This window comes from Diadema antillarum, unplaced genomic scaffold (assembly GCF_040938485.1).
Source record: "Diadema antillarum isolate AM-2024a unplaced genomic scaffold, OU_Dant_1.0 seq00001214_RagTag, whole genome shotgun sequence".
Lineage (NCBI taxonomy): Eukaryota > Metazoa > Echinodermata > Echinoidea > Diadematoida > Diadematidae > Diadema > Diadema antillarum.
This window is the reverse complement of record NW_027272006.1, coordinates 164,250-308,428: the sequence shown is the minus strand read 5'-3', so window position 1 is coordinate 308,428 and position 144,179 is coordinate 164,250. Positions and strand designations below refer to the sequence as shown.

Below are 144,179 nucleotides of genomic sequence, written 5' to 3'. Positions count from 1 at the left end.
CTTAGAAAATAGGTTCAAATCTGCATCATTGAAGATGCAGACTAATGTCACACTGGCAACACCTTTACGGGCGCAGCTTTGCATAAAGTTGAATATTTAGAGGTGCTCCTATTGTGGCATTGTCTGAATGGTGCAAAGTTGCACACATAAAGGTGCTCCCTGTGTTACTGGTAAACATGAACTAACCTGAATTATTCCCGCACTTGAAAAGCAAAGAGTGGAATACATCCATTGGAGACTGTTTCTTGAAGCAGTTGGAACACATGTGACGCACAGAGATCCCGCCACCGTGCCGTACGTTAATATTCGCCTCAACCACACCTCCAGAGTTATTATTCCACCTGTTTCGTTTCTCTTCCTCGGGATCGTCATCTTGGATGTCAGATGAAGAGAAGCATTCTATCAGCCGGGAGTGGAATTCCCGAAAAGTCATTCCCGTTGGTTCCCTCTCGCCATTAACCGGTAGCTGCTCCTCCCGTGTCAACCCAAGATAGTGACAAAGAATAACAAAGTCGGCGGAAGAGACTTTCTTTTCCTCGTCACCATGACAACAGGTGAGGACACTCTTGCTGAGGTGATGGAAAACTTCTTGGATGTACTGGTCGATGCCGGTTGATAGCACCACAATCTCGTTGCTGATGTCGCCTTCTGCATGATGGTTGTAAGCAAGTGACAGCGCTCTGGTCAACCACTGAGCTCGATGAACAGGAAAAATGAAGCTCTGCTTGCTCTCCATTTGAGAATGCTATCGGAGCATAAAAGAAAGTACGTATTGATTTCCCAGAGACTGTTTAAACGAACACTGATCTCTATCAATGCGAGCAAGAGCATCGAGTGCTACATAGATTATGGAGAACTGAATTTCAAATCAGTGAATATGATTGGCTGAGCCGCAAGATAGGTCGGAATCTCCTCCCTCCCCCCCCCCCTTCTCTCTCTTCACAATCCTGTTTATGTTGTTTATGCGGGCAGTCTGAACTCCCCCCCCCCCCCCTCAAGTCATCAATACACTAAGACAACATTCGAAATGCACTAGAACATCTGCTTCTGTAGCTTTAAATGTCAGGACTATAGAAACACTAAGTTGTGAAACGTTCCTAGTATAACCAGGTCACGACAGTGATTTTACCTTTTTGCCTTGACTCATCTACGTCAATACCCGAGTGGATGCAGATATTTGCAACTGGCTCGTCACAGCATTCATCAACAGACTGCTGAACAAATTTCACTTTCTCGTACCTTGGTCAATCCTCTGGAAGTAACACTTCTGTCTTTCCCGAGATCCAAACAGTCACTCATCAAAGCGTCGACCTCTCTTCTCGAATAATAGGGCAGAAGTATGATGTCGCAAAGCATGACTTTAATCTGTCTATCCCACAACAATCCAATCAGCGTCTCGCCACGGCACACCGCACGGCAACATGCGCGTTGACGAAGGTGAGTGTACATGTGCACTATTGGTTGTTCCCAGTCATCGCCCTTCATCTGACGATAACTCCACATCTCGGTCAGCCAATCAACGCCTTCGTAGCAGATCCACTTCTGACAGACAATATTTTAGTTCTGTGTTCTGAAACGCCTCCGCAGCGAATAATATGTATAGCAAATTTGGTTCATTATAACATGAAAGGCATCGAGATACATTGTAGTACGTTTAACGAGATCCTCGAAATGATGTGCCGGTATAAATGTTGTCGTAAGTATAATTTACCTTTAATTGTTGTTTCTGATTGACGAATATGATGAGCTGGGAGCGCCTGTAGTAATATTTATCCTGGCAAAGCACAAAATTTGTAATAACGTAAACACATTTTCTTTTTTTTAGTTCAGACTCAAGACAACTCGTGTAACAAGATCAATAGGCCTATGACTGTACTGTAAGTACATTTAAGGTTCATTGCAATATTTTGTTGAATTAGCCATCCAAGCAGATCAACAAAACTTACATCAATCGTTGGTATTCAGTGCTGCCCTTCGTCAATATCCACAGGAAAAAAAGTACCGAGTACAACTGCTTCGACTAGTGCTTTGTTAGTTAAATATAGTATACTCGCAACCAAAGTGATTATCCAAGCTAGGAAATCAATGACTTTGTTGAAAAGAGCTTATGATATTGCTGAAACATGATGAATGTTCGATATCAGTTGCGTAATTTAGGTTTCGTAAGGAAATATTTGTCTAAATCTGCCGCTGAGATACTTATTCATGCTTTGATTTCTTCTCGGTTGGATTTTTCGAATTCATTGTTATGTAATCTTCCAAAAAAAGATGTCACAAAACTTCAACGGTTGCAAAATTCTGCTGCCCGATTGTTAACTTTTACTAATAAGTTTGATTCCATATCACCAGTTCTCCGTTCCTTGCATTGGTTACCTGTAGAAAAAAGGATTATTTTCAAGATTCTGTTATTAGTACATCATTCAGTTCATTCTTTCTCCCCCGTATACATTAATTCTGTTCAAAAATACAATCCGACACGAAGGCTACGTTCATCATCAGACACATTCATACTCCAAACACCCAGAGTATGGTGGTCGTGCTTTTTCCGTTATGGGACCAAAATCGTGGAATCAGTTGCCTCTTCAGTTAAGGGAACTGTCATCTACAGAGTCATTCAAATCCAACCTTAAAACGTATCTGTTCCTTTCATACTGAGGACTGTAATTGCTGTACGTCATTAATGTTGGATCAATATTGTATTTTTAATTGGTATATGTTGTATTCTTTATTTGGTATATATTTGTTTTTGTTTACCATTTTCTTCTTTGTTGAAATGTTTGAATATGTATATGCATGTAAATATCTTTTCATTTCTGAAGCGCCATGAGCACTGAAAAGTGGACCTGTGCGCTATACAAGTAGCCACTATTATTATTATTATTATTATTATTATTATTATTATTATTATTATCATTATTATTATTATTATTAATAGAAAAAAAACCCAGAATTATTTCCCATGGCGATATCTCGGTAAAATCAGTTGCCAAACATTCATTATCTTCTATTCGTCTGATTAAGCGCATCTCCGTTTATACACTTTGTTTTTCAAAATAGTGAGTGGGGAAAAAGAAAGCGGTTAAATAATTGAGATAGAAAAAAAAAACAACAGAGTAATAGGTCAATCGCACTCGAACTGAAGGGGCGAAAAGATACGAAACAAACACACAGTAATGTAGTGATTGAATCTTGGTCTCGGGGGGGCTCTCCCGAAATCCCGCTTTCCGCGCACACCTGATTAGCTACCGGTAATTACTCCGCGAGCGCGCTTTCACGCCCTAACCGTTTCACACCAATTGATTTCGCATGAGAAGAGAGCTCCACCTCGTCAGTATACCGCTTCTTTGTTGATGTATCTGCCCAACTGGCGATTTCGAGATGAAATCTGTCTAAAAAGCCAAGCACTCACCGGCATATTTTCTTTAGGAATTCAATATATCAAACAAAATTAACGTTAGGCGGAGAGCTATTTCTGCCTCTTTTTCCTCGGTTTAGTCACGGGAGAGGAAGCGGGCGACCGCGCATTAATCCAACCCAAAGCATTTATTGTCTAATGAAAGACAAGAACAGATATAACGAAACAGATTACATAAGGATATCCCCCCCCCCAAAAAAAAAAAAATCGTTTACCTACATTACAGAATATTATAAAGGTGTGATAAATAATGACAAAAGATGTCGCTGGAGCCCAGATTTTTGAGGCTTTCGACATTATTTTGTTTTTTGTCTAAATACCTCAGTTTTATTTGTCTGCACAAACAGATGGATTTATGCCTAATAAGTACTAAAAAGATACATAAACAGAGGTGTACGGGATAGATGGAACATAAATGAAATAAGCTGTATGGAATACATACAATAAACACAACTGGAAATTTCGCATACATTGTATTTTGCGATTACATAACATAAAAGGACGTATTTCTAGAACACCACAGCTAAGTAGACATGTATGGTTGAAATATTGATACACCGAACACAAATACATGTAGCGCAGCTCGTGGATGAAGTTATCCGTCCTTTTATGTCATACAGCTTGTATATTGTCAAGTGTTTAAAAAACGTTATACACGTACTGAAATTACGTCCATTCCGAATATACAGTTCATTCTATATATTCCATTGCGTATTATTTCATTCTGTGTTCCTCTTTGTATCCCATGCACCTCCGTTTACATCTCTTTAGTGACCATCCGTTTGTACAAAGAAGGCCGAGGAAGACATAAAGCAAATGTCAAAATCTTTCAATAATCTGGCCTCCTGATGCGACATCCTTTATCATCACTTATCACACCTGTGATACTCTCCAAAGATGACAAAGCCAACGATATAGTTCAGCAATAATCCATTCCAGTATATTACATATATATATACATATTCAACATGTGCCTGTGTGTGTAAAATGATTTGTGCATCCTATACGGTAGGCAAAGGATTTCTTAGCTGCTGTCATATTCGTGTCCACTGTAGTACAACAGGATAATGTTATTTCGCTTACATGTACTCCCCTTCTCAGTAAAAGGCAATACAATAGTGTATTTATACTGTGTTAATGGTTTTAACACGAACAGTATGTTTTTCCTTCTTATATGTAATACTATGAAAACTAGTTTGTCATAAAGTGTGTTTAAAACGAAATGATTGCTATTTGTTTGTTTCATTTAAGATACGGAAATAAAAGAAGTGAAAATAACTGTTACTTCTTTTTTTCCATGAAAATAACTAGCAAAACAAAATCACGTTAAAAGCCTTTGAAACAAATAGATTAACAAATAAAACAATGGGAGGGAAGTATATGTGAAGTAAAATGTTGATCGGTGCAGCATAGCAGTACAATGGATTACATAATAATATTCGTCATCACTTTATCGAGCCTGCATGGCAGGAAAACTCTTTAAGGAGTTACTTTCTTTTTAAGATTAAAGGAATACATGTAAGATTAAAGGGATCATAATACTGTAGTTTTGGTTGAGACCTCATTTCAGGTTTCAAACAATTTTTGATGATATGAGAAACTTCTTATGAAATATGAAAGAGCATGTATTTCCAAGAGGGATTCCGTGTCTATTTGAAAATTGGTTTTGAAATGGCTTAGATATTCAAAACAGAGCAATCCTAATAAAAGGTAGGATCCACCTTTTATTAGGATCGCTTTGTTTTATTTGTTTTTGGGTGTCTCAACCATTCCAAAACCGTTTATCTGATAAACTTTAAATTCCTCTCAGAATGGTATGCTCTGTAGCATTTCACAAGTGGTTTCTTGGTATCTCGCAAAAAGTTTAAAGCCCGGTCCTCATCTCCGTCAATACTATACCACCCCTTTCACTTAAACGCAGTGAGAGAAAAGGATGTAAAAAAAAAATAAAAATAATTATAATAAATAGATACAATATACCATTCCAGCTCTGAATATTAATGATCTTTTGTAGTAATGTGGTTTAGGCTGAGGTGTAGACAAAGATTATTTTCAAACGTGTGGAATACAAACTGTATATGATACAGTAGTGCTGACGAGATTGAAAATCGTAAAAGAAGTACAAGTACATGTAGTACATGTAGTAGTATTAGAAGTAGTACACTGTAGTAGTAATCATGGTGATCATGTCAGTACAAATAATTATCATCATCATCATTAACATCAATAATAATAATAATAATAATAATAATAATAATAATAGTAATAATAATAATAATATAATATTATTATTATTATTATTATTATTATTATTATTATTATCATTATCATTATTATTATTATCATTAGTAGTAGTAGTAGTATTATCATCATCATCATCATCATTATTATTATTTTATTATTTCATTGCCCATCAAAAGTTTGTTGTAGCAATGTTTACTATGACCAGAGTCTCTGGAATGGGCACAGTGTTTGACAGGATTTGCCTTTGTTGTGTGTCTGCAACAATAGTACTCTTCAGCAGACCCTGCACTCCATGCACATTCACAATAGAAAAAAAAAAACCACTCAGACAAAGTGTCAATGTCACATCTACATACAAGTACACAGGGCACAACATGTATTTGGAAAATGGTGTTTTCATGACAACAGACTGTGATGCTACCTCCGACATTATAACAATGCAGAAGCATTAAATCATGACACCTTCAATACATGTACACTAGATACTGTATATACATAGTTTTACGAAAATGCAGCAACATAAACTTGTAATCACAAAATGAGCCAGTTTCTGTCTGTGTGGCCATTTAATGAAAATAATACCCCTAGTCCACCATAACTGATCACGAGGGCATTGCAAACAATTCTTCCCATATTCAGTGTTCATTTCCATGACATGCAACAATCAAAGCTACCACAGCCAACAGCCCATTCACTATTGAAATATTATATAGAATTTCTGATTTGGGGTACACCATTGTATCAACCACAGCAGATACAATTACTATAATTAGCCAGTGGAGCGTGTACTTCATTCCTTTATGTAATGTGGACTCTGGTGTCCCAGTAAAGGTGTGGAAGTGCATTACTATGGTAACAGGAGCTGAAAGTTTCATGAACCAACCCTAAGGGGAAACACTTCGTCGTCATAACAACAGGTTAACATATTTTCCAAACCTCGTTCATTCACTTTGTCCCGACAGCAAATACATTGCATCTTGTCAATTCTAAAGGACTGATTACTGTGTATACACTGATCAAACCAGTGCATCCCATTTAACCTTTACATATCTTTATCAACTACACCTCACAAGATGTCAATGACAAAAAGGAATTAGTGGTCCTCAGAGAGTTAAAAAGGCACCAATCAAAATGATCACACTTCTTGAAACTATCAATTAAAGGGGAAATCTGCTCTAAAAATTAGTTTGTGTCAATAGAAACAATAATGAGGAGAACAGGACAGCAAAAGATTGAGCAAATTCTGATAAAAATGGAAAAAAGAATTGAAGTTGTATCAATTACTGTAAAAGTGGAAATTTTCGCGGTGTTGAAATTTTCGCGCATTTCGCGCAACCAGAAACTAGCGCGAAAATAAAAGCACGCGAATATTTTTGCTTGCCATAATGTTCCTGTGCGTGATGTTTTGATTCCACGGAATTAAAAACACGCGAAACTCTTCTCACCCGGCCAAGCGCGAAAAATTAGTCGCGCGAAAATATCCACTTTTACAGTAAAATACAAATTGGATAACTCTGCGATGTCATATGTGAGCTCATCCTGTGAACTAAGAAAGAAGTAATTTTCATTCTCTCATCAAGTAAATTTCCAGTCGCACCTGCACTCTTCATACAATCATCTTATATATTTTTCTACGCAACCCCTGCATGAAAAAAAATTCCATTATCTAAAGAGAAAGAGAAAAAGAGACAATTTATGGAAATTTGTGCACAGCCGTAGGACATATAAAAGGTGAGCTCACATACTACATCACACAGTAGGCAATTTGTTCTTCAGTGATCACACTTCAAAAAAATCACAACTTACTTAATTCTGATCAGAATATGCTCAAACTTTCATTGTCTTGTTTTTGTTTTACTGCTTCTATTTACATAAATTAATTTTCCGGGTGGAATTTTGTTTTAAACCCAGGTGACTTTTACATTCTCAAAGCATATAACCGGTATGTGTATGTGATGACATCGTAGCCTGTTTATCTTTAACCTGCATAACTGGAAGAAGTAAAAACCATATTACACTGATCCTTTGGTATGCGGCAATCACTCAACATAAACCCAAACTGCAAGAAAGCCATAAGCATAGGATGCAATACAGGCACATCATTCATGAAAACCACAGTTTACTGTAGTGAGCAAGGAATACCCACATTCTTTCCGACTCTAAATACATTCTTCTGTCATATCTGCCAACCCCAGCATTCAGTAAATACATGTGTAATAACATCTAGCAGAAAATAATGCCAAACAAGGAATTTTCACCCATATGATTTCCCATACATCATTATTAACAGGTGTTGACAACATAGGAAAATTAAGTTTAAGAAGTTACTTCTTTCCACACACACACAAAAAAAAAATAGGAATGTTATCAAGAGATTATTAAAGCAGAGGGGTGAAGACTTTAGTCAGTTGTCTCTCTCTGTACAAATGTATAAGACTGAAACTGCTGATCTATACATTGTATCATGTCAGAGAAAGGAACCAGGGGGGAATGTTCCTATTAAACAGGAACAGTTGGCAGGAATGCTCTTTTCCTAAAAAATGCCACTTGATCTTCAGAGATTAAAGATCAAGGAATGCCCTGATACATTTCAAAGAGCATTTGACTTAGACAAAAGTCGCTAGTCAAATTCACATCCTGTATGCAGGGTCTACTGAGAGAGTCCTAATCCTTGCGGGTTGGCAGCGTGAAAACGTTGAATTCCTGTGGTGTAACCACATTGCCTACAGAATCATTCTCAACGATACATATATTACTGTATGTCAAAAAAAAAAACACAATTACAACGGGACCCTCCGCAATGATATCTTTGAGAATATTGAATCAATCTTAATACATATTCAGGGTATGAAACTATAACTCATTGCCCACATCTTCCAGAAAACCCCATTCAATTTGCTTCAGTGGTCAAAGAGAAATGAGGAGTTTTGTAGAGGATGTCAGAAATCTCTTCTATCCAAGTTGTGTCTATTGTATTCACACACAAGAGCATCGAAATGCTAAACTAGGAAGAATCATACTCATGACATGCTTTACAACAATCCACATTTCTCTGTGACCACTTATCAAAATCAAATGGGGTTTTCTGCAAAATAGAGCTAAGGTGTTCCATTTTAAGACTTTGAAGTAGCATTTAGACAGTTTAATCATATTGGGTGTTATCAATGTGAAAATCGGATTGTAATTCTTTTTGGGACATACTGTACATGTACACACAATATCCACTCTTCCTGATGACAGTGAATAATATGTCAGTCATAGTCTTTGAAATCACTGCACTGTCAAAGCACAGGAATGACTGGACCCCCATGACCACATGTCATTCATTTCATATGGTGCAGAGCAGGGAAACTGGGCATGAAGGAACACTTCCAGCCTCATCCTTGGATTGGTCGGTCAAAGTGGGTGTGTCTGCACAGCCAGGAAATGATTGGATGAGACGGATTCAAAGGTTGTCCAGAGTCATACTTCCAGTGTTGACCACCACTATCCTACTACCAGAGGTCCAGGCATCATTGCCTTTCAAACATGGCTTTCAGGATGGCATAGCTCTCACTGTATCGGGACTGGTTCAGTTGAGATGCCGTCTTCCAGCTGGAGAGAAAAATAAAAAAACAAGACATACCTCGTATGGGTGTATATTGCTCTATTATGATACAGTGCACTCCCGTTATAGTGAACACGGTTGTAACAAACTTTTATATGCAACGTACACAATAGCAAAATCAACATCCCCAAATTATCATCTATATACCGTATCTTGATACACTGTATTTGTTTGGCTATAACGAAATTTTGATACAGTGAAAAAAAAACCTATCGGCCCCACGGACCTTAAAGCCCGGTCACACAGCGCCATACGGCTTAATCACGGCCAAAACCCATCAAAAAGTGGTCTCCGATGAAGCAGACGATGTTGTTCGCGTTGATGTCAAGTTTAGGACGAGCTATGGTCAATTTATAGACGTGGCAGGACGTGGGGAAAAATCGGAACGGCGTTGGATTTTAGCCCGCGAACAACCACGGGCGGCACACGTGGTAAAGATGTGCGACACACGTGAAACACACGTGATGATCTGAGTTCTGGCAGTGATTAAAACTTGGGATACGCGGTAAGATGCAAAAGTCTAGCGGTCTGTCACGGGCAGAGCACGGTCATCGAACGCATGTTACGCATTGCTACACGGGAAATAGCGTGTGTTTAGCGGCCTATCACTGACAAATGGATTTTTCCGCGTACATAGCACTACCTAAGCCTGTTAAATGACGTCTCAAACAAGTTCTAAATACGATTGATCACTGCCTAATCACTTCTGTATCACTTCGGATTTGCGGCATATAAATACATGTACAAAGTATAAAGTACATATGAAATGAAAGGAAAATATAAACTGGATTAAGACAATTACCTTCTATTAGAAGTTAGAAGATAACTGTCTTAACCCAATTTGTATTTCAATTTCATATGTACTTTGTCATTTCTTTTTTTGTTTGCTATTGCTTTATTCTTTTTTTTAATTTTTTCATTTTGTTCTAACTTCAAATTTCACTTACTTTAATTATTTTTTTTTCAGTGGATGGTCATTTATTCAAATTTCTTTGTTTCTAATTATTAACCAGAGAAAACAGTAACACATTTCACACTTTGTACCAATTTTATTGGCATATTTACAGCAATGCATACACACCCAATCTTCTCAACCTAACAAACAATAGCATACACATGCACACATAGCTAATACTGGTCCTTGGCAGCCTAAACTAAGAATCAACTAACTAGCTAATCCTCAGATGAAGTGGAGTCCTGAGTCTGCTGTTCCTGAGGCCTGATCTGTAGTCCAGGAGAGGTGGCTGACTCATTGGGAGTGTTCATGGATGTCTGAGAGGCAAGGCTGGATCTGCCTGCAGGTGGGAGCATGGTACTGTCCAAGCTGAGGTTAGCGGTGAGGTTAGCGTTCCATTCATCCCCCTGCATCACGTGCTGCTGCTGCTGGGGGTAGGTTGGCTGCTGGTCAGAGAACTGCGGAGGTGTAGGAGAGGGTGTAGTATCATTCTTCCGCATGGGGGGTAACGAGGTCTGCTGCATCAAGCGGCTGCCATACTGCCAGTTCTGCTGATACTGTGGGTTGTGCTGCCGGAAGCACTGCTGGCAGCTGTAGGGCTGGTTGAACTGCTGGTTTGAGGGCTGGCCGCGCACTATGTCAAAGATCAGGTCCTTCATCTTGTCGTACTGCTCCTGGGGAGCTGTACGCAGGGTGTCAGCAACAAACCGTACGAAGGGCTCACGGTCAGACTTGGGCCTCTCCTCAACAAACTTCTCCAGGAGGGCTTGGTTGGCCTGCATGGTGGCGCGGAGTTCTCGCATCCAGGTGTCTTCCTCTTCCTGGTACTCTTCATCCCCCTCCTCCTCTTGTCACGCTTCCGGCTGCGGCTGGACGTGGATGTGGGCTGAGATGTAGAGACCTGGTCAACAGCTGCGGACTCCACGTCCTCGAGGACGTGAGCATGCCTGTCACCATCAGAGTCCACTGAGGCCGAGGGGGAGGGGGGACGTGAGACCGTGGACGTGGACGTGGCAGTGGCAGAGGCAGAGGCAGAGGGGACCCGGGTTAGAGTGACGAGGGGATCTCTGGTGTCACTGGGGATGGAACCTGAAAGGTTTAGAACATTCATTTAGTTATATGGCATTGACATTTTGCACGTAAAAGCACTTCATACATTGAAATGTGAAACGAAATTGACAAATGCAATGAAATTCAAAACACGTTTGAAATCAATGTAATGAAATGTACTGACCTTTGTAGAAGCCACAGTGCTGCAGGACCCAGGTCTCCCTCTCTGTGAGCATCTTGGTCACCTGGCCACTAGTCTTCTTGGAGAGCTTCACATACCAGTCCTTTATTCCTTTCCACCACTGCTCTAGGTGCTTCACATTGATCCCCAGCTCTTGGGCCTTCATCTCCCAGGCAGCCCTCTTCTGCTTGTAGGTCTTCTTGCTGCGCATCCAGAGGTAGGAGTTGCCCCTCAGCCACTCAAGAATGTCCTCCTCTACAGCAGTGTCAAGACTCCAGTCCTTCTTGGGGGCTTTGGGGGCAGCCTTCTCCTTGCCCTTGCCCTGTCCACGTCCAAGGCCCTTGCCTACGAGCACTGGCTCTTCTTCCTCGTCCTGAGCAGCTTCCACAAAGAATGTTTCTCCTTCCTGAAGGGCTGGGGGGCTGACTTCTCCAAGCTCCACGGGGGCCTCAGGGGTGGCAGCAGAGGTAGTGGTAGCAGTGGTAGCAGCAGGGGTAGTACCTGTACATGAAAAATATATTCATTTAGTGACACGCTTCTAATTTTCTATTTCTAAATTGAAATTCAAAATTGAAATTTGAAAGTAACAAAATTTGCAAATGAAAAGACATTGAAATGAATAAAATAAAATGTACTGACCATCAGCAGCAACCTCAGCTTCTCCAGGAGCAACAGGACCAGCATCAGCCTGAGGGTCAGGGTTTGGACTGGCAGCACCAGCAGGAGGAGCATGGACCTGGACTGTCACCTGGGCCTGGGAGTCTTGGGGAGACTCATCCTCAGCTGGGGCTTTGGTATTCGTTGACCTCTTCATGGCAGGGGAACCCTTCTCCCTGGGCATGATGAAACTGAAAACACCGAACGAACTTGCGTGGAAGTGTGGACTGTACAAGATCTGGATCGGCAACTGTGAAGACCAGCCGTGCGCGGCTGCTTTTATGCCGCACTTCCGACGCCGCCGAGCCACGGTTACCCGTCATTGGGCAGTGCTATGGTAGTGGAGTGCCCGTTTTACGTCCGTGCTAAACATGTGATTGGCAGTGCTACAGACGCGATGAGGCCGCGGTTAGCCGTGGTAACTTGCCTCTTTTTTTTCCCGCTTTCAAACACATGCGAACCTTTTTTTAGCCTTACAAGTGGCTGGACATGGTTAGCCGTGCTTTAGCAGTGGAACAGCCGCCGACGGCCATACCCCGTACAAAGCACAGTCAAACCAACATTGACCTAAAATTACCACTTACGACTACATCCCCCAAATTTTCATAACTTTTTGTACGTGATTTAGACATGGAGTGCTGTGTGACCGGGGCTTTAATACACGGAAACTCCATAGAACAATTGGGACTTTCATTTTGCCCACGAGGTAAGTGACATTCGGCTAATCCAAGGTCGAGGTAACAAGGTTGACTGTACAACATACTTTCTCTTTTGTAACAATGTCCTTAGATTGATATACATGTACAAATACACAAATGCAAGTGACACTACAAAGAAGGTCCCAACACATTGAGTCCAACTTGTAGGAGAGTCCCCTCTTTAGCAAATATTCATGTCAATTAATTCTTGAACCACAGGACTACTTAAGATGAATATTCAGTCTATTTGCAGGTCTGCAAGAGTAATGGCCCTGTCACACCTTTACGCTTTAGCCAATGTATGAAAAAATTGACGAATAAACATCAAATATGTTACAGGTACCACGGATAAGCCACCTATGGATAGGAGTTCAGCGCACTGGTATACAGTTTAGTATGGCAAGATCGTTCAAGTCTTTATTAAGCATGCATAAAACTTTTGGAGGTATATGCCCTGCACACATGTACCATAAATTGTAGGTACCGTAGTCAAAATGCATCAAGATAATGCCTAGCGCACCCATAACATATATTTAACCTATCAAGTAGTATGCTTGGTACCTAATCAAACTCACCTCCCACACACTTCGATGTATGTAGACGTATTCGACGTTTTCTGGACAACTACAGAATTTACTGAGTGTGTTTCTAAATTACACATACCATATGATGACATATGGGTAGCGTTCAGGCGAACTGGTTTACACAAATGGGATTCACAGGAGGAATCCATCTGCATTTCTCAAGACACTATGGTTACTGTCACACAAGGAATGTTAGTGTGCATTCTAATTTCATAAATTTCGCGAGACCCAAGATGTGTGAATTTAAAATGCATGAGGACCACGCATCCTTTACCAACTTCCTTGTATATGTCCCTAGCGATGTACGATGAGCTGCTAGCCACAGTAGGTCCAAGGATTTTTTTTTTCCCTCATATTTGGCCGTATTTCCGAGTTACTTGTATTGCGGGTTGGAAGATTCACACTCATTTTAGCTGACTTCATCTTGAAGTGGAAATTGCTTTCAAAAAAAAAAAGATATCAAATAGCTCAAGCCTCCCTCAGCACAGTTGAGCCACTCATCCACCGTGAAAAATTTGGGCCATCTTTGCCATAGGGTAGGAGAAAATCATGTTTTGTTTTTGAATGGGTCTACATGTTCTCAAGTCAAGTGCAGACATTATTTCTGTAAATTAGCAAATATGATGACATGTATATACAGTAGGTGCATTGAATCAATGAACTGTGAAATTCCCAAAGCAAATGGATCGTTTCCAAGGTTGCAGACGCATCTTAAATCAATTCCACATCATGGCCATGATTCAAGGAACAATTTACAGTTCACTGTTTAATTGTACATGTATTCCACATTATTTTCATAAGCAGTCATGAAACGGAATCAATTATCACTTCGTGAAACATAAAACTGAAGTCATCTTGATATTTTCTTGCTAAAGTATCCCTGTTTCAGCTACTTTATTTTAAGGCCTCTCTAATGGACCTTATCCATAAACACACACATTCACACCAACACAAGTATACACGTGCAGGCATACACATTCACTTATACTAACCCACTCATATACTCGTTAACTCAACTGCAAGCATTACACTACACACGCTTATGTGCGCATAGTCAAATATAAACTTCGCACAAACATACATGCATGCTTGCTATTGCACACACACTGACTCACAAATGCACCTCACCCTTCCTCCGTCATTTTCATTTACTTCATTATTTTCTCCATCTCTCTTATTTGAGCTGATTTATGACAAGTCGTCCATGAATTTTCTTTGAGGCTGCTGCTGTGGAAGCCAAGCACTTCATTTAAGACAACGCTTATCCCAATTTCTGTTAGCATGCAGCTTGATTTATTGACAAGACACAAGTTCTTTTATGAAATCAACACATATTTCATACAAAATATTTAATTTGACCATTGCATCTTATATCTATGATATGTCTCGTGTATGCTTCAAATCCTTATATATCAATTTCTTTTTTGTTATTGTATATTTTTTGAGTGGAAAAACTGAAATTCAAAAATGAAATGAATCAAATCATATACTACTTGGTAGTTAGCAATCAATAAACATATTCATCAACCCCACTCTTTTCAGCAACCAATTAAAACATGTTTGTATGAGGAAGTGACTATTTTATAATTACCTAAAATGAAGAAACAAAATTTTAAAGTTTAAACATGTAATGTTATAAACCATTCTTGTTGGTCTGAACTTGAATGCCATGTTACTTTAGTAGGACTTACCCTAACTAGGCCAGGGGTCTGGGGAGCCTTGCAGCAGCTACATTTTATACACTCAAGTTTTGATACCTAATTTGTGCAGCGTTGACCATGATTTCGGTAACAGATTACAATTATCAATCACAAGTTCAGCAAAATGATCAAATTCTTAATTTGCCTGTGTATTAGCCTATGGCTTTTAAAAAAAAAAAATACTCCAAAAATCAACACCATTCTTACTATTACAATATCATTACCTATGTTATGAATGCAGTTTCTGGTTGGTAAAAAAAAAAAAAAAAAAAAGATAATGAAACTTACAGAAAAAGAAATACATAAGAATAAAAACAAAAATATGAAGAATAAATATCAGCTTGTTATTTGCATGCTACAATTTATATTCATGATTCACAAATATATAATGTAAATACACTGAAAAAAACAAAGTTTTATCACATCAACATATGACTCTTATTTGTCTGCTTACAACCAATATTCAAGCCATTTTCACTAATACATCATAGCAAAATAATGATTAACTAACTAAAATAAATAAATAACTGAATAACTAAGTCATGAAAATGTGCATATCATATAATAAAAAAAATTAAAAACGCAAACAAGAAAATACATCACACTTTATTCTACACATATTATTTTATAAATATGGCAATTTTCGTGCACATTGAGTTGACCTTTGCCGAAATATATTGAGGGGCCTGGGAGGCCCCCCAGCTTTAAGAACTCTCAAAATACTCTGGCTCAGTTAGGATTAAGACCAATGGTAACATTTTGTAGACATGAAAGGCATGAATTACTTGTCACTAAAACACTCAGTAGTAATGAACATCTTTGATGATGGATCTTGTGCATACTTCAGACACAATGAAACAAATGAAACAACGAAATTAATGACAATGGTCATACATGACAATATACAACGCTACAAAAATGGCTAAAACACTGGACTGTTTCTCTTAGTCGTGAGAAGCACATAACTGTTACTGTCACTAGTTCTTCTCTGGTGGTGGAGGTCTCTTCAGCTCCCCAGAGATGCTGTCTGCAGCATCAGAACCACTGGACAGGTCGAGCAGTCCTGAGCATCCAGAGATGCAGAGGCGGATCCAAGAATTCTGTAAAGGGAAGGTGCCTTTACAGAATTAAAGGGGGCGCATTTGCCCCCCCCCCCCATTTTTCTCTTTTTATTTCTTTTGTGTTAACAAAAAATAAAGAGGGGGTGCGCCCGGTGCGCCCCCCTCTGGATCTGCCACTGAGATGTAAGAACACAGACTCTGACTGTGACTGTCCATGGCGCTGGGCTCTGGTTCAGTATCTGATAGACGACCCTAGAGTAGCATACAGTGGCATGCTTGGCTGCTACTTCAGGTACTGTAGCTGCAGTGGCTGCATGCAAGTACACTGGTTCACACAGTCGGCTGTCTGTGAACCCTAGACTGGACGCAGTCGGTGCCTTGTGTCTGCACATGTGGGGAGATGGCTAGTACATCTCCATCGCCATAGGGTGTGGGTAGCTGGTGCTAGACTGGGTCACCGGGAAACAGGAGCTGGAAAGGTGGGGAGTCTGGAAGGTTAATCCTCATCACTCTCATCCATCAGCTCACCGAGGATGATGTTGATGCGTGACCGCGCCTTCCGGAACTTGCGCTTGGACATGCCAAGCAGGCTGTCACGCACGTAATTGGCGAAGGTAGCAGCAGCTGAGATGGGCTGAGGCTGAGAGAGACTTTTGAAGAGCTCCTCAAACTCGGTCACCTTCTTCTGGAGTGACTGCAGCAATGGGTCATCCTCCTGACCATGCCTGTCAGTGGGTTGTGAGGATGAGGAGGGGACAGAGGGGGGCATGCTGTCATCATCAATCACAATGGCAGCCTCAGTAGCCTTGGTAGCCTCAGTAGCCCTGGCAGTCTCAGTAGCCTTGGCAGTTTCATGGTCCCTGCTGTGTGCTGCCGTGGTTGCCTTCATCTGCAATAATGACAATTGATTAGTGAATACAAGGCAAAAATGCAAGGCAAATTTAAAGATTATTAATGAAAGCAAAATTTAATATCAAATACATTAGAAAACAAATGGTAATAATTGTACTGAGGTATACTTACAGCGTTCATAGACCTGGCACGATGGCGGACAACAGTTTTGAGGAAGCTGAAGTTTGCCTTCACCCACTGTTCCCTCTCTGTCAGTTCGCGGGCACCCTCACCGCCCTTAATCCTGTCGAGACGGGTGTGGGTGTCTCGCACAGACTTAAACCAGCCTTGAAGATGCTGAGCCGTCTTCCCCATGATCTTAGCTTGATCCCTCCAGAGCTTCGCCTTCTTGTCCAACCTCCGATAGCCCGTCTTCTTGATGTCCCACAGGATGTTGTTCTTGCGAATGAAATCGCACATGAGCTGCTCCTCGTGGACTTCAAGTACAAACTGCACCTTCCTGACCCTCTTCTTCTTAGGGAGGGCTGGCCCAGGAGAGGTCGAGGCCACGGACACAGTTACTGATGCCACTGACCATCCATCATCTCCATCAGAGGGTGAGGGTAAGGGTGAGGCTGTGAGTGATGATTGATCTTCCCTGCATCCATGTCCATGTCCAGAAGACTCCCTTGGCATGTCGGTGATGTCAATACTGCGATGTAAAAGTGCCGTTATGATTTGAATCGAGCAGCAGCCTTTCATAGGCTACTACACAAATCATCAGAGATGCACTGCTGCATGCTATGCTTGAAGCTAAAACATGTTTTCAAATATAAAACATTCTCCAACAACCACGTTCAGGTAAGCTCTGACACTGCAGCAATTCTGGTGAACCTTTTTGGTATATATAGTCTGCATTTCTGCCATTACCTAATTGCATTCTTTCACACGGTGTATACGTGTACAGATAAGAGCAGAAATAGACAGTTTTGCGAGCACACAAGAAGTATGTTTTGGCTTTAAGTTGTGAACGCCGGCAATAAGCTCGGCATTCGTTGGTATAACTTATCTATAAGTTATTGAAATGTTCTGTCTAAAGTTACTAACACTCTACATATAGGTCCTATGTGAAAATCATCAGCAAAAAGCTATGTATATGCCCAAAATTGAAAAATACATTGTAATCCAGTGCCAGCCCAATGTTTTAAAGAAATCTTTAGACATCGGCATGCACTGGCTAAATCATCATGGTGTGACAGGGCCATTACAAAAAGATGAAATTTGTAACTGGGCCACAATTTCAAAGATTTGGTTAAGTGGGGACTGTGGGGACTCTATAGCATAAAGAATAAATATTCCATAGGAAATATACATCCTCACTTCTTCTTGGTACTTACTCATTCCTGATGTCTTTCCATCTCTGAATGTGGCCATTTAGAAGTGTTTCTTTGGATGGAGCCTGACTGGAATCCTACATTGAGGGGGAAATAATTATCAGAATTAGACAAAATATATCAAAACAAAAAAACTAAACAGCAACAAATGGACAAAAAAAAAAACCCACTCTTTTGATAATTTGAGAACAGAGCTTGGAATATTAATCAGTGTTTATTTTTTGTCATATTAAAATCAATATATTATAACACGCATCATTTATCGTTTTACACTTTTAATGTAATACAACTTTATCAGTAGGGACATTTGTGAGTTGGAATGTACAACTGAATTTGTCATGTCTGTGCAGCTGTGTGTTGTTGTTGTTTTAAACTTTGGTAAGAGACAGTCAAGCACAATCAAATAAAGCAAATCTTGTAAGAGGCTGTTATTAGTGTCTGTGCATGCCCATTGCACTACATACCACCACATAAAAAAGCAATACAGTTTGGATCTAATAAGTCATTGCCAAGATACTGTAGCTAAGGGCACTACTGACTCATTCTAACACCCGACCATAATTAGTTCATCGCAATTCATTCCTTAAAGCTGTACTCATGCAAACTTATTTTAACACAAAGCCTTTCTCCACGCAGTCAAAGAAAGCATAGTATCTACTCAAGCTACCATCTGTGTAGTAAAAAACCAATATGTCTGATTCCCTTCCAGGAACTTTAGTATTTTTCTGACCTAGGTAAGAAGGCCACCTGTTCAAAAGTCCACTCTGTATTGATTCCAACTGGTAGTTTCAAGTACAGTGTACATAGAACAAGTTTGGTTAAATGCAGACAACAGTGTGAAGAAGGAAATAAAGTTTTTACAGCATTGATGTCCAGAGGTTCATCAGGGTGGGGTGTGACAGGGGGTATTCTGGGGTCCCTTGATAGCTCCTCTCTCATCTCATCAATTGTCTGGTTGGGTGAGGGGAGACGGTACACCAGACCATTCTCAGACTGAAAGAAATAAAAAGAAATTGCAAAACAAAACTGACAATGCACAGTAGCAGTTTTTGTATTCTTCAAACCCGAACACACCCCTTGTACTATATCACCTGAATCAGAATTCTAAAAAAATAAAAAAAAACTAAAAAAAAAAGAATGGCAGCCCTCATTTTGTAAAATTCAACAGGGCGGGTAGTGAACAGATACTGGTTCTTCATGGCATTAAAATGCAAACTTGATAATGACCCAATAAATTTCACAACAGTGAAATGTCATGGGCTTTCAAAGAACCTACAAGCAATGATAGACCCCAGCAATCCACAAAAGAGCACACAGAACATGTCATTTTGTTTCAAACTTTGAACATAATATCTAAGCTTTATCTTTGCATGTCAGCAGTCAGTACATAAAGAAAAAACCATGTATAATGTCATTAATTAATATACAGTAAACCTCGGATAAGTCGACGTCGAGTGAGTCGAAAATCACTTAACTCGAAGCAAAATAAAAAGTCCCGATTTTTCCCTAAGTATTTTCTCTAAGAAATATTTGGATAAGCCGAAGTACGAGAGTCGAATTTCGGCTGTGTCGAAGTAAAACATTCAGTCCCTTTTGTACAAAATACACGTAGTTTACATCACTTGAGCCGAAGAAGATTTGTCTGGCATTCTCATTACATTTAGAGGAGAAAAAAAAATCGGCATGTCGCAGAACCCCGTCCCTGATCTGCTGCAGGTAAGCATGCACACTCACCGTACCGCTCCGCACGCATGTCGAATACATACACAATAGATGTATACATGTATACACACAGCACATCGATCCATACTTTATCCATATACACACAGCACATCCATACTTTATCCATGTCAAGCCAGAACTCCTTGGCCAACCAATCGCTGCTTTAATATTTTAGTGACAGGCCAAGTGGGCGGAGCTTGTTTGTGCGTGCCCGGCTGGCTGTATATTTTTGTTCAATGGAGGTGGGATGGGCCTGGGAGAGTGTTTGTCTCAGGGTAGGTTGACAGTGATGGCTACCTATGTTGCACCATAGACATAGCACCATGCACATTGCCACATTAGCGCAGACATTCTCAAAACTACGTTTAGCTACTAGTATTGATACAAATTCCATGTTCAATTTAGAACAAAATAAGAACATTATCTTCAAGAACAGACAAATTTGAATGCAAACACACACGCACGCACACACACACACACATGCATGCAAATGTACTATAATACATGTACATAACTGTGAGTCGAAAAAAAATCGACTCTCGCGAGAGTCGAAGTTCACTTAAGTCGACGCATTTTCGTCAGTCCCGAGAGCTTCGACTCATGCGAGGTTTACTGTACTCTGCTTAAAGTTACTAAACATATGAAATATCATTGACACAGTGATTTGAAATAGAAAACAAAACAAAACAAAACAAAACAAAACAAAAGTATACATGGGAGAGTTATCGGGCTCATGACTCACCATATCCTGGTCTGGAAGTGGCTCCGGTGATGGGGACTGTTCTTTGCGCGGGACTTTTGCTGAAGTCGAGTTGGCCATCCAAGCTCGGCATACTGGGTAGAGAGGTGCGTTGGTTTTAAACTGAGCCAAATCAACGCTGCGATCAAACAGCTTCATCACATAGGAATCTGTGTAGGGCAGAGAGAAGCAAAGTTCACGCATGGTCGCATAACTTGACAGCTCAAGCAATTCACTTGCATCGGGCACAAATCTACACATGTATGCCAATTTGAATAATGAAATGAGAGTCTGCATAATAAATCCGATTCTACATATATTTTCAAGGCCAGCGAAGGTTTCTAATTGCAGTCAAACATATTCTCCATAAAACTAATCCATTTCACATTATCCCTCATTCCTGTGTAGTATTACAATGATTTCACTGAAAACATTGCTTAAAATGTGTCACTTATTCAAATGCTGTCACCTTTTTTTTTCTAGTGCCATTGACCAGCAGTTTCCTCTGTGAGTCTGACTAAAAATTTGAGTATACATGCATACTAGACTCCTATAAGTATGCTGAATCCACTCAATCCTAAAACCGGCCAAGAAAAAAAAAATGGTCTTACAAAAAACATTTGTAAAATATCACTAGCTCTTCATCTTTATCCCTCACATTGGAGTTTCATTAAGTTCATGGAACATTTACCTCGCATACATAACACACAACACAACAGGTACAGAGACAGGCAGTACACTGATACACCACATGGTGACCTGCACTTTATCAAAAGAAGAAAAGACATCCAAACAAAAAAAATGACAGGAAAATAAGGAGGAAGAATCTTACTCTGTGCTCGAAGCCCATCATCAAGTTGCTCAATATCTGAATTGGCATAATCCCTTTTTCTCCTCTTTCTCGATTTAGATGGTGATTTCTTTGTTGGCGTTGATTCAAGTTCCCTGATATCATCATCAAAGGCCCTGCAAAAGTCACCAAATATCATTCCGTGTGTTTACAAATGTATAACATCATACATGCAAAAATAGAGAATGTAAATACATGCTATACAAAAGGTAAAAATAAACCATGAACAAAATGATTACCAGGTATACCAAATTAGAAAAAAAAAGTATGATAAAAAAGTATGATAAAAGACATGAGAATGTGAAAAAAAATACATTTGTATTTGTAAGAATTAAGAAGGTGGATTAAAATGAAGATGATGATAAAAAAAGAAAGTTAAGAGTGGAAATAAGGGCTAACCACTGACTGAACTACAAAAGTAAGCACTTACCTGTCCAAATCTTGCTCCTCTTTCACTACAACATCACTATCATGGGAGAAACTGTTGAGAAGGTATAAAATGGAGAGAGTGTTGATCAAGCCATGAGAACCAGCTTGTATATACATTCAGTACGACACACCTACAGTCTATAGGTCAGCAAGATGGTGAAATATGATTCATTTATAATCAAGCAGTTTTCCTGCAAACATATGAAGAATCAATACAAAGTGAGATCATCTTCACAAAAACAATAAACAAACACACTTCAGTCAGTTCTAAATCCAGTGGAAATGTTTGTCATTATCCTTTCAATACCCAAACCTCCTTGATGACTAACGACTAAAAGCAATGTTAAAAGATACTATAGTTAGTTAAATCTGCTGATACACATACGTGTAATGTGCATTACCAATGTATGCATCAACCACATGCACATTATTAAAACATGACCAGATTTAAAATGCAAGCCACAACTGTTACAGTTCACTGATAAATCAGAGTGCATCACCATAGTGTATAGAAACTTCAAATCAAAGATTCCTTCAGTTTATTATTTCTTACAAATTCATCATTGTACATATTTATAAGTGTAGTTCATAGCAATTTCAAAAGTTATTAGCTTCACATTTAATGATGGAAATGTATTTCCAAGGTTGGTTTTACAGGCTATGGCAGTTCTGAGCATAGCACTAAAAGCCTACAGAAAACATCCCTTTTGACAAACATATTTTTTATTGTCATCTTTATTATCAATGGATACATGAAGGCACACAAGGAAACTTTATGTATGACAACTAAAAATATTAACGAAACAAACTTGCCTTTCTGCTCTGTCAACCAGATTTTGCAGAACACCCTCAAGCTTCACCCGAGCATCGGTTACCTCTGTAGTCTCTTGTTTTATTTTGATTGGCGTAGACATGATGCAACGTGGTTTTCTACAAAGTGATGGCAATAAAAAAGTAAAGACACAATATCACTTTTGTTCAAATTCACGAAATTCTTCTGTTGAGATGTTTTCACTGCAACTGATTGACAAATTGCCCCACATCAACGTAAACATTTGAGTCAATGTAGGGCAATTTGCCAATCAGTTGCAATCACTTTTGTTCTGTTTGAGTAAAACAAAATAATATTTTTACATTTCAGCCTAGCAATATGTCACTAGACGGTCTTGACAGAATGTTTTTTTTTTAATTGTGTTTTCACTGCAATTCATATGCTAAATTCCTGACAGATGCAAAATGTCTAATCTCAAGTTTGTCATTTAATTAATGAAAAAAAAGTGATGTGTTTTGCATACATAGTTGTGTTCCGAGGATTTCATCACACACTTAATTTTCAGTGAGCACTTCATAACATAAGTTGTACCGCCGTACCGGAACACATTGCATACCGGTACTTTGTCTTTATAAATATGCCTTCTGTAATTTTCATTCTTCTTTCAAAGGCTTTCCCTTTATGAGTTTTTTCGTATAACTGCCTGTGTGAAGGAGCGCCCCAGGGTTATACATGTATGGGGGCCTAGAGCAGAGGGTCTACTAAAAAGTACACAAACTGTATCAGCAGCGGCGGGGGGGGGGGGGGGGGGGGGGGGGGGGGGGTGCAACGAGCACACGCCCCCTCTTTATTTGTCGTTAAAACAAAAGAAATAAAAAGAACAAAAATGAGATGAAACCCGGAAGTAGCACTAGAAATATTGTTTGCACCCCCCCCCCCCTTTTTACGGAATTCCTGGATCCGCTCCAGATCAGTATATTAAAGTCACTGTGATTCATACTCATGCATGTCATGATCAAGATTAGTGTAGCACACACACATACACACACACACTAATCCATTTGGGGGCAATTTTGGAATGATTACATTAAATGCCAAATGACGTGCCAAATAAATGAAAAAAAAAATGTCCAATTTAACCCATTGAAGACGAGTCCCAAGAACATTTCCAAGAGTAAGACTCTGGGAAATATGTGTTACTGTTTAATAGGCCTATACTACCATCATAGCAAAATCAATCTGTCCTCAAACACCAGATTGCTACCCACCATTAGATGCAACAGTCAGAACTTTCAGTACAACTAACAAGTCTCCTGCAGTACTGACTACTGTTGTTTACAATTAATTTTACCTCAGGCATCTGCACTTTTACCCTGTGGACCCTGCGTTTAATGCCTAAATTACCATGCTGTTTACATTATCATGTATTAGTGTGTTTTCTACACTGCAGCTTTAGGCCTACTACGCCCTCCCCTATCCTTTTACGTTACTCTTTAGGTTGCCTACACTTCCAGTACTACTGCTGAAGGCTTAGAAAGAGTCCAGAAAGCAGCTGCTTGCTTTGTCACCTGCGACTACAAAAGATCCACTTCAGCTTCAGGACTTGTCTCCAGTCTGGGATGGGATCAACTGCTGCACACATGTCGTCTCCATGCACAGAGCACCATGTTCTATAGCCCGACCAGATGCCGTGCGTTAGTGACTTACTCTTGTGTACAGCGACAGGGCTGTGTACTATATAGACCTAGAGTAGGGGACCCAGTTTGCGGCAGGTTAATGCCTTTTCAAGGGTATTTAGTAGTATTCTGGTAAAACGGGCAACAGAAATTAAATATTTTTTTTTTATTGGAAGAGGTACCAAAGGCCTCTTGATACTGCATCACAATTTTGTATGGTGGTTAATTACCTAGGTAGTCATAATACCAAGGTAATCAATTTTATGCAGAAAATTTGCAACCACCAAGAGGACCCGGTTTGCGGCAGGGGGGTCCAGTTTGCAGCACCCCACAGAAAAATGTCCCCTGATTTCTTTAAACATTAAAATTTTGCAAAAACCAAATATTTTTTGATGGTCCAACTAGTTTTCAGCTTGTTAGAACACTTTCTTTGGATTCATTATCTCGATCGTTCACAATTTCATAGTTTTTCAAGATCGCATGTATTTCATCAATTTCCACCCATTTTGACATGTAAAATAGCGCTATTTGTGTAAATCCCATAGGGGTGCCGCAAACCGGACCCATCCCCGACATTTTGGTCACTGCTGCAATCCTCAAAACTGACAAAGGAAATTAAGTTTAGAATATTTAACACAGTTACACGAGGAATCCTTAAGACCTTACCATGCCAGGCCTCTTTTCATAGTAAGATTTTGAATAAAGATACAAACAAGGGATGATGGTGGTTGCCTAGCAACAGAACAAAATCTTAACATTTTGTTAAGAAAGTCATACTTTTAAGAACGGCGTGACACAGACAGTTTAAATTAGAATTATGAAGGCCATCATCCGAGTTACTTCATGATTCTGGTATCAAAAGAAAGCTCTTCAGTTGCTCTCCAAATAAAACAATCTAACGTTAGAAAAAAAAAAATGGTCTTTCTACTTTTGAAGATATGGTTAGATATTCCTAGGGGTGCCGCAAACTGGACCCCTGCAGCAAACTGGTGCCCCGACTCTAGTTACGAATACATGTTCTATAACCCTATATCACCAGCTAGTCAACATCCATCTTCCTCACTTCATAACCCAAGCTCCATATCAGTTCGGGAAACCCACTCACAAGGGGGGCCCCTCCTTATAAGTAACCCGTCCCCCTTATAAGTAACCCCGTCCCCCTTATAAGTAACCCCCGGGGCACCCCTTATAAGGAGTCTCCACGCATTTTTGCAATGCAACGCGAAAATGAAAGGACTGCGGCAATTCGCTTGATTATGTCCATAAAGCTTCACAAGTTTCCTAGTTACTCACGAAATTTGAGCAAGATCGGTTTGAGGCATCATATCTAAAATCATGGATTTAAATGCGATGTCAAACGACCCATGCGAATGCTGAAATGCGAGCGATTACTGGCGTGAGTGTCGCCAGGCGCGGCGGCGCGGCAATGCTTAGTGCAGACGTGGCGACTGAGTACAGTACTCAGTCGCCACGTCTGCACTCAAGCATTGCCGCGCCGCCGCGCCTGGCGACACTCACGCCAGTAATCGCTCGCATTTCAGCATTCGCATGGGTCGTTTGACATCGCATTTAAATCCATGATTTTAGATATGATGCCTCAAACCGATTTTGCTCAAATTTCGTGAGTAACTAGGAAACTTGTGAAGCTTTATGGACATAATCAAACGAATTGCCGCAGTCCTTTCATTTTCGCGTTGCATTGCAAAAAAGCGTGGAGACTCCTTATAAGGGGTGCCCCGGGGGTTACTTATAAGGGGGACGGGGTTACTTATAAGGGGGACGGGTTACTTATAAGGAGGGGCCCCCCTTGTGAGTGGGTTTCCCGAACTGATATGTCAGCGGAAGAGATCATGTGCTCAAGCTCACCGTCCCCATAGCATCAATTGATTCTTATAAATTCTCATTTTATCCCCGAACCACTCGCATCTGAAACCTCCTATGTGTTCCTTGTTGCTGTAAATCTTACAGAATTTTTTAGTGTGCACATCACTATTTTTATTTGTAAATGTACGACTGCACCATCACCTACTGTCACTGTCACACCCCATCCCAGTTTAGTTCGGAAAGAGCTGCTTCAGGGATTAGACCCTGACAGTAACATATCTCATCAAGGTTCAAACTTCAAGGTTCCTAGTCGAGTCTACTCTCTACCCACTACCTACCGTAGGCGTAGCGTTAGGCCTACTTTAGAATCTAACGTTAGTAAAGACCAGTTTAACTTTAGACTGTTTTAGCTTGGTTTTTATGGTGCCCACCTTTCTCTCTTACTGCAGCAGTGTCCTAACGAGTTACCGTGGTTTTACTCGCCCATCTTCCAGAAGAATTAACACGTCAAGTCTGTGCTGTGGCCGCTGATTGAGGCTGTTTTTCCCGAATCAGTCCTCTGGCAGTCTTGTGGCTGTAGATCTACACCGTGCAGTGAATTACTGTACCGGTATGTCGTTATGCATGCGTTGTGAATACGTAGGCTTTGCGTTTTGTAAAGCTGCAACATGCAGCGAGCTGCGATTCATGGCTTTCAATCGGACGTGTAGGTCATAATTATACGTCAGTGTACCGTCCTGCGTGTAGAAGGAAGGATGAACGTCATTACACGTACCGCCGCACAACTGCAATCGTTCTCTCCCGCGAAAGGTATTTAGGCTAATTTCCAGGCTGATATCTATTATTATTTTGGAGGATCATGCTGCCCCTGCGGCAAAATATTCCACGCACGTAGGTCTATAATCGGAAACTGAGACAAATTTTTGAAGAGTCGCATACATTTCTTCTATGTCGAAAAAACTTAAAGATAATGAAGATTGATTTTTTGATTGATCGGTTGAGTGAGGCCAGTTTAGGCCATTTATTCGGCAAAATAAAACACAAAAACATATAGTGTACGGTACTGTAATAGTGCAATGGCGTTTACAATGAGAGCCAGCTCAGGCAGCCTTGAAAGCATCTTGTGCATGTGTTTAGGTTGCCTACACATGAAAATACTATATACAATTTACAATAGCAACATATACTACAACTGATTCTGTCGTAAGGTGAAACAAACACCGCAGAGTAATAAGGATGATTTCAGTGAGGTAACCTATATCATACAAGTAGGTCCTAATGCAAATGTCTGTAGAGTGTGCAAAGTAGTCTACCCCCCCCCCCCTCTCTCTCTCAACATACAACTGTTTCTATAAAGTCTCAAGGTTTGATTTTTTTTAAAAAAACTCGACAAGACAACCATATCTTTCAGTGATGGGAAGTAAATTCATCCATACAAAAAAAAAATGCTTTACAACAAGACCTTTGTGTAATATTTTGAAACACTGCACTGGCATTCGCTCTCGTTTTCATCAGTTACCATCACTCCTGTCATTTCTAAAAGTTTTTAGCATTATCAAAAACAACTTTTGTTTGATTTCATGGGGTAGCTGGGCTTATTGTCCTTCGTCAGTTAGGGTAGGGAGGTGGGAACCTTCCCAGGGGCGGATCCAGGAATTCCGTAAAAGGCTGTGTGCCTTTACAAAATTAAAGGGGGGTCGCATGTATACGTGCCCCATTTTTTTCTTTTTATTTCTTTTGTTTCAACAAAAATAAATGGGGTGCGCGCTCTGTGCTCACCCACGTGGATCCGCCACTTTACCGCTTCCCACGGCAGTCACAGTGACCCCTAAGGGCATATAGGGCCTATTTTTATACAGTATTTGACATCGGTCCGTGGCATAGACCTCCAAGTGATCACATAGATTTTTGAAACAATGGTGCATGGAGCACTGGTGTAAAAAGAACATAATTTATATAATATGGAGATCAGATCTGAGATCAGTATATATAAATGGCACTTAAATAAACACAAAACAAAAATTTGATGAATAAGAAATTCATACATATGCTACGCCTTGGTATTTTTGAAGAAACACACACACACACACACCCAAAAAAAGCCCAACAATAATGATTATAGGAATGAAAACAAAGAGGGATTTAAAGGAGATGGCTATTATACTGATCAGTGGGATCCAGTGGGAACGCCTTGGGGGATGATTGTTCCAATCCTTGTGGGATTTATAAGAGTACATTAAATTATATATCTATTGTTGTGTGAAAATTATTTGCTTCAGAATGGTCTCATATTCAAGTAATGTGCAGTTTAATGCTTTCCAGGTTTTCATGCCTGTACATAGTGACAGGGCGATCGTTAACATTAAACCGCACATTTATACTTTAATATGAGACCATTAGTGAAGCAACGATTTTCACACAACAGTAGATATATAATGTATACTCTTAAATGAATCCCGCCAGGATTGGAACAATCATCCCCCAGCATTCCCACTGATTCCCACTGATCAGTTCAAGTTCAAGTTCAAGTTCAAGTTCGAATTTATTCGTTTTTCCACAATAAAGTCATACAAACATAAATCTCACTTTCTTGAGTGACAGAAACAATGCATGTAAATTCGTACAAAGAAAACAACAATAATGGGAAAAATTAACAGTATCAATACATTGCAATTGTTGCAGAGGTGGAAAATGAAAGAATTATCAATATGCACTGTGTGAAAAAACGGAGGGACCCACTAAAAAGACAATGCTTGTAGAGTGTGGGCCCCTCTTGTATTAAAAACTCGATGCAAAAGTTACTAGCCACGAGTCCCTTTTAAAGCACAAAGAAGGGTAGACCTATAAACATAGATACAAAAAAAAAGAAATTAAAGCCAGACAGATGAGCCAGAAAGAAGACGACCAGAAAAAAAAAAATGAAAGAAACATGGATTGTATATAAGGAAAGAAAGATGTGAGGAAAGAAATTTAAAGGGATGGTACAGTATTGGTGGAGATAAGAGTTGGGCTTTTAACTTTTTGCGAGATACCAAGAAAAAAACTTATGAAATAGTACAGAACATACCATTTTAAGAGGAATTCAAAGTTTATTTGATGAAAATCGGGTTTGGAATGACTGAAACGTCCAAAAACAAAGTAAAGCAAAGCGATCGTTGAATAAAATGTGGGTCCCACACTTTATTAGAATGCTTTGGATATCTCAGCCATTTCAAAACCAGTGTTCATCAATAAACATTGAATTCCTCATGAAATTACATGTTCTTTCATATTTCATGAGGTGTTTCTCATTATCTCACCAAAAAATGTTAGAAACCAGAAATCAGGTCTCAACCAAAACTATACGATCCCTTTAAGGTGCAAGGAAAGAAGTAAAGAGAGAAGGAAAGGAAGAAATATGGAAACGACATGAGAGAGTTGCAACGAACTGTAAAAAAAAAATGATAATAATAGTAATAATGATGATAATAATAATAATAACAATAATGATGATGATGATAATAATAATAATAATAATAATAATAATAATAATAATAATAATAATAATAATAATAATAATAATAATAATAATAATAATAATAATAATAATAATAATAATCAACCGTGAATATGACATACTCGACACTAGACTGCTGGACTAAACAAGATAAAGGTCATACGTCAAAACTTCAACACAGGAGAAATTAGCAAACACTTGGGCTCAAAACCCAGTAATTGTTTGTTTTTTTTTAATAAGCATCACATTTTGTGCGTTTCACTTAACATGCTTATTTGCCTCTAAGGAGTTATGATAATCCTATAACAATCCAATAACGTGGATTTGAACTTGACGTTGAAGCAATAGTGCAACCTACACATGCTTGTAACTTATAAAACGATTGTTATAAGGTGACTTAATATATTTCCTTTCCTTTTTTTTTTTTTTGATCAGGTTATAAGGTGCAACTATATTGTACCGTTGAATATCCAAAAAACAAAACTTCCTCGAATTATATTAATAAAAGCAAAACAATTGAAAAATGATTTGATTGCTGTTACTACCATACTGTTCTCCCTTTCCTACGAAAATTTTGCTTTGCAAAAGTATTGTAACAATAGAATGTTCTCTAAAGTCTTCAACATTCGGGCTTATAGCTGATACCAGTAACACATATACAATCAGGAGTAACAATTAATTCACTCCTCTATCAGTCTATTGGGAGGCCTGACTAGACGTGATGATGGTAATAGTAATAGTAATAATAAATAATGATAATAATAATGATAATAATAATAATAATAACAATAAACTGTCAGGCTGAAACACGGCTACGATGAAAAGGAGTGTGTGGTACGCATCCATGTACAAGCTACTAGGCGCTTATGACGCTAGGTATGAGGACAGCTACAGGCATACACATCATTAAAATGTACACGCAGCACACGGTTACGGTATCAGCATACAACATTTTACCCACGTGTTCGGAACTTAGCCACACTGAGACGAAGTGAACGACTATATTTACCGGACCCTACTCCTCGGCAGACAACTGAATACCGATACTCATCAATACTCAGTATGTCGTTTTTTATCCGTGGATCGAAGGGCAAGACAGCAACGAAATCATCGAAAAGGAAAAAGGTAAGTATTCGCACCATTTTTATGACATCACAGCACGGGAGATCGCTAACTTCGTTCGAGTGGGTGAAAACCGCGAACCGGGGGTGCGTCGGCTTGGGATGAGACGAGTTCGTGGGTACGGTGGCTTGTTCCGTGGCGGGGTTCGATAGTGTCGGTAGAATAGAAGTGAAACTGATAGCAAGCTTTCATCTGATTTTCAGCCCTTGTTTGTGGATGTGTGTGGCTGGCTGCAGGTTCTGCTAGTGACTAATGTCATGGCAGATGTTGGCAGGGAGTTTATGTTCAAGGCACAATTACACACCTAGGCCTACCTCGCAAGGAGTATGATTGGTGAATATGAATACTGAGATATTGAGTATAAGATTTAAAGATAGATTTACTAATGTAAATTTTATGTAGATTCTAGAAGGAAGAATTCTGGAAGAATGTAAAATGTAGTCTACATTTATTTGGCAGTCATGCACTTTATAGCTAGGGCCCTCATCTCATTACCCCATATTTCCCATATCGGATATGGCCATATCAGGGCCGGCGGAGCGTTTTCAAAAGTGTGGGGGCCCACTTCCGGGTTTCATGGGCTAACAAGCAAAAAAAAAAAAAAAAAAGGTCCTCAGCTCATCTCTCCCCTTCCATTTCCGGGTTTCTTCAGCTGACAAGCACAAAAAAAAACAACAACAAAAAACAAACCAAAAAAAGAAAGGTCCTCACATCATCTCTCCCCTTCCATTTCCGGATTTTTCAGCTGAAAAGATCTTCAGTGAAAAACATAACCTTACAGCACTCACAATTCAAGATCTCTCTCTATTTCTATTTAACGCTAGTGCCACTTACGTACTTCAGGTTAAAAAAAGCGTGGGGGCCCAAAGTGATGACACCTTGTGTATTCCTTTCTATGTTGCACAAAAAGTGTGGGGGCCCGAGCCCCCACAGCCCCCACGGTTCCGCCGGCCATGCATATCATGTGCCCAGGTGACATCCCATGTCATGATCCCGTGAACCACCACACATATATGCACTGAGCAGCTGGCGAGCTTCTCGTTGTACGAAACATGTGTGCTACATATATGGATTTTTTTTCCAGGGCATCCCTTCAGGCAAGGATGGTGCTGGGACAATGAAAAAGAAGAAACTGTCAAAGTTGGAGCAGGAAGAAATTCCCAGTGATTCTGACATTGAAAGGTAACAACGACTTTGTTGTTTCTTTTTTCCCTAAGTGTAGCACAGGTGACAAGTAATACGTATTCATTGGTGTTTGCTCCAGCTCCTCCCCCTTTTTATAAAGGCCCTATTTATCTATGTATTTTTACTTTCAGGTATTAAAATAACATGGTTTTATTTCATTGTGATGCAAATATATAATATGAATCTGTCATGGAAAGAACCTATGTACAAACCTTAGGTCACACACAATATATTACAGGTCAGTTGGACATCTGATTGGTCACTCTGAGTCAATCTTATGGTGTTATAAATCCTCTATTGTAGTAGTACTAGCTCATTTGCCCAGGGCAAGTGATACTGTCAGGCAACTAGAAGAAAGGGCTACAACTGTACTTGCTGTTTTAAAGTATGGTGCCCATGCCCAAATGCTTATTCAGATAATAAAAAGAAGAAATATTTTTGTATGTAATACCCTTTGCAAGGTAAATATGAGTTTCTTTTACCACTAAAAAACATTGATTTTGTAACATACCTGTGCATTTCTTGAGTTTCAAGTTCCTTTGAAAAAGTTCATTAAAAAATTGCATCTCTTACTGTGAGCACTTTATTTATCTAGATGACTATTGCCTGTCACTACAGGATGAATGGTTTATACACTTATTGTATCTGTAGCCTCCGATTTCAAATACACTGTACAGTAATTTCTGCCATATTGTGAACAAATTCTTAACAAATGTTTTCCTTTAGCATTTTTGATCCTGCATATTTTCAGTTTATGATTTGATACAGTAATTTCAGGAAGTGACTGCATGAAGGTGGAAATCAGGATTATGATTGACAGAGTATTTGATTATGAATTACAGTTTTAGACATCATGCATCCTTTTCAGATAAAATGCTGTGAATTGTTTTTTTCTCTCTCTGTTACTTTCTCTCTTTCCCATTTTATTTTCTAAAGTGATGATGCTGATGATGAAGGCTGGGCATCAAAAGGTGCCTCGGAGGAAGAAGAGGACCAGGAGACTGCTCAAGAGAAGCGTCTCCGTCTCACAAAGCAATACCTTGCCCAGTTGGAAAGAGAAGGTAACTAATGATAGAAATAATAGTAATGGAGTCTTTTAGTGTGCCATGTCTGTCACACAGTGGCACTTCTGGCGCAGAAAGGTAAGAACCCCTCTCACATTGCTTCATTTAGGAAAAGACTACAATTGAAACTAGAAAGAAAGCGCAAAGTTATTGGAACAAAACGTTTTGAGTTCTTTCTTGAACAGAGGGAATGAAGTCTTCATTCTCAATTTCAAACGCAGTGAGTTCCAGAGAGAAGAGCCAGACTGGGTGAAAACTCTGTTGCCCCATGAATGATGGGTGCAGGGAACTTGAAGGGTATGAGCAGTGGATGAGCGGAGAAATCTAGTTTCTGATGTGATATTTCAATGCTGATGTGATCATATTTCTTTCAAGAAAAATGATTTGTAAATCGTTTTCCACACTCCAGCTTTGATACAAAAAGCCCCAGGCTGAAGGTCATGTTGAAGAATTCAACACTAAATTTAAAATCTCTATACAGATTGATCTTTGGTCAAAACAAATGGTCAGTAAAAAGTGAATAGGATTGCTGGTAGTAATTTGTGCAATCATAAAAGAAGAATGAAGCAAACGTTCCAGAACATTGACAAGAATTTTTGTCATTCCATAGCACAAAAATGTAAAGAAACGTGATTGCGATTTCTGTTCCCCCTTTATTAATGTTTCAAATGATTTTGTCTTTATTTTAAATACTCACTCTCTTTAGAAAATGAGACAGCAGATTCCCTGACACCAGATAAAGATGCCATTGCCCACAGGTTACAATCAGAGCTGGTAAGTGCTAACCAGTGTTGGTGTTGGAAGAATCAACCTAACCTAAATTCTAGTTTCTAATTTTGAATTCCAGCTTTAGTATCACAGCTATAAGTGCCAAATGGCAGATTACCTCTGCAGTTTGCAAAAGATTCCTCCCATCATAAAGCACTTTGCGTTGCAAGTATGGGCACTTTTATGCATGTGCTATGTGTAAAAATCCTTTATTGTATAGATAAAACATTTGATATGTAAATAATATTAGGACCATATATGTTTTGTCCTTTTCTCATTCAGTGTTCATTGAGATTAAATGTGTCTATGAAGAAATGTCAATATAGCTTGTTTCTTTTTTACTTTTCTTTTTTTGAAGAAGGAACACTTTTTCGTAATTTCTTATAGAAAGGAGATGATAACAAAGTGTAGGCAAATGTGCTTCTGCAAAAGATTCGAAACTTTTTTCTTCTGTTTAAGAGACTGTTTAGAGATGTTTGGAGACATTGCATGCAATCCTCTGAACCAGAAATCCTCTTCTACACACTCCTGTAGTGTACTGTTCCTTGATGTACTTACAGTTAATTTTTATGTCTGGGTAATACCAAGCTTTCTTTTTTACTGTTAATCTCAGTTAGAACAGAGTGGAAAATTGCAGAAGCAAGTTGCAGCTGATTACATAGCGCCCTCAGGTGACGACCTGCAGATACTAAGAGGTCATCAGCTTGCCATCACATGCCTTGTCATATCCTCCGACAACAAACATATATTTAGTGCTGGCAAGGACTGTGCCATTATCAAGTGTGAGTGTGTCTAGACTCAAGACATTTTCTGTACAACTACAAAGGGGGAGGTTTCCTATGATTATTATTTTGTTTTTTTCCACAGGGCCTATTTCTGTGAACTTTTAAGTTTCTTGCCAAATTTGTAAGTGAGAGACTGTTATAGATACATGTGCTTGAATTTCCCCCAAAGAAGCCTTAGTTGCCTAAGTTCAGTGGAGCCTTCAATTTTGTGACAAATTTCCACAGCTTGAAATACTCCACATCAAAAGTGGAGTGAGTCTTTTCATATGATCGTACTGCCAAAAATGGAGATCTTTTTGATTGTGTATAGGCCTCATGCATGTTTGAGGTGTGCAGTATTCTCAAAGTACACTAACAAACCCTTGTAGACTAGTAGGTGATGATGACTTTTGTGTTGGGGAACATACAGAATGATCTAATCCCAGAGTTTGACATACTATTTCAGGGATGTTATAAGTCCCTCAACAATAACCTCCCTTCATAGCATTCCAACCCCTTTGAATGGATTATTCTGTATGTCCCCTCCCACACCAGTCGTCTATTAAATGTGAGTAAAAAACTCCCTGCCGCAAATGTATGACAAAATGACAGGAATGATGATAGCATCAGTGGAGAAATATTATGAAAATGTTGTACTAATTCTTATACCTCGGCAGCTTCAGCCTTATAAGTTTCAAGTAAAAACTGGAAATTACTCTTGTGCATGGACGTGTGGTCTCTATCAGCAAATTTTTGTAACTTTTTTCTTTGAATTTTTTTAATACCAGGGAATGCAGAGACGGGGAAGAAGGAGCACAAGATTCCTGGTGGCCGCAAGGGAACTGAGGACACACATGTGGGACACACCGCTCATGTATTAGCCCTGGCGATATCATCCGATAATGCATTCCTGGTGAGTAGGTTGGTAAAAGATTGGGTGTGGAATGGAACCACCCAGTCTCTCGATTTTCTGAGCAGAGACTCTTTTGCTGATGCTGATGCATCGTTCTCCTGACTTCCTGGCAACAAGTCAAATTTTCTCCTGCTTTTGATTAATTATGTGTAAATGAATTTTCTTTATTTATGCTTCTGCTACAAAAGCATTTGAAGGCATTATTTGTCTTTGTTTTGTTTTGTTATTTGTTTAGTTTTGTTTGTTTTTTAAAGGAAAATGTAATATATGTAAAGATCTGTTATCTTGATTTTTGCTTGATGCGCTTTAGGAAAAAAAAAGGAAGAAAGAAACAAAAAACATCATCACAGAACACATTCATTCCATTGGTCGTGAGCAGAGAAGGACAAGATTCAAAGATTGTTCCATCATCATTTTAAGCAAAAAAGAGTAAATAAAAATTTTTCCTTATTTTGCCATCAGTGGATGAAAGTGAAGTGTTGCTCATTTTTTTCACATGTTTTGTCTGAAGGTTTCCGGCTGTAGAAATAAAGTGATCCACGTTTGGGACCCTCACACTTGTCAGCGTAAGCACACATTCAAGGGCCATAGGGATGCCGTCTCGGTAAGTTGTTCTGGCTGAAGTTTCTGGAGACTGTGCTGACAGTTTGTCATGAGTTGGAAAATAAATCTTGATTGACACATAAGATAAGTCTGGGAGGCATGGTAATAAGTAAATGAACAGTAATTTAATCTTGTGACAGGGGTGTTGGATTCTATGTGACTACTTCTTGTCTTCTGCTGTCCAGTACTGTAAAAGTAAAAATTATTACAGTGCAGAAATTTTGGGACATTTTGCATGATATGATGCTAGTACGAAAACAAAAGCATATGAATTCATAATGCAGACTCATTACTTTTTAGTGTAATATGTTCTGCCATGGTAATAGTGAGCTGTGTGAAGTGCTTGCTGAAGTGTCGTGGCCATCCGCCAAATCAAAAACTGGAATTTGTCTTACCTGACTGCGAGCAAAAAATTAATGGCGTGAAAATTTGCTAGAAACATTACTAATTTGTTGTAGTTTGCCCTCTTTGTGTTTGATAGTCCGTGAGATGAATTTCCATCATGAGAAATTTCCAGTGGTAGTTTTTGTGTCTACCTATCTTTAGTAATAATCATTCCATATGTGGCTAATGTATCTTAAAGGGAAAGTAAACCCAAAGAGCAATGTGGATTGAGTGAAAGCAATAATATCAGTAGAACACATCAGTGAAAATTTGAGGAAAATCGGGCAATCGATGCAAAAGTTATGAATTTTTAAAGTGTTGGTGTTACAACTGCTGGGTAAGGAGACTACTAGAGGTTATGACGTATGAGTGGACTACAATATAAAGAAAATAAAAAGGGAATTCAATGAAAATTCATATTTCATGAAAATTACACATTCCATCAACTTGATACTGACATATGTTAGGGGTAGCACTTATTCCCCCTGCTTTCTGAAAGCGGTTAGTCAAGAACTCTTTCTTTTTGCTAGAAAAGTGAATTTTTGTGGAATTCCTTTTATATTTTCTTATATTGTGGTCCTCTCATACGTCATAACCTCTAGTAGTCTCCTCATCCAGCGGTTCCAACACCAAAACTTTAAAAATTCGTAACTTTTGCATTGATTGTCCGATTTTCCTCAAACTTTCACTGATGTGTTCTACTAATGTTACTGCTTTTACTCAATCCACATTGCTCTTTGGGTTTGTGTTCCCTTTAATCAAAATGATTTGTGCTTTTACTCAAGAACAATGAAGTATCTAAATATGTGTGGAAATATGTCAGTTACAGAAGCTTTCTTATGTTGTTCTGAAGGGTCTGGCGTTCAGGAAAGGTACACATCAGCTCTTCAGTGCATCTCATGATCGCTCAGTGAAGATCTGGAATCTGGATGAAATGGCCTACGTTGAGACATTGTAAGTAAAGCAGGATGATGATTCATTGGGCTCTCATGTGGATTTACTCCTAGCTGGTGCTTTTAGTTATTGCATGCTTTAGAATGTCAGCATGAAATATTTGATGATTTGTGAGAGACAAAATTTTGAAGTGGCATCGATTAAAGACAGCAGTCTTGCTTCAGGCCACCAACCGAAGTCTATCGTATGGCAGTCTGATGAATCCCACTTGTGTTGGTCGAATATCGACCAACATCGGGTCAGTGTCAGATATGCAAGCAGCTGTAGAAAAAAGAATAGAGTGAATTGTATTTCATTCTATCATGTGTGTAAATGTCAGATTATTAATGGAGGTTTATTTGATTTCATTGTTGTTAAATTCTGATATTCTGTGCTTGATCAGGATAATTTCTCATTTCATTATCTTTAGACATAATGGTCGCCCTCTCATTCTACAGTTTTGGTCATATTTAACGTGCTTTAGAAGCATGGAGGCTGCAGAGTTTAATCTGATTTTGCCTTATGACGGTAAAATGTATTTATCATGTAATGTAGACTAAATGGTTAATTTCCTAACAATTTACATGTACTATGGCTTTTGTCAAATTTATAATAATATAGATTCAACGATTTTGAAGTTCTAAGGTACATTTTTGCGTAACACAGATTTGGTCACCAGGATGCCATTACAGCAGTAGACAGTCTAACGAGGGACCGTGCCATTACGTCAGGAGGGAGGGACAACTCTGTCCGGATCTGGAAAGTTCTGGAGGAGTCACAACTCATCTTTCATGGCCACTCGTAAGACATCTTCCCCTTCTTACCCTATATCTGTTATTTCAAGTGTGAAAAAAAAAATGAAATTTATACCGTCCAGTCTCATCGTTCATTCTAATTTTGTTTGTATGTTGTACTCTGCACATGTCCTGTGTACCATTCTGCCCAAGTGGTAAGCCATAAGTGCAGTCAATCATGCTCAAGTCGACCTCATTTTATATTAAAGTCGAATAATTGCCTAAGTTGAAGGTCTTTTCAAGTCCTCTTCTCTTTATATTAAGTCAAATTTTCTCCAAGTTTAAGCTTTTCCTTCAGTCCAAATAGATTCAACTTAAGCAAGGTTGACTTTAGTTTCACAGGTGTGACAAGTTCTGAAAGCACCCTGTCTCCTGTTTTCCATTTTTCAAGGCATCATTGAAGGAATTGTTGGAGCTCTCGCAGAGAACAGTGTGTACATTTAGAGAGGCTACTGTACATGCCATATACTTTGCGAGGTTTTTATTTCTGTTAATTTTCCATGTCAAGTGCTATATACCAATTTATCAGCATATGAAAATATTTTCTATAATCACGACATGAAGTAACATATCATTTTCAGTTGTAACATTTTTGTTTATTACTTGATAAGTGAGGGTAATAGCATTAGTAAGTTACTCTGGCATGTTAAAGTTGTATAATGAAAAAAGAAAAAAGATAAGAATTAACCACCCCCCCCCTCCCCCCACTTTGTGAAATAACTCAATCATTTACCAGGAATACTGTGTATTTCATCATGTAGGGGGTCCATTGACTGTGTGAGGCTGATCAATGAAGAGCATTTCATTTCCGGCTCAGATGATGGGTAAGTTGCAGAAAACCAGATTCTGTTTATTGAGTTTAAGTTAGATAACTTGTTCAATGTGTTCAACAGGAATAAGCATGGGAAACCTTATGAAAGAACCAATGTGGCTTGAATGAGGGCTCTTGGGAAGCTGAGAGGACACAGAATATTGTTTGATACCACAACAATCATCATCAGATCTTCCCTTGGCAACGGTTATTTCCTGCCTGTCAGTCTTAACCCGCTGAGGTCAGGCTGATTTTGCTACAACATGCATTTCCCATAGACACCAACCCGAGTATACTCGGACTCGTCCTCTATGGGTTAAAGACCTGGTAGCATGGGGAGGGAAGGATGGGCAGATAGAATCAATCTTCATTTGCTGAATTGCCCATCAGCAAATATGTGCATTGAAGCATACACTCATAGGTAACGTTTAACTCCAGTCAAGATTCTGTGGCTGTGTGTGTACTTACACGGAGATCAGTGATAAAGCTGTCCACAATTCATTCCGGGGATTCCCAAATACTGTAAAACACAATATTTTTGCGGCATGAAATTTTTGCGAATTGGAGATGACGACCTTATTCGCAGCATGAAATATTCGCGAGTTGCCTCTAACATTCAATGCGTATAGTGTAGACAAGAACTTTCGTGTGCATTTTAATTTTGCTAATCTTGGCTCTCGCGAAATTCGCGAAATTAAAATGCATGCGAACATTCCTTGTTTTACAGTGTATTCAAGATGGGCCAGTCTTCCCACTGTATGGTATCCCTATGTTTCTGAGTCTGTAAGGAGTGACATGGATGAGTTGTGAAACCATTTTCTTCATGGTTGTCCATGCAAATCGAGTTGATTAGATTGAGTAATTTGTCTAACTTTAGGTATTACCTACCTTGGTGACTCAAAATCTAGGCTAGTAGGATTATAGAGTCTATTCTTACAATGGAAGTGAAAGAGATTGGATGCAATTTTTTTCCTTCAAGTTATGTGCACCATGTGCATCCGAGAGCTGAAGTGGGTAGTATATATTCTCTGAGAAATTGTGTTTTCATCCTTCTGCACCAACAGCAACACACACACACACACACAAACAAACAAACACTACACAAACAAACACAATTTTCAAAAATTTTATCTCAATAATGTGCAGATCCTTGGCTATTTGGAGCGTCATGAAGAAGAAACCGTTGCAGACCATACAAAATGCCCATCCTGGTCCTGACACAACAGCAGAGGGCGCACTGCACAAGGAAAACTGGATATCCTCGGTGGCGGCACTTCAAGGAACAGACCTAGTGGCATCAGGTGACTATTTTGTAGAGAACTGTAAAACTAAATGGTCGAATGTGTAATCTGTATCAAGTTTGATCCAAAGTATGCTGAAGTTTTATTATATGATTCAGCTCTCCTTAGGTTACATTACGTTGCTCTTCAGAAGGTAGTAACAGAAAAAATATTTATATTTATGCATTTTTTTTTCTTTTCCAGATTGAAATGATATGTTTTTGTCCCTGGGCATATTGTGACCAACTGCCAACTTTTTCATATGTGGCACTTGTTTTGTACCTGTGGAAACATCACTTGGTCCACAAATATCAGTTGAAAAACAATTACTTAATTTCAAGTAGTGACTGAATATAAAACTGTATTAGCTGAGTGACAGCAGTAAGCTTCTAGGTCCTGATTTATGAGGACTTTAAAAACTGGTTGAGGCATTATAAATTTCTTTATCTTCCCAAGGGAGTACACCATGTTCATATGTGAAATTAGATATAGTCAAATTATGATTTCAGTTGACTCCCATTGCAATGAAGTCCTCGGGACCGGCAGTTTTCTTTCTTTTTTTAGAAATTTCATTATAACCGAACAACTAAACAATGAAAATACGTAGAGCTGATAATGTTGCAGCCTGAGTTTTGATTTCGTTATATCCAGAATTTCGTTATAACTGTGTTCATTATAATGGGAATGCACTGTATTTACTTGTTTTATTTTGCGTGTTGCTTCTACAGGTAATGCCATTCAAATCTGACTTGTTGCCAGTAATAGTTGGTTGTCCTTTCATAATGTAGTTTAAACAATATTACACTGTTCACAGAAGTGAAAATTGCAATGAATGATGATTTCTGTTAGCAGGATCAAAGGATGGCTGTATCAGGTTCTGGCAGTGCGCCGATGGCTACAGGTCATTGACCCCTATTTTCACACTCCCACTGGTGAGTCCATAGCACTCGTACACTGAGCAAAACTCAGTATTACATGTACAGGATTTGTAGAAAAAAACATTTTGCCACATTTGTTCGGGAGACTTAAGTAAGGGACTGAAATGATGTATATATCCCCATATAATTGTATTTCTTTATCTCTTAATTTCATGCTGAAGTAGATACGGACATCAATGTCACAGTCTTTCGCTCCAAGTGTGAAATTTGTCAAAATCAAAATCAAAAGTAAACCTGTAGTGATCAATTCTGATTGGTTGTTTGGCTCTTAATCTCCTAGTGTTCTTGTAAAGAGAACATGATTATATTATTTCTTTACCTTTAATGGCTCAGCCATAAACTTTGGTACAGTGAATTGGGGAGAATGTGCAAGCCATAATTGTTTATGTGAAGAAATTGAACATCTGTTTTGTCAGACATATTGAATTTATTCTGCTGAGGCTTTTAGAATATGAATAGTGTACTTTGCACTTTAATCAAGGGTTCGCGTGCACCCTTGATGTCATTTGTCTGTTGTATTAAATTGTCATATTGTTGAATGGAAAGCAAATAGATAAGTTTACAGTACAACTAGCAAACTAAAAGTTTCTTTTTCTACCATACATCAAGACAAATATGTCAGACTAACAGTCTGCTATGGAAAGAGAAAATAATGCAAATATAACTCGTGAAAAGGAAAATTATATCCTGATTCTAGTTAGCAATATATTTCTGTCTCTAGCCTCTTATTGAATTCCAGCTCTGCAGGGTATGTCATTAATGCAAGTGTTTTCTTTTTTCATCACTCATCAGGTTGGCTTTATCAATGCAATGCAGTTTTCCAGTGATGGAGATTTCCTGGTTGCCGGGGTGGGGCAGGAGCACCGGCTAGGGAGGTGGTGGCGTCTGAAGGAAGCTAAGAACAGCATCGTCATTGTTCGGCTCAAGACGAGTAGCAAAGAGAAATGAGGAGAATTAGATTCATTGATCAAGAACTGTCTGATACGTCTTCCCAATTGTCATAGTATTGTAACAGACCCATGAATATATTTTTATTGCTACTAAATAAATGATAAGAGGAATTTATGTATTTTAGGAGGCCACTGATTCCACCATTGTGTTTGAGGGAGATGGAGTCCTGCAAAGAATGGGTGCTGATTGGATTGCCATGCTGCTGATAATATGATGGCAGTTTCAAATATGTCCGGGTGAAAAATGTAGCAGATTCTTTTTCAAATCCTTCATTTTATAATGTGGTATAGTAAATGATAAGTCAAACATAACTGGGACCATTTGAAATATAAAGGAGTATAACTTCAAAGATTGACAAACTGATTGACACTGAGTTAACATAATAAAAGATATTATTGCTTGGAAGATCGGTAAAATCCTATGTCCTTGTCTTATATTGACTAGTGACATTGTACCTGTGTTTTTCAGCATTGCCTATAAGAATGTTTTGTGTTTTTCCAGCTTATTTAATAATGTGACAGCATTCAGATTACCATTACACTTGATATGTCTAAATTTGCATAAATTACTGTAAAACGAGAAATGTTCGCGTGCATTTTAATTTCGCGAATTTCGCGAGCGCCAAGATTCGCGAAATTAAAATGCACGCGAAATTTCTTATCTACACTATATGCATTGAACGCAAGAGGCAATTCGCGAAAATTTCTTGCCACGAAAATGGTCGTCGGCTCCAATTCGCGAAAATTTCGTGCCACGAATATTTCATGTTTTACAGTACACTTATCTGTTGCACAGAGCACTTCTACATGCAAGATTGATTTTTTTTTTGGGGGGGGAAGGAGAGTCCAATAATGTGAAGTCTTGTAATGCTGAGCAACAAAATATATGCAGATTTTAGATATATGTCACCAAGTTGTACATTGTAACTTCATAGATTCAGAATGAATGAGCTCACAAATTTAATCCAAAATCTTCAAATAAGAGCTGTCATATCAAAGTGATATGTTTAGCATGTTGATGCATACTAGTGTTTGGAATATTCTAACAGTGATTAATAATTTATCAGTACATGTTGTATTTTTCTTGAGAATGATGTCAAAGATCAAGTCGAACAAGTTTCGTTTAAGTAGGCCTACAGTATGTCAGAACAGATGGACTGTCTGTAATCCCTTCATTTCCACCACGTTTAATACATTGTACATGTACTGTTCTATCACTCCGGAGATTCATATCATTCTCGGTATTGCCGGTGTTCATATACACCTGTACAATCCTGCAGTTGATGTAATGAAATTGAATTGCTGGTGTTCATATACACCTACAGACTGTATATACCATCCTGCAGTTGATGTAATGAAATTGAAACAGGTTGCCCCGTGCTAAAATCTAGTTTTCTATTTACACTGAGCCGTGCAGTACCCTGGTATGTTTCAACACGATGAATTACATATGATTCGAGTACCGGGTATGTAAACATTTTCTTTTTCCTCAGATGTCGCGCATATGTGTCATATGGAAAGATAGTGTTTACATACTGTATACGCCATATATTTAGCGAGTCTAAATTTTCGCAAATCAGGACTTCATGACTATTTCATGAGTGGTTAAATTTGCGATCGTGGAGTACTGTACTGAACGGAGAAATGTATACGTGTGCGTCACATTCATATTGGGGATCAGTCATTATTTTCGTGTGTAAGGCATTTTTCACTGTATATTGTGTGATCAGGTGCATACCAAATACTTGTATAATCATTTGTCTTATTCTGATAAAAGTGAATCATTCCTAAATGTGACTTTTGTTTTGTTTCGTTTTTTTGTCTTTGTGAGGCATGAAAAAAAGCTTGTCAGGTATGTGAGCATTATGAGAAAGACCCCGGAGGAGTGAGACTTGGTAGCTAGTACAATGTAGGTACCGTAGTAAGCATACAAGCTTATAAGAGTTTAGTACGTCCCAACTTGGGAGTACTGTACTGCTGTACAGTGTGGGATCCCTTCACTCAACGCAACATTACAAGATTCAAGTATTACAAAACAGAGCAACCAGATTCATCTGTAATGACAACAAATGGCGGTCTTCTGCCACCGGAATGATGAAGGATTTCATACTCCACCCACTTCCAGAACAACATGAACTCATAAGGCTATCAACATATCGCAAGATTAAACACAGCACTACTGATCTAATTCTAGATATCAGCCCAAATCAAGCACTGAGAGGCATGGCAACCCAAAGCTATCACTCTGATAACTACCAGTACTCTATTTTACATGGCTCTTTGACCGCACTTGCCAACTCCTTTTTTAAAGAACAGTGAAGGATTGGAATATCAAAGAGATTAATAATTTTGATACATTTAAAGATGCATTCCAGCATCACCTCAGTTGTAGCTGCACATTCGTACACCACAGTGCTGAACGATACTTTATTCAGAGTCTTTCAGTATACACTTGTATATCATCCAGATGCAAATGCAGATCCAGTCCGTTTTTGTTTGGATTTTTTTTTTTTTTTATACAATGTAGCTAGCTCGGAATATTAATTTGCGGTACATGTAGTTTCACTTTAATTTCTTTCATGTAAATCATTCAATTTATATTTGTTGCTGTTACTGTGTTTTTCACAGTGTACTACAGGGGCGGATCCAGGAATTCTGTAAAGGGGGGGGCGCAACTAATATTTGTGGCGCCACTTGCGGGTTTCATTTCATTTTTTTAATTATTTTTATTTCTTTTGTTTTTAACAAAAAATATAGGGGGCTTTTATGCGCCGGTTGCTCACCCCTCTGGATCCGCCACTGTACTATGACAACGCACAGTTAACTTTCATAGAGATTATCTCATTACCTACAGTGTACTCTTAGCTTTGGTTACTTTGTAACATGCTATAGAGTCCCTTTTACCACTGCGTCCCTGATGAAGGGACTCTACCTTGTGTAAGAGTTCTGTGTTTTACACCCCGTAAGCGCGCCCTCATTGCGACTTGTTTGACCAAGGCAGGCCGGCCGGCGTGTTTTTTTTAGACGGCACAGATTGGGGAAACTAAAAATCTATCGGGGACCCTATCCCTAAACCTAACCCTAATCCTAATCCTAACCCTAACCATCAAACCCTAACCCTAACCCTAACCCTAACCCTAACCCTAACCCCAACCCTAACCCTAACCCTAACCCTAACCATAACCAAAAACCCTAACCCAACGTTTTTCCCATAGGTTTAACACGCGCCATGCCCCAATCTGTGCCGTCTTAAAAAAAAACGCGGCCGGGCCGGCGATTGCATAACAAAATGGCTGCGCCCGTGGAAGACCATGCCGATGCCGAACTTCCACGTAAAGACATAACTAAGTCGACTCCGCAGAACAGCAAATCTCCGGGATGGAATGACAGACGAAGGCACAAGAACTGTGTTGATAGAGTAGATTTCGCATGCAAGCATAGTAAGTCTTCTAAAGCCATTTTATGAGGTATTTAATGAGTATAGTCTAGTCGTCCTTGGCCGGCCGCTCTGCTGCTGCTAGCACCAGGAGCAGGCGCGCTGGCGTGATACGCAGCGGCTACTACGGCTGCGGGTATGGGTACGGCTGCGCTGCTGCTGCGGCTTACGGCGCGGCGTCAGTTTCCACTGCACGCACTGTCTCCAATATAATGGGAGCGCCCTGACTATATAAGTGCTGATAACGAATGTAACTATACACAGCCCTGTCGCTGTACACAAGTGTCGCACGGCGTCTGGTGGGCCTAATGTAATGATAATGATGAATTTTGATATTAATAAATACTTTAATGCACACTCATTTGCGACAATTTAGTCACACAATTCGAACAAGTTCAAGCCAAGGTGCTGCAGTATGTTACATAATTACACATCATTAAGATTAAAACATTGATTTAATTCAAATGAATAAGTAGATTCTTAAAATCAAGAATAGAAACCAGAGTCTAATGTAGGCCCTAAATTAAGATGTCCTGAGGGAAAACCTATAAATTTTATATTGCTTTTAGTTTTTCAAGATTGCATGCATTTCATCAATTTCCACCCATTTTTAAATGTAAAATAGTTCTAACTACTTGTTAGACATTTCTATAATGTGTAAATCCCATAGGGGTGCCGCAAACCGGACCCATCCCCGACATTTTGGTCACTGTACACTGTTACAATCCTCAAAACTGACAAAGGAAATGAAGTTTAGAATATTTAACACAGTCACAGGAGGAATCCTTATATGTCATGCCAGGCCTCTTTTGATATTACGATTTTGTGTAAAGATACAGACATGGGATGATGGTGGTTGCCTAGCAACAGAACAAAATCTTAATGTTATGTTAAGAAAGTCATACTTTTTTTAAAACGGCGTGACACAGACGACACAAAATTATGAAGGCCATCACCCGAGTTATTTCATAACTTTGGTATCAAAAGAGAGTTCTTTTAGTTGCTCTTCAAATAAAACAATTTAGAAAAAAAAAAACCCGTCTACTTTTGAAGATATGGCTAGATATTCCTAGGGGTGCCACAAACTGGACCTATGCAGCAAACTGGTGCCCCGACTCTCAAGTATAGTACTGCTGGTATAGCAGTACTAGCATGAGAGCATATTCAGTTATCTCTCTGTCTCTGTTCTCTGTCTTTCCATTGTAGATCCGTATGTGAAGTTCATGCTGGCTGCTATGGAGAACATTGGTTGGTAAGATAAATTACCAGTATTGTAAATTTGATTACATCTCAGTCTGTGTTTAGAAATGACGAGTCCCCAAGCTGTATTTCTTGTCCCTAGCCTAGTGAAGTTCAGTGATCTGTAGAATGAAGAATGCAGCTTATAACAATCAAACCAAACTTTTGGTGTTTTGTGTGTGCACAAATTGTCAGTATCAATAATGCAAAGGATTTTTACCTTCTCATTAAGGTGAAGAAAAAAAGACACATGTCAATTGCTTGTACTTGCATGCTTATTTGCAACGTGATATTACTCTAACAATTTAATTATTTTAAGTTGTCTCATATTTTGCACATTTAGCTTAAATTGGTTATAACCACTTAACAACAATACTGAATTTATGCACAAATAGTTGCTGCAATGTGTTTCACTGAACTATTTACTGACATTTTTTTTTTCCAATTAAAAAAAAAAGAATGGTGGTATTTTCACACATATGATAATGCCCTGAAATGTTTTGAGGGAATTAATTGGTTCACTGTTCTTGCACCATTAATGTTGATGGAGTCATTTATCGTCCCTATTTATTCCTCTGATTGTTATGTTCAATGCCTGAAGCAACTTTGAAACTAAACTGCATTGTTTATCACATGAACAACAAAGGTCTCTATTTATTTAATAATAATAACACATATGGTGCTTGTAATGAACCATCAATCTTTTGGCCTATAAAGTCATCCCTTTTGTACATGTTAGCAAAGAAACAACTATCCTTAGAATGTTTACGAAACACAACTGTGTATAATGCTGTTGGAGATCCTGTTTCATTCTTTCAATGCATACAGCCCAGTTGTTCCAGAGACCCACATTATATGTGAGCCTTGTGCTGAAGACAGCCCTGTGAATGGTGGATTTGATCCGGTCAATGGACAGGTAAGATATCAAGATCTTTTGGATTTGAGCAATACTCACAGAAATGCTTGTTTTCAATTGAGAAAGCTTGCAGTGAGTTTGCTTTGTTCTTACTCCCCCTAAATCTCAGGTTTCAATCTGCAGGACTGCCAAATCTCTTTATGACTAAAAGATTCTGTAACAATCTCTGTGATTGGGTCATATTTTTTTTTTCATTTAGATATACTTTGATTTTTTCAAAGTTATACATTTTCTTTATCATGGAGTCTGTAACAGTTTGAAGAGGCAAGCATTGCTTTCTTTCTACCTTTTGTTACACAGAGGAACTGCTCATGTACATTGCTTTGATATTAATGATATGATAATTCAAGTTGGTCATAATGAAGCCAGATATCATACTTTGGGGGTAATGCTTAAAAAATAAGAAGCATGTTATTCAAAGAATGTTGAGATATAAAAACAATTAAATCATTGCTTTTCTGGACAGATTGTGCTGTGTGAAAACAAGAGTCCGTCCCAGAGGATTCTGAGTACCCTTCTCACCCATGAGCTGATACACGCCTATGACCACTGCAGGGCAAAGGTAGATTGGACAGATTTGAGACACTTGGCCTGCTCAGAGGTGAGAGAATTTTTCATGGAGAACTTATTTTTGCTCTTGTTCGCTGTAGATTGAGAGTGTATCAAATAGTTTTATAAAAACATAATAAAAGCATAGAGAATTCAGTGTTTCTGGGACAAACACTGAACTAGGGCTTTCTATAGCTTAGTTGGTAGAGCACCAGGCTAGCATCCGGAGGTCTCGGGTTCAAATCCCGATGGAATCCCATTTTCTTTGCTCATTTTATCACTAATGGATAGTTTAATACACACATAAGGTGAACATGATTGTATTGTTCTGAAATGATTTTTTTCCCTCTGTAGTGTCCCTTTAAAGTGTACCAATACTCTGGAAATCAAATTTGTATACAGCTAGATACACACAAAAAAAAAAACAGCCATAATTCACCTGTGAAAGCCCCTGAAAGTATACGTATGTCGATAAGTCAGATCATATCTCTATAACAATTTGGCACTTGTGCTGTGCACGTTTAAGTTCTGCTCCATAAGCACCGGTACTGATATGTGCGTGTTCCACCTATACGCATGCATTTTTGCGAATAATATCACGATTTTGTCGATCGGTTAGCTGATTGCACACACACATTACATATCACTATCATTCAGAGGTTTTTGGAGAAAAAAATATTGATGGCGTTATCATTGGATCGGAAGAATTGGGTGACTGACTAGTCTATCAACTACATCGACTGTTTTTGTATTTTAGTGCTTTAGATCATTTTATGTAAAGTGCTTTATAAGTGGTAATCATTGTTTTAGAGCTAGTTTTCTTTTTCTTTACTGTAATTGGACTATTGTTATCTAAGAGAAACTGATTTTTAATTTGCTACAGATCAGAGCCTCCAGTCTCAGTGGGGATTGCTCATTCCTCAGTGATGCCGTCTACAGCTGGAAGTTCCGCTTCAGGAAACAGCATCAGGTGAATTATTTATGCACATTTCATCTTGCATGTTGCCATTTCTTAGCTGTCATGATTAAATTCTAAGCTTTGTTTGGTCTCCCGGATGAAAGCAGTGGGGGAAATTGTTCTGAACAGGCAAGTGGTTGTGCATGGAAGTCCGTGATAGATGGTAATGCTATTGTAAACTACAGAGACATCTTACTTCCTGCAGACTAAATTCAAGAGTCAGGGGTTTGTTGTGTGCTCTCAGATTTCAAATGAAAAGTAAAAATCTGCTTTAATGTGCATGGGTTACCTTTGATTTATTAATTGATTGCATGTGTGGAGTTTTATCGGAAGTTTTACAACAAAGAAACTGACTGTTCTCTTCCTGCATATACTAAAGTGTAAATAAAAACAGTTTTGAAATAGGTAAACGAGTCAACAGCCAAACTGTATTTTTGATGAAGTGTAATGGGCAATTCCTTAACCCATTAGTACCTAGAGGTTTCTTGCAATGTCAGCCTCCACTCACTGGAGGAAGCAATGAATTCAACTTTTTTCCATGGGTTCAAACTAATCGATCATGCATTTATTGTGATTGATTTGCAGACTTAGGTGAAACAGGGATGACGTAAACAATGCAAAGGTACATGCACATTTCACAAATGCGCACCCATTAAAACCCACAGGCCTCCCCCCCCCCCCCCCCCAACTGCCACCACCATGTGTCAGGGATGCCAAGTTCAAAAAATTTTTATGAGTGAGATTTTCATGACTCGGCATCTCGGCGAGCGAATGTGCGCGCAAGCGAGGGTGTGGGAGGGGTCCCCCCCGTGGCCCCCCACGGTAGGGAGCTTTTTCAATTTTTAGCTCTTAATGGTGCGATCAGGTGACTGTTTTTTATTTATTTTGAAAGACAAAAGGAAAATGTACTTTCAATTGTAACTATCACTTTAATCCTTTGAGCTATGCTCCTTATTATGGGCCCAAATTGCAGACTTTGCCCGATGCGTGAGAAAAATGGGTGCCATGCGTGAGATCGTGAGACGACCCCTAAATGCTTGAGTCTCACTCAGAATGCTTGAGACTTGGTAGCTCTGCATGTGCACACACATATGTATGACATGTATTGGGGGTTCATTTATTTTCAGGAAGAATGACAATGTGCAGTTCAGTGGCTACATGGATAATGCATCTGAAGGTATATTGAAGTTAATGAAGTTTTAGCCCAGACTTGATCACACAAAGTCAGTGTAATTGCTCTTTATACCTCCATTCCAGAGAGATTTTTCCTCATCAGTCACTCATCAGAAGCAAAGGTTGTTGCTTCTGGCTACCCACCGAAGTTTATTGGATCGCAGTCCGATAAATCAGACTTGTGTTGGTTGACTATCAGGTGAGTGTCACACACGTCAGCGCGATCCTCAACAGACGATCTTGTCTCATCGGATCACGCCTTGCATATCTGACACCGACCCGATATTTGACCAACACAAGTGGGATTCATCAGACTGCCATACGATACACTTCGGTTGGTGGCCTGAAGCAAGAATTGTGCTTACAGTGAGTGACTGATGAGAAAAATTCTCTGTGAGACGGGGGTATTACTGATCACATGCACCCAAAAACCAGGCTAGATCATGGTCTGATATGTCTCAATAGCTTTAACTTTTTGCTCCTTCATTGACGACATACTTTGATCTGAATACATTCCTCACAGGCCTGTGTGCGAAGTCGTGCACTGAGCTCTATCCTGTCAGTGAGAGATGTACCTCGCCATGAAGCAGAGAAGGCCATTGATGATGTTTGGGACACTTGTTTCAGGGACCACGCCCCTTTCAACCGGATACCAAGGAGACCCTCCGACCTGAAGGATGCAGCACCCAGTCCACCACAGTCCACAGAGAGCAAACCCCCATCATGATAACAGGGAAGACGTCTTTAAGAATCCTTGCCCTATTCAGTGGGGGTACCAAGTGAAGGAGCTGATGTTGGACTGTGGGCTTGAGCCACACCCCCTTCTGCCCCAACACCGATGCAGTAACTAGTAGCTGTACTGCAGTGCAGGATCCAGCAATTACATCAAAATGATGGGGTCAGACTTCTTCAGGTGAAGATATTTTCATTGTGCGATTTGTGTGGCTCGACCTTAGCACCAGTTAGGAGCAAAACTACGAAAGAGGATTAATACAATGGTGTTAGAGATGAGATGTATTCATGAGAGATATTGCTGCATAGTTAATTTTGTTGCATGATTTATATATTTGTTGCATTTGTTGCATAATTTTAAAGCATGAGTGGACTGGTATTAAATGGGAGAGATGGACTTATGACAGAAAGAAAGAATATGTGTGAAATTGTTACACTAAAGAGTGTTTGACTTAGACATATTAATTGTACTGTGTGCAGTTGTGTCTGTTTCACAGAAGAAACATTGTTAAGATAAATCAAGTGATATCCAAGTGATGGTTTTGGAAATTTTGAGTGTGTACAAAAGAAACCAATTCAGAATAGTGTAAAAAAGTGCACTCATAAGGGAAGAACCCGCAGGCATTGTAAAGATGATTATGTACAGAGTGAGTTTACCCCAGAGTCACAGTGCAGAACACATGATAAAGCAGAGCAGATGCTTACCACAAGTTAGTATTTTTCACTGACCATTACTTTGTCTTCCAACAAGACATATCACATAGTTCTTCCACACCTGTATGCACCTTTCAAAGGTCATAAGGCAGTTATTTCTTTAGATTAGTTTATCCTTTTTTTAATAATTTATATAAAAAACAGCCTTGCTGCATTTTTTTTTCTCCAGAAAAGAAATATTATGATAATGGGTCACATGACTACCTTCTGTCACATGCTCTGCAGAGTACATTGACTTCTGTGCAATGTTGACGTGTTGACTTGTTGACTTCTGTGCAATGTTGACTTGTTGACTTGTTGACTTTTATTTTTGTATGTTTTGTGTGACTGATTTGTCACAAAGTTCCATTTTCCTAAGTAAAGCAGAAGTAGATGTACTTTGTATGGAATAATATGAATGCTGATAATGTGTTGTTGTTGTGAACATTGCTGAGTACATTTAACATCTTATGTAAGGAAGCAGGTTTTGAACAGGGAGGTGGGAAATCTCTTCTCACCTCCCTGGTTTGAAAGATGTGTCACAACTATGAGAGCTTCCGTTAATAGCATTTCAGAGCCTTTTCCAGGTCCATTGCATAATACATGTATTCATATCTCGTGGGTTGATGAGCTTCATAGATCATTGGAGACACAAATTTAGTAGTGCCTCCTTACAGCATATCAATGCAGCGAAGTTTAGAAATATGAAAAGTAATATGTCAATTTGAAGCAGTTAATGTTAAGTATGAATGACCAGCTTGAGTGGGGGGTGGGAATACATACTGTTTATTCCGTCAACCCTGAGATGGGGGATCAGATGAAAACAATTTTGTAAAAGATTCATTATGCACACTTTGATGTGCACAGTACTTTATGCTTGAACAAAGAAAGCAAATATCTGGCACATAGTCAAGTTAGATATTGAAAAGTTTTTGCCTTCAGATGAAATGAGGGCAAATGAGCTGTCAGAAATCAAATCAATCTTGCATGGAATGACCTCTTGGAAGCTAAAGTGCTTTTGAAACGTACACTTACTTGCATTACCCCTGAGCCATCAGTATGGAACTGTGTACTACCTCAAGCAGTAACAGTACAACCCTTGCTGCTTTCCAGGAGGCTGCCCTTCCAGCTATTAGAAGGATGAAGCCTCCCGTTGGTGACAGGGTGCTGTAATTCAAGAGCATCTTTTACTTGCACATGCATTATATTTTAATTGTATACACTGTACATGTATTTTGATATAGCGGGTGCACCATCACATACTGCCACTGGACCAACCCATCCCAGTCTAGCTGTGTTGCAGCTGCTATAGGGATTACTCCATCAAGACAGACCCAGAGACTAATATTCAAGTGTTGTTATCGTTATCTGTGGTTCCACATGAAAGTTATCTTTGTTCATAATTTGAGTTGTGTAATGGAGTTTTCTCCCTTAAGGCTGCATTTTCCTTAAAGTTTTTTTCATGCATATATCAGCATATTTGAATACTTGGACTCATTTTAAATACTACTCATAGAATGGGTGTGCAACCTTACTTACTTCACTCATGCACCACTTGTTTTACTCTGTAATCATCCTTTTGTCTTACTGTGAATGGTGAGCCTGATCACAGTGACATACCTGAAACAAGGCAGATTTTGCTCTAATAAAGACCTCTTCGGACCATCATGAACTGAGAAGCTCATCAGTGATACAGTATGCAGTGAGAGATTGGGAATTTTGTTTAGAAAGACTTTCTCAGACTATTGTGTGTGTGTGTGTGTGTGTGTGTGTGTGTGTGTGTGTGTGTGTGTGTGTGTGTGTGTTTGTGAGTGTGTGTTTAGGGAGGGGGTTGGGATGGAGATATGTCTGAAAATTTTCTTGAAGTTGAGTGGCTTTGCTGTAAAATGGTCAAGATCAAGTCTCCAACTTAACAAAATCGCAGCATCACGGTTGATCATGTCATAGCATTTCATAATTGCATTATTAGTGAAAGTTTACTCACAATGCAGACACTAAATAGATTAGCGCATTCCAAACAGCTGATCATTCAAGCAAAATTATACTGCTATACCACATGAGTAAGAGCAATGAGAAACAAATGCAAACTCAGAATACCAGGTACTTTTCAAACAAATCACAGTCCTCTTGGTGATCAATGTCTTTATTAAAAAATACAATTTTTTACAATCAATACAAACATGAAATGCAGTGCTTCATTTTCAATGCACATTAACTATCCAAGTAAAGTGAATTTCAACAAAGTATATGAGCAGAACAACAAATGTAAGACATCAATAATGGTGGATATGCCCTATATCCTAAATGCAAAGTTCTGGTTAATCAATAATAAAGATAACACAGAATCCCCAGAATAGATACATGTACTAACATACAGACACCATATATGTTTTACAAGCTGGTTAATAACCTGAAAGAGCATGTGTTTGCGGTCAGACTAAAATACATAATATATAATACTTAATTTACCTTCAAAAGCATCACAGTCTAGTGAGATTTATTTTCAACCCAAGCATCATGCATTTGGTGTGCCTGGAAAGCTTGTAACCTAAAAATACATTTCTGTTATCTTGCACTGTACCATCTGCTGACTGCAGATATTGAAAACCCACATACTATTTAAAAAAGAAAACCAAATTACCATTGAATATTTGTTAAATGTGTATGACTAGAAAGATTACTCTGTCCGAGGAGGTTTAAGAGTTGTAGTTCCAACTTGCTGCTATTATTCAAACTTTTCAGTTTTCTATTGAGGTACAAAAGAAATCCACAAGTGCATATGTGCCTTTGATGATCAATGTTCAATGCTGCCGTCTTCCTGAGCAATAAGAAGATTCATTTTTAAAGTTAACATAATGTTGGCTATATTTTGCTTGTTTATTTATCAAATGTCATGAAATTTCACTTAATGATAAAGCATATACAACTAGAAATGTCGCTATGGAGACCGATGTCTCTGCCATAATGCATGATTCTCCCAATAGGTGTATAGTACAATGTCTTCACAATGTGTGATGACAGTTTCACATAACTGGCAAAATACTGAAATGACAGGTTTGTCAGAAATATCTTGAATGTTCATTTTCCTTGAACTAGGTTTGCTATAATTGTCTATTAAAGAGTTCAGGTACATGTATTTGGGGAATTAAGGATGTTTACTTAACTTCTGACTGACCCTTTTATAAGTTTATGCATTGAGTAATTTTAAAGGTATGAAGAAAGAGTGTAATAACAGTGCAAAATAGATTTTTTTTTTGCATTTAAACCTTGCCTTGCCCCTTAACCTTTGACCTTTGACCTTCTGGCAGGAAATTTCCAAGAGAATCTCCATTATGTATTAATACATGTACATAATGTGTATTGAATTTTAAAAATAATAATGCAAGCATTGCATATAGGTATATACTAGTATATGAGGGAAAAAGTAAAATATTGAGGAGTTGACCTTGACCTTTGAACCCCTGACTATTGACCCATGACCCCTAAATTCCCTAGATAATCCCTGCCAGTCAATACATGTGTATGTACCAAGTTCCATGAAGATACATTGAACCATTTGCGAGAAAAGTGAAATTGTAACATTTTCACCTAACTTTTGACCTTTAGACCTTTGACCTTATGACATGGAAACTCTCTGGAGAATCTTTATGCAGCAGTACATGTCTACACTAAGTTTCAAGAAAATACCTATGGGCATGGCATGGATATGGGGGAAATAGTAACATTTTTAGCATTTGACCTTGACCTTTTGACCTTTGACCTCTTGCCAATATCACCAAAGTCTACTCAACTAATTGCCCCATCATACATCATCCTTGGACCAAATTTGGGGGAAGCTGCTCCATCCAGTTTTGAGTTATCACATAAACAGATGAATTTTAGGATTTGACCTTGATCTTTCACCTTTGACCTCTGTCCGATTTCACTAAAAAATCAATCAAGTAATTGTCCCACCATACATCATCCTCGGACAAAGTTTAGTGAAATTTGCTTGATCCAGTCTTGAGTTATCGCGTAAACAGATACTATTTCATGACTTGACCTTGACCTTTGGCTGATTTCATCCAAAATCTGATAAAGTAATTGCCCCATCATACTTTATACTTTGACCAGTCAATATTACTCAAGTTATCGCGTAAATGAATGCGGATGTACGTACGTATGGACGTACGGACGGATGGACAACCCGAAAACATAATGCCTCCAGCACCACTTCGTGGCGGAGGCATAACAAAAGTCAATCCCATCCAGATATTGGTGCAAAAGCGTAAATGAGAGCTGTATTATGTGAAAGTGTTTAAAATTGTACCAGTTTTTTTCCACTTAATTCCTGCAAATAAAACTGATACGGAATAACCTTCAAGTATATATTTTTTTTATTGATAGATATGCAGATTTGCATCCGGGCTTGCCCAGTCGAGTAATTTTTATTTTCATTTCATTTTTTTTTTCCAATTTCTATTTGTGCTTTCCCATGTCTTTACCATTACATGTCACATATCTTTTATAAGTAGGGATGGTGAAAAGTAATTACCATCACAAAGACATATCTTCCCTAGAAAGAGGCTGGTGATTATGCAATGAGACACAAGTCAATTGTCTTCTATCTGCGCAGCAGATCTGTTTGGCTTATGCTTCAAGCATTTTCGAGTGGCGGCATCAAACATTTAGCAAAGGAAATTACAAAGACAGTTGTGACTCCATTCTCTTAAACCTCTTTGCTTTGTCCAACTGAGACTGACTTCCACACAGAATAATCAGATACATTGTATATATATATATATGTGTAAACCATCACAACCTACATGTGCTACGACGCACTGATCCACAGTGTGGTGTCTACAGAAGTGAACAAGCATTTGGTAGTTACAATGAATGGCAAGCAATGGATTCATAAAAATTGATCAGATACAAATAGGTGTACTCTCACACGGGGAGGGTCACATGGTCACAGAGCTTCTGCAGCAGGTCACTTATGCTACAAACTTATTTGAAAACTTTGATATTGGGCACTGACAAGCAAATAATGATGATGATAATAATAACAATAATACAGTGCTTATATAGCACATATCACTACCATAGTGTCTCTGATATGGAAAAAGGAAATGTAATGTACAGTGTATGTCCCGTAGATGCACAACAAAACTCATTCATAATACACTTTTTAAACAGAAATGTCTTAAGAACAGTTTTGAACTTTAAAACTGTAGAAGCTTCCTTTATATAACATGGAACAGCGTTCTACAGTGTGGGAGCAGCATGAGCAAAAGATCGCTCACTATAAAATTTAGTTGTGATGACAGGACATTTGAGAGGATTTTCCTGAGCCAATCTGAGATTACAAGAGGGAGCATACCTTACCAAGGACTCATTAAGATATTCTGGTGCCATTGAAAGCAAAATATCACATTAAGAGGTGGCTAAATAATAATCACACTGATACGACCTCACAAACATCCATGTACTTCAAGAAATTATGAAAGCACAAATGATGTACAGCTTCACATTGAGCTTTAAATCCAGGCGTAACAAATTCCTGAACAGATAATTTTAGCAATGATCTATATTTTTTGGAGGGTGTTATGATTTTTGGGGGGATTTCTTTGTCAAAATTTCCCACTAAAACTTCACTGCTGTACATCAAAATGATCAATCCCACTTATATAATATAAACCTTGACAACCGAAGAGGCTAGTTGTTTTGCAAGTAATTGTAATATCAGAATTGTGTAAAAGTTGGCTACCACAGCAACATGTTCCTGCTCCAGTGGCTGTGACATCAGAATAATGTTAACCAAAACCAAATCAACAATACTGCTCTTGAAAGCACTGGTATGCCCACTGTGGCCCTACCTGTTCAAGGAAATGCCACCATGCCAGCATTTTTGCAAGGCCATATTTGATCTACTTACACTAGGTGGGCTGCAAACAAAGTCATTGAATATTCAGGGTCTCAAAGGAAACCTGTTGGGTGTACAGACATTCATAAGTAAAGTGGTTCACTTTTAGCACTATCTATTTTCTGTTCATTATTTTATTTCCTTGAATGAAAGTCGCATGGTAGGTGAATTTACAAAACGGTACTCCTTGGCTTCTGGTGGACAAGCAATGTCAGTATGCAGTTTTCATCATAATAACAACCATGGTACGCAGCATGTTTGATAAGCAAGTGTGGCAAGTATAACAAAGTGACTCCTTCACACTCATTGTTTGACATGGTAGACACTTGAAGGAGTGTATACTAACAGGCCAACAACATAACTTGTCACATCTTAGAAGTGTACCTTGTCATTCATTTTTGACAATATCACACAAGATGTGATTTCTGTCAACCCTATTGCACTCATTCCAACTATGTATAGTGTACTAGACATCAATACGGAAACAGCTACAACAAACTTTATACTAGCAATACATACTGTACATGGATTAATGATTTTGTCCGCTTGCATTGCAAACTTGCTTATGATTTTCTCAGAGTAGCATATGATTTTCTCAGAGTAGCATATGTTATTATAACATAGTGTAACATAAGCACAATTAAATTAGTACTGAAGCATCTGTATAGACACAATCTGTTTGTCATTCTCTGTCTGAACAGTATAAACACAAATACAAACTCCTCCTGTGTATATGGAGCCTAATTCATACCCCACAAGGACCACGGTCAAATTAAGAAAAGGAAATGGACATACCAGTAGACATAAGAAACTCTTGATTCAACACCTCAACCAAAGCAAAATCTAAATTCAAATTCTAATTTAGATTTTACTTGAACAAGAATTTTATCACAGTTATGTAACCTATTTTTTGTTCATTTAAATTTCGACAACCATCTGTAACTCTGTTTTGACTTTGGCAGCAGAAAATTGCTACAAATGATCGTGATGTTCAATGTGCATGATACTGCATGGCAATCAGCTGATGAACTTCATATAATTTGTCTTGAAATTGATCATAAATAAAACAGGAAGTCCAGCTTTCATGAAAAAAAAAGAAAAAAAGAATACAATCATGCGACCTAGCTAGCTATTTTGATTCTCATTTGATATGATTGTATGGAGAAATGCACTCCACTGCTGAACATTTTCTTTCTAACCCTGGCTTTGTTACATTCGTCATTCCAACCAAAATACCCTTTTTACTTACAGGTAATTGAAAGAAATTTCTTCTTCTTTTCTAAAGAAAGACCAACAACACACATGTAGACACAAATAAGCAAACAAATCTGAATTGCATATACATTGTATTATGAAGAAAGAGAACAAAATGTGGGTAACCTCAGTCTATACAGTCCCCTATGTGGATGGTGAGGGTATCAAAGTCAGGGAAGGTTTCACCACACTTTGGGCACCAGTTGTCTGTGGTAGCTTGTTGTGGCTGTAGGACAGAAAAGGAAGCAGACATAGATGTGCCTTTTCATAGTTTAGATCATGAATGAATTCTAATACTGTCTTAATGCAAGGTGATATGGGTATCTAAGTCATACTGCCAGATAATCTACAGACTATCGGTCCATGAGAAAGGTTCAACTGAATACAGTAGGCTCTGCACAACTCAAAGTCACAAAAGTCAAATACTGTATAAGCTGTTAATTTTGTGTACAGATATTTTCGCGAATTAGGAGGTCACAGACATTTTCGCGAGATGTTATTTTTTGCAAATCAACACTGAAGCTATCATAAATGCATTGCTGCCGTATTGTATGGGAACATTTACGCATGTTGTTATTAAAATTCATGATCCAATAGTGATTGCCGAATTTCACGAAAATTACACCCTCGCGAAAATAGCTTATACAGTATCGTTTTATAAGTCACACTTTTATTCCAAAACCCATTCCCTTGTTTTGTTTTGTTTTGTTATTCATCCTGCACCAGTCAATTTTTCTGCAAATAAAAAGTTTTTTCTTCAGTCCTGAGAGATTCGACCTATACAGAACTGAACCACATAAAGAGGAAGGACATGCTATCCAAGCAACCACTATTCATACACTGAAATCAGGATGGGTCCAAAGAGCAAGTAGGAAAACACTCACATATTATATGCACCTCAATGAGCACAAACAATTCCAGTATCAGGGAGGATTTCATTTTTTTTTTTTTTTTTTTTTTTAGTAGCTTCCAGCAGACTTGGAAAGACTTGGCAGCTCTGTACTACGTAATCGCTACCACATAACAATGAGATAGTAAGCAAATAATCAACGTTGGTGAAGGTGATGGGACAAACTATCTCTTCCAAGGCGATCTGAATGTAGCTATCTTTCCGAAGCACAGCTGAGGAAAGATAGCGTACACATTCAGATCGCCGAGGAAGTGATAGTTTGTCTCACTGCCTAAAACTAAAAGTTGATTATTTGCTTTATATTCCACATCTAGGATCCTAGAAATTCTCATTTTATTCCACATCTGAAACCGTTTTAGCTGTCTTTAGGTATCCTTAGGGCTTAGGCTACGTGTGCGCGTAGATGACAAAACAATGAATTTGCTACGTGCACCGCGTGGCACCAAAGTGAAAGTGCGTTGCACTGTGTACTATCAAGTGACCTAGGTCAGATGATAGTCCACAGTGCAACGCACTTTTATTTTGCGCATACTCATCTTGCGTTAGGACTGTGTGGACTGTGTGGAGATCAGCGAAACAAAAGGGACTATCAACATAGAGTGTAACGAACTTTTCTTCTCAGGTGATGTGATGGGCAAAACTACGCTCCATCATGTGATCAGCTCTGGACCAATCCTATTGCAACATTCTTAGTATGTGGAATATAATCTTAAACACCACCTCTCAATGACTGTAACTAGGGGTAATAATGTTTGGTTCACTGTACTCACCTGTCGTGGAGCTGGAGCGGGGTATATTGGTTCCCTTGGGAAGGGTGCTAGTATCGCCTCCCCTCCCGCTTCATCCTCTCCAGCTGCCTCAAACTGAGGCCTCCTCAACGGCAAATACTCCGTCCGACCTTCGGGGGAGGAAGCAAAGAAAAAAAAAATCTCGCTCAAAAGATGTTGCTTCATATCATTGCATGTAATGTCGTTTTTCTTTTAGATGTGCACAATCAATTTGCTCAGCATGTGTGAAATCGCCTCCAATTACAATAAAGTATAAGAAAGATTGAGAAGATTGGGGAATTTTGAAAAAAATGGACCAAAATATGATCATTTTGCATGGTATGGGAGAAGTGGTACTAGTGGTAGTGGTGGATGGCAGAGCATGCTCAAAATGATTTTTAAGGCAATAACTCTCGGGTTTGAGTTTCCTCTTGGGTTAGTTCTTTCTCGTTCACACTAAATGTAACTAAACAAATAACTCACCCCAAAAACAAAAACAACACACACACTCACACACACACACACACACACACAAACAGACACACACACATTCTGCACTTTCATATTTTTTTTATGTAACAGCCCCCCCCCCCCAAAAAAAAGGAAAAATACCACATTTAAAGTACATTGTGATTACACTGGAAAAGAATAGTTGCTAAACACAATTCTCCCACAAAACTCCACCGAACACTAACTGCTTTCTTGAGACAAGTCTTAATCATTGCAACAGAACACATGCATCCCTAAAAATATGCCCTCATAATCATCAAGCACTTTTGATCATTGTTAACAGAAGCTTGCCATGTTGTATGCAAAACATATGGGGATTTCAGAATCTTGTCCATAACATGCTAAATTTGGCATAAGCTGCATTTTGTTACACTTTTAACATTGCAAATAGCTTCTTTAGTGAGCCGTAAAAGGCTGTCCACCATAGGTGAAATTGATAACTCATGCATTACTTTGTTTACAAGTTATCTACAACCAAGTAGGCCATATCCAGTGCATCAAGAAGCATGACAAGTTAAAAAAACAACAACAACAACAAAATGAGAGAGAAATCAAATAAGGTAAAATGAGGAATGTTCGTATGCATTTTAATTTTGCGAAATTTCTTGAGAGTCAAAATTCATGAAACTAAAATGCAGGCAAAAGTTCTTGTCTACACTATATGCCTTTAATGCCAGTGACAATTTCCGACAATTTCGTGCCGCGAAAAAAGGTCGTCGGCTCCCATCCGTGAAAGTTTCAAGCCATGACCATATCTTGCTTTACACTACATGTACAAAGGAAAATGAAAGAATGAAGAAGTGAACGAATCAAATGCTGCCCTCACCTGATCTGTCGTACATTGGGGTCTCCTGTTGGTACCTGGTCTGCTGTAGTTGCTGACGATGGTAATACTGGAGATCCTCCTCAATGTTCTTCTTCTCCCTAGAAAGCTCGTCAATCCTCCCAAGGAGCCGTTGCTTCTCTGTATGCATCACCTCCCTAGCTCTCCTCTCCTCCTGGAAGTCTCGCTGACACACCTCCGTCTGAATGGAACATGAATATGCAACAGTGCTCTTCAACAATGCTTATTGACATTGCATACAGTGAGATCACATCATGAATATGCAACAGTGCTCTTCAACAATGCTTATTGACATTGCATACAGTGAGATCACATCATGAATATGCAACAGTGCTCTTCAACAATGCTTATTGACATTGCATACAGTGAGATCACATCATGAATATGCAACAGTGCTCTTCAACAATGCTTATTGACATTGCATACAGTGAGATCACCTCATGAATATGCAACAGTGCTCTTCAACAATGCTTATTGACATTGCATACAGTGAGATCACATCATGAATATGCAACAGTGCTCTTCAACAATGCTTATTGACCAATTCGGGTTCGTTGAGGGCAGCAGACATTTTACGGCACAGGGCGCAGCCATAGTGGGTGTATCAGCCGACCCCCCCTGCTCTCCCCCACCCCGGGGCAACATGTTTATCACGCACTTGTAACAAAGGTTCGCGCACTAAGCAAGCATTCGCGCATTCAGTACGAGACGCCTATTGGCTAAAGCAGTTTTTCATTCTGCGCGCGTGCTAATGTAGGGAGAGGGGTGGGGGAGTGCGGAGGGGGGGTCGGCTGATACACCCACTATGGCTGCGCCCATGCCAAAAATACACATAGCGCGTCACAGAATCGGTCAATTGGTGCTGCACACAGAGAGAATACATCATGAATATGCAACAGTGCTCTTCAACAATGCTTATTCATGCTGCATACAGTGAGATCACCTCATGAATATGCAACAGTGCTCTCCAACAATGTTTATTGGTGTTGCATATAGTGAGATCACATCACGAATATGCAACATTATCAAACGTAAGATGCACAGAAAGGGTTGATAGTGAATAAGAGAAAAAGGCAGAATTCATTGACCTGGCCAGGCCTAGAGTCCTGTTTCACTCACTAACCTACTTTTAATGACAGGGATACTCAAGAGTTTTGCCTGTTTCTGTCTTCTTCTTTTTTTTTCCTCTACCTGTTAGGCATATTTGTAGAGCTCATCTGAGCTACTTTATCACACCTCATATCACACATAGACATGGTTTTACATGAGAAGGACTGATGCAATTCTAACCTGTGTTTTCCAGATGTGAATTTCACCCTTTAACTTTGTGACCTCTTTCTCGAAATTCTTCTTCTCCTGATCCTTGGCATGGATCGCCTCCTCCGCTGATAAGATCTCAGCCAGATGTCTGTCTTCCTTTTCCTGGTACTGGTACATTGATAGAAGAAAAACAAAAGAAAATCAAACATAGCATCTTTAGAATGACAAATTTGCCTACTCAAACAGCCTATAATGCCAATTTGCATACACGTTAAACACTCAGTTTTGTCCGAAGTGTAGCATGTTGGCTGAACAATTCATCCACTGGCACGATTTCTTAACTAATCTGCAAAAACATCCAGCCACTAATTGTAATGTGCATGGATGAATGTTGTCTTCCTTTAAAATGCCATTACTGTAAAAGTAATGGCAAGCAAGCATGAAAATAAAAGCACACAAATATTTTTGCTTGAGAATACAGTCCAGTAATTAATGTTCTGATTCTGTGGAATCAAAAAATGCAAAATTCATCTTACTCTGCTGGGCACAAACCCCCCCCCCCCCAAAAAAAAAAAAAAAAAAAAAAAAAATTACTCACACAAAAATATCCACTGTTACAGTACATCACAATGGCCTTCGTTCAAGGACTACTGCATTGTCATACCCGAGTGTATTAAAGCAAAATTTGTTGGGGAGCAACCCGAGTACTGATAGACGGGCTCAACAAAGTTATGGCAAGGTGCATACATACTCAGGGTGACATAGCTGAACAGGCCAATACATTTTGAACGATGGTTTGGGGTAAAAAAAAAAAAAAAAGTAAAATTATACTCTACGAAAAAACTGAAGGAACACAAGAAAGGATTAAATAGCACCTCCTTAAAAAGTTGGATATAAGTAACAAAATGTGTTTCACAAAGTTTGCCAAGAACTTTGATCAGTATGTAATGTATAGCCTCCATTATATGAAGGCAGTTTTGTTGGCTGTTCCATGTTGTCTCCTGCATTTGGAAGAAAAGGTACCTACAGAGATGTCCCATATGACCCACTGTCATTACTCGCCATATTAATTGATTTAAAGTCATTGAAATGAAATGCAGTGTCATTCATCTTACCAGTCGTTCCACATCCTTCAATTTGCTGTGGTCTGCTTGGATCTCTCTGTATCGGGACTGTAGAGTGGCCATGTCATCTTTACATTTGTCATACTGCAGTCTACAATAGAGAGAGGAGCAATTGCACTCTTCTTTACCAATATTTTAAGGGTATATATCTCTTCATGATGGATAATTTAAAGGTCTTTTCACTGTATTGGAGTTCAAAATGATTCACTTCACCTCAGTGCATGTATTCTTTATGGTCTCAAATACCACTTTTTATACGATGCTAAGAGAAACTCGGAGAGATAATTTTCACGGGACAAAATGTCCAACATTGTCTAGTAATTTATGAACTTTCATCAGAATAATGTTATGCAAAGTTATGGAGGTACAAGTAATTGTCTCATCCAGCCCTGCTCATCAAAACCACAAGACAAAAAGTTGTACAAAGTGTGGCAAATTACATAGTTCAAGCAAAACACATCAATAAACATTGTTGAGCTGAAGAATTCATTTACTGGCAAAGATTAACTAGTGTTCTTTGGCAATCATTCAAATTACTGTTTATGTTTTGTTTTGTTGTTTTTGTCTCATTTCAATTCAAATCAAATCAAATTTTATGTTCAATATCACATAAATTCTTTCAAATGAAATAATCAAACAAAATTCAATGCAATACAAAATATATGAAAAATGTATTCAAAAGCAGAAGATAAAATAAAGAAGAGACCACCCCATATCAAGCTGATTTGAATTAAATTTCTGTTTTGATCCTGTGACACTGTGTAGGTAAAGTACATCATTGTTCACAAAGCCTATCAAAAGCAGGCAAACACTATCTTGCACTCAGAGTCACATCTCAGCAGTCTGAAAGAACAACCAAAACCCAACAATGAGATTTCTCATGAAAGTATGAGCTCACTTTTCATGCATTGCCTTCTGCTTCTCAGCTAGATACATGGTTTCTTTCCTCTTCAGCTCTAAGTGGACGGTCTCGATGTAGCTCTGGGCCTCAATTCTTGCTTTCTTCAGCTCCTCGTGGTATGTAGCCACCTTTACTTGCAAACTTTCATTTCTGTTGACAGATTCAAAAAATATGGGTTATCAGATCACTCCTTGCAAAATCTTCCTACACCAGTGGAATCACAACATGGTGCATTACTTGACTGAAGATAACCTAATATTCAAACCAATGTTACTTGTAATGGTTCCACCTCGTACAGCTTTTCACAATACTTTTGACACGAATTATACAAATATACTAAAATACAATGAACATTTTCACACTGGATCTAGTGGTATATCTAATCATTGAGAGTGGTATCAATTTAATTTTTATTGGAGGGGTGAAGTTTTGATGATATGGAGCACAAGAGCTAAATGAATGCATTAAACCCACACTGTCCTTTGTTTGCTAGTTGGCACACCCTCTAGGGTGCTTCCTTTGTTGATTGGCTCAGGTGTCTGGAAACAAATTGCCAATGAATAGAGATTACCTACTCCCAACTCATCTCTATTTTGTCACCATGGCTTTCTTCTTAGACGGAAGCACATTGCTACACCTGAATGGGCTTATACCTTTTACAACTAGGTCAAATCTGAAGGGACTGCTGAATCCTGATGAAAAAGCTTGGCAAAATAAATGCCTGAGCACATAAAAAGTTATGTATACGTTTTAGGGGAATGAGAGTTTGATATTTATTTTTTTCATATGCCAGTTTAAACTAAAAAAAAAAGGTAGTTGTAGAAGATAGTGATGGTTCATCTGCCAGCTTACAATTGGGTCTGAAGTTTGTTTTGTCTCTTCTCCTCCTCCAGATATCTCTCTTTCTGCTCCAGCTCCATCACAAGACTCGTCACTTGCTGCTTCAGCTCGTTGCTGGCGCTGTGATAGCGTGGCTCCTCCTGGTTAGTATAGACACAGATTAATTTTCTCTTCATTAATTTTTGGAGTAGTGGGTCAATTTCCAACAGAAAGCACCATGATCCTTTTTCTTTTCTTTCAAGAATATTCAATGCTCAAGAATCAAGTTTAATTCAATTCATCTCAAAAATAATAATCTTTGACAAGGACAAAAAAAAAAGAATTATCACATACTGTAAAAGTGGACATTTTCACGGTGTTAAAATTTTCACGCATTTCGCACAACCAGAAACTAGCACGAAAATAAAAACACACGAATATTTTTGCTTGCCATATGTTCTCGTGCATGATGTCTTGATTCCGCGGAATTAACAACACGCGAAACTCTTCTTACCCGGCCAAGCGCAAAAAATTAGTCGCGAGAAAATATCCACTTTTACAGTAAATGACATACATATTCTACATAATTGTTACAAACAAGTACTAGTATTTGAAATATGTGACATAACATTTATCATCTTTAGAGCAAATACACCAATTCTATGCTGAACCTACACAAAAACAATGAATAATCAACTAATCATTGAGCCTACATACATTTGAACAACTCAATGACATTCTAATTACAGCAATCACATTAGATGTGATGTGAACATGTTCAATGTAGTGTCTCTCAATTGCAGAACATTTGAGCAATCTCAGACAGAAATGGGAGTACTTGGACAGCACTTGGTTAGACATGTAACAGCATGCCATCTAAGGTTGTAGATATAGGTTTATTACATTATTTAGACCCTTTGATCTTTGAAAGACAAACTAGAAAAAGAAAGAGCATTCAATGAAAAAAAAAAGCAAAGCTAAGGGAATGCTTACAATTGTCATCACTAATTACAACAACAAAAATGAAAAATGAAAACTGTCAACATGTCTATATCTATTTGCATATTCATGATATTCTCAATATGAGTATGGTTCGTAGTTATTAATTGGAATGCTTATGGGCAATTCCGCAGTTAGAGGGACATGACCATAAAATTTCGATTTGGTTTTTTCCTTGATTTTTGTGTTTGACTTCAGAAAAAACACATTGATAATTCAGGAAAAACTATTTTTCAGGGTATCTTGATAGTTTTAGGTATTGAATTCATCAATTTTGAACAAGTAATCTTTCAGATTGAATTTCATCAGCAAAATCTCCATAATGGCAAAGAAGATAGCTAGTCCAGCTAAATGCCATTTTCTAGCCACAAATATTGAATTCATAGAGGCAATGCAGTGCTTCCATGGATAGATTAAGTAAAATCGACTTACATGTCTTCGAAATGCAAACATGTTTGCATTTCCCCAGCCATCGGACAGTCATGTAACGTTACTAACCAAAAAGTGAAATTATTTACCTCCAGAAAGTATAAAGTGTCTATGAATGATAATATTTCAATTTTTCCTGCCGTGTCCAATGACTAATTGAAATATAAAAATAAGTATTACTAATGATTATAGAAGTTAGAAATAACAGCAGTCAAAATGTGTAACGTTACTAACCACGTAACGTTACTAACCACAGCCTGTGTGTATTGTAATGTTACTAACCATGAAATAAGTGAATAAGACTCAAATGGACAGGTCTTGGTCTGGCAAAATTTTGCCTGATGATAGAGCCAGATGTCAACTATGAGATTACGTGGTGATACAATTTTAGAAAAATTTTGTCTTTTTTTTTTAGTAAATTAATTATGCAAATTTATGCAAGAAATCATATTTTCACCTATAACTCCATAAAAAAGACTGAAGGATTGCTAAATTTTTGTGTAAGAGTTCCTCAAGATACATCAAACAATTTTCTTGCAAAAATACCAAAATCAAAATGAGTTTCTTTTGTTTTTATTGTTTTGTTAATTTCTTATGTATTTTAATGTTTTATTACCTTTGTTTTCTATTGTTTGTTTTTTGCCAAAATCTGTTGCAGGCTCTTTTTCAAGCTTATCTACATTAGAATTGATTGATTTCACTGGTCAAAGGTTGAAATAGTCTAATTGATATCAAATAACAAAAAAAAAAGCACAATTTGCATGGGATTTGCACACGATATCATGAATTTGAGCTGTTTTCAGGTCGACATGCATTTATGCAAACATTACGTAACTGCAGAACGGTGTACCCGTACGTCGCAAATTTGGTCTCAAAATATGCGGGAGACTTCAATGAAAAAAGTCATGAAACGATGCGGCAAAATCTTTGCGCGTTGCGGAATCGTGGCGGGAAATGTTGGGGGGGGGGGGCATCTGCAACATTCACATCACTAAGAGAAGGCTCACAAGGTGCACATTGAGCGAATGTTGTTGTTGTTTTTTTGTTTGTTTTTTTTTTTTGGGGGGGGGGGTTTATTGCCACTTTGCATGGGAAGGGACAATTGATGGAATCTGTGGGCCAGCAGAGCATTTTGTTTGGAAAGTAGTGTTAAAAACAATTGAGGCCGTCACTTCAAATTTTCTCTCCCAATTTGAAATTATCATACAATGGTTTGTCGGGTATATTACACTTCAGGTACAGCAAACAGACTTTTGTTTTCAGAACAATGCAGAGATTAGACATTCAAACTGGTTTAAAAGAAAAAAAATACATGTCTCTAGACTTGAATAAACATGAATTCAACTAATACACTGTATAGTTATACACTATTATTTGAATTAATGTACTTTCACAATAATATAAAACATTGCATAGTGCTGGATTCCTATTGTGCAATGACTACGCACATCACAATTGGCCATACACTGTACATACTACATACTGGTACCTTTAATAGTTTTTGCTCTTTGATTTCTTTCCCCTTTATTAAAGGTACTCTTGATAAGGAACACGTTAACTGTTTTGCTCAATAAAACAGGCTGCTTTTGTGAATTACTGTGAGTCATGATGAACAGTGATTGGCAAAGTTATGAAACTGGATATCACTTGACCTAGTCTTTAAAAGTGGTATTTTCTTTAGTTTGTAATTTATGCAAACTTTTTTCCTAGTCTTTTTTAACATGTACAAGTACTATGGTACTATACTGCATGAGTTTGATGGTTGAAATAAGAGTTTCATATCTTATCTGATGTTTCTTAGCTTTAACTTTGCATTCTCATGAGGAAACATGTAATGATTTGAGGTACCACACAATTCTGTAATCACTGGACAAACCGTAACGTTACTAACCGTAACGTTACTAACCATGATTTTTGTACTTAATTTTCAAACAAAGTTATAAGGAGAAAGGATATTTGGGGTAGATATTGCCCTTAAAGCTAGAAATGAAAAATAAGTGTTGATATATTTCAAGCTATACCAGTTTTAGCAAACTTTTCGTTCAAAGGTGCTCATCAATTTTTTATGTCCTTTTTTTGTAACTTTACTAACCGGCATTAAAAGCAGACCTTTCTTCTAAAATAAGTCATGAAATGATTTCATTCTTTGCTCTGCTCTAGGTCTACACTAGAATGATCTCTGGTGACATTAATGAGACTTCACATCCACAGATAGAGAAATGAGTCTAATCTAAATCATGAGAATGTCCCTCAAATGTAACGTTACTAACCGCGGAATTGCCCTTATACGTCTCATTTCAAATGAATCGAAAAGTTAAATCTCCAGAAACCCAGCCTGGCCTGTAGGTGGTAAAGTCACTTTATAATTGCAGTAGTAGAAGAAAATATTGTGCATTACTATGATGACAGTCTACAACATCATGATAGTGGTGTTATCTAACAGCAAGCTTAATTCAATGCAGCATTGCTAAGCCATAATAATTTCACTGATGGCTCGGGTTTGTGAAGTTCTTGATTAAGATACCTGATTCTACAGCAAGGACAGCTATATTAACCCATTGAGGACAGACTGAGTTTGCTAAAACACGTATTTCCCATAGCCACCTGCCCGAGTATACTCGGGACTCGTCCTCAACGGGTTAAATCCAACCATCACCCTTTACTGGTGAGAAAATCACGCCTTTCACTCACATCAAATGCATGTCTTTGGTGCTTGTCCGCCGCGAGGAGAGTAAGCTCATCTAGTTTTGCCATCAGCTCTCTCTTCTCCTGCTCGTACCTCTTGCTGTCTTCCTGCCGCTGCTTCTCCATCGCTGCGGCAACGTTCTGCTGGGTTCCCCGGAGGGTGCCGAGCTCCCGCTGGAGGGCGGTGATCTGGCCCTGGAGCTCGGCGTTGCGCTCCTCTTCTCGGTGCAGGCTGCGGTCCTTCTCATCAACCTGTTGCTTCAGACTCATGAGCAGAGTCTGAAGTGACCTGCTGTATGCTTGCTGACCTGCAGAGCAGATAGCCAGAAGAAAACAACTATCAGGCATTGCAACAATGCATGGAATATGTTTCTGTGTGCATTATGTATCATCTATCATTGGATAATGTTTCAATAAAGTCAGATCTGCCTTAGTGGCCACCTGTCTATAGCGGCCACCAGCTGTATGCGGCCACTGAAAAATCCCCCCCGGAGAGAAAAGCCCTGTCAAAGACCCTGTGTATAGCGGCCACCTGTCTAACACAGCTAGCGGTTACAAATTTTGTCTCCCGAGGTACATTTTAACCTTTCTATAGCGGCCATCGGGAGCAACAACAGACTCACACGGAGCAGCTGCTACAGCGGAGCCGACAATTCAGCGCGTTTTCTGCTTTGTAGCCGTACCAGTTATTCATGGGTAACGTTCAGTAATTGCCACTACTGCATTCATCACTCATTCAGACATAATAATGGACAAGTGCAAAGCTTTAGTTCACGATTGTACACATGCTCCTGTGCAACAACTTGATCAATACCGGCATTGTTCAATGCATGAAACACACGTGTGCATGTATATGATACACATACATAATTTATACATGTTAAGTATAATCTCTTGGTATAGACGAGGGCACCTGGCATCAATTCATGGAGAATTAAGTGACTACACCAAACTCACTTCTGAGCCACAACACTGACTAAAACTGGGAATACTGAGAATTATGTACCAGACTGGTTAGACAAGTTTAACTGATACACCTTACCTGTGGGAGAGACGGGTGACATCACTTTGGGTTTGGTTTGCTGGTCAGTTTTGGGCTGACCATCATCACCCTTCTCATCTGCTTGTCCGATATCTTGACCGGTTGCTCCTCCTACTGCACCTTCAGACTGGTGAATCAAGAGATTCAGATTATTTCAAGTGTATTGAGTTCCATGACTGAACCAAATTTTCAAGTCAGATTTAGACACTTTTTTTTCCCCAACTTTTAGTATTTCTCACAAAGTGCTATACATGTCATCAAAGGGAGGAATGTGGCTGTCATCGCAATGATCTTAGAATAATTATTTCCATTAGCTTGTATAATCACCACAAATAGAAAATAAAACAGGATATGCATCTTTGCAAACATATTTGTGCGCATAAGTAAAAAACAGACTTAATGTAAGGACAGAAAAATTTATCTCCCCATTGATTTGAAATGGTAATCTCTCAATCTATGAAATAAGTTATCCATTAATATGATGCCTCTTACCTGAACTGGGTCACATGTTCCCAGCAACTCCTTTGCAGCCTTCAAGTGTCCCAAGAGTAGCTTCAACAGGTTGCTTATCCGAGCCTCATGAGTGCCACCTCGGAGTTGCTCGTAAACATCCTCCATGGCCGTTATTTTTCCCTTCACAGCCTCCAAGACTGCCCTCTGCTTCTCACTTTCACCAGGCTGCACTGGGGACTTTCCCTTCCTTAGGTCATCCAGCTGAGGGGCAGATTATTGAAAGCACATGAGAGATGAAATGAATGAATGGATAGGTAGTTACATTAAATGGTCTAAGTAAATAGAGATCTGTGATTGGTCATTGTGTACACAAAAATTCACGGATATTCATTTTTCTCCCACAAAAAAAAAAAAAAATGTTATTCAGACCTGTTCTTGATATATGCACTGTACTAAGAGTAATACATTTTTGCATGTCACTTCAAAAAATACCCAAATATATGAAGAAAATGGAAATTAGTGGATTTTTATTTTTTTACAAAACAAAACAAAGAGCTGCTCAGTACCATGATCACAAAACAAGTTGTCCATTTGTCTTACTTTTTAAACTTCCATAGTTCATATCTTGCTTATGTATCTCAGATTTTCACCGATTTGCTTCTCTGATTTTCTGTTTTCATACAAAGCGACAGAATATCATGATGGAATCTCCCTTTAAAAAGATCTTCAACATTCTATTTGTGTGGTTTTACTCTACTTATTAAAATTTACTAGTACCTGGTGTGGAATCACACTTCTAGGGCTTGAATTGCATAATACCTGTAAATTTGTGGTAGCCCCAGTGCAACAATAAAACAACAGAATACTGCGTACAATACCCAATGGCTTACCTGCTGTACAAGTTCTTGGTTCTTGCTCTGCAAGTCAGCAATCTTGTTACGCTGAGCGACAGAACTGGCTTTGGACAGCTTATACAGACCGATATAGCGCTCAGTAATCTGTTTGTTAGTGTGCTTCATGATCTCCATTTCTTGCATCTTTTGTTTCATCGAACTTGTACAAGCTGCTAGCTGGGCTATAGGTAGAAGAATTAAAGAGAAAAACTACTTGTAACTAGACTTGGAATTTGTCAAGACTGACAAATTAGGTGATCCGATTTGTTTTAATCGATGATTCGAGTCCTGATCGCAATAGGCATGACCATATAGGTTTCATCTGTGTTTAGAGACATTGGCCGTGTGATGTTTGGATTCCCATTTAGAAAAGAGAGTCAGGTCTGCCATCTTTGGTACCAAATTCGGTATACACTATAACGAAGATACAGAATGAAGTATATTTGACCATTGACCCAACTTTGCGCAGCCAAGATGGCATCTGAGCAAAAAGTGGTTATTTTGTGAAATGATTCTTGTAACATGGTCTTTGCGTGTGGAAAATACGGGAAAGATAGGACATGTATTCACCAAGATACAGGTTGAAACATTTATGACCTTTGACCCTAATTTACATACCCAAGATGGTGTCTGATCAAGTAGTTGTTATTTTATGAAATAAAGTACGTGACATGACCTAAACATGTGCAAAATATGGGCGTGATAGGGGCTGGTTTTTTTAACTTATTGCAAAGAAAGTGGCATAAAGAAAGAAATATCTCAATACATCGAAGATAAGTATAATTTCAACCAAGTTTTTTGACGTGATATCGGCGCCGTATGAAAAAATGGAGGGTATAGTCGCGATAGCCCAAAGTCTGAGCTACAACATATTAAAATCTGGGAGAAATTCACGAAAGAGTAAGTGAGCTAGTGTTCGATAAAGACCGTCATGTCAATTTTCATTTCCAGAAAAATTCCCTCCCGTAGAGATAACACGTAAACTGGTTAAATTTGACAAGGTTACATTATATCTATTTTCACGAGGTGAAGACATCATCCGATTAAAACTTTGATTGAACAAAACTTAAAGAGTATTACATTGGCTACAACATACTGAAATCTGGAAGAAATTCACCGAAGGGTAATTGAGCTAGTCGTCGATAAAGACAATCATGTCAATTTTCACATCTAGACAAATTCCCTCCCATAGAGATAACACGTCATAATGAAGATAAAGAAAGAAGTACATATGACCTTTGACCCTACTTTGCACAGACAAGATGGCGTCTGAGCAAAAAGTAGTTACTTTGTGAAATGATTCTTGTAACATGGTCTTTAAGTATGCAAAATATGGGAAAGATAAGACATGTATTCACCAAGATACAGGATGAAACATTTTTGACCTTTGACCCTAATTTACATACCCAAGAAGGTACCCGATCAAGTAGTTGTTATTTTATGAAATAATGTACGTGACATAAACTAAACATGTGCAAAATATTGGGCTGATAGAGCTTGTTTTTCTTGAGTTATTGCAAAGAAAGTTGCAGAAAGAAAGGAATATGAAAATACATGGAAGATAAGCTTTAATTTCAACCAAGTTTTTGGGCATGATGCCGACTCCGTATGAAAAAACAAAGGGCACATTTATGATAGCCCAAAGTCTCAGCTACAACATACTAAAATATGGGAGAAATTCACCGAAGCATAAGTGAGCTAGTGCTCGATAAAGATAGTCATGTCAGTTTTCATTTCCAGAAAAACTGCACTCCCATAGAGATAACACGTAAACTGGTCAAATTTAACAATGTTACTTTTAATCCCTTTTTACGAGGTGATGCCGTCATCCAATCAAATTGTTGTTATTATATATCTGAAAGACCATTTAATAAGCTACAACATATTGAAATTTGGACGAAAATCAACTAAAGAATAAGTGAGATATGCTTGAATGAACTTGAAATTTGATGACGTCATTTTGAAAATTTACTTTTTTAACTTTATTAAGAAATTTGATATATTTTAATCATTTTTCCAGCATTGCCAACCCATGAAATGACATGTACAACTCATCAGCTTTCAGAATATGTAAAAAAAATGGGGGGTCACCGTCCATCCTGACGAGTAAAATTGGATTTAAAATTGGCAGTTTTTTGGCATTGTTGCACTGTATATCGCCATTGACGCGCGCGCGGAATTTCAACTTTGACGGACCCGTATGACGTCATCTTGAGTCGGATTGACTTGAAACTTGGTAGAAATATTCCTTGACATTTCACACATCCGATCAAAGTGAAAAAACGGGAAATTTTCATTGCATATGAGCTGTGCGTGCGTATATGTGCGCGCGCGTACGCGTCCGTCCGATTTTTTCAATTTTTCAAAAAATGCTCCAAATGGTCTGAAACGTATGCAAAAAAAATTTGAGCTTGATTGGAGCATACAAATATTTCAACGCGCGCGTACGCGCACGTCTTTACGATGCGAGGAATTTTGAAAATATGGGTAGAATTCCCTTGAATTGAAATTTATGTGACGTAAATTTCATTGAGAAATTCCACTCCATTAATGAGATATGATTGAAAATGTGTTTTCATATAATGACGTCATAGTGACGTCACGGTCGACTGATCACTACGATTTTACTTGACATGTCGTCTTTGGGACATGATACACATATGGTATAAGTTTGACATTCATAGGCAATGCACTTTCTGAGCTCATCTCTACACAACTTTTGCGGAGAAATAAAGAAGAAGAAGAAGAAGAAGAAGAAGAACAAAGAATCAGTACAGATACAGAAGGTGATCCGAGAGGATTCTCGGATCACCTAATAATTCATTGTATTAACCGCAAATCTCTCACTTTCTAACCAACAATAAGCATTTAACCCAACGAGGATGAGTCCTAAGCATACTCGGGCAGGTCTCTATGGGAATTGCGTGTTATAGCAAAATCAGCCTGTCCTTAACAGATTTATATATTTGGGGTGAAATCTCAACAAATGGCACACACTCTCATTGAAGGCCAAACATTACAATATTCTACATGAAGAGGAGAACTTTATCTTTTTAAAAAAAGCATGAGATTGATGGTACTCCCCTATAAAACAGCTCAAAATCTCTGTTCTAGTCCTGCTCAAATATATTCTGTAGTTACTAGATTCAATCTATCCTCTTCTATTAAATGTTTCAGTAGGCCTATTCATCCTCAAAAAGTATGCAATCATGCCATACCCTGGTCAATGACAGAATCCTCCACAATTACCTGATTTAAAGAGCAAATTACAACTGATTCCATAAAATGTAATAAATCTGTAGTTCTGTAGATTTCGGTATTGTATTTGCTAATAATGTGTTATAACTGCTATTCCGTAATCTTGACATTGTGATCAATACTCATTGTGAACAGTATCTATCAAATACCAATCAACATTTTTATTATCATTACTACTGATACTACACTATTATCACTGAGGAATCATCAAATACCATCATATAAATAACCTCGTGAATAGACCATGAGATTGGTTGAGCTCTATTTTACCTCTGAGCTGGTCATTGTCAGTCATTGCTATCCTCAGCTCTGTCTTCAGGTCGTCCGAGTTCATCATGGTGTTGAGGCCACCACTCTGTATCATGTGTGGATTGATGAGTTTGTCATCAGCCATTGTTGCAGTCTCTCCACTACTTCCGTCGTGATAGTATATCCCGTCTTGAAATATCCTTCACAAAGGTTTGTACCTGTTCCAAGAGAAAAGAAGTACTTTTGTAAGAATATATGTATAAAGCATCTTAGTGCAGGTTAACCTACATTGTACGCTACATACTTATAATTATACACTCACTGTCACTGACAGTTTTAACCTGTTGCCTACTGGAACCGGGTGGGCCCTGTACAAAGTCTATGGGGATTTTTTAATCTCGTTGTGAACGGGTTTATACTATAGGCCGTAACTAAGATTAATATCTTCACATTGTTGAATTCGCCAATAAGCCTACTAACATTTAAATCAACGATTATGATAGTGTTAGCAGCACCTGACTCGCGAAATTCGAGAATATAAAGCCCACGCCGAGCGGAATTCCTGGAATTAGTACGAGAAGTCATTCGACGTAGCCTCTGCCTTTCTAATCAATGTTACTACAATGTATGTTAGACATAAACTACACCTTACATCATGTACAGGGGCTACAGCCTCCAGGCTACAGCACTCAGCAGCTAGGTATGAGTCAATATCTAGTAGAGTCTATTTATGTACAGTACAGTGTCAGTAGAACATCACAATAACGCAAACATATACAGTGGTCATCTAGTAAATTATAGTTCGTACGATTGTCATGAAGTAAATTTGTGTAGCAACCTTAACCAACGTTTACAAAATACAGGTGCAGGACATTCGTATACTCATGCACGAGCAATGCAATGCAACATTCAACAACGCCCAGCGCCTTACCACACACTTGTCGATGGTCACTGGACACTGCGATAATGGATAATGCACTGATATGATCCGGATTAGCAACGCCAACAACACACAGCAAATGACATATTGGCGATACTAGAACGAAGACAGGGCCAATGTATGTTTATGTCACTCGTCACAATTTTTAGAGAGGGTCAGGCGTAGAAAGGTATAAATTTTGCTGTATTCAATTCAGCGGCGAGACCAGTAACACACAAAACGAAAAGTTCAGAGACCAAGGAAGAATCTTGTTGACCTGCAGCTGCAAGACTTCCTAAAATGTCCAATAGTGTCTGATTGATATGTTTAAGAATATCATTAATAGACACATTATTGATTTTAGATAAAACAATAAATACTTTTATGTCTAATTTATTTTTTACTAATCGTTAAATTTAATTATTTGAAGGTTATGATAATTTTTTTAATCAATAAAGTAGTCTGTACTGATTGGCAACAAAATTTGGGAATTCCCCGATCGTCGTGAAGCTGAGCTAACTCGGGTAATTTCGTTTGCCGTTGACTCACAATATTGCATGGTTGCACTTTGTACTGGGTTTGAAACTAACAGACAAGGGGCTTTCGGCAGTTGCGTATTGCGAAATATCCGATCACTCATATCGAGTGAGCCTGTGTGTAATATAGCCAAGGAGATTGAAGAGCTGGAGTTCCGAATTGGCTGTAATCGAGTAACAGCAGGGTGTCACGGGATGCACAAAATGATATTCCAGTGGTGAAATTGTGTTGTAGATGATAGAGGGGTTTACACTAGTATCCGCCGTCTTACTGAGCACGTGAGAAGAATACAGTCAGGGCTGCCAACTCTCACTCATTGAGAGTGAGACTCACTCATTTTGGTCCTTTCTCACTCTAAAACTTTATTTTATTTGCATGCATTTCTATTGATCTCACTCATTTTGACTCCTAAATTACAGCATTGGCCTATGGGAGTCTCACTCTCAACTAGTTTCCAATGTTGGCAGCCTTGGAAGATTCATTTCCAACCTCTGTCGGGTATATATTCGTGCTTGCTTATTCGTTGAATTGAATTAAATTCCACATATTTACAGAACATAATAAAAGAAAATAGTCAATCCCGTGGAGAAACATGCGAAAAAGTAAATCAGAGCTAGTGCAAGTGTTTGACGCCGTACCCATCTGGAAAGCCGGTTCTATCATTTTCCGATTAGTTCTGACAAACGAAATCTTCGAGTGATACGTTCATCACTATTCATTATAAATCATAGGTCAGTTAATATACTCGGACATATGCCCTTAATTTTGATATTTATTCCTTCAATATTTGCGCAATTTCTATTCGTGCATCCCCGTAGTCTAATTTTCCATTATATGTCGCTCATGTCTAGAACAGCAAATGGTTTGTTACTCTCGTAAAGCCATAATATATTTTTCTTATACAGACTGAGAGTGGCAGGTGAAAATGCGATGAGACATGGATCAGTTGTCTTCCTATCTGTGACTGTGAGGCAGATCCGGTTTGCCATGAGTGACGGGGTTACCAAGGGAAGACAGTTGTGACTCCCCAGTCGCTTAAACCTCCTTATTGCTCACCTGGCCAGCCGATCAAAATATAAAGACACTAATGTAAACGCACCCCCCCCCCCCCACACACACACACACACAAACATATATAAAGAGAGAGATAGGTGGAGGAAGGGACAGAGAAAGAGAAAATAGATTGAAAATGATCAAACAAAACAAGCCAAAACAAAACGTTTCCTCATAATACTAGCGTTTAAGCAAAATGTTTCGAGAATATTGTCAGTGATTGTGGACTTGCCAATTAAGCGTGCTAATGTGAATCTAAGGAAACAGCAGCGGGGTCGAAGGTCAAAATATTTTTAACTCGGAGAGTGCTTTGAGTGCGGGTTGGTACAGAACCCTTGTACATAATGGCCGAATTTATATCAGAAATATATAATAGAAATATATGGCATAGAAAGATTTAGCATAATATCATGGATTGTTTCGCCCTAAAGTGGCAGTCCGATGTTGGCTGGGAATTCTTCCAAGAAAGGGGAATAGAAGTTTTGATGCTGGAAATTGGAATAAAGAATATAATTAACTCAGCTGAAACGGGCTTTGAACTCTACAACGTATATAGAAGAAAGAAGATTTATGCTGTTATCGTAAAATTTCCTATATTTTATCTTCAATAGTAGAAAGGATTCATATAGGGTAAATATCTGGTGGGAGGATCAATGATGAAACGTCAAGGAGACATCCTCATTTGTCACCTCCCTGTCAAACCTGACATCATGTGTGTTGAAACTCTTCAGGCTGGCATGCTTCTCAGATTATTTTTTTTTTTTAAATGGCTGATGACATAATATCTTTGCATACAATAGTTTGTGTAACCAAAGTTCAAATCATGATGTGAGAGAATAGGATTAGTAAACGATGTTTTTTCTATAAGTATCGTGATTTTATTTTTTAAAGACAACTTCCCAGCAAGTTATAGCCTTCGTATTACATGCAGTAACTCTCATAACCTGAATGTTCCTCACAATCATTGACCTTCATTTTGTGGATCAAAACAAACAAACATGCAAACAAACAAATCAAAAGCATACATTCATATACAGGGTACAAAGGTATGGTCCTTGCCCTCCCCTCTCCCCTCACATTTCAACATGCAAACAAAAAGTCCTGTTATTCTAACACGTATCACCATTCATGGGTTCTTGTCCAATCTGAGTGAAAATTCTTTTTTTGTGTTTGTTACCCTTCTTTGTACTTGAAAATTATTTTCTTTGATTATTTTTTTTTCTTTGCACTTGTTGGGGCACGAAATACTCAAAAGGAAAAAATTGATAAAATCTTCAAAGAAGGGCAAATTTTAGGCCTGGACAGGGTTTTAGAGCCCCTCTTCTCTTGTGTGCCGTCAGGGTGGCGAGCACGGTGTCCTCTCCACTTTCCTCCCCCACAACGTTATCAAATGGCCGTCAAAAAAAGGAAAAGTATAAGTGTCCGTCAAGTAAAAAGCGTTCTCTCTTATTGGACCTCTGTCATGTCTATTAATAGCTCCTTTAATCAAAACCAACATAAAAAGTTGGCATCCCTTTCTTCTCTTTCCACCTCTCTCTTTCCGAAGACTTTTCCACGCAGATGAATGGCCAAAATTGATCCTTTTTTTTTAGATCATAACAGTCCCAACATTTCACATTGCGGCGTATGAAGAGCGCAAAATGATATCTTGGTTGAAAACTGTTAGAGCTTGTTCGCAAACCTAAAGTAAATGTTCAGTTAGTCCCAAAAGAACTTTAAATAGAAAAAACTTACATGTAGATTTGGAGAGTTCAGAATCATTACAAATACATGTATTCATCAGTGAATCCTTTCCAAATAATTATATGAATGTTGACAGTTCGCTGGATAAGTAGAGTATACTATACGGGGTAGACTACAGCAATTCGCGATGTAATAGTTGGACAACGCTAAACAAATTGTAAAGAAAATTCAACATATTTTTGTTCTAATTTTCTAGCATAATCAAGTTGGAAGAATGTGAATTATCAAAAAGAAAACACGACTAAATCACGAGTCCGTGGTTTGATGCCATATTATAATGTTGATGTACTTTTTTACTAATCTTTTTTAGTGTTTAATGAAGTAAAGTGAAATATTAATCTTTCATTATTAAGCCCTTTGATTGTTGGTCAATTATGATTGTTTTTCTATTACCGAATTTCCGACTTGTCCTAATTTCTAAATTGGAAACCGATTTTGAATTGACAGCTCCTAGGCCTTATCAAGAAGATTACAATTCTTGTTTGTGAATTTCTTTCCAATCTTGTGTAATTACCGGGTAATATTTTTTTTTTGTAGAAGTGTTCGTATTATATTACACTCTCATATACTCGATATATAAACAATATAGATAGATAAGATAGATAGATAGATAGATAGATAGATAGATAGATAGATAGATAGATAGATAAATGAATAAATAAATAGATGAATAAATAAATACAATAACATAGATGGATAGATAGATAGATAAATAAATAAATAGAATAACATAGATAGATAGATAGATAGATAGATAGATAGATAGATAGATAGATAGATAGAGAAATAGACAGAGATAATCCATACAGTGTATGTAGCAACGTATGTATACATGTATATCGATGGTTCATCTATCTTTCTTCTACATTACATTTGTTTATAAGGATCAAACATTTAGAGTTAGGATTTAATAAGATGATAATTTCTGTAGCAAAATATCACCAGGACCTGATTGCTTAATTGCATTGAGTGAATTTTTAGACACACTCGTCATTAAGAGCTATATTTATGTATATTTGAGAGCATTACACGTGCTGCACCTGAAACTGAAAGAATGCCATGGCAGTAAAGCTTGAAGGGGGCAGATGATTAAAACTAGCTGGCTTTACATGACAGTTAGTAGAAGCATGTGCCCACAGGAAATACACAAGTAGGATAGACATTTGTAAACGGGGACATTTAGAGGAACTATGTAATGCAAATGCATCTTGACTTGTGTTAATTCATGATACTCACAACGTCACTTATGGGGGAAAAATATTATATACATACACATATATATGTATATATATGTATGTATATATATATATATATATATATATATATATATATATATATATACATATAGTTGAGACAATAGTTGAGACAGAGTTGAGCATCATCACACTATATATATACATATATATATATGGGCCGTGACGCGAGAAAAGGGCCCTTAGGGCATTAAATACCGAAAATGAGTTTTCACCTCCACTTTGTGGAAGGAACTCTGACGTATTTAGATATGCAAACCTTTATCTGTAATTCCAATCCTAAATGACCCCATTACGTCATTCAAAAAAGCATGTTTTCTAAAAATCCTGTCACTTTGTGATGCGTTTATGCATGTGCGCGCAGTTAGCTAGTTGATCTTTTTTTTGCGTGTATTGCTTTGTCAAACTTCCGCGCCGTTTTCTGGCGTTTGCGCGCAGCGGCGCTAAGGGCCCTTTTCTCGCGTCACGGCCCATATATATATATATATATATATATATATATATATATATATATATATATATATCATAATAATATTTTAAAACTATTATTCTAAAGTATCAATATGATTAACAAAGACCAAGACATTGGAATGCATCTTCTCTAGACCGAGCATAACTTGCATGTTTCTGTGTTACTAAATGATTAGCAAAGACATTGCAGGGAAACATAGGCCTACAAGTTATGATATTTTGATATTCTTTTGGCCACAGTACAAGTGATGATCAGGGTATGATGTAGCAAAGCAAGTCGACGTGTGTTTGCATAGCATAGTCCGTTTACTCTTAGTTTACGTGAAGTTTCTCTTCACTCGTATAATAAATTATGAATTATTTGTTGAAATGATTTGTGCATTACTCGCATTTTAGAGTACATAGTGTATCTTGTTTATACACAAAAGCAGAATAGAGTAGTGCTTCATACAAATTTGAGATTAGTTTTTTTTTTTTTTAATCGTCTTTTATTTGCTTTCCTGTTAAATGAAATTAATCATCTAAGTTTTTCCAATGAAAGCACCTTATCTGGTTAAATCATGATACTGTTATGCACTTGTATTCTTTATTCCTAATATGCAATGGGACATTGAAAGTCAATTACAAAAACAAAAATTAAAAAATGGTTTCATTTAAAGCGATTTTGTGCCACTTAGGTTGTATAAATCACTCTAGCTATATAGGCTTCTTGCTTTTCATTTATCCTTTCTGTTCTTCCATCTTTCCACTCACTTTCCCCCTTTATTTCATTCATTTTTTATTTTCCCTATTTTTTCTATCATTCTTCTCTACTTTGTATCTTCATGTCTTTGGTCTTTCCTCATTTTCTATCTTCGTTTCTTTCCCTCCCTCGTTTCACCATTGTGTTCTTCGTTCTAAATTTGTTACAATGTATTTGGCACTGGCCGGAGCACAAGTGGTTCATTATCTCGATTTTTCTACACAAAATAAAGAATGCAAAAACAAAGTTGTATTGCTTCCGTATGTATTTTTCATATTATATAATTTAATACAGCTGTATAAGCATTTACATGCAAATTTGTTCCAATAGGAACTTGATAATGACAATTAATATAACACTCTAAAACTTTATTTTCTTCATTACATTCGTTGCAATCAGAGACACACTATCAATTTACCAATAAAGCATTTACTGTACACTGTATGAATTTACACTTCATGTTGATACACTACAAGGTACACCATGGTGAAAGTACTGAATACATGTACATATCAATGATGCACTCACAATACATTATTCCAAGATAACACACAGACTGATAATTTCATCATAACATTGTGCCAATCACTGCAAACGCCTAAGTCCCCAAAAATTGATTCACTGATTCTGGTTTGATCAATCTCAAACTTTGAAAATGCAATTCATTACCATTTCAGTCGGCTCTGATGAACTTCTTACTGTTAGGCTCAGCATGAAAATGGAGTCAATTGCGCATTAAACTTTTCATTGATGTTTTTGTCCATCATGTCTTTTTAACCTAGCTACCCGACATGTGGAAAGTTCTGAGAAAATTAGCATTGAAATACAGTCAACCTTGGTTAAGTTGACCTCGCATAAGTCGAATAATTGCCTTAGTCGAGGGCTTTTCAAGTCCTCTTCTCTTTATATTCTATTAATTTTAATCCCTCATAAGTCAAATTTTCTCTAAGACGAAGCTATTTCTTCAGTACAAATAGATTTGACTTAGTCAAAGTTGACTGTAGATGCAACATGGCATACAGGAGATCAAGCATTCTACAGTACATGTAATAGGTATATTCAAATATCATAGTAACCTGCCTTAAAATTTGAAGAGCTTTGAATTTCAAGACTTCAACAGGAAGTGGTTAAAGATGTCAGTACTAGCAACAACAACAAAAAAAAACTATTTTTTCAATTTTCAGCCAGATTAACTTCATTTGTAGTGTTCACAGCTTCAATGAACAGGGTTTTATGAGGGAGTGAAGGTGACAGATTGCATGTTACTGAGCTAGACCAAACAGCAATGCTAAATGAATACACATAACCCTCACATAGGCAGTAAGAATGTTCTGTCAAATACTTTCTGTTCATTAAAAAAACCCTGAAATTTGCTTTTATCATTGCTCATGCAGAGTGGCACTTACAAAGATTACACCAAATTTCAACACATGATAGACATTAGGGTTTAGCACAACAGATAATAGCCTACTCTCAGTTTTCATAGAACCGTTTGTCAAATGGAAGCCTTTTTACCCACTAAACACCAATGTCTAAACATGGCATCCAATCTGTATGTGATAGTAAGGTCTTAGAACACACTGGCTTTTACTTAAGACTTCTACCAGCATGGTCTATAATGTAAAAATTGAGGGAAGAAGCAGTGACATTAGATAGAAACACATATGATAGGAAACTAGATATATCGCTACGGCGACTGATATGCCTCCGCCATAATGCATGGTTCTCCTAATAGGTCTATAGTACAATGTCTTGACAATGTGTGATGACAGTTTCAAACAATTGGCTAAATATTAAAATGACAGGTGAGACACAAATGTGCTGAATGTTCACTTTCCTAGAACTACTGTAGGTTCAATTGGATGAATGATTAAAATGTCAGAGTGCAGGTATTTGGGGAACTGATGATTTTTACTTGACTTTTGACCCTTTTATAAGTTTATGCATTGAGTAATTTTTCAAGGTATTGAGAAAAAGTATAATTTCAGTATCAAATGGGAAAATAGCATTATCTAAACCTGGCCTTTGACCTTTGACTTCATAGTTCCAAAGAGAATCACTGTTAGGTTGAACATGCATAAATATGTAAGTGTCATGATGATACCTCGAGTTACTTTTGAGATATGGAGGAAAAAGTGCAATTCAGCACTTTCACTTGACCTTTGACCTTTTGGCAAGAAACTTCCCACAGAATATATATTGGGTAATACATGTATACATCAAGTAAAAAAAAAAAAAACCTTCATTCATTGCATAATAAATATAAGGAAAGTAGTGATATTTTGAGGAGTTGACCTTGACCTTTGACCCCATGACCTTTGACCCATGACCCCCAACTTCCCTAGATAATCACTGCCCATCGGTACAAGCATATATACTAAGTTCCATGAAGATACCTTGAACCATTTGCGAGATATGGAGAAAAACATGAAATTTCATTTTTTTTTTCCACAAAATAACCTGTGACCTTTGACCCTGTGACCCTAAAATCCACACAAAGTATTATCCCCCAAGGATATACCCTCATATCAAGGTGATGTAAAACCACCACACGGTTCTTGAGATATCGACAAAAACAAAACGGGACGGACGGACGGACGGACGGACGTACGGACGGACGGACGTACGGACGGACGTACGTACGGACGTACGGACGTACGTACGGACGGATGGACGGACGACCCGAAAACATAATGCCTCCGGCCACTTCGTTGCGGAGGCATAAAAAGTTTGTATTTGAAAACCAACAAGAGCAACAAGAGGCAGTGCAGTCCACCATAACTCTTTATTTCCCAAGGGCACAAATCATTCTTTGTAGAAATCAAATTTGTGGTATGGTGAGGACAGCCTTTTATACATTTCATGGACAAAAAATTTGAAAGCATTTTTATGTCTGGTTCTCTTGATTTCATGACCAATACAATAATTTGTATGTTAGGAGGAATACAGTTTATATTTGATATTTTAAAACTGACATCAAGATTTGAGAATAGTGTTTTTCTGACTTATTAGTCAAGGACAGCTTTGCCAACATAACAATCATTATTACGACAAAACAGTTAATGCCCATGATGCACAACTAATTATGTGAAATATATCCTTGTTGAGATCCACACAAAAAGCATGAGACACACACATACAAAAATCACTTCATTTCATGTAGTCCAAACTACAGAGCCAGACTTTGAATATTCATTCAAGTTTATCCGTTTAACGAAGTACACAAAATAAATAGAACATTGATCTAGAGGTGTGCTTCTCAACCTTTTACAACCCGATCAAGGTCCCAGGCTTTCAAGTGGGATAACGTAAAAAAGTAGGAATAAAGTAGGAACGAAATCTCGAAAAAAGTAGGAAAAAGTAGGACTTAAAGAGGGAAAAAGTAGGGCATTAAAGAAAAAAAAGTAGGAATAAGTCAGGACATGTGCAGGCTTTTTGGAGTAGTTTTCGTCGACACCCACCAGAACTCTTGATGTTACATGTAAATCTTAATTTGCGTATCCGGGCAATTACCCCCAGAGGGCAATTACCACCCGGCTAAATACTGGTTAGTGGTAAGGTTAGAGTTAAGATTAGGGTTAGGGTTAGGTTTAGTGTTAGGAGTTTGGGTTAGGGTTAGGATTAGATTCAGGAATAGGATTAGGATTAGGGCCAGGGGAAGGGTCCGGGGTAATTGCCCAGGGGGTAATTGCCCTAGACCCCTTAATTTGTACTCACAACCCTGCTGCCTCAGCCTCACTTTTGCTCCTGGGAGAGCCTGGTAATTTTGAGCGATGATGAGAGCTGGTTGAGCACTGCTCCAAGTCCTAGGCTGCAATATCAGAGGGATCAATCACATCTGCGCAGGAGCAAAAGCTGAGGCTGGCAGCAGTCTTGTGGTTGATTGGTGTGTGTTATCCCTCTTTCATGCTGAAGAGGCTCTCCCCACCATTAAGAATCTGCAACTAGAGTCTACTCATCATTTCTGAATATAAATTATTCAAGTAGCCTTGCACATCTTTTTTTTTTTTTGCGGGGTTTTTCACCAAAAAAGTAGGAAAAAGTAGGAAAAAGTAGGATTTTGAGCAAAAAAGTAGGAAAAGTAGGGACAGCAGTAAAAAAGTAGGAAAAAGTAGGAAAAGTAGGGCCACTTGAAAGCCTGACTGGTCCACTTTGACTCCCACAAATCATTTCGCTGCCCATAGTAAGATGAAATATGATTCTTTTTTATTTCATTTTTGATCAATATCACGGCCCACCAGTTGAGAAGCAAGGATTTAGAGTGATTTCAGTGTCTAAATCTTACTGGAGCACAGATCTTATGGAGTCTGTTTTTAATGGACAGAGATAATGTCTAAGAGCAATTTCGTGGCAATGTTTCTATCTGGTGGTCTGCCAAAGCGTGGGCTTGTAGAGTTTCCTTTTTTCTAACGCAACACTGAAGGCTTTCCTCTTTTAATATCTCTTTAGTACACGGCCAGGGAGTAAGATACTGAAAGTGAAATGTACACTGCAAGGAGATGACACACCATAGATATGCTTCTATTTGTACAAGCATGTACTGTATATACTGTATATTATGCTGTACACACAGTCAATTCCTTCTTAATTGCCAACACAGGTAGTCGGGCTTGTTGATACCTGTATGAATATTTTTGTTTTGTTTTGTTTTTTTGTTTTTTTGTTTTTTTGTTTTTTTGTGTGTGTGTGTTTAATGAGGGAGGGGGCAAACAGGTATTTCCTATGATCTCTGAGGCTAAATAGTTTCACATCAAGTTAACTTTTTCATTCCAATGATGGCATCTTGTCACATAAAATTTCTCATCACATACCATTTGTCCCATTTTAAAAAAAAAAAAAAAAGATACTGGGGAACCTTCTATTGAAAAAACAAAACAATTATATTGTCATAACAGGTTTCTCACTATATCTGGGTACAAAAGCAAAGAAATATAAAGACTTGGGACCTGCAAATTATCTTAAAAAAAAAATCACCTTGCTATGAGGGTCTTGTTATACAGTCAAACCTGTCTATAGTGGTCACCCAAGGGAGACAAAAAAGTGGCCATTGTAGACAGGTAGACACTACAGACAGGGTTGTAACATGGCTTTTTTCGGGGGGGGGGGGGGGGGTGCAATTGCATTTAGTGGTCGCATACAGCAGGTGGCCACTATAGACAGGTGGTCACTATAGACAGATTTGACTGTATCTGACCTTTATAGCAAGGTTCTACTGCACTCTGAAAATTTATAGGGAGGTATCTGCTCCTGTATCAATATTCACATTGATAGTAAATTAGTCTTCTTCCTTGGTCAACTGGTCCATACATGTTTGATGCACTCAAGTTTGTCTGTATTTAGTCCTTGTGTGTATATGAACTTCTCGAAGACTCAAAACGCTTGACTTGAACTCCAGAGGACTGTCTTCCAAGGGGCTTCGGTACAGCCAGGACTCGGGTTTCATGGAGGGCCCGACGGTGGAGGCTACATGATGACAGGTGGAGAACTCGGCAAGCCTATTTCCATCTCTCGCTGCTTCATCAAGAGACCCTATGTGCAGAGCAGAATGGCTAAATATCAGTTCTGTCACTTGCTACATTTGTGAATTTTTCGATATCAAGAAATGATGGTCATGATAGTGCTGTAATAAGAACATTCATGATATTAATGATGATAATAATGATAACACAGTCCAACCTCTCCTATCCGGCAATGTCGGTACTGGTGCTTGTCCGAATAAGCGATTTAGCCAGACATCAGAGAAACAATATTTATGTACATGTATATGTAGCTGGTGACCCAGTGGTACACTGCATCAGTGGTGTAATATTTGCTAGCCTATTAAAATCATAGCCCTTTTTTTCTGTTTTTACAGAAATTGAAACATTATATTGTAAAATTCAGAATGTGTTTCTGTTTGGATTATCATATCTATTTAGCACAAGGCTTAATTGAGATTGAAATCACTTAAAAAACATAAACACGACTGGATGATAGAGAAGTACAGATAAGAGATGGCCAAATTATCAAGGTTGGACTGTACTGATAATTACAACAACAATAACAATAACAATTGTGATAATGAAAATTATAGTAATGATAAAGATTATTATACAAAGAACCTCGTTAACAAGCTGCTTGGGACCACTGGAATTTCCTCATATAGGGTATCACATTATATCAATGATAAGAGCAATAAAATACAAAAGGAATTGGACCTGTAAAATTACCTTGTTATATCAGGTATCTTGCTATATCCAACCTCAATACAATGAGGTTCCACTGTGCATACAACAGCTACAATGTAACAATTACCTGTTTCATCTATTCAATACAATATACAATATAGCAGTTTTGGCATCATTTAGATGTTTCATAGCGCTTTACATCACATCACTTTCTATAGTGCAAAATATGCTTCCAAGGTTCACTAGTGACCTATTCCTGCATACAATGCCATCTGCAGATTGTGATGATGAAAGGGTTAAAGTCACTGTGTGTAGTAAGTACCTGTCTGAGATTGGAGAGCTGGAGTAAGATCTGCTCCTGCCTGTGTTCTTTGTCCTTCAACCTGTCTGGGTTCAGCAATGGGTCCTGTGGGCAAAGGTCAGGAGGAGGGTAAAGGTCAGCCGGCAAATTCAGCAAGTACTAATGAACAGCGTTGTATCAAAACTTCACTAGCATGGCACTGTATGGAGTTTCAATGAAGTACAGATGTCAAATGACTTTTAGGTTTATGCACTTAAAGGAACTGTCACAGAGCTTTACGGAATTTTGCATACCTCACTGTTACCTGAGAGGCACAACTTTCTACTACATCGTCCTGGCAAAAATTGGTGCCAAGAAGCAAACAACTAAAAGAGAGGTTCAGTGACACTGGACAACCAAGTGATAATGCCATTTCAGTAACGTAAACCTCATCCTTTCTTGTTTCTTAAGTGAGACTCAAAGATATAAAACCACAAACATCACAAATCTCCTTCTGCTACCTGTGCATGTTTGAATGATCCAGTCAGTTCAATATAGCCCGGGGCAAAGGTCATGACTAGGAAAGAAAGCACACAGTGACTGAACATACTATCTTCTTAACTTTCAAGAGTAAACTCTGTCTTCTGTAAATCTTTGCAAATGAAAATGAGTAAAGTGCATAAACTTTGTACCAAAGTCCTTTTCTGGTCAACAGATTTGCATTTAATTGGTTTGAACATAAAGGTAGGATTTTTAGGGCAGGTTATCTTTCTGTGCCACTGAGTGACAGTGTCTTGTACATCACTAACATATAATAGAGAGAGATAAAGAAAGAGACAGACAACAGACAGGAGGAAAAGGGGAGAAGGAGAGAGTAGGAAGGAGATAACATGACATCACTATTATCACCAAGTCACACTCCCACATTACCATTTCTCTGTTTGTCAGTCGTGACTGCCGTGATCTGGATACGAGATCCTCTCCCCTCACCACACCATTAGTGTTTGGTGGCTCCACTGGAGTTTGATGCTGCATGACTATGTCAGGGGCCGGGCTGGCTGATATGGTCTCAGCTCTCAACGCGTCATCCGTAGTCCTCAAGAAGGGAACAAAATCGCCATTCCTCAGTGGGGGTGTGTCGGGCAGCGTGCCATAGCTGTCTTCACTGGATGCTGGTCTGGTTACATCCCTGGGAACCGCTCTCTCCTGCGCCATAAGGACATCCTTCTTGAGCTGGCTTCCCTGCTGTCCTCTCTCCTCCACCCCTTCTTGCCGACTGGATGACTTGGGGATGAGCTTTGTCTGCGTCTCATGTCTATCGGTCTCGGGGGTTTCCCGGGCCAAGCGAGTTTGTTTAGGCTGCCGTCTTGGAGCATTCCTCTCCTGTGCTGCCAGTAACTCCTCCTGCCTCTTTCTCAGTCTCTCCTCTCGCTTCTGCCTGTCAATTGATAGGTCCTTGTCAGAGTTGCTCATCTTCTTCTTCCGTTGAGCCGGCTGGCCCCACTTGGGTTTGCTGGTGTTGCTTTCCCTCCTCTTTTTGCCATTCGTATCATCTGGATTTACTTCTCCTCTAACAGAGTCCTTTGCTCCTTTATCTTTCTTTTTCTGGACATTGCTCACTCCGGTGGTCTTCTTGCTGTCTTTTGCTTTTTCTCCTTTGGAGGGTTTATACTCGATTCCCGCACTTGCCAGTCGCAGTGCCTCAATCAGACGTGGCGAGATATACTCTGAGGGCATTTCTGCGAAGTTATACAGAGATGGATAGATATTAGTGTGTTGTTTTTGTACAAGTGAACATTGAAAAACATGTTCACGTTTGCCATTTCACATCAAAGCACATAATTTAGTTCACTGTCTTGCATTTTTTACTGTTAGTGTTAGCAACATTCACTGCTACGCATTTTGATAAGAATAAAGGGAACAGTCTTTTGGAATGTACTATTTGTGCTAACATGATGTGAAGGCGTGAAGGCTCTAACACAGTACATTGTATTACCGCAAATTCACTGCCTTTAACCTTCCTTTACATTGATGTAAGTAAGAGTGATGAAACAACCCTGCTACACTCATATCATTGATATGATGCATTTGGGGTAAAAAAAAAAAAGAGGAATCACTTTAACTTGCAAGGTGTATTCTGGCCAACATTTCACAGCAGTCAGAGGAAGCTAACATGAGCCTTGAGATAGGACTAAATGCTTTAAAGGTGAACTACGCTGTGCTGAACCCAGCTGGAAAGTGTGACGCATTGGATCACCTGGCAAAAAGGTCCAGAGTGTGCCACCAAAAGAGACTGCACCCATTGACATAAACAGCTTCTAGAGTTATTCCTTTGACCCATGTTCAAAGTACGGGTAATCAAAATTTATTATCAATTTGTTCAATACACCACTAAAGGACTGCCCACGTTCACCCATCAAAATCAGGGAAATTCCAAAGAGCATTGGGGAGAAACTTATGCTTTTCAAGCATCTCTATGGCCAAAAATGAGTCTGAAAATCAGGAAGACTGTGATATTCTGTTATCTGGAGATGAGGAGAAATTTGAGTTTACAGGAAGCCTCATGCAGACACAGCAATCATTTTCAACTCTTTATGACTGTTGGGATGACAAAACCTCTTACAGTCTGTATCTCAAAAATGTTAAATGTTCAGGGAAGCACAAAAATATAGGAGCCAAAGCATTTAAACAAGTGGGATTACCTTTCCTTTGACATGCCACAGTGGCTTCATTTAAGGTAAAGACAGCTAGGATTTGGACAGGACATCACTTAACTGATTATCTGACAATTAATCAAAAAAAGTGATTTTCACTAAAATTTGAGGTACAATGTCTTGTCATCCCAGCAATGTTATCATATGGGACCCTCATGTTTCAAGTCTACACATGATTACCTACAAGTGTATCTAGGGGAAAGGCAGTTACTTGGTGGGATTGATATAGAAATTTACCTGTCTGTGTGGAGACATCGTTGATTGGGGAGGTGGCAGCATCTCTGCTGCTGGAAGCCAGTCTGACAGCCTGGGCCTCCTCCTCAACCCTGGCTGGGTGAGCGGGGTGAGCCAGCCGAGGGCTAGGGTCCTGGCGAGGGGAAAACTTGACGGATGCCGTGGGTTGGGGAATCTGTTGGGTGCTTGTTGATGATTGGGCTGGTAGTCTGGGAGAGTTGTTTGGCAAAGGCTTGTCTGAAATAAAAAATCACTGAAATTAGACCAGCCGCCAAACTCATCATAGCTGTAACTTCCATTCACACAAGGGGCACAAAATAATCTCACCAGTCTCATACTGTCTTCCATTTGTGGAAAGAATTCAAAAGGTTGTGCTTACTGCCTACTGACAGACATGGACTAGGAACAATAAACAAAGTTATGGGTGTGGAAAATGCATTAAATCAGACACTGATACTGCACTTGCCCCTGTACTGTATGATGGCTGGGGAAGGTATGTTTTTCTATACAAATGAATATCAAACCATCTTAGAATAAAAACGCTGTGTGTCAAGATACATACTTCAGAGTTTTCATTTGCTCTGCAGAGTCTGAACCAATAAAGAACTAACAAAGAAAAATTGAAATTAAGACAATTACCAGGCCTATCACATCAAAAAACAGCAACTAAGCATTTAAGAGTATGAGTCTATCAATTGAAAATGAAAACAACATATTCTCATGTCATAATTTATTTGATAGAGATTAAAAGATATATTTAGATGATTTTAATGAACACACACAAACAAACAAAATCAACAAATAAAATCTCCCTGTAAACTTGTGCAGGATTCTACGAGATGCAGTAGTAAGTGAACCGAGATTTCTGAGCAGTGGGTGCAATACCCAAGACCTCTCACCATCCCAGCTCCTCCTCAGGTTGGACACATCATGACCCTGCCTCTGTAGCTTCTTCAGCCGTTCCTCCTGTCTGCTCCTCATCGCCTCATCATGAGCTGCCTGCATGCTTTCCACCAGGGCGCGGTGTTTGGCCGCGGCCGCCTCCTCCTTCTGCCTCTGCTTGTCCTGCTCCATCTCAAACTGACGGGTGAGGCGGTCCCTCTCCTCTGCCAGCCGACGCTCCTCCTCGGCCTCCTCCCGGCGACGCTGCTCCTCCGCCTCCCGCTTCAAGCGCTGCTTCTCTTCCACCTGGGCCTTGACTGCAGCCTAGCAACAAGAGGATGGATGATGGTTTGACTGATACAAGCACATTTCAAACATAGACAAATTTTAACCATAGCCCTGCAGTGAATTAAAGGCATAATTTACCATTTGCAGATGAAACAAAAACCCAGCATTAGTGCTTCAAAATAGTTGTAAAATGTGAGTTAGGGATAGAAACAACCAATGTAAAAATTTGAACCAGTATAATCGATGTTAAGTATTTTTAAGTGTACAAAATGTGACACTAGTTATGATAAAAATGTTTCCAGACTAAACCATCTACAGTTATGGTTTAATGAGAAAAATAGTAATATCTCCCTATATTTAAGGTTTTTTGCAAAAATTATATACGGTAGGATGTTTTGTGATACAACTGACCTAAGTATATGCATCAAAAGCGATATCTTGAAAATTTCTTATTAAATCATTGCTCCCAAAGGTAAACATGACCTTTAAAGTACACCTGAATTACCACTTTCCAATAATGCATCATCCAAAATGTATTTTGCACATGTGTGCATATATGCAGCTTCTAAGTCAGGCATGCCTGATCTCAACCTTCCTTCTTCAGATTGATAGAATTTGTGAAGATTCATGTGTGGGATTTGAACATGTCAACAAAATGGTCTATTGATATTACAGTGGACTTGAGTTATAATAAAGTCCTCGGGACCGGCAGTTTTCTTTCGTTATATCAAAATTTCATTATAACCGAACAAATAAACAATAAAAATACATAGAGCAGATAATGTTACAGCCTGAATTTTTATTTCGTTGTAACGGAATTTCGTTATAACCATGTTCTTTTAACGGGAGTGCACTGTATCAGATATCAAAACTGTTTCTTGTTCCAATTTAACCCTGACAGCACCACAACTCTGAGATATCATTGACATCTATTAATGCATACTTGCCACTAGTAATGTACGGGTTCATTTCAATGAAGAGAAAACTTACTATGTGCTCTCTATGCTTTTTTGCCTGTTGCTCCCGTCTGTCTAACTCTGCTGGATCGACAAGTGTGTTGGAAGGTCGTATGTGCATCCTGAAAGTGAAAACGAAGACAAAATTGCTATTAATAGTCAGTAACTATAAAGGTAAGCACTTTCGCTCACATCCTGTGCTTAGTGAAACTTGGTGATAAGACAGACTAGGATTCCACTTAAAGGGATAGTACAGTATTGGTGGAGATGAGAATTGGGCTTTAACTTTTTGCGAGATACCAAGAAATCACTTATGATATAAGACGAATTCAAAGTTTATTTGATGAAAGTCGGGTATGGAGTGACTGAAACATCCAAAAACAATGTAAAACAAAGTGAACGTAATAAAGTATGGGTCCCACACTTTATTAGAATTGCTCTCTTTTGGATATCTCAGCCATTTCAAAACCAATTTTCATCAAATAAACGTTGAATTCCTCATAGAGTTACATGCTCTTTCATATTTCATAAGAGGTTTCTCATTATCTCACACAAAAAAAGATGTTAGAAACCTTAAATTAGGTCTCCACTAAAACTATACAAACACTTTAAAGCACTTATAACCTGGAAAAAGAACAGGCTACAATGAGTAAAATAACTTTCATCATCCTGCACATTGGACACTTTCATGACAAGCTACATTTACGTGGGACAAATACCACAATGAAATCATGTACAGCACAAAGCCTCATACCAACAAAGTAGGTTTCACAGAATTGAGACCTACAACGTATACACACTCTTGCTCAGATGCGCAACTGCCACGGTAAATTGTGGAATGCTGAAATGTGATTGTGATGCCATTTCCATGCTTCCATAATATCACTTATGTCCCTTTGTCTATGACCCTTGATAAAGATTCATCTACACAATAATCTTACACATCTTCCAGGATGAAGAAAGTCAAACCATTAAACAAATTCAGGAAATATCACAATTTTTGGTAATTTTGTAATATGGCAAAACAGGAGTACCAAGAAAATGAGGGAATTGATAACAGTAACAGAATGAGAAAAGAGTGCCCTCCCTTCTTGAGAAAGTGACTTCCCATGTTGTAGATGATATTACAAAGTGTATCTTTTACAGGAGATAACATATTTGCAAGTAGTTAATTTAAGGAATATCAGTTTGACTCACAAATTCAAAATATCAATACACAGTGAAAAAAAAAAATGGCACATACAAGATGTCTGATTTGGGAAGGTTTTACTTGATTAGATGCTCTATACATCTGCTTTTTATACGATGATAGCATCTTTTTGAGCATTGAAATAGAGGATGATAGTAACCTGACTGACTGGTCGTCACCATTGGAGGGCGAGGATCGGGCTGCAGTTTGAGGGGCACTCTTTGGCTGTTCCACCTGCTCTGGTCTGTCTGTTCCAGTCCTGCTCATCACGCCGAAGTCATCCTGCACCTATATGGAAGCAACAAATATCATGTTGAGATGGTTAGTAAGATATCGAGCTTGCATGATGGGCAGTGAGTGACTTGTCAATCACGTATTATGTCTGTCAACATGATTGCCTCTAAAGCAATCAATCAATAATCAATAATCAATCAATAATCAATCAATCAATCAATAATCAATCAATAATCTGATTATTGTAAGTAATCAGTGAGTCCATTACGGCATACTTACATTTAATCAAGCTTTATGAATTGCCTATGAAATGAATAAACATACACACCCAAAACTAAGAAGATTTGATGACAATGAAAGTCTGAGGCAAGACTTCAAAGAAATGACATATAACATTTGTAGCATCTTCTGTCACAAAATAGCATGTGTCGGAAATGTCATTTTGTAATTATAGCAATCCTTAATTGCTCCCTTACGTAAGTACGAGGCAAATATTCCAGTTGCCAGTGGGGAATACTTTTGATCAAATGTGCAAAAGGTTTGAAACATAACATCAGTGGTCTATGGAGATAAGGATCTTGGATTCTATGTAGGCAAAGGCTTGCCTCTATGCATAAAATACATGGAATCCTGCCGTACCTCTCTGGCTCTGGAGACAGTAGAGGGCGCCCTATGGGTTGGAGGAGGATCCACTGGCTCAGCCCAGTGCTGCATCACTGCTGAGTCAGTTTCCCTCTGGCGAAGCTTCTCTCGATCTTTCCTCTCCTTTGCGTCTCTCTTTTGCTTTTCTTTGGGTAGAAGCAGTGCAACAGAAGATGTATGTGGCTTTAGATTATGACAAGACTTTTAAACAAAAAGCAAAAACAGAATCTATATTGTCATTTGAAAATCAAGCAGACAAATAAGGTCATGAAAAAGCATCTCCTTTACAGAAAACATGGTTTTAGTTTTGCTCGAATGGCGTCAAACATTTAAAAATTCTGTACAGTCAATCTTGCCCACAATGGATTAAAAGGATCCACAGAAAATTCTTCAATACATATCTGAATATAATCAACACATGCATATTATATATTCCCGAGTGGACTTTATCTTTGACTTAGCCAAGTTTTAGACTTGTGTGAGATCAAGGCAGGGTTGACTGTATAATGTGACTCGCTGCAACAAAAGGATCCAGAAGTCGGGAGAGGACAATTTTCTGAAAATGACATGACATTATTCCCTTACTCTTCCACTTTAATGTAATTTATAACATGACTCATAAAAGTACTCGGTTGCGGAGATATCAATGATTTTACTAGCGCATGTCGGGTGGTTTAAGAAATCAGCATTTCGAGAAAACCGCCTTCAAAGTCTTCCTTCCGACGCTATCGTGATCAAGGGGAAGCAAGACAGTTTTCACCGTTTGACAGTAAAATGTACGCTCCTAACAACCTCTGTGTTGTTCATTCAAGCTTAGCGCCAGCGGTCTATGCACAACCAATCAGTAACCAGGATGCCACTCACTGACCAATGAGATCACTCCCTCCTTGCTAGGGGTGGAGTCTAGCAGCGACGCTAAATCCAAATCTTCGGGCATGTATTTGTTCCGTTGAAAGTCAGAAAATCATGGCCCAGAAAATTGTTATATTCTTGCCTTTCCTTCGATCATTTAGCTTTGAAATTTCGGCATATGATAAAAGATACATTAGACTACAAAATTATGTCAAAAACAGAATTCCGAACGTTTTGATGGATTTTGATGATCTGACTTCAAACTTGATTTTCTCGGCTCACCCGTCAGTGACTTTAGGATCCTTTTGTTGTAGCGGGTCACATATTCTTACAGTGTTAGTATAATGTGCTATTAACATCAAACTCTCACCTAAGTCTTCTAGCCACTGCTGTTTCTCTCTCTGCCTGACCTGGTCATAGTGGTGCCCGGTTCTCTGTCCTGCTGAACCCTATCGTGTAAAATAAATCAGGATAAACATGAACATGGCAGACCACTGCTAGATATTTGTGTACAGTTAAATCAATGTGTACAGTGGCCACTCACGGGGAGCATTATAGAATCTATGTGACCGCGCATCACTACGAAGGTGGCCTTTATAGATGAGTGGTCACTACAGGCAGGTTGGCAGTCAATTTGATCTAATATCCTTAATGCATGTCTCTTTTATGCCTATGAAAGGAGAAATTGTGAGGCATCACTCATTGCATCTGAGAAATAAACGTTTGCACACAATCAGTTTGTCTCCAGATTTCAAGGCACTGTCAAGTGACATTTTTGAAGATTATGAAAACAAAAACTCTTTTGTATGCACAAATGGAAATTCCGGCGCCATCCCACTTTCATACAAATTCTGGTGAGACAAATTTGTTGGACAGTTAGGATTAGTTTAACATTCAAGATATTAGTGCAGTGAGAAATGAATACTTCGGGACTTACTTTCTACCTCAATTACTATTTTCAAAAAAAAAAAGTAGAACTAATGTCACCAATCAACAACACTAAGAGCTTCTTCCCCCTTATCATTAACCCATTGAGGACGGGCTGCTTTTGGTAAAACACACATTTCCCATAAACACCTGCCCGAGTATACTCGGGACTCGTCCTAAACAGGTTAAGATTTTCTGAATATTTTGATTTAAAAATCATTACACCTAGCTTGACAACAAACTGACAATGCTCAAAGGGTTTAAAAGAGACAAGCTTTCAAAATTGACAATTTATGTGAAGAATAAAGGATCTGCAGCAGATAATAGGAAAGGGGATTTCTCATGTGTAGCATTTAAAACATTGATATGTCATCAGCAAAAGACATTTATTCCAACAAAATGACAGGGTAAAGACCAAACAAAGGTAAAGAATTAAACAAGAAATGAGTAAGACTCTACCAATGTTTCTTTAACATATCAGCTGCCCATGCCATGGCAAATAAGAAAACCCTATAAAAGAAATCATTGTAACTATATTTGATGTTCTTGGTGTTTTATTGCCATTCTTAGGACATATTTTTCTACTTACTCCAATAATGAAAGAGCTTCTCATGGCTGCTGGAACATGTTGTTGTCTCTCAATGTACCCTAGACCAGAGATGGACTGGTTCAATGGTTCTGAGGAAGATGACTCAGGTTTTACCCTCCTTGGACTTGACTGACTTTCACTTTCCTAGCAACACACAGACACACACAAACAAACAAAAAACAAAGTACAGACTATCTACTTGTCTATACACTCAAAGTGACAAGATTGACAATATGAAAACCAAACGAAGCGACCGCATTCAATATTTCTTAGTTTGGGCAACATAGAAAAGAAATGCCCTTATATGAGACTAGTTATGCATGCCCAGGATACCATGACAATATGTAATTTTATGCTAGTTTTGACGTCTTTAACACTTCACAATAACAAAGTTGTAAGTATCAAATTCTTTCCAAACTTGAAATCCTGTTCAGGTATTCCTCATGGGCAAAAGGTAAAAAAGAGATCATAAAATATTGATAACAGGAGTGAGAAGTTACTGAAATAAACAATGAGACGTTCTCATTATACTAACCAGTACTATTGGGAAGCACCAAACAGCAAGAAGTGTTTTAAGATCTAGATGATACAAGGATTTTGTATTCTACGTAGTACTTTGAAGCAGCTATCAGAACCTCATGGCTATGCGTATATGAGTGGAATGAGACGCAGCTGATGCCTTACCTGTGGTAGTACTGTGTTCCTACTTTGGAAGTTTCTAGGGGGTGCTCCACCCCCTGGCTGACCCCATGGGTTCCAGGTTTCCACTGAGTCTGACTGCTGGTCTGACCTCCTGTGTCTCCCCTTCCCCTCCTTCTCCTGTAGAGCTTTCTTCTCTGCTATTTGAGCATCTGTTTGTTGTTGTTGTTGTTGTTGTTATGTTTGTTTGTTTGTTTATTTGATTGTTTGTTTTTGTGGGGTGAAGGAAATGGGAGTTAAAGGCATTATTTATCATTTGCAGATGAAACCAAATCCCAGCTTTTGTGCTTCAAAATTGTTCTTATTATATGTAAATGACATTCCTGATATTATTTGTAACACTACATCAGAAGTCAAGCTATTTGCAGATGATACGAAAATTTTCTCGCCAATTCGCTCTCCATTGGATGGTGAAAATCTACAAGCCGATCTGGCAAGACTCTTAAAATGGTCCCAACAGTGGCAACTACCATTTAATCAAGAGAAGTGCAAGGTCATCCACTATGGTCGAAGTAATCCTCGTTATAATTACTACATGTCAGACGAGAATACACCTATTCCTGCCGTAGAAGTTGAGACAGACCTTGGTGTAATATTTGACAAACAATTGAAGTTTTCACATCATGTGGATAGTGTATGTGCTGCTGCAAATCGCAAGCTTGGGATCATCAACAGGACTTTTTCTAATTTGGACAGAACAGGCTTTATGCACTTATACAAAGCAATCGTCAGACCCGGGCTTGAGTACTGTTCAACTGTGTGGCATCCAGTGTTGAAAAAAGACATTACACAAATAGAAAAAGTGCAGCGTAGAGCAACTCGCCAAATACAGATGCTACAACACCTGAGTTATGAGAAGAGATTACAACATCTCAAATTGCCATCTCTTGCCTACAGACGCCATAGAGCAGATATGATTCAGATGTACAAAATAATGCATGGCCTAGATGACCTTGATCCGGCACACTTCTTTGACCATCCAACTGATAGTAGAACCCGTGGCCATCGATATAGGATTGCCAAGAAGAGAGTTTACTCAAAGCTTAGACATGGATCCTTTTCTCAGAGATGTATTAATGATTGGAACAACCTCCCATCTGCTGTGGTGGAGAGTACATCAATTAACACTTTCAAGTCCAACTTGTCGAAATTTTGGTTGTTAAGAAAAGATCAATTTGACCCAGAAGAGTCCTTTGCCTGTCCATGTTCATCAACTGCTGTACAGCGCCACTATACTTGTGTCCTAATGTGGATTCTTCGTCCTGATGATAACGTCAACGAGAGGCAAATAAGTTATTAACTTTAAATGCCTACTTCCAAGGTATATAAAATAGATCTAAAATGTAAGTTAGGGATAGAAACAACCAATGCAACAATGTTAATCTGCAAAATCAATGTTAAATACCTTTAAATGTAAAATGTGAACAATAGTTATGATAAAATTGTTTCTAGAATAAACCATCTACTGTTTTGGTTTATTGAGAAAAACAGTGACATCTCTTCATACATTTTTAGGCTTTATTGCAAAATTTTTATATGGTAGGATGTTTTGTGATACAACTGACCTACACATATGCATCAAATGTGATATCTCGAAAAAATGTTAAATCACTGATCCCAATGGTACACAATACCTTTAATGCTTGTAGATCATCAATGATCATTGAGGATTATCATATGCAAGGTACATTCAACCAAGTGTACATTTTGTCTCACTATCTATTTGTCATTTCTCCACAATATCTTGGGTAAGAAGTGGCATAGAAAAGTTTCCGAGAATACAGTTATAGCAATTAGCAAGTTTGTGACACACATATATGATTTCCACTGTACAGATACAAACAAATAACAAGAAAGGAGTGGTGAAACTAACAGAGATAAATCGCATACATTGACTGTAGCAAAGAGGTGTGAGATGGGATCTGGGTCTCATTCCATGCGAAGTTGCTATGATAGCAACTCTTGCCGGGATAGCAAGAATTCTGCTTCCTGATTGGTTGTTGGTATGGGAAGTTGCTATTCTAGCAAGAATTGCTGGCCAACATCTTTTGTGAAATGAGGTCCTGGAGATTTGAGTCCTGTATCATGATTTGAGTAACATGCAAAGGATGTATACAGATGGATACAAGTCTAAGGCATACCTTTGTGGTGAATACAAGAACATTTTCAAGGAAAATAGAATTCAATCCAATCATTACGTGACAGAGTTTCGGTTTTCTGTGTAGTCTATATCACAGAATTTGCAAAGGCTCAAGATACTTCATGAGGATACCAAAAAGTCTCTATCATCGGTTTGCCAAACTCACCTAGTTCCTGTTTCCACAGTTGCCTTTTCTTCTCTTTGAGGGCTTGGTCACTCTGCTCACCAATGCCAATGCTACGATTTATGTCCCCTTGTCCAATTCTCGGGGAGATCTTTGGGTTTGTAGTATCCGATGTGGCAGTCACTGCTGCCTTTTCACTCCTGGAATCTGACACACCCCTAGATTCCGACACACCCCTAGATTCTGACACGCCCCCTCCTAGTTGATGTTTGTTGGAGTCTTGAGGAGAGGACCTGGTTACTCCTCCTCCTTCATCTTCTGCACTCTTGTGACCATTTTGCAGCAGTGCGAGGATGTTCTCTCCACCCTTGGACTCTTCCACTTTGTTGCTGTCCTTTATTGGTTCCTCCTGCTTGTTGGGTTTATCATGATTTACCTTGAGGGTGCCTCCATCTGAAAGGACACAATCATTACCTTTCTCTGATATTTTTTTTTCATGAAATATTTCATCACAACATGAGCATTGAAATACCAGTGTTTGCACATAGAATTCTAAGCCTATCAAAGTGTGTTATGAATCCAAACAAATGTGGCCAAAAGAATATCTGTTGTGAAGTTTGTATAAATTCATTCTCATGTGATTATCGGAACTATACAAGATAAATATGCTCTCACATTGACATTTTCCAGAGACTCTCTAAATGCGGACACATCAAGTGGTTACGAAAGCCGCAAAACAGGTCTTGATCTATCAATGCTACTTTCCAAAGTCATAACACGTCAAACAGGAAAATCAAGTTGTCTAAATGCAATAAAACAGACATTGTGGGGTCCCATTTTCAGGCACTAAATTGGTTCAATTAATGGTCTGTCTGCATCAAACAATAGTCTCTGTTTCAATTCTCAGAAGGAATCTTCAATTCTGACAGTCAGCATGTCCTTTAAATCATCCACAACCTTACCCCTCCCCCCCCCCCCCCTTAGCCAATTCTTATAGAAGAGGAGCAGAGAGCAATGTCCATGAGCTCTACATTAGACTGTTGATTTTGGAGAGTGACAAAAAAAAAATCCAGCTAAAGTATAAGAGTAAACCCTGTCAAATGGTGTACACTGTGCACAAATACATACTATACTCACAGGCATAACATTCTACAAAGTTCACCTATGCAATAAAAAACAGAAATCATTACACAAACTGCCCAAATGGTGCACTAAGTAGTAAGAGGGAAAAATGTGTATCAGATGAGTAGAAACCATTGAACTGCGAAAAACAGAACAACTGAAGCTATGTTCCATGGAGCCAAAGTAGCCAACTGCAGTGAATGCCACCATGATGCAAAAAGTAAGAACACTGGTCTCCACCAGTGACTCATCTCACCTATTGAAATACTCATAGATCCAGAGGCATCTTTCGATGAGTCGATGGTCTTCAGGATCATATTCAGCTGGTCCTGTGTAAGGGTCACTGTGTCTGCCCCCTTCACCTTTCTCTGCTTATCGCCCTCAACTCCAGCGTTCTTTGCCGTCCTTCCTTCACCAGCTCTTGGCCTCTGGCGCTGAGTTCCTGCAGGCTGCTGTCTCGTGATGTCTTTGTTGGCCGTCCGAGAGTCTGTTTTTTGTCCATGGTGAGCTACTCTCTGCTGAAGTGCTCTAGTGTTGGCTGATCTCTCCTGCGCCTTGCCTCCAGTTGCCTTGCTTGGTGGCTGTTTGGTTCCTTCAACATTTCCTGGCAGCTGTTTGCGAACAGGATATGCCTGGGTCTTGGACTTGTAACCAAACTATAAAAGGGATTGAGTACAGACACAAGTAAAAAGCATATCAATATTACCTACGAAGACGTGAAAGAAAAAATTTATGAAACTTCAGCAAAAAAAAATATATATATATCGCATTTTAGAATCATCTTGAAATGTTCACTGGCATTCTAGCACTGCGGAGACAAATGCTTTCGTGCGCATTCAACTCTCGCGAATCTTGGCTCCTCAAGAAATTCATGAAAACTTCATGCATGCAAAAATTTCTTGTTAAAATGTTATACAGTATTTCCCACAAACTTTTTGGTTATTTTTTAAAAGCTTTACAACTGTTCTATGAAATTTGAAAAGTCATGACAGATAGGTCACTTGTACGATATATACAGAGAAAAGTAGTTTTGGCAATGATGTGTCATAAAACATATCTCTGTTTTGACATATTCTGCAGCTCCATTTCAAGAATGTAATAACGTATATTGTAGTTACATTGTATGTGTAGTTTCAATGTTACATTTCACAAAATACTATTCCATACTGTTACAATAAAACAGTTATTAAGACCCATTATACAGTCAGACTTGCTAAAGGTTGTGCTATCAAATGATATTAAATCAAACAAAAAAAATTCACATTCTTTCAAGTATGCATGTTGGTACAGGTATTCAGGTATACGTAACAAATGCTTCGTCTGATTACCTTCTTTGTCTTCTGCTTGGGTTCTGCAAAGAAATCATACATTCATGAATTTGTTAAATAGTGCAAGCATGATAGGAATATGATCAGTTGCTAAAACAAAACAAAAAAATTGTAGTCTGATCTCTTTGGTAAAATACACTAGAACTGGAGACCTACTAGCTTCTAAAAAGGGGCAGCTCGTATGGGCCACTGGTAAGGACATGAAAGAGATTTTTTCATCACACTGTATGAGGCTTCTATGAGACTTTTAAGTATTTGCCTCATTACTGTTCAGAAAGGTTGAGTTTGAACATCTTTAAATGAAATTTCCCTGGGCAGATGCTAGCGATTAAAACGAGGTACTGTAAAGGTTTGTTTTCCATTTACATGAATCATAATTGAGGTGAGAATGTAAATTGAAATTCCTTAAAGATCTACCAAATTGAATTTTACAAATGCTGCCAAAACATTTAAAGAAAGAAAAGTAGAGGAAATTGAATTCTACATCTTTGTTGAAATATCTGTTAAAATCCTTTTTCTCAGTTTGTGATACTCAAGCAGAGTATGTAATTCTTACAGACAGTTATGGTATTGGAACAGCTCATTACTTCGGCTTAATTATATGAACAGTCAAGAATATTGAACCCTGCACACAATTCTACATGTCCTGTAATCACGCAGTGATACTCTTATCAAAATCTTATCAAAACAACTTATGGCTAATCTGTATTCATTTTGAGGATCTTGGCAAGGTTTATTCGCACAACACCTTTTTTCTTTTTTAACATAATCAGCTATTACTGTATGCAAATACCTTGTACTCAGCATTTGCTCTCATCTGTACGGTTACTGTAGACCATCAATTGGATTGTACTTATTACATTTTCTCTACCTTGTAAAGAGTATACCATTTTTTACCATGCCACTGGTTCGACAGCAAGTCGATTTACATATGGCGCTCTTCCTACAGTACTAGCATTAAACCACAGCTGATGCATTAGCCTTTAGAAAATGAACCATTTTTGGAAAACTTACCTTGAAACATGTAGATACCCAGCTTTCCAGACTTTGCTGCAGCTGCAATCCTCAGCCCCTCCCTGAAAGAGCAATTCAAACAAGTTTTGTATTAATGCAATACCAGTATTCATTCACAAAGTAGAAATCCTCTTCCACTTCATTTACATGTAATCTGAGCATGTGACCTGAGCATATCATTTTTTTTTTTTTTGATGGCTTGCTTGTATGTTTAATTCAAATTGTATAATGTACATTCATTACATAGACCCTAAACTTTACAAAGGGAATTGTTTATAGGGAAACACTTTCTCCCAGTAACACCATCATTTGATTAGTATGGTACCCTGGTAGGTGTCCAACACATCGACACTGCACACTGAAACCGACACCACTCTAAAATCTATTTATAGCACTGCACATTCAGAACGAACATTCATGCATGAGACTACATTGTACGCGCAGTGGTTTTGGCTTTTGCATTCTTCACTGGTGATTAAAAAGATGTCCAAATATTACTAAAAAACCCAATAATAAACAGGATCAACAGCAAAACAATGATACCGTAGTCGTAGATTATAAGTGCACTTTGGAAAAGCATTATGCATTTCACACATTCCACAATAGAGAGAAGGGGTGTCGGTTTCAAAATTACGGTGCAACTGAGTGCGTCAAAATAACACCCCACGCGTTCGAAGCAGTTATCTTGGACTCCGGAGCGTGTATGGTTGAGGGGTCTAGATATCGCGCTCAAAAGTTTGTGATGCTCTTATAATCGAATTATTCCACAATCGTACCTGAATTTCTCAATAAATATCACGAAAATGCAGAAAAATCACCTCCCAGAATCTCCTGATGATACAATGACGGAGTAGTGCGCTGTCGCCGTTTGTATGTCGGACTTGAATTTCTGCGTTCAATTCTCGGGGTATATAAAGGTCGCGCAGCTGCCCTATGTAGTTTCATGCATGAAAGTGTCTGCCCCTCTGCAGTTAAACGTGCTTCGGCTTTCGTAGAATATTATAAACGATCGATTGAACAAATTACGAATTCTATCGGCTACGAACGAGACAAGCGAGACGACACGTCTAGGCTACAACATCCTTAAAACAGATTTTAAGCCAAGGTAGGTAAATTACAAGGTAAAAAATTGGAAATTTAGTGAAAAAAATTGTTTGAAATCAAAATTTCTTACCTCAGTTACCTGTTTCCTTCTCACGTTTAGTGGTTGTCAGGTATGTTTATTCCATGGGCGTATCGGCAAATTTTGCACTTACTGACTTAGTACCACGCATAATATTGCTTGCTATACGCAGTTTCGCTATGCGCGACCATCAAGTCCCTCTGCGAGATCTAATCCCCTTACTATACCACAAATCGCATAGACTCATATTACGACTTTACATGTGAGTAAAATTTCAGGCAAATTGTGAGATATTTTAAGTTTCCATTGACAGAAAAACATTAGGGTGTTGATGTATTACTATTGGATACCCAACCAAGTTGTCCAGGCCTATAAGTTAGCATCTGCTTGCATGTTGAAATTCCTGTTGGTTATTTTCTTTCTTCATGGCACAAATTGCAAGATTATACACAACACAAGTGTAACAGTTAGACATCTAACGTAAGTTTGCATCTTGGTGGGTTGAGGGCAGAGAAGATGACCAACATTAACATGGAAGCAGATGCTAAAACTTTACAAGAACTTGTATTATGTTAACGTTACAAGTAAGACTACAGACACAGTAATTGCTAGAGTCAGAGATCAACCATAGCATCATTGTCATCATTCAGCCAGTCATTTGATTTTGAGTGCAGGTTGTAACTTGAAGTGATATCCCAATCCAATGCAATGACTGTTATGCGACACTACGTTTTATTACGGTTTAGCGTTTCAACTCTGTCATACATCAACATACTGTAACTTACCCCCTATTCATGATGGAGTTTACTTGGCCGTTTACTTTACGCGGCACACATGTCTCTAGAATCAATTTCTTGACTGTATTGTCTGCGTCTGTATGTAGATGTAGAAATGGAACTCTGCGTCGTTTTTTCAGTTCAACCCATCGATCAACACTCTGATACAGTACACACAGAGTGCGACGCATACAGCTACAGTGTGTGAGAAGTCAATGCGAGCTTCAACTTGCGCAGGAATGCCATACATTTAGGTATAAGTCGCTCCAACTAATTCGGCCCTGTAACTATTCGCCCCATTTTCATCGACCACAGAATTTAGACCTTGGCCCAAGGACATGGGTAAGCATGTCGTATATATGAATAGCTATCAAAACGTAGACAGAATATTAGTCTGTCCAGAGGAGTTATATAACCACAAAAAAAAAACTTTTATGGTTCTTCTCCGAGAGACATTCCGCGAAGCCAGACCATAGTTACATAGAGATCAATGATCCAAACGTAATCTCCGCCGATTTATATCCCTGACGATAACTACAGACTGATCTTTCGGTCTGCAGTAACATCACATGGTGGCCTGTCGTGAGAGAAGAAGAAAAAGAAGAAGAAGAAGAAGAAGAAGAAGAAGAAGAAGTAGAAGAAGAAAATAAGGAGGAGGAGGAGGAGACTGAGAATTTGGAGGAGATGGTGGAGGAGAACAAGAAGAAGGAAAAAGAGAGGAAGGAGAACAATATTGCATGTTAGGCCCCTATGCCATTGTAATATTTATATTATATTGGATGGCTATGAATGGGATACCAGGGAATATTGCACGAGTTAGGGCCATATTGCACGAATCGAAGATGAGTGCAATATTGACTCTAACGGGTGCAATATTCCCTGGTATTCCATGAATCAAGGCCATCCAATATAATTATTATCATCTATACAATCAAGTAGAGCAACCATGAACTGCACAAAATTACCCGGCTTCTACTCGTCTTTGAAGTTGACTCGGCAGTCCTATCCCAGCGCTGAAAAGGGGAAGCCCCTAAAACTGTGTATGAAACAAACAACTAGCAAGATATTTGCGCGCTTGTGAAAAATGTAACAAAATGACGCGCACTAGTAGCAAGCGTTTGCGCATTCAGCAAGCGCTCACGCAATAAACGAGACATGACAGAATTGAATATCGTGTGATCTTGAACGGCAAGTAACAACGGTAGCCTATGGGGAATTAATACGTTGGTCTATGCGATTCGTTCAATATGCTCTAATATTGAACGGTAAAAATTGAGCGGACTACAATACGCGTTTTTAATGCGCCGCTAAAACGTCCTATATAGATGATAATGACCAATGGAGATTTGTGTTCGATTCAGTTCCGGATAGAACTTACTTCTTAAAATGTGATGTTTCCCTGTTGAGAAACATTCTTTAATTACGTGGGTTCCGACTCCCCCCCCCCCCCCCCCCCAAGCATTTGTCAAAAGCTATCTCGAGACTGTGTACACTCGGTACCCACATAAACTTTTCTTCCTTTCTTTAATCACAAAAAACACAAACAAACGAATATAAAACATTCTTAAAGGGATGGTACAGTATTGCTGGAGATGAGGATAGGGCTTTTACCTATAGATACCAAGAAACTTTTTTAATGAAGTAGTACAGAGCATACCAAAATAAGAGGAATTCAAAGTTTATTTGATGAAAATCAGTTTTGGAATGGCTGAGACATCCAAAAACAAGGCGATCGTGATAAAAAGGTGCAACATGCAATGGTCCCACCTTTTATCAGGATTGCTCTGTTTAGTATCTTGCATGCCATTTCAAAACCAATTTTCATCAGATAAACGTTGAATTCCTCTTGGAATTAGGCCTATATGCTCTTTCATATTTCATAAGTCTTAGTGGTTTCTCATTATCTCATCCATGGCCGGCGGAACCGGGGGCCGGGGGGCTCGCCCCCCCCCCTTTTTTTTTGTTTTTGTTTTGTGCACCATACAAAGAAATACATAAGGTGTCATCACTTTGGCCCCCACTTTTTTTTAAACCCGGAAGTACTTGTCACCGAAGGAACCCGGAAGTGGAAGGGGAGAGATGAGCTGAAGACCATTTTTTTTTTGCTTGTTAGCTCATGAAAACCCGGAAGTGCCCCCCCCCCCCCCACACACACACTTTTGAAAACTCTCCGCCGGGCCTGTCATCCAAAAATATTAGAAACCTGTAGATAGGTCTCAACCAAAACTCATACAGACGATCCCTTTATGAACGATATACCGTGATCCTATAGGTCCTAACTATAGAATTTGCACTTATATGAGTGCACGGCTTCTTTGTTGATCTCTGGTGAAGCAAGGGCCCGTGTAAAATCAGAATCATAATTGCTGCAGGCTCCCACTTTATAGGCCAAAATAATCATTGCTTCAATGCTTCCTCCATATAAATGGTCCCTTTAAATATAGTAATAACCTTGTCGTTATCTGACCATTTTCCAAAGCGTTGTTGATAGTCTGCACGACCCTAATCCATGGCCGTATAACTTGTATCAGGGCCCCATTGATGATAGATATGAAATGAAATGCATTATTAATACATTCTATTTCAGTAGTATCTATCATCCCTTCTTATTACGTCATTTTGTAACACTGGATAGAAAAACATGATTCTTGGACAGACAGAGAGAGAGAGAGAGAGGAGAGAGAGCTGAGGGGGAGGGAGAGAAAGAGGGACTCGAGGGGAGAGAGACTCAAAGGCCAAGGTCAGGGCCGGTGGAACGTTTTCAAAAGTGTGGGGGCCCACTTCCGGGTTTACAAGCAAAAAAAAAAAAAGGTCCTCAACTCATATCTCCCCTTCCATTTCCGGGTTTCTTCAGCTGACAAGCAAAAAAAAAAGTCCTCAGCTCGGATCTCCCCCCCCCCCCCCCCTTTTCCCGGTTTTTTTCAGCTGACAAGCAAAAAAAAAAAGTCTTAAGTGGAAAAACATAATGTTACCGCGCTCACACTTCAAGATCTCTATCTATATCTAGTGCCACTTACGTGCTTCCGGGTTAAAAAAATGTGTGGGGGCCCAAAGTGATGACACCTTATGTATTCCTCTGTATGGTGCACAAAAAGTGTGGGGGCCCGAGCCCCCACGGCCCCCACGGTTACGCCGGCCATGTTGAAGGTGTATGGGGAAATTGTGTGGAAGGCGCGGACAAGGGGCGGGGGAGTAACAGACACTAGCAGGCCAATATTTCTTCTATTTTCGAAGCAAATTCTCTGTAAACAGAATCCCCGACCACTCAGTGATCAGGGAAGGGGTTTATAGACTGTGTCTCCATAGATACAGTAGAGGTTATAGTGACTGTGAAACTGGTATACAGTGAATTTTTATTTCATCAGTCACAGCAGACAGGCAAAACCGACGTCAAAGTAAAAGCAATACTAGTAAATAAATAGAGGAATAAATATCAGATAAACCATTATTATGCTTCACGTTGATGCCGAAGTGGTACATAAGAATGAGTGTACGTATTAGTAATCAATGAATCAACGTAGCACTTGAATAACAGTGCAGAGATTGTGCTACTACTAGTGGGCCTACGGGCGAGTAAATTTAGGGCGACATTGTACCGGAGTGTATATCGGAGTGTGTCGCTCGCGTTGTTACGCTAAACGCGTCATGCACAACGTACTATGCCCCGTCTAACCTGCCGTTCAACGCTCCTTAGATACGATAAAAGCATGATGAAGAAAAAGCATGTAGAATTTGTCTAAATTAATCGTAGATAGGTGATATAATAAATAAGGAGATATATTTCATAACTAAACAGATACATGGATTGTCAAGAAAACCATGCTAACACAAGCAAATCCTACCATAATATGAGAAATGTTCATTCAATAATTCATAATTTTCACAAAGGGTATATTTTTAAAGACTATCAATTCACAATAGGTACAGCTGACTCTGAGCTGACTCTATCCAAGGAGCTTCAGAAGCTCCTTGCTCTATCCAACAGTAATACATGTACTGCTATTTATTTTTTACCTTTCCAAACACTCTTTGAATTTCATAAGATAACGAAAAGTCGAAAAAGTGAGTTATGGATATGAAATCAAGATATGTTCAGACCTAAACGAATGCCGATCTGTGATCAAATGTTCCTTTGTGTGAGCTGTAGGGTCCTATTTTACATTTTGAATCATATGGTAGTGCATGTATGAAGCAAGCAAAACGGGGGGGGGGGGGGGGGGGGGGGGAGGGGGGGGAATCCCCGGTAAATGCACTGACGAGCCTCGCCACCCCCCTCTACCCCCCCCCCCCCATAAAAAAAGTAAAGAGGTCCTCGCATTTTTCTATTGCCAAATCGGCAAAAAAAGCAACCAAAAAAAAAGTCGTCACATTATCTGACTCCCAATTATTTCGCAAGCATGCAAAAAAATAAATAAATAGATAAAATAACAAAAGAAGGAAAGAAAAGAGAAGGCTGACAAGCCAAACTATACAGAAAAAAGAAGCACAGTACATACAGTGCACACTGATTCTATTTCTGTGCAAAATTATGCTACAGTTACACTTAATAATACCTAATTATGCCAAGCATAATGCTAGATGCTGAAGGGTAAAAAAAAAAAAAAAAAAAAAAAAAATATGCCAGAAAGCATGATGTAAAAATTTGGTAACGATGCAGTATACCATATATGCATATATATCATATGATATTCCCCATCCCACGTCTCCCTGAACTCTCACTTTGTGCAATAACATTTTTATTCTCATTACATAATTATATCATATTGCATATCACTGTGGATGCTCTGATTAGAGTATATAGGCTCATATTTTCCAATGTGCTGATGATGTTGCTTGTATCATTTGTAGGACGCTTTAAATTGTGAAAAATCTTTCATAATAAACTGATTTCACTGCATGAAACACTTAACTTTGCAGAATGGAAATTAAGGAATGTCTTTCCATTATGTGAATAACAGGCACCCCAACTACATATGTGCAAATGTCTTTGTCTGCATGTGTGTCATCTTTTTCAGGCAAAAAAACTGTTGCCACAACATATCACACGTAGGCACACACACACACACACACACACAAACACACACACACATTCATTTATTGCAACAGCAAAAATAAATCGTCAAATGTTATACTGTATAATATCCCATATATTATTTCGCTAATTGAGTCTTGTCAGATTTTTTCACATTCGTGGTCAAATTCTCAAGCAAGAACCACAATGACGAATTATGCGTATTGTCTCTTTTCATTAATAACATCAGTGATTTAGCACCTTGGAGATGATATTACAGCACATTTGTGTTACACTGGATTGTAAATTAATATATCACAAAAATAAAAACACACAAAATATGCCACATTTACAGTATTGCTGTATTACTCATTCTCATGACTCCAGAAAGAAAAAAAGAAAAAAAAAGTTAACTTTGGTACACTTGGCATTTCATGAACATATTCTTGGGACATTGAAACAGTTGCGTTGGACAAACGCTATCAAGAAGACTGATTAAAAGAAAACAAAACTCTTGTTAAAACATAGTGATATTTCTTTACCCATAGCTCAAAAATATTTGTTCTTTTTTTTTCAAACTGTAATAAAGTCTGTATAGATAAGGTACTACAAATCAATAACGTTATTATAGCAGCACTTTTTATACATATTTATTTGTTCATTATGTAACATGCATTAAAGGACCAACACCTGTATACTAGCACCTGTGCTATCTCTGAGTTCTTTTAGCAGCCTCGTGCACATTATTACCATCAATCGTATGTTCACACCAGAAGCTCTTTTTTGATAAATAGTTTTAGATTACTTAATCATTTATCCATTATATATTCAGTATGTTTTTTAGATTGTTTGGACAGTTATGTGTGCTATGTATTAATGTTGATGTTAACACAAAAGTGGTGTTAAATTACGTATTCAAACTTTCTTGTACATACATGTATGTTGTTGTTATGAATAAACTCAAATAAACTCAAACTCAAACAAAGTGATGTTACAGGTCCTATGTGAATTTTGTATTTTAACAATCGTCCACTTGTACACAGATTAACAGGATTTGATCAACTCCTTGATATGACCATCCCTCACAACCTCTTCCTTGGCCAATTACAAAACTTGCATCACACACAACATTGCTTTTGCAAAGCATGATATTTTATTGATAAGCCAACTGCACAAAACTGCAAACAGAGTACATCAATACTGCATATAATCTGACCAGCTATGTCTTATACATTGGAATATGATACCATTGCTCAGTACATCATTCTACATGAATATAATTATGACAGCTTCCTATACAGTACTTGAAAGTCTGCTTAACTTTTATAAACATTTATCATTGTGATCTCAAATTATACTAGCATCTGTCAATAATATTATCTTTATTACATATATGTTTGGTAAATTATACAAAAACAATGAATAACTTAATTTTCCTTATTTTTCCTTCTGTCCTTGCAAGGCATATTCCTGACAAATATGCACATAGTTGTCAGATATTTTCTGTAAAGATAAGAATTTTCAACATTTTGTCGATTGGTATGATCTTCACACAAGAAGAGCTGGCTTCAGATACTGTGTGTCAAACTTCTTTTTTACACTGTTTCTAATCAAATGTTTTAAACTTTATTGTCAGTTGACCATGTTTGTTTTGAAATTGATACACACTGTACATTCAAAATAGTGGTCCCAGAACCTGACTAGCACAAAGTGGCTCTTAATTTTATGTGTATGCAGTAAATGTATGGAATAAATAGTTATGTGTTGTACATGTATACTATACTGAATGCACTTGAGATATTGCACATAATTTGTTCATCATCTACAGAATGACAAGATTTGAGATGAATAAAACAAGCATGGCTCATCATGTCAGTGCTGATGCCATTCATCTGCAGAGTTGCTACATATCTATATGAGCAAATACATAACAAGCTTGAATAAATAATGCAAACATTGAATTATCTACTGCAACCCACTTAAAAAAGAAATACAAATGTCAGACATAATTTTATTTCTTCAATTTGGCAAACTCCTTTGATGATACTTTCTCCGCTCATAATGTATCACATGCCATCTCTTTTACTTCCAATATCACCGAAATCAGTTGTACCATGGTTAAATCTATGTTTTAACGACAAAATATCACACAATTCATGCTTCTAGACTATCCTCATTGCGCTGCTGAAAAACAAATCACATAAAATATTGGATATGAAAATATACATACAAAATCAAAGAAGTGGAGAGAATATGTGTGCATTGTAAATGTGTGCATTCAAAATGTTCCAAATGATCCACAATTGTGGCTCTCTTGGTAATATTTGAATGACATATTATGCATGGAATGACAGCACATTGTACAACATAAAATGTACTTCTGGAAGCATATGGTTAAAAATGGGTAAAATTCCTGTCAAGGCAAATACAGTGTATTTTGGAATTACTGTATATTAACTCTGTACCCAACAAGTAATAAAAGGGTGAGTATAAAACATATTCTCATAGGGAATTACAAACTCTAAGAGAACTAGTATCAAGGTTCTTAGACCTTTTCAGTTCTCAACCACAGTAACTGATGCTGATCATAATTGGTGATTTCTAAAATAAGAAGAAAAGATGGTTCAATGAGTCATGCAATGAGTCGGGTGCATTGTTTTGTCAGCACATATCAAATTTTGTTAGGCAAAAAATAAAAAACAGCACTGAAGCCGAACAGGTTTATAGCCTTTCAACCTTTTTTAAGAACTTATTATTTTTTAATGTGATTCAGGCTTTGATGCATCATCAAATACTTAGGCTGACATCATAAATGGAAAATCTTAGTATGTTTTGTTTGTGCTACCGTCAAAATCAGGCGTCACAGCCAATCAGCATCAAGGATTATAAAATTTACCGCTAATTTGAAGACTTACCGCTAGAAAGGAGCGGTAAGTCCAGCGGTAAGGGTTTTATGCAACAGGGCCCTGGTTGCTCAAACCATGGATCTACAAGGAATACAGGTAAGTATGGTAGGAAAGACCCAATGTGAGTTTGAAATCATGGAATTTTACTCCAGTTTCCGGAATTTTTGTACACAAATTGCTGTAAGAAATACCTTTTGTATGGAAATGATAATGCACTGACTAACCTATAATTTCTGTTTGGTGCCTGAAATTGCTAATTAAATCTTTTAAATAAGTTGATTCTCTAAAATTTTATCAAATTTGTTCTCATACGTGTGTAGTACACTGTACATTGTTCTTTTATCCTTTATGCCATTTATGCATTACACGATTAGCCTTTGTTCAAGGCTTGGGAAGACATACCATTGAAAATGAAATAGAGTCTATCTGGAACATGGAAGCCAAAAAAGCCATAGCAACTTCATTGTCATTCAGAACAGACATCCACAACAAACTTATGACATTTGTGAATCATTCTACATGAGCAAATCACAATAAACTTCGATACAGAAATGGTGCCTGGCACTGAAAATGATTATCTTTCTCATTCTGATTTTTTTTTCCACATAATCGTAACGATATAAAACTGCATCTGAACACTGTATCACCTGTTTGCATATTTCTCTCTTTTCATTGCAGAAATGAAGGCAGACTTAAGTATATCACGAGGAAGAATGTGCATTCACCCTTGAACACACCTCATCCATACACGCCGAGGAGGGAGAACAAATATACATACATTCATCCATCCTTTCATGGAACATCACATCAGGCGGATGATCAATGTGACCAAGGTCACAGCAGACAAGTTAACATTACCCTTCTGACACACAGTGACAATCCTATCTTCATGCACAGTGAACCATACAGAAATCAATATCGGGTTATGTCATAACCTCTACAATGCCAAAGTGTCATGCCAAGATGAACACATACAGTACACGCCTATCTACACTGCAATTAGTGACATTATTTTGCTCACTAACCTACAGTGCACTATGGACAGCACTGCATTTCTGTTGCTATAGGCAAGGAAAAAAAAAAAGAGTTTTATGTGAGCCCCCAAGAACAGAAGGAAACACTTTGAGTAGCATTTATTCATCATGGTGCATTCCAACATAGTACAGACTGAGAATTAAAGGAGCATGCCAGACAATTTTCATAACTTCACATCATGGAGTACATAAATCAATTGAGCAGTGAAATCAATATTCTGAAAAACCCAAAACAAATTACACTGAACAGGGATGATGACATGGGAGCCTCACATATTTCAGAAATGTAGCAATGTAATGCCATTACATTACCTAACAAGTTCGTCTGTGGAGAATTTATGCATGCATCAATCATCAATTTTCATCAACATCTTAACAAAGTTTTGAAATAAGTGAGAAGACATTCAAAACTTATTCTGGCATTTTCCCCACAAATTTGCCATGCTGAGATTTTGGTCAAATGATTGTGAAGGTTATAAAGACCTACTTGGATATGGTTACATTTGGAATGACAGGCATCTTAAAGGGAAGATAAACCCCAAGAGCAATGTGGATTGAGTGAAAGCAGCAACATTAGTAGAACACATCAGTGAAAGTTTGAAGAAAAACGGACAATCGATGCAAAAGTTATGAATTTTTAAAGTTTTGGTGTTGGAACCGCTGGACGAGGAGACTACTAGAGGTTATGACGTATGAGTGGACAACAATACCAAGAAAATATAAAGAAAATTCTACAAAAATCCATTTTTCATGGAAATTACAAATTCCATCAGCTTGATATTGACATATGTTAAGGGTAGCAATTATTCCCCCTGCTTTCTGAAAGAGGTTGGTCCATTGCTCTTTCATAATTCTAGAAAAGTGAATTTTTGTTGAATTTCCTTTATATTTTCTTTGTATTGTTGTCCACTCATACGGTCATATCCTCTAGTAGTCTCCTCATCCAGCGGTTCCAACACCAAAACTTTAAAAATTCATAACTTTTGCATCGATTGTCCGATTTTCCTCAAACTTTCACTGATGTGTTCTACTAATGTTGCTGCTTTCACTCAATCCACATTGCTGTTTGGGTTTACCTTCCCTTTAAGTATGTCTTAGATGTCATGAAATTTGAATACCAAATATGAGGAACAGGCATGATCACATACAAATTTGTAACCTTATCATGCTGCTTATGATACTTAAAAGAAAAACATGAAAATTACAGTAAGTGGCTGCTTTTAAAAAAAAAAAAAAAAAACAATTACACATGTTAACATAGAACACCTCTACCATTGTCATTGCAAGGTTAATAAAGTACATTGTACCTATCAAAATGTTTTGGAAGGCTTGTCACAAATGTTTCCCCGAATCTGCATTGGTTCCCTTACAGTGCTTTGAGATTTTAATTAATGTCGTCATGTCATGTAAAGTTGTTGTCATGTTGCTCTATGCTGTCAAGTTTTGACACGCATTTATGATAAATGCTACTCAAACGCAGGCTGTGGGGCAAGATTATTCTATTTTTTGTGAGGAACACAAACCTCTATTGGTACTCTAGTACAACATGCTTACAGTGGCAAACAAAATCTTTTTTCAAAGCAGTACTATTTCTGTTGATCAGCTTGATGTACAAAGCTTTACAAATTACAATCTTACAAACTCTACATCTAACCACTCATTTCAGCATAAAAACATGAACATATTAACATTGCTCAATATCAAATCAATTAAGATGCATCTCAGAAATCAAGTTTTATACCCAAACTCAGATATACAGTCATGCCTAAACATCTTTTTCTCTTCTTTTCAAGATTATCTTAAAACATTTGTGTAGTCTGTCATATCTTTTTTTCATAATCTATGAGATGGGGCAGAATATAAGTACTATCAGATTTAATGTTCATGCTATAGATAGTTTTTTTTTTTTTCGTTCCATGCATTTCTGACATCATGCCTTGTAGTCATTACATTAGTATTAGGCAGGGCTCGACACTAACGGTGGCCCGGTGGCCCGGGGCCACCAAAAATGAGAGTCGGGCCACCAAATTTCAAAAAAGGGCAAATTTGGTGGCCCGCCTTGGGCCACCAAAATTTTTGGAAAAGTATGTCAATAAATTCGTAACTTTTTGCGCCGGAAATTAGCAGTTAAATTTGTTTAAAGGATGGATCAAAAGGACTGAATGAGTGCCTGAGAGTGAGTGTTGCAAGTTTGTTGAAGTTTTATGAGTAGATATGTCCAACTTCTAATTCTATTATAAAACTTAAATATTTGACTCATTAAAACAAAGGACTTTTAATGTTTTTTATTGTTTTTTCGGGACACCAAATTTTTCTCTCGGGCCACCAAAAATTTGAAATTTAGGATTTTGGTGGCCCAATCGGGCCACCAAACAAAAAAGTTAGTGTCGAGCCATGTATTAGGTATTATATGTATTGTCATATTTTACTTTTTTGTTTAATTTTGCCTTGTATCTGTAACTTTAGTGATTCAGTGCAAGGACAGTTTCAACAAACTGGTCCATTTCAACAAAGTCAGCTATGACTATATTCACTCCTTCTGGGCCTATTTTTTTATCTTTTAGGAAAAACTTGGTGTTTTTTATAGCTGGACGGGCCATGACATCCCTCAGGCTCCTGCTGATGTGTTGCAGTATGGCCGTGCCCGATGGGGTCAACACACCCTGGCTCACGTAGAAACGGTCACGCGGTCTCCCTCTGGTGTGGTACGCATTAAGGATGTTGACCATCTGAACTGGTTCCGTGGTATTTGGCCACACACTGAAGATACTCGGAGCGGGCCAGATGCAGCCTCGGCTGGACGCTATCCTATCATGGTAGATCAGAAGCACCTGCCATCCGTTCTCCCACAACGTGCGAAGCGATATGGACGAGGTCTCCATGTGGGGACAGAGTTTTGATGAGAATATTTCCTCCAAGGCCACAATGAGTTGCTCGTGCTTGCCATCCATGTCGTACAGGTGGTTAAAGTCAAGGAGCACCACCTCCTTGGGGTGATCATCAAGCCAAGTCTTGATGGTCCTCAGGCCTTCGCAGACTTCATTCCCATGCAGCCCATGGACAAAGAAGAATCCATTTCGATCACGACAGAAGGAAACCCTGAAATCAAAGTAGCGAATGCCAAGCTGCAGCTGCTGCTGGAAGTCCAGGGACTGGGTAACTGACCAATTGTGGACAATCTTTCTCGCAGCATCACCAAAGACTGATACCAAGTTGCGAACGGTGTCGGGGGATCCTGAGGCCACTGGGGATTTGCAGTCAAGGAAGTAACTGAAGGAGTCATGTGATCCTGTATGGTAGATTGAAGATAAATCATTAGAAGACACTGAGCAGGGGTGGTACCTAGGCCATTCTTAACCCATTGAGGACGAGTCCTGAGTAAACTCGGGCAAGTGTCTATGGGAAATGTGTGTTACAGCAAAATCAGCCTGTCCTCAACAGGTTAAAGGCCATGTGTGTGTGTTGTGTGTGTGTGTGTGGAGGAAGTTGGGAGGAAAATGGGGAGTGGCATATTGTGTAGGCCTACATGGAATCAGATAACCCCGCCCTTACATTTGTGGCTCTTCCCCATATCACACACACACACACACACACACACACACCACACACAGAATGAATACAAACATATGCTCAATATGAATTTGGAAGTAATAATAACTCAACAGCATAGTTTCTGTGCGACATCTCCTACACAAAACCACACACAGGCCTATATAATAGACAGTCTAACTTTTTTTACACTTTTCTCATACAAGCAAGACACATCATAACAAATACAATGCATTTTCCATCATTAGATTACCATTCTTGGCCTTGTACATCACTGCCAATGAAACATTCATAATTTGATGGTACAGGGAATGAAAAAAAGTAAACTGCTATTAAATTCAAGAAAATAAAGAAACATCAAAGGATAATCTCACAAAAATTCAAGGAATTACATTAATCGTTAAAGTCGATCCCACTCCCAGTACCTATTAAAAGTCAGCCTTTTATCAAAAAAACCTCATCAAAAATGTGAAACTACTTTGTCATTATGGAAGATATATCTACTAATCAATGACGTGTTCAACATGTTGAGATGGGAATGTCAGGGTAATGAGTCAGAAAACCGCATCCCTGCTAACAAGCCCTGACAACACGAAACAGCCACCACACCGCACCACACACCAAACACGCTACATTCGTCTTCTTTCACCTGGGATCGCGATGTTCTTCAGGGGTTCGTTGTGCAACTTCTCGGGCAAGTCTCGCATCCAGTTTTCGAAGACCGGCAGCTCATCTGAAGAAGACCCTTTCATCGTGGTTGCTTCGTTTCCATCATGTAAATTGGTTTGGCTAGCCATATTCTGGTGTAAACTTTACTAAAGTCCCAATAAAGACAGACACCGGCTTAGCAGCCGCGCGAATCTAGGATAGATCGTTTCAGACTTCAGATTCCGCCCTGTGCTGTAGCGCTGAAGATTGTCTCGCGTCGGTGAGTCAGATTTCTCCTAAACAGCAGACGACCTGGGGTTCGGTAGCTGAGCAGCTTTTCAGATCGAATCATGCCAGATGATGACAGATGTTTGGCTCGGCATGGTACCTTGGGGAAAGAACCAGTTCGCGATACCGAGGTGACACAAATTTCCCTTCTTTATGTAGGCCTACTTCACCCAGAATCAGATTGCCGCTGTGTGCGTTGAGTTCTTGTTCACTATGCATCTGCCGCGCCGGTAACCACGGCAAATCTCTTGTACGGTTGATCCAGCTCAGCGACCCCGACGACACCGCCCACACACCTTTACCGACCACGCTCCTCGCTCGCTGCAGCGTATACAGCGCAGGCGAAACACAACACAGGCTGGGCGCAGTGACACGCACTCACGATCACAAGCACACACACTCGGGCCAAGGTTAGCTGTCACTGGTAGGGGATGTAAAATGATACTGCTCCCAACGCGCTGGTAGATCAGAGGGTGGTTTGACACTATCCCTTTAACTCATTGCTGCGGTCTGCGAATTTTAAAAATTTTCAAGAATCACATTTGATGCATATGTGTAGGTCTGTTATATCACAAAACATCCTACCATATAAAATTTTTGCAATAAAACCTAAAATATAAGGAGATATCGGCATTTTTTCTCAATAAACCATGACTGTACTTGTAGACGGTTTGGCCTGGAAACATTTTTGTTATAACTATTGTTCACATTTTGTAGATTTAACATTCAACATTTTTTACATGGTTGTTTCTATCCCTAACTCACATTTTAGAACTATCTTAAAGCACTAATGCTTGGTTTTTGTTCCATCTGCAAATAGTAAATTATGTCTTTAAATGTGACGGGAGCAGGTAGTGTACGTAATGTGGCATGAATCATGCATACAAATTTTCATCATGAAGAATGATCCGAATTAGGTACATGAACACGTCAGGAGGTTATCAACTTGTTAATTTAAAAACGCACTGATAGTGATTTGTGCGGCTCCATGCAGTATGATAACGCCTAATCACACGACCGGATTGTAATTAGTGAGTTAATTGTGTATGACGTACACCATGTACACTGACCTAACTGAGTTAAATTAATGATTTCTATATGCTAGATATTCATGATTGAATAGTTTCTCAAATGCTAGAATCATAGATTTGTTTAAATGCATTGCATTACTAATTGACATCCTAGAAGTGAACATCTATTTTATATAGCCTATGATTATCATATTCTACCTGCCTATCTATTTATCTATGTGGTAGATAGATAGATGGATAGATAGATAGATATAATTTTAATAGATAAATAAATGGCTGGACAAATAGACGTTTTAGATGTAGAGATAAACTATATATTCATTCATTCATTCATTCATTTTTGCATTATGGTTACACTATAATAATTATATACTCTCTTTTTTTGGGGGGGGGGCCCGAATCTGAAGTAAAATTTTCTTTCCTACAGGAGGTTTAAATAAACTACAAAAGTGGATTTAGCAAATGCAGAAGGATAACTGAACATTCGGCAAAAATTTGAGGAAATTCGGATAATAATATGCTCAAGAGGAGTGGTAGTTGCGCAATCTGAACGAAAGAAGAACGGGAAAAAAAAGAGTCCCGCTCAACTGTGCCCAGAAGCGACACGTCAATGTCTCCCTCTACAGTTGTTACTCGACGCGAGTGACTGTGCTCGTCCATATTTATATCTTGAAGTTTATACTTCAGTGTTCTGCCCCACTATATAATAATGCTGCAAATTTTCGAGAGGGTGCACTGGCATTATTTGAATTTACGTATCGACGAATCAATTGGTGATTGTCATGGGCGTGATTACAGCTAGATTTTATCAAACCCACTGAACATGACCGAATCAAACTGTTTGAAAAGTTTTGCATTTGCCAAATGCAACTTCAATGCACAGGGTACACTATTTCCTATATGCTGAAGGGGATGATGATGATGATGATGTGATGATGATGATGATGATGATGATGATGATGATGATGATGATGATGACGATGATGACGATGACAATGATGACGATGATGATGATGGTGGCGATGATTATGATGATGATGAAGAAGAAGATGATGATGATAATAATGATGACAATCATGATGGCTGTGAGGATGATGGTGATGATGACGACGGCAATTCACAATCGTATTAACTTTAATCTATCATTTCTGTGTGCTTAATATTCATAAGATGGTGACGGTGTTGCGGAAGATATCGACGTGCATTCGGCAAAGTATATAATTTATTTACTTATCAATTTAGTACTTTGAATATGATCAGAAGGTATTCCACTGTAGATGGGAGATGATAGAGATATTGGGATTTGTCATACAATTGGCAGTTACTGTAAACAGGGGAGACTTGTGAGCAATAAAATACCACGTTCGGATTCTTCTTGAACTGTTATTCTCCGTTTACCAACGAATCATGGACCGATTATAGGTGAACAATGCATATACATTTTATATCGGAAGTGAATATACAGGATAAACTGCCCTTCAGTTGCTACGTAAACGAACTTTATAGATCAGTATAGTGGCTTTGATTTTATCACTGTTTGTTTTTCTCTCATAAATCGGGTAAATATACAGTAGCTCTTCTATGAGAGCGAGAGATACGCACACTAGAAGTGGTGACGAAATTATGTGTGTCGATGGAATATTGAATGTACCATACACTGAACGAGATGGCAAGGTATAGTAGTCGTATGATAGTTTACATTCTTTCCCAGTTTCCACCCACAACCACCTGAGGAAGGCATCTGTGGTTTTAGAAAATATATTTATCATTCAAAATTCAAACGGGTTCAGCGGATGAAGAATTCGTACTTCTGAAAGTTTTCGAGTTGTCTTTGAATGAGTTCCAGGTACTCTTGAGCAAAAGAATTGTATCAAATGCGACCTTACCATGAGACCATCATTACCTATACTGTATCTCTTGTTCACTAGTGAGTCATTCTGGCCAGACAATGATTCAGTTCAGATATACCCCCAATATTTTAAAAGCGGATGTTTTTGAACCCGCAGTTTTTATCTATCGTCGTCTAATTCCAGGAAGAAAAATTGTATTCCAAAGTGGATATGGCACGTTCCCATAAGGAGATTTGCTGCCACATTTTAACACCTGGTCTAGTGGTCAGGGCTCTGTATCCATAAACAAACAATGCTTGGTTCGATTCCCACAAAATGCAGGGTACGCATCTATATCGTTTGACTAATGATGTTTAGCTCTCTTTGTCCCTGTCGAGGTTCGTGTGCATAACGGACAGCAGGCAATACACAGTAATAGCCATGGCAAGACGCAGATGTCAGAACAACACTCTTAACGCTGAACAGATGACTCCGTGTACATTAGACTATAGTTATGCCTTTTAAGTGAATATCAGTAACACAGTATTACTTTCTTTGCTATTACAAGGTAATAAACTTGTTTTGGGATACTCATTATGTAATGATATGGCCTTTGACCTGGTGCTGCCATTACACTGTACCTCATAGGCGACGTATAGTCAGTAGTTGTGACTCTGACGTGGTAACTTTGGTTCTCGGCTGCTCTTGTTGAAAAAGAACAGTCATTTCCCATCGTTCTAAAATAATCCCGAGGAGAAATTAATTAATTTCTAGTTGGAAGGCGATGCCGTAGTTGCTTCTTCTAATTTTTATTCTTTATTGTAACTTGTAATATTATCCCCCCCCAAAAAAAAAAGATGAAATAAAATAAAATGATAATAATGTGAAATTGTAATATCTTATAACTTTATAATTTCATGTCCGATTTCCATTAATTTTTGCTCACATTTTGCTCTCTTGCGAGGTCAACGTTTAAACGGAAATGCAATTTAGGTGGATATGATAAACTTTGCCTCCAAAACCGTTTAAAAATGGATTAGAATCTGGATTAATTTTCTTCAAGAGTCTAATGATTATAACCGATTTGTTTCGAGGCTGCATTTTTTTTTCTACACAGCTTATCATGACTCACATGATAGTCACAATGTCCTGATGTCTTGTGTGTTCTGCAGGGTGGTTTATTAACAATATTTCATTCTTCTTTGCATCCTCACAATTTTGTTCTGTACAATGGAAAAGTGATAAAGTAGTCATTGGTATTATACGTCCACTGTATAAAGTTTGGGATTGGGTCTTCCCAGTTATAGTTTGCGCTATAGCACAAAATAATAATGTCTTGCTTTGCTCAATCAGTGAATGATGTCGAAATTGATAGACTATAGACACTACTTGTCCGTGTGCTTCCTGGTTTCGAAACATTAATGAACGTTCTGTCCCGGTAGAAGAAGAAAAAAAAAAAAAACGAAGAAGAAGAAGAAGAAGAAAAACAAAACTCGCCCGGAAGGGGGGGGGGGAGGGGAGGGAGAATGGTGAGGGGGGGGGGGGGCAGAAAACCAAATCAAACAAGATAAAAACAAAACATGATGATGACGCGGACAATGACAATGTTTATTGTGTTCGCACAAGAATTCCATGTTCTTTAAGCTGAAATACAAAAATTTTCGGCTCGCTCGCTGCGCTCGCTCGCCAAAATCTATATAAAGAAAGAAGGTAAGAACAAAACGTGATGATAACGTGGACAAAATGACAATGTCTATTGTGTTCATACATGTCATTTTATATTTAGCAGGCAAAATGTTTCACGGAGCAGCGGCTGCAATTTCTTTCGTTCCGAAGCGATAGCCAATTGGATCAAAAGAAGGCGCCAACGGTTTCGAACATACGGGGGGGGGGGGGGCAAAAAACACAACAACTCAAACAAGATAATAACAAAACGTAATGATGACGTGAAAATATACAAATTTCGGCTCACTCGCTCGTACTAATTTAGAGTATTTTTTCAAGTCCTCAGTTGTTGGTATAAATTGTCATCTATAAGGTCGTCACTATATCTTGATTAGAATTGTAAGATTTGACACGCAAAAAATGTCAAAAGTTCCATGTTTTGTAAGCTGAAATACAAAAATTTTCGGCTCGCTTGCTATGCTCGCTCGCCAAAATCTATTTAAGAAAAAAAGAGAAAGTCTTCATTCTATCTGCTCACATTTTGCTCTCTTGCGAGGTCAACGTTTAAACGGAAATGCAATTTAGGTGGATATGATAAACTTTGCCTCCAAAACCGTTTAAAAATGGATTAGAATCTGGATTAATTTTCTTCAAGAGTCTAATGATTATAACCGATTTGTTTCGAGGCTGCATTTTTTTTCTACACAGCTTATCATGACTCACATGATAGTCACAATGTCCTGATGTCTTGTGTGTTCTGCAGGGTGGTTTATTAACAATATTTCATTCTTCTTTGCATCCTCACAATTTTGTTCTGTACAATGGAAAAGTGATAAAGTAGTCATTGGTATTATACGTCCACTGTATAAAGTTTGGGATTGGGTCTTCCCAGTTATAGTTTGCGCTATGGCACAAAATAATAATGTCTTGCTTTGCTCAATCAGTGAATGATGTCGAAATTGATAGACTATAGACACTACTTGTCCGTGTGCTTCCTGGTTTCGAAACATTAATGAACGTTCTGTCCCGGTATTGCAAAAGTTGCGCTTTATAGTTGTCCTGAACTTACAAGACGGTTTATAAAGTAATGTTGTCTGTCATGTCACACATAGCAGTAACCCGCGAACCTTTGACTGAATTGTGTCAATTTCTCTTTCTTACTTTTTCTCTATTTCTATCTATCAATTTATCTTCATATCTTTCTATCTATCAGTAATCTATGATATCGATCTATCTATCTGTTTACCTATCTGTCTATCTCCTCATAAATATCTGTTAATTTGTCACTGCAATTATTACTATTTATTTTGCTTTCGGTTCAGATACCGGATTTTCAAATAAAAGTTATAATAATCATTTTTGCTGTTCGTGGGTCATAATTCACTTCTAGTTTTTAAAACTCTCCCGACAAGGTATTTGTGAGAAAATTTCTTGCAAAATTTAACTTGAATTGAAACTGAACTTGAATTTTAATGTAAGCGCCTCGCTTTCAAAATTGACAAAATCAATTATATTATATGAATATTGTAATAATGCATTGTCATGAAGAGTATGAGTGACCCTGACCTCATACACACACACACACACACACACCAACACACACACACACACACACGTATATATATATATATATATATATATATATATATATATGAAAAGAAGGTCGATAGGATGACTTAAAATACGATAGTCTTTGTTATTGCGTATGATATAGGCAATCAATTTTATTATACAATATAAAAGGATTTTATATTACATTATAGAAAAGAAACATCTTAACACGAAAAATGTCAGTGGCATAACTTAAAATTTTTGAAGGCACATTTCGTCAATACACTGAGAAATGAATCGACGTTACATTTTGTACGATTGGAGTACACGTCTGCTGGCCACACACTTGTAATAATCAAACCTGGTAGTGCGACTTAGGCCAAGCATAAAATAAAAATGTACAAAAACAATAGCAGTGCAATGTTTTAAACCTATCAGTTCATATAATAGGTGTCATTTTGAATCCACGTAAGTGGGAAAAACCAAAAACAAAACAACACAGAGGTTCTGTCTTAGCTACTGTTCGACTGGAAGATTATTTGTACTGAAAGCGCATCTTCCCGTGCATCAATCTGCAGTGCTTTTGCGTAGCCAAATTCTGGGAAAAAAATTATCAGATCCATCAAAAATTTATATTACATTAAGTCTTTTTTAATCTTATTTTGCATCTAACATCATGTAAAATTAGATTGTCTTTACGCTGATCATATTTCGTCATCATTGAACTCGTGAAAACACGCGGTGGAGGAGAGCTCGCACGGATTCACTCTCCAGAAAAGTATGATTACATCGCCTTATTGTACCAATTCTATACCTTCTCGAGACATAGTTTGCATTCGTCTAAGGCACAATGTTCAGTCGAGAAGACGCGTTGCTCTGCCGCTGACAAAGATAAGAATAAGACAGCCAAAGATATCAAAGATGACACTATTATATCACCTTCTACTGTAACTACTATTCTGCGAATACGTGTAATAACTTTTTTACGACAAAACGTGTCTGCATTCCAACTTTCCACGAACTGTTTTTCTTTTCTTATTGATCTCGATTTCTTTTAATTTGGTACAGCTGTAGTAGTAAAAGCAAAATAGTTAACGACAGAACATAGACTCGTATGGCACTTTCACAACCCTGGCATGATGCGTGAGAAGTTCATATCCTATTCAGGAAACATAAACACGGCGTCTGTCTGACATGCTTGAACACTTCCATGGTCCCTCGTGTATAGTGATATGAATTCTGAACGCAGGTATAAGAAATGGTGTTCTCAAGCGGGTTCTACTTCAGACAGAGCTTCACAGTATGTGTCATCGGGTTCAAATGTTATGCAAGAGTGCCAAAAAATTCAAGAGTATCTCATCTTTGCGTTATTATTAGTGACGTTTTGACACAAAATGGGCACAAGTCTTTGTCTTTGAAGCATTACTCTTTGTCACTTCTTACCAGGGGGAAATGACTGTACAGAGTTACAGAACGTGACAGAGTGTGATCACGCTTTCTACGAACACTGCAAAATATCCAAGTTCAAAATGCCTCGTGTTGCATGTAAAAAAGCTGCCGCTGATCACAAATCAGAAAACAAATTTATTCGGTGCACCTCTAATTCATTTATTACTTCGAGTGATTCACAACGTTTACTGCTACAGAGGACTGGACCCATTTCATGAAGCAACTTACAGCTCAGAGATTGAAGTTACCATGACAACACGTATGGAGTTATAGACGGACTGTAGACACAAATGAGATTGTTTGTATACATGTATAGTACAGAGAAATGTAATTATAGAATTTTACAGTTAGTAAAACAGGTTCCTGGTATGGATTGATATTGATATCACTGAATGAAAGATATATATGTCCATTTAAGTATTTCCAATCAAGAGTTTAACTGTTTCAGATCAACTGGCAACAGATGCATCAAATCAAGGGTGCATCATTCTAGGAAACGAGGAAGGTAAGACCCACCTCCTTGAAGAAACTGATCTCCCATAATTGGACATGATTATCAAAATGCACTGAAATCGCAAATAATCTTATAGTTGTCAACCGATAAAAATACGCTGCTGTTGTTGATGGTACAATCTGTCTTCAAGGTCCCTTTGTTGTAGTTGTTGTTGTTGTTATCACTGTTGTTGTTGTTGTGATAATTCAAACAGTGCATGTACATTTGGATGATAATCCTTTCTTTCAAAATTGAGCGCGATTACCATAATAATTCCTCAGTGTCATTTGAAAAGAAATTTCATTGCTACAGACAAGGCATCCACTCTATATGACAGTATGACTATAGAAGACAAAAAAAAAAATATCTTGCTTGGATTAAAACCCAAAAATGCACTTTCTCGAGTATAGCACTGCAGTGGAAGACTTAAACGTTATTTGATTCCATCCTTTCGAGCAAAGTAGAACCATGATGTGACAAACGACAATCAACCTCTTCTTCACGGAGTACTGTCGGCCTTTGACAGGTCGACCAGGGCCCCATTTCATAAAGAGTTGATATGATAGCAACTCTTGCTGGAATGACAATTGTCATGGTAACGACAGAAATCCAGCTTCCTGATTGGCTGTTGCTATGGGAAGTTGCCATTCTAGCAAGAGTTGCTATCATACCAACTTTTATGAAATGGGGCCAGATCACCGCCACCAATTTAAGACTTGAGTGACACTTATGGGTTTTGGCGTATATTGAATAATCGCATTGCATAACTTTACAACTTTCTTTCAATCAAGTGCCTTTTTTATATCCCTGTCATTCAGAGAATTAGGATAGTGGTAAATGATGTACTGCTTGTGTGTGTGTCTTGTGTTGTGCGGGGTGTCTTGTGGTATATTAAGGAGTATACCTCTTTTAGTATACTTGATAATCATGTATTTTATGTGACCGTGTGCAATTCCAACCGCGGCATTGCCTGCTATAGCTTGAAGAAGGTTAAGACCCCCTTTCATTCGAAGTTTACTCTTTTTTTCTTTTTCCTTTTCCTTGTTTTTTCTATCCAGCGTCAGGTCCTATGACGAATTCCCAAACTCGGAGCTATTTGCACATAGCTGTCGAGATAAGACCTAAATCAACCTTTTTGAACCCAAATCTTAAGCCTACGTGACACAGAAGATGTCATTATGGTCACATTAGCGAGGCAGTGATCACTCCCTGAATGGAGTTGGGATTCCTGGACTGGGCTATAGGGGTACGGAATAAGTTATGTCAATAAAGGGGAGTGTGTACACTACGGATAGAAATAACTGTAATTGACACAAAAGAGCCAGTCATGTTTTGGAGGGAATATTGATACAGGGTTCGGGCCGCTTTGAGAAGCAAATCAAGGCTGCTATCCACGTTTTGTAGCAAAGCCTCATTCCCAAAGCCTGGTTGGAATTTCTGCAGTGCAGGGTATCATTTTCACATCTGACCCTTCCTCCGACACCAATGGATGAGTACCATTCGACCTAGTTTATTGAGCGTTTCTAAAATATTAAATGTGCAAGGATCTATAATATACAGAAACATATTGAGAACACAAAGGGAAAACTTTGTCGACTTCACGAACACAAACGGATCTGATGCATTTCAGAATATTATGGTGTCGACCACTGTATAGCTTACGCTTGCAAATAAGCATTATCCAGATTCTTTTTTGTTGTTGCAAGGGTTAGAAGCAAAAGCGTGAACATGAAATTAAGTCTAATTTACTTTTGCTGATCTTTAGCTTTCACAGGATTGACTGAAAATGCAGACTTTTGAGGCATGGCACCAAGCTAAGTTGTGCAAACCCACATCAAACCAGATTTTGTGATACAGGATTTTTGTTCACTCCGCTATGGACCAAAACTTGTTTCATGCGTTATCTTGTGAAGTCTTCTGTCGACTGAGTATGATCTGCATGATACTGGTTTAATAGTGCAATAGTAATATCGTGCCAAATTCAGTGATCTTACACAATGACAGTACATTATTCATAATTCCACGGACGTACACACACGTCTATGGCACAGACTGATGTTCTTTGCAAATCTTACTACGATTTGCTAAAGCTTATCTATGTTACATATGCTTTCACAAACGATGAAGTGAGTTATTGAATCCATTATTTACTATTATTTACTACGGGAAGTCGAATGGAATAAGGCACACACATGCATACACTTGATGGAAGCAAATTGAAAAAAGGGCACGCTGATTTGGTCATCTTTATCTGATATTTAGCCTCTAATCCTGCACGATGAGTAAAGGAACATATTACGCAATGGCTTTTGATTATTTCTCGGATTTGATGCCGGACAAGGCGTGTTAGGGATAAGACAAACAAAGGACGCAGGAGAATATCAGACACTGACTGAGATGTCGTACTTCAAATATAGAAAAACAGAAGACATCGGCAATCCTAGACCAGAGGACAACTGTTGGGTTGCCGAATGGAGGATTGCTATCCTGTTAGTGATTCAAAGGGTACCTACGATATGTTCCTAATATTGCTTGACTCTATAGATGTTGCGAGATTTGCAAAAACTCTACAATTGGGAACCTATTAACCCTTTATGCGAAGTTACGAGCGTAGTCTTATGACAAAAGAAAGCCAAAGGTTATGGTTGGTAAACTTTTACGGATGACAAATCCGTGGCTTTTTTTGTACGTCATCTTTCTCGTAATCGTCATCGCCATCATCGTCATCGCCATCATTGTCATTATCGTCAATCTTTTACCGTCATTTGCACGTGTATTCTTCAGTCTGTTCACTGCACTGATTGCATCTGACGTAGCAACACCAGTAAAATTTGCAGTTGCACTGCCATATCCGCGTGTACTGGTGCGTGTTGTAGCCCCTGCCGCAGCACATCAGGTCACAGCTGTCCGTCGATGTCGACGTCCGGTTGCACCTCCGCCCCACGGTCCCAAGCGATCCGTTCCTCTCGTCCAACTCGCAGTAGTTTGGCGAGCGGTGTAGGAAGACCAAGTGTGACAAGCGAGGCTTCCTGTAATTGTGTGCGTCTTTGACTTTCAAAAAAGTGGGGCTCCGCGTTCGCTTGGCCTTCACGGGCTCCACCTGCAGAGTTCTCTCATACTTCTCCATAAGTATGTTGCCTACTGACCGGAAGTTGGGCAGCGTTGTCCAGCAGGTTTTAGTTGTGCACGAGCCGGACACACCGTGACATTTACACTCCATATCGACGTGGTCCTCTACGACCTGCGAAAGCAGAGTAGGCAAATACATCGTAGAATAACCAAATCATGAATGTGTCTGAAGTTGTAGAATATTGTTTATTATTTTAAAAAAAAAAGTTGATTCAGTCAAGCTACTGATGTTGGTATACACAACGTAAGAATGCCATCAGAGTAGAGGACGGTGTCTCGACTAGTCCTACAGAGACGCGTTTCCTACATCGTCAAACAATCAAACAATTAAAAGTTCAATCACTATTCAACCTCAACGTGAAGTAAAGCACCGGACAATCACTACGGGACAGATTAGTGTTTCAACAGTGTTTTACAAATTTCATTCCCGTTAATTCCTCGCAATTAGGCGAACATCAAAATGTTGAATTTACATATAACTTGATAGAAATAAGTTGCTATTTGGCACTGTATCAAACCAATCACCTAGAACATTTAGCCCAACTGCATGCTACCTTGCTTAAGCACTATCTTCTTTTTTTCTCCCCTCTCTCTTTCTCTTGCGTGTGTGTGTGTGTTTATGAACCCCAGTGCCAGTAATATGTCTGTAATTGGATAGCAGAATACAATGACTGCTGCTCCTCTTGGGAATCTTTCCCCAACCTTTTTCCATCTTGCCAAGTCTCTTCCCTCTTTCTCTTCACACAAAAGCGGATGTAATTGCTTTGCGGATGAATAAGCGTCGTCGATGGTCGAGGAAACCTTAGACAAGTCGCCATAATCACGGTTTGTCGGTGTGCGAAGAACGGCGTGTTGTTATTACTCAGTCCATTGAATTCAGTTGATGAAAACTAATTGATACACAATGCTATATGTCATTATAGAAGGGGGCTTTGTTAATATGTGCGTGCAGACGACAACTGGTCTGTTTGTAACAGTAATCTTTAACTGTCTGCTTGATATTTGCAGTGCCCTAGATTGTCTGGTGAATAAGGCACGTAAGAATTTCGACCAAAACTTTGCAAAGCTCTAAGGGTATTACCTAACCTTAAAGCAGTGATGTATATAGGTTGTATTCTTAATGTGAGTATTGCGTTTGCTGTGCTCATGCAGAACAGGAAACAACTTAAAACTTGCTCATAACGATGTTGCAATAGCATTTCCTCATAACACTGTTATTTTTCCCAATTATCATGTGGTGTAATTTTGTTTTTCGCTTTATAATACAAGGACAGGGACAGCTCAGAGATTTTTGTTGGTGGTGCTTTTTCCCCTTAAAGTATACCTTTTCTCACTGTCATTAGAATTTCTGATTTCTAACACTAGAGAGAAATGACTTGTGGCACAATTCAAAAGTTTTATCAAAAGCCTGATTTACTGCAACGCAAGGAAGTGATCTTTTCGTGCCTAAGCCACGAAGATCGTCATTAATATCGGTCACAACCACAGGGATAAGGGAGTTTACGGGGAAAGGGGTGACTCGTCAATTCTTTTTTTTAACACAGGACTAGACTTGGGACTTGCGTTAGATTGATAACAGTTCAAATTTTTGTGTGTCATTAGAACATTTATGCACAGAATAACGATTGTCATCATATCATCTAAGTTCAGCAAAAAATAAATCCTCCTTTAACTGGTTTCCTTCGAAATTATGAGATCTCTAATCTCCATGTACTTTGCACAAAACCATCGGGGTTCTACAGGCAATATCATAACTTTACGAAATATGATATTCTTGTATCATTCTATTCCGTTTGCTTTGGCACGCTTGAGGACTTGAGGAGCCTTCGTTTTTAAGGATCCAATTTGTGCTGTTGGTGAAATGATCAGAGAAGGAGTGGAAGTTTTATGCCTACTATACAAATCTGCAACCTTTAGCCGTCTAACGGACATGATTTTGTCATATAGAATCTCCTTATGTCAGTCTGTTCTTTACCTTTCTGCCAACTTCATTGTTGTGAAGGTTCATGAGCGTCCTGGCATTGTTTGCCACCTCGCCAGCGTCGAGGAAGAGTCTCGAGAATCGGAGTCCATACTTGACGTCGGCGCTGCAGCCGCCCCACCGCCATCCCTCGTCGGTGACGCCCGTCTCTTTGCTTCGGTCGCAGCTGCAGTTGGTGAGGTTGCCCTGCATACATGCCTCGGTGATGGCGTGTGTGATGCCGGCCGACGTGATCGCTTTGCGGAAGGCCGCCTCGCGATTTCCTGCCCGGGAATCGGTTTACAGAAATGATACAAAACGGGAGGAAAAGTATGAAACTCTCGGGGCAATACTGTGTCGACAATTCAATTTGCAATGCTGTCCCTTCGACAAGAAACCACATAAACTACAGCATCTCTAACAGAAACAGCGAATGAGGCCGTGGACACGGGAGTATTTTTACCGCAAGATACAAAGCGATGCTGACTTTATATCTGCAAATGGGATTTTGAACTGCAGGCCGGAGTCATAAGTGTTACGGACCAAATTAGATGCCCTGACGGTATGTCTGAAACTTAAATTCTTCTTCACGGAGATACGTCACACATGTTATGGTAATCATTATTGTAATTATTAAATACTAATCATACATTTCTGTTAAAATTTGTGAGCAGCTGAGTTGTGATAATGACGACTGTCTGTCAGAGAAAGAATACTGCAGAATCCCCTCCCTTTATAATGCGTCTCGCATTATTCGTACTCTATCACTGAGTGCACTTCGTGCATTCCTATATGACTCCATTAGTTGATGTATTTGTCCACAGTCATCAAGACGAACTTCTGAGCGACCTTGATACAGAGGAGCAATGTGGATCAGTGGTATAGGCCCCGCGATTATTAGTCAATAAGGATTTAAAAACGCGGCAATAGATAACACTTTCATTCGCGTGCGGCATCCACCTACCAGCAGGGACTTCCTGCGCAAAGAGCACATCGTCGTGCTGGGGAAGCGTGCAGTTCCACCTGCCATTCCTGAACTGGTAGCGGCACTCCCTGACGGCCTTCTGTGTGCCCTCACCGATGGCCACGATGGCGTCGGGTTTGCTCTGGCAAATGGCGCGCTGTCTGGGGGCTAGTCCGGGGATTCGACTGCAGATGACGTTGGCTCCGAGCGCCACCACCGACGAAAGAGCCCTGTGTTTGGAGCAGATGACACAAATTAATCAATCAATCACTCGAATCACTAGAAGTTGCGTATGATAATTTATAGAGTAGATGAATTCATTGTGGGGAAATATTTCACCAGCAAATGATAAACAGATGATGACGCAAAAATAAATTATTCGATTGATTGATACAACAACTTTTTCAATATAACATAAACACACACTCAAGTACGTGCTTCCTGGACAGCATTTGATAGTGAACAGGGGCACAATATCCATATAGTAGTTTCCATCGATTTGATTCTTTTCAGATGATATAACTTTCCGTTTTTTCTCTTGCTATGCATTTGTATGTGTAGTTTGTGGTCGATATTTCAAGTGGACATAGATTAAGGAAGAAAAAAAAATGATTAGTGAACGACATCTACAACAACATTAACGAAATTGTATCAGAGCGGGATAGAAATAATGCTTATGATTATGCACATTAAACATGACGGTCACAAAATTACACACACACAAGCCACAAAGAGGTCACATGTACCTTGAATATATAGGCTCGAATATCTATTCTGGGGTCTGATACAGAGATCAGATATTATCGGGGTGGGGGAACGCTCACACAGACGCACACACACAAAAAAAAACTGTGAAGATAACAACAACAAAAAAGAAAAAGCAGAAACAAATAAACAACCAAACGAACACTGTTTTTGTGTCGTAACAGACTTACAACAGTAATCAGATATTGCACCACTTTCCATGGACATACTTGTTAACACTGTAAAGCTATAAGTTACCTTTCCGTATTCGTTCTAGGGAGAAAAAAATCAAGTCAGGTTCAATGAAACAAATCCTTGTGTTTTTTTTTTTTGTTTGTCTTTGGTTCAAACGCAACCGCACGCTTGGAGCATAGTATTACGTTTGGTATACTGCATATAATCCTCGCTTTGAACTTTAAACTTTACTATTGCATGTCTGGAACCATCATGTTGTAAAGCTATAAACCTTCACATCATAAAATTTTCTAATTGGTCTCTTAAAATCCACGGTTCATTCAAATAGCATATTACTGACGGCAACCTCTTTGGAATGTCATTTAACCTTTTGCTTACAGGAACCAGGTTTGCCACGCAATACAAATATGGTGAATTGCCATTTGTAAGAAGGAACCGGTTGGTTCAACTTAGATTTTTCAATGCCTTGACGTGGCTTCCGAATATCAACCAATTATTATTAATGATGTTTGAGGGGCACAGTTATAAACTCCAAATTAGTTGACAAAATCGTCAAAGAAACGATCATTAGTGATTTTATGAATTTGTCTGCCCTCCCCTACACCCTGAAGGCGTTGTGCTCTGCCAGCAGAGATACATTTGTTTCACGTGACTTTTATTAACATCACGTTTACAGATTCCTGGATTGATGTGGATATCTTTTTTTTTTTCTGGTGGATAGATGGGCATTAAATCAAAGTTGCACCCTATATACGCTGGAAAGGTGGTTGTCCTTATTAACAGGAGGATGTTCATAATTTCCAATTATATGTACATATTAGCTAATTCTTCCCATCACCAAATTTATTTGGGCAGCAGTATAATCATGATCCTTTGCAGCTTTTATTTTTTTCTACATGCCTAAAGACCTTGATGAAGGGGAGACTATGAAGTCAATCTTAAAGGAATTATTATGATCTTTCAGCTTAAGGACAAGTAGTTTTAAAATGTATGAGTGTAGGCCTACCATGCATGTACATCCTTGTTGACAGACTTGCTTTAACTCATAGTTAATGGTTTTTGTATGGAGGCATTTAATACGACAAGTACGTAACAAAACCTGTAGGCCACAATAACATGCCTTTAAAATGAATGTCTAGTAATGAATTGAAGATTTGATTGTAGATGTGATGCGACGTTGTCATTTTATCATTGCCAAGCAGAATAAGGTCATGGCTTCAACAGGTCACTCCTGTCATCCAAAACCGGGAAGCATTGTCAGATTTATCACTGCATTCATACAAAGTCAAACTCACAGGTAACAAACTTGGTCACCTATTCATTTTATTCTGTATTATACGGCATATAGAGCAGGTACTGATTAAAATGCTAACTACATATACATGTCACGTATGTTACACTTTGGCAAGGTATAGTGTGATCAGTGTCTTACAAGCCTATTCATGAAGGTCACCATTTTGTCCCTGAAATAAAGCGCTAATAGTATATCAGTCTGCAGGGATGGAACATTCTTGAAACTATGGCAACTAAGAATTCACAACTTCAACGAAATGACTGTGCCATGACTTGATGTGCTTGAAACGATTATCTTTTTACCGACAAATTTTGAATATGTGAAATCAGAATAAAATGGGAGAGACTGGGTCACTTCGTAAGTGAAAAGGGCTGGAAAAAATCATAACATAACACTTTTGATCTGACCTGCATACCGCCTGGGGTACTCAGAGTGTATGGAAGACGTCAAGTGTACAGGTATCGTAATTTAAAATGATTTCAAGTTTCACACTCCATCAAGATACATGAGGCGTATACCACTCCGAGGGCCACATTGGTAACGCAACAGATTATCACGAAGCGGTTCGTTTTCCTAACTTCTATTTCCTAACTTCTATTGCGTGTTAAATTTACTGCATTACTATAGAGTAAGATGAGGGAAAGTTATCGATACGTGATGGGCAATAGCGTCAGCACATAGTCGAAGATGCGCGTCAGTGGAAGATGGTATAGAGACTGAAAATTGAGGAGATATTTCGCCATGTTTGTTCTCTTTAAGTTCATTTCAATTCAATTCAATTCATTTATTTTCATTTTTTCCCAACAAAGCATAACAGAGCATAAATCAGGAACCATATCATACCCATAGTAAAACACAAAGTTATGTTTCTAAAAAAAAAAGAATTGAGAGGTCCACTAAAAAGCATGCTTGTGTACTGTGAACCTCTCATTAAGTTATTCTTATGAAAGTTATTCTTATGAAAGGATTCTTATGAAAGTTAAGTTATTTGAAGGCTCGAGTCAAGCACTATATAGAGTTGGTCAAACTGCAGGATGTATCACATAATATCTGCAGTTTAACGAGCTCTAGTATCAGTGGCGGATCCAGGGGGGGGGGGGGCGCACCGGCCCCCTCTTATAATTTTGTTAAAATAAAAGAAATAAAAAGAAAAAATGGGGGTGCGTGTGCCCCCTTTAATTTTGTAAAGGCGCCCCCTCTTTAGGGAAGCCCTGGATCCGCCCCTGAGTATGGCTCTACATATACCATACAGAGCGCATTTCTATTTCGATGGAGCACTTCTTCATGCCTAGGTATAACCTTCAGGTGTTAGGTAGCTGCATGTATGTCGTACAAAGGGTTATAACATAATACCTTCATTTCATTTCAATTCATTTTATTTATTTACTTTCATTTAGAAAAATGTAAATGTCCAAAATATAATCATTATCATAGTAATACAAAATATGCATATACCGTAATCACAATATGATTAGTTGTAACGCAAAGATACATGATGCACCGTTAAGCATCAAAAGGCATATCATTACATGATCACTTCACAGAGACCGTGTTAGTCTTTAATATCTCTTTGTGGGGATGGGACTCGGTATTATCATAAATTATTTAATAACGCTGTATTGAGTCACATTTTGACTAAATATCACAAGGGAAGAAATTAGAACTTTAGACATTTTGAAATTGAGGTCAGTGACCTCTGAGAGAGATTAGTGAGGTAACATGAGACTGGAGGCCAGGAAATAATAAGCCAAGAGTCCTCGTCCAAGACGAATCGGCACAGACTGCAGTGATCATTACGAAACATAGAACTCAAAGCCCAGTTTGAACATTCCACCTGAGTTACTCACAACCTGTTGGGAAATTGATAAATGTGTTCAAGGTTTACAAACAGGGTCGGCGAGCCGACCGACGGCATGGTATAGGACATCTTCGCAAAACAACTCGGCTGCCTGAGTGGCGACAAGGCAATAAGAGAGAAGGAGATGACAACAATCGGTGATAACAGAGCTCCATGATAACTTGCACTGTGATTACGCTCACTTCTTTACCGAATGTGGAGAATACTAAAATCTATGTCTGTACACAAAAGCAAGAGTACATTCGACATGACGAAAAAACAAAAACAATCGGCTCCTGTTCCGCAACATCATTGTCAATCTGACTTGACAATCATTTTATCAGTGGCGTGTCATCATCACTCGGTAACAGGTAAACAAATCTTGGCAGATTGTTGCCTCATTAAATCTGACTGAATGAATGAAAGTAAAGTAGGTCAAAGGTATGGTAAAGTAGCAGTCTTGATAATGAGTCATGCCATAAACAAAAGCATGTAGTATGTAATGTGGATACAGGAACATGAAAACTTGGAAAACATCTTTCAATGTGTGCTGGATGTAATGTATGTGAAAAAGTACAAAAACTTTATTTCTGAATTACACACAATGGCACAATAGAATATAGATGCAAGATGCAAAGATTGATAAACAGCTGGGCGTATACTAATAATGAACACTCTCACTTTGGTACTTTGGTTGGTGTAGACGGCGATTTGGCGTTCTTTTTCCCAAAGAGGCGTCGCTTAGCTAAATACGCAGCTTGTGCACTCTGTTCAGCAATCCATGCATCCATACATGCATAAAAGAACGGAAACAAAAATTGACCCATATACTATATATATATATATATATATATATATATATATATATATATAGTGTGTGTGTGTGTGTATGCGTGTGTGTGCGTGTGTGTGTGCGTGTGTGTGCGTGCGTGTGCGCGCGTGTGTATGTGTGTGAATACATACAAACATACACATCATTCACGCATCTGGTCCTCACTTCTTTAAATTTTTGTTTATTATTTACCTACGTCGGTCTAATCTTCATTAGCTCTATACACAACAGAGATGCCTGTTTTTATTGTACTTCGTTGGAAAAGTCGCTATAAAGTCTGGCCACGGCAAAATTTATCCCTTATTTTGTACAAAATTAACAAGGATAATTTCACACCTTGTTATGAAAAATACGTTACTAAATCAAGCTGATCCTTGAGTTTTCCCTATATGGTGAGTTGGTTTGTGTTTTCAAAAAGCTAGACTTTGATCTGTCAATTACGTGCTTTCGTAAAGTTGCGATTCATCAGAGATCTTTGGAATGCAGTCCATAGTCAAAGAGTCTCGTCAATTAAACGGCCATCCAACGGATCTTTTTCTTCGGTTGTCCTGGTAATAGAAGTTCTGTTTGTGCTTCTAAAGTTGGACGAAAATCCTAGAGCAAACAAAATTATCCTACGTTTCGCTTTCACCTTTTACATTTGTGAGAGTGTCAATAAGTGGAAGTAAACCCTCACCGGGAGATGTTTTTACATGAATGGCGTCTCCCATGTTTTACTGAGTCATTGTGACACTGCTCATCGTTGTGCTGAACGTAATGTGCCTACTTTAATTTCGAACAATGTTCCTCCAAACATCTTTCGGCATATGAATGTGAGAAAAAAAAATCTTTACTCATTTCAATTCGCAAGTCTTTCCTACAACTACGTCTTACAGAAACGAGTGCGCAATCAAAAAATTCGCGCATACGAACTGATTCACAATGCTGACAGAATTTCCCCTGCTTGGCTATATAGGAGCGAGTATCTTTTTCACGGCATACCTATGAGTCAACATTGATACAAAATATTTCTCATGCATCCATGTTTTTTGCGAACTGATTATTGCTCATCCCGAGGGCGCGACCTCCGGGGCTGGTCCGTACGGCAAGAAGGGGTAAGAGTTTGCCCCTCTTTAGCATCAAATCACTCCTCATTATGTCGGAGACATTGACTGCAGCTGTATTTACATCAAACGGAGTGGTAGTTAGATACAAAATCATTGCAACTTTCAGGTGAAAAAGAATAAGTTTTGTGTGTTTTCTTCCCTGGTTTGTGTTACCCGCATAAGTTGTGTCCGTGAGAGAAGTTCTCGAGGTGAACGCACTATGGGTTTGGCAGCCATTCCTGTAATGCGAAGAAATGCCCAGTTTAATAGGGAAATCAGGACTAGTTCCGCCAAAAGCCTGCGGGACTTGGCGTCCGATGAGTGCATCGGGGCTGACCACGCCAAGCTCCGGGGTGCAGTCCCGTTCCAATTGAGGCTATTAAGATGGGTTCCCGGGAGGGGCAAGACTCAACCGCGGATTTCCTCCACTGGGTACCAGATCAACAACGCAAACATTGGCATAACCTTGACTACGAATTATGACTTCATGAGGAGAAGTAAATCCAGCAATTTTAGTGCCATTCAAGATGTCTTTCTTCGATAGAAAGGACAGCGAGAAATGTGGATATTAAAGCATATAAGCATTTCCCACTTAGACCTATAGTTAGCCGACAAATGACTTTTGTGAGAGTCTACCTAGGTAGAGCAACTATGCAATCGAGAAGTAACGTAGATGACACTTAAGATCCCCTGACCATTCTGGATGCTGTCATCAGTGTGCTTTCCGCGGGATGGAGATCCCCGATTATTTACCCTTATCTTAAGGGCAAGGTCAATTTTACACGCGCTACTCATCGGTTTTTAATCTAAACCACGTGATTTTCAAATAACAAGTCATCTAATGAATTATTGTCATAGTCCCATGAGAGGAGATTTCATTTGATATCATAATTTGAGAGGTAAATGAGCAAAGTATGATGATACACTTACACAAGTTTTGGTTGGCAGGAGAATTCGGCCAGCAAACAAAGGTAGAGTAACCAGACGGAGTTGGCGCGCATGGCTCTCCCGCTAAACAGTATAACGAGAAACGATCAAGATTCCATAAGACCCCTGAACGCCGGTGGAGTGAGTGCACCAAGATTCCCCGCTTTGCCTTCTATATCCCAAGATGATACATTGTATACGGAGCTCAAGACGCTGCACCTACGAGTCTGACGTCACACACCATAGCTCCCATGAACAAATTCAGACCAACTGGATTCTTCTCAAGTCCAGCAGTAAAGTATTTCAAAGTCTTCACATCCCAGACAAAAATTGGAGGCACGTATGTGATACAAGAGAGGCGCTAAAGACCACGGAGTATCGATGTCTCGGTCGTCTGCTAGTGATCGGAATCTGTCACGCTACACGAGCTCGCCAGATCGTCGCGCACAGAAAATCTGTTCGTTGAGTAAATAATACACACGTGATCGCTGTCTCGAGAGTAAGGAGCTGAGAGAGAGAGCCATGCCCTGCACTCTGCACACAGCTTACTCCCTTCTCTCCTTCCCTTTCCCCTTCTTTCCCTGGCTCTCAAATTTTGGCTTGGTATAGATCTCGTCTTAAGAACCCTTTTCTTTGTATCAGGCTTATGGAATTTCTGGTGTGTTATACCTTTTGCCCATCCTGGCACTACAACCTGAGTTCTGTTTTCATGTTTGATTAACATCGCCCCTTGCTTCATTTGCAAAATCAGGTAATTATTCAAAGATGCAAAGATTTACGCAAACATTATCTTATTGTCAACGACCTTTAATAGACTTTACAAAGCAGGTGTGCATGTCACTTCAACAAAACAAAAAATACTTCTAAATGTAGTACAGCATGTTAATGTAATCAATGCTCAAAGAATCGTACAACTCTACAAAATGCTGTCGATACCAAGCGATTACTTTTCGATTTGTTTTGGTGGCGTACACAAGCATCGAAACATGTAATTTCAAGGTCTCACAATGACATCTTGACATTTATTCCTTTCGCAAAATCTATCATACCTTGCGATGTTCAGTTTCACTTTCAGACAGAGAGAAGGATTTTTTTTAAGATATTGCTTTAGAGAAACACAAGATCTCGAGACATGGCCGCCCATGTGAGCATCAGGTTCAATGTGACATGAATTAACATTCATCGAGCCACAGCCAGCCATCGTCACTCAACTCACTTTCACATCTGGGAGATGGAACATTTGGGAAAAACAGGAACGAAATCCATGGTAGCAACTGGGATACCATAACAAGATATTACTCTCTTGTTCCACGTTATCATAATAGAGCAAAAAGAAACAAGTTGACAATGTCAGAAATACATGTCTCTCCACCCGTCCCCTTTCATAACATTTGCAGATGAAAAAAAAAAACAGCTTTAGTGCTTCAAAATAGTTCCAAAATGTGAGTAAGGGGCAAGAATAACGAACATAGAAATTTTAATTAGTATAATCAATATACAAAATGTGAACAATAGTTTTTATTAAGAACTGTTTCTAGAATAAACCGTCACCGTGACGGTTTATTGAGAAAACTAATGATATCCCCGTATATTTGCGGCTTTATTGTGAAATTTTTGTACGGTAGGATGTTCTGTGGTACAACTACAACTGAACTATGTACTATGCATCAAATGTGATAATTCGAACATTTATTTCATCACTGATTTATAATGTTAAATAGTGGCTTTAATGGCTTTTTACAGTCGTACGGTGAAAAAAAAAATAATGTGGAGAAAAAAAAATCATCTCGGAGAAAAATGGTGCCCGTTGCAGGTATGAATAAATGAAATGAAATAAATGAAATAAATAAATAAATAATTAACTTTGAATTTATGTATGCAGTGAAGAGAACTCAGGAACTTTGTGAACAGATTGTCTTTAAAAAGTATATATACATGTATATATGAGACTAAGAAATTATCTATGCAGATGACGATCACATTCCACGCGCATATCTAAGTCTGTGAGTTTTTCAAAATTTAAACCCTGTGTATATCTGCACATCGTTTCAGACTCCATTTGTTGTTGTTATCGTTATTATTGATCTTGCAGAACTGATACAGTCACTTCTTTTGCGAACACAGTTCAGTTATTCACGCTTACGTTCTGACGTCACTGAATTGGTGACTTGTCTTGTTAAATAAGGTCGTATGAACCAGTGAATGTAGACACTTTTCCTTCTTCTTTTTTTCTGCCATCGCGATTTCTTGTCTGAAAAGTGTGATGTCCGTAAGACTTGAAGGCAACACTTGTAATCTTTAAGGTTTCCTCTGAGTCGCTTTTGTGTTCGACAACTTTAATCCCTACTTCTTAATCAAAATGATCATGTCA

The 144,179-nt window shown here is 38.5% G+C and overlaps 8 protein-coding genes across 8 annotated transcripts; 2 read left to right on the top strand and 6 right to left on the bottom strand.

Moving 5' to 3' along the window:
* Nucleotides 1-8,928: 8,928 nt before the first annotated feature.
* LOC139744839 (protein lin-37 homolog) lies at nt 8,929-27,069 on the bottom strand. Its single transcript, XM_071655252.1, has 8 exons — nt 26,821-27,069; nt 22,931-23,047; nt 22,119-22,169; nt 21,671-21,804; nt 20,842-21,008; nt 19,239-19,370; nt 18,381-18,454; nt 8,929-9,253 (listed from the first exon to the last, which is right to left on the bottom strand). The coding sequence occupies exons 2-8, from the start codon at nt 23,029-23,031 to the stop codon at nt 9,172-9,174; spliced, it is 741 nt and encodes a 246-aa protein (XP_071511353.1). The 5' UTR covers nt 23,032-23,047; nt 26,821-27,069; the 3' UTR covers nt 8,929-9,171.
* On the bottom strand, nt 16,069-17,679 carry LOC139744847 (uncharacterized). The gene is made up of 3 exons (XM_071655259.1): nt 17,176-17,679; nt 16,681-17,041; nt 16,069-16,154 (listed from the first exon to the last, which is right to left on the bottom strand). The coding sequence occupies exons 1-3, from the start codon at nt 17,677-17,679 to the stop codon at nt 16,069-16,071; spliced, it is 951 nt and encodes a 316-aa protein (XP_071511360.1).
* A 3,797-nt stretch (nt 27,070-30,866) lies between the features above and the next one.
* LOC139744838 (U3 small nucleolar RNA-interacting protein 2-like) lies at nt 30,867-42,392 on the top strand. The gene is made up of 13 exons (XM_071655250.1): nt 30,867-31,010; nt 32,092-32,189; nt 33,129-33,253; nt 33,963-34,030; nt 34,638-34,806; nt 35,577-35,701; nt 36,213-36,305; nt 37,542-37,642; nt 38,288-38,422; nt 39,177-39,239; nt 40,373-40,527; nt 41,359-41,438; nt 42,237-42,392. Exons 1-13 carry the CDS (start codon nt 30,948-30,950, stop codon nt 42,390-42,392), a joined length of 1,431 nt encoding a protein of 476 aa, XP_071511351.1. The 5' UTR covers nt 30,867-30,947.
* Nucleotides 42,393-45,683: 3,291 nt separating this feature from the next.
* On the top strand, nt 45,684-51,392 carry LOC139744823 (mitochondrial inner membrane protease ATP23 homolog). Its single transcript, XM_071655238.1, has 6 exons — nt 45,684-45,834; nt 47,037-47,082; nt 47,898-47,985; nt 48,452-48,586; nt 49,418-49,504; nt 51,189-51,392. The coding sequence occupies exons 1-6, from the start codon at nt 45,684-45,686 to the stop codon at nt 51,390-51,392; spliced, it is 711 nt and encodes a 236-aa protein (XP_071511339.1).
* A 7,945-nt stretch (nt 51,393-59,337) lies between these two features.
* Nucleotides 59,338-77,522, bottom strand: LOC139744822 (uncharacterized). The gene is made up of 13 exons (XM_071655237.1): nt 77,321-77,522; nt 76,411-76,607; nt 72,880-73,064; nt 72,029-72,250; nt 71,537-71,663; nt 70,501-70,802; nt 66,415-66,542; nt 65,560-65,712; nt 64,653-64,752; nt 63,568-63,705; nt 62,260-62,458; nt 60,927-61,054; nt 59,338-59,472 (listed from the first exon to the last, which is right to left on the bottom strand). The coding sequence occupies exons 2-13, from the start codon at nt 76,532-76,534 to the stop codon at nt 59,374-59,376; spliced, it is 1,905 nt and encodes a 634-aa protein (XP_071511338.1). The 5' UTR covers nt 76,535-76,607; nt 77,321-77,522; the 3' UTR covers nt 59,338-59,373.
* An 11,048-nt stretch (nt 77,523-88,570) lies between these two features.
* Nucleotides 88,571-107,407, bottom strand: LOC139744821 (uncharacterized). Its single transcript, XM_071655236.1, has 16 exons — nt 107,397-107,407; nt 105,489-105,550; nt 104,475-104,497; nt 103,403-103,802; nt 102,067-102,477; nt 99,746-99,912; nt 99,062-99,205; nt 97,916-97,994; nt 96,691-96,839; nt 95,978-96,105; nt 94,663-94,750; nt 93,402-93,708; nt 92,506-92,739; nt 90,485-91,293; nt 89,597-89,680; nt 88,571-88,636 (listed from the first exon to the last, which is right to left on the bottom strand). The coding sequence occupies exons 1-16, from the start codon at nt 107,405-107,407 to the stop codon at nt 88,571-88,573; spliced, it is 3,162 nt and encodes a 1,053-aa protein (XP_071511337.1).
* An 11,393-nt stretch (nt 107,408-118,800) lies between these two features.
* Nucleotides 118,801-120,639, bottom strand: LOC139744820 (PI-PLC X domain-containing protein 3-like). Its single transcript, XM_071655235.1, has 2 exons — nt 120,537-120,639; nt 118,801-119,627 (listed from the first exon to the last, which is right to left on the bottom strand). The coding sequence occupies exons 1-2, from the start codon at nt 120,637-120,639 to the stop codon at nt 118,801-118,803; spliced, it is 930 nt and encodes a 309-aa protein (XP_071511336.1).
* A 10,963-nt stretch (nt 120,640-131,602) lies between these two features.
* LOC139744837 (protein Wnt-7b-like) lies at nt 131,603-141,882 on the bottom strand. The gene is made up of 4 exons (XM_071655249.1): nt 141,812-141,882; nt 134,895-135,124; nt 133,946-134,214; nt 131,603-132,082 (listed from the first exon to the last, which is right to left on the bottom strand). Exons 1-4 carry the CDS (start codon nt 141,880-141,882, stop codon nt 131,603-131,605), a joined length of 1,050 nt encoding a protein of 349 aa, XP_071511350.1.
* Between the last annotated feature and the right edge of the window lie 2,297 nt (nt 141,883-144,179).

Bases quoted from the DNA above. Each gene is read 5' to 3' on its own strand.
- LOC139744847 (XM_071655259.1), bottom strand. From the start codon at position 17,679: ATGCCAAGGGAGTCTTCTGGACATGGACATGGATGCAGGGAAGATCAA. The intron at 17,042-17,175 runs GTAAGTATACCT...TCATTATTGCAG, and splicing joins GTGCCAGGTCTATGAACGCT to ATGAAGGCAACCACGGCAGC. The intron at 16,155-16,680 runs GTGAGCTGATGG...CTGGATGCTCAG, and splicing joins ACGCATCAACATCATCCTCG to GACTGCTCGACCTGTCCAGT.
- LOC139744839 (XM_071655252.1), bottom strand. From the start codon at position 23,031: ATGTCTACGCCAATCAAAATAAAACAAGAGACTACAGAGGTAACCGAT. The intron at 21,009-21,670 runs GTAAGATTCTTC...TGCCCTACACAG, and splicing joins TGATGGGCTTCGAGCACAGA to ATTCCTATGTGATGAAGCTG. The intron at 18,455-19,238 runs GTAAAAACTTTA...CCCTCAATGTAG, and splicing joins AACCTCTGGACATCAATGCT to GATTCCAGTCAGGCTCCATC.
- LOC139744838 (XM_071655250.1), top strand. From the start codon at position 30,948: ATGTCGTTTTTTATCCGTGGATCGAAGGGCAAGACAGCAACGAAATCA. The intron at 36,306-37,541 runs GTAAGTTGTTCT...GTTGTTCTGAAG, and splicing joins GCCATAGGGATGCCGTCTCG to GGTCTGGCGTTCAGGAAAGG. The intron at 38,423-39,176 runs GTAAGACATCTT...TTCATCATGTAG, and splicing joins CTCATCTTTCATGGCCACTC to GGGGTCCATTGACTGTGTGA.
- LOC139744823 (XM_071655238.1), top strand. From the start codon at position 45,684: ATGGCTGCGCCCGTGGAAGACCATGCCGATGCCGAACTTCCACGTAAA. The intron at 45,835-47,036 runs GTAAGTCTTCTA...TTTCCATTGTAG, and splicing joins AGATTTCGCATGCAAGCATA to ATCCGTATGTGAAGTTCATG. The intron at 47,986-48,451 runs GTAAGATATCAA...TTTTCTGGACAG, and splicing joins TTGATCCGGTCAATGGACAG to ATTGTGCTGTGTGAAAACAA.
- LOC139744822 (XM_071655237.1), bottom strand. From the start codon at position 76,534: ATGGCTGATGACAAACTCATCAATCCACACATGATACAGAGTGGTGGC. The intron at 73,065-76,410 runs GTAAAATAGAGC...TTCTACCTATAG, and splicing joins TGACAATGACCAGCTCAGAG to CCCAGCTAGCAGCTTGTACA. The intron at 66,543-70,500 runs GTGAGTGAAAGG...TATACTAACCAG, and splicing joins ACCAAAGACATGCATTTGAT to GAGGAGCCACGCTATCACAG.
- LOC139744821 (XM_071655236.1), bottom strand. The intron at 96,106-96,690 runs GTACGGCAGGAT...GCTTCCATATAG, and splicing joins CTGTCTCCAGAGCCAGAGAG to GTGCAGGATGACTTCGGCGT. The intron at 89,681-90,484 runs GTAATGTGGGAG...CTTTGCCCACAG, and splicing joins GACTGACAAACAGAGAAATG to GACCCATTGCTGAACCCAGA.
- LOC139744820 (XM_071655235.1), bottom strand. From the start codon at position 120,639: ATGAAAGGGTCTTCTTCAGATGAGCTGCCGGTCTTCGAAAACTGGATG. The intron at 119,628-120,536 runs GTGAAAGAAGAC...TCTACCATACAG, and splicing joins GAAGAACATCGCGATCCCAG to GATCACATGACTCCTTCAGT.
- LOC139744837 (XM_071655249.1), bottom strand. From the start codon at position 141,882: ATGCGCGCCAACTCCGTCTGGTTACTCTACCTTTGTTTGCTGGCCGAA. The intron at 134,215-134,894 runs GTAGGTGGATGC...ATTCCCGGGCAG, and splicing joins TGCGCAGGAAGTCCCTGCTG to GAAATCGCGAGGCGGCCTTC. The intron at 132,083-133,945 runs GTAAAGAACAGA...CTGCTTTCGCAG, and splicing joins ACAATGAAGTTGGCAGAAAG to GTCGTAGAGGACCACGTCGA.